The sequence below is a fragment of the Aegilops tauschii genome, chromosome 2 (genome assembly GCF_002575655.3).
Source record: "Aegilops tauschii subsp. strangulata cultivar AL8/78 chromosome 2, Aet v6.0, whole genome shotgun sequence".
NCBI lineage: Eukaryota > Viridiplantae > Streptophyta > Magnoliopsida > Poales > Poaceae > Aegilops > Aegilops tauschii.
This window is the reverse complement of record NC_053036.3, coordinates 569,824,720-569,968,898: the sequence shown is the minus strand read 5'-3', so window position 1 is coordinate 569,968,898 and position 144,179 is coordinate 569,824,720. Positions and strand designations below refer to the sequence as shown.

At 43.6% G+C, this 144,179-nt stretch overlaps 1 protein-coding gene and 1 pseudogene across 1 annotated transcript; one reads left to right on the top strand and one right to left on the bottom strand.

Moving 5' to 3' along the window:
- Positions 1-38,805: 38,805 nt before the first annotated feature.
- Positions 38,806-109,781, top strand: LOC109734291 (very-long-chain aldehyde decarbonylase GL1-6-like; annotated as a pseudogene).
- Positions 109,782-110,183: 402 nt separating this feature from the next.
- On the bottom strand, positions 110,184-111,509 carry LOC109734079 (uncharacterized). The gene is made up of 2 exons (XM_020293311.4): positions 111,242-111,509; positions 110,184-110,849 (listed from the first exon to the last, which is right to left on the bottom strand). The coding sequence occupies exon 2, from the start codon at positions 110,827-110,829 to the stop codon at positions 110,431-110,433; it is 399 nt and encodes a 132-aa protein (XP_020148900.1). The 5' UTR covers positions 110,830-110,849; positions 111,242-111,509; the 3' UTR covers positions 110,184-110,430.
- Between the last annotated feature and the right edge of the window lie 32,670 nt (positions 111,510-144,179).

The window sequence follows — 144,179 nt, the reverse complement described above, 5'->3', positions numbered from 1 at the left end:
TTCTCGGGAGTGCACACAATAAGGAAGAACTATCCATGAAAACAATAATGGCAAACAAGATTGCACACAAAAACAGCTCCTGCAAGAAACGATGAACGAAAAAGAGGGCAAATAAAACAGCAAATTTTTGTGTGAAGTGTGGGAGAGGAAAATGAGAGGCAAATGGCAAATAATGTAAATTGCGAGGGGATGAGATTTGTGATTAGGAACCTGGTTGATGTTGAAGATCCTCCCTGGCAACGGCGCCAGATGGGATGATGCAGCTGAAGGAAATATGCCCTAGAGGCAATAATAAAGTTGTAATTTATATTTCCTTATATCATGATAAATGTTTATTATTCATGCAAGAATTGTATTAACCGGACACTTAGTACATGTGTGAATACATAGACGAAACTGAGTGTCCCTAGTATGCCTCTACTTGACTAGCTCGTTAATCAAAGATGGTTAAGTTTCCTGACCATAGACATGTGTTGTCATTTGATGAACGGGATCACATCCTTAGAGAATGATGTGATGGACAAGACCCATCCGTTAGCTTAGCATTATGATCGTTCAGTTTTATTGATATTGCTTTCTTCAGGACTTATACATATTCCTCTGACTATGAGATTATGCAACTCCCGAATACCGGAGGAACACCTTGTGTGCTATCAAACGTCACAACGTAACTGGGTGATTATAAAGATGCACTACAGGTGTCTCCAAAGGTGTTTATTGGGTTGGCATAGATCGAGATTAGGATTTGTCACTCTGAGTATCGGAGAGGTATCTCTGGGCCCTCTCGGTAATGTCCATTACTATAAGACTTGCAAGCAATGTGACTAATGAGTTAGTTGCGAGATGATGCATTACGCAACGAGTAAAGATACTTGACGGTAGCGGTGGGTGAACAAATTGATGTTGGGCAATTGATAGAACTTCAAATAATCATGACGATATCCACGCTATGATTATTATATAGGCATCACGTCCAAGATTAGTAGACCGACTCCTGCCTGCATCTACTACTATTACTCCACACATCAACCGCTACTAAGCATGCGTCTGGTGTATTAAGTTCATGGAAAAACAGAGTAATGCAATAAGAACAATGACATGATGTAGACAAGATCTATTTATGTAGAAATAGAACCCATCGTTTTATCCTTAGTAGCAACAATACATACGTGTCGGTTCCCCTTCTATCACTGGGATCAAGCACCGTAAGATCGAACCCACTACAAAGCACCTCTTCCCATTGCAAGATAAATAGATCAAGTTGGCCGAACAAAAACCAAATATCAGAGAAGAAATACGAGGCTATAAGCAATCATGCATATAAGATATCAAAGAAGACTCAAATAACTTTCATGGATAAAAAGATAGATCTGATCATAAATTCAAAGTTCATCCGATCCCAACAAACACACCGCAAAAAGAGTTACATCATATGGATCTCCAAGAGACCATTGTATTGAGAATCAAACGAGAGAGAGGAAGCCATGTAGCTGCTAACTACAGACCCGTAGGTCTACAAAGAACTACTCACGCATCATCGGAGAGGCACCAATGGAAGTCGTGAACCCCTCTGTGATGGTGTCTAGATTGGATCTGGTGGTTCTGGACTCTGCGGTGGCTGGAATTGATTTTCGTCGACTCCCCTAGGGTTTATGGAATATTGGGGTATTTATAGAGCAAAGAGGCGGTCCGGGAGGCACCCGAGGTGGGCACAACCCACCAGGGCGCGCCTGGGCCTCCAGGCGCGCCCTGGTGGGTTGTGCTCCCCTCGGAGCACCCCCAGGCGCTTCTCCGGCCCACTGGATGTCTTCTGGTCCAAAAAAAGCCACAAAATGTTTCGCTGCATTTGGACTCCGTTTGGTATTGATTTCCTGTGATGTAAAAATAGCAACTGGCACTTGGCACTATGTCAATAGGTTAGTACCAAAAAATGATATGAAATGACTATAAAATGATTATAAAACATCCAAGAATGATAATATAACAGCTTGGAACAACAAAAAATTATAGATACGTTGGAGACGTATCAGCATCCCCAAGCTTAATTCCTGCTCGTCCTTGAGTAGGTAAATGATAAAAACATAATTTTTGATGTGGAATGCTGCCTAACATGTCATCTCATATTCTTTTCTTTATAGCATGGACATTTGGACTTTTATATGTTTCAAAGCAATAGTCTAGTTTTGACATGATGACTTAAATACTCAAGCACATCAACAAGCAACCATGTCTTTCAAAATATCAACGCTAAAATAAGTTATCCCTAGCCCATCATGCTCAACAATTGATCCATTCATGAAACACACTCGCATATTAACTACACCTAATACTCAAGTACGATCATAGTGCCTCCTAGTTGGTGCTTTTATAAGAGAAGATGGAGACTCAAATTGAAAATAAAAATTGCATAAAGTAAAAGAAAGGCCCTTCGCAGAGGGAAGTAGGGATTTGTAGAGGTGCCACAGCTCAAAGCGAAAAACTTAGAGATAAAAACATTTCGGGAGGTGTGCCTTTCCCGCCAACAAAAATGACTTAAAGTTCCCAAAACTTTCCATGCTAGATATATCATAGGCGGTTCCCAAACAGAAAATAAAGTTTATTCCTTTTTCCACCATACTTTCACTTTCCATGGCTAACCGTATCCACGGGTGCCCTCCATACCAACACTTTCCAAGAAATTTATTATTTGACAACATAAAGTAAACTCATTTTTCATTTCGGGACTGGGCATCCCTAATACCTTTGCCGTACTCTCGTGGAATGACAAGTGAATAAACACTCATCGTGAGAATAACACATCTAGCATGGAAAATATTAGCCACCCCTCACCGCCTCGCGAGCTGTACGAACACACAAAAGAGAAGTTTATTTTGAAAATCAGAGATGGCACATACAAATTTGCTTAGAACGGCAAAATAATACCGCATATAGGTAGATATAGTGGACTGGTGTGGCAAAACTGTTTTAAAGAGTTTTGGATGCACAAGTAGTAATCGTACTTAGTGCAAAATGAAGGCTAGCAGAAGATTGAGAAGCGACCAACCAAGAAACGAATAATCTCATAAGCGAGCATTAACGTAATTAACACCGAATAATGCACCATAAGTAGGATGTAATTTCATTGCATGACTATATATTGACTTCCGTGCTTGCATAGGGAATCACAAACCTTAACACCAATATTCTTACTAAAGCACAATTACTCATCAACATGACTCACATATCACATCATCATATCTCAAAACTATTACAAGGAATCAAGTTAATTTTTTCCAATGATCTTCATGAAAGTTTTTATTATATTATTCTTGGATATCTATCACTTTGGGACTAATTTTCATATGTTGCTTTTGATAAGCTCAAACAAATATAAGTGAAGATCATGAGAATAATATTTCTTTCTCTCAAATTAATTTAAGTGAAGCAAGAGAGAATTTCTTAAAAGTTTTACTAACTCTCAAATAAATCTAAGTGAAGCAAGAAAGCATTTCTTCAAAAATAACTAAGCACACCATGCTCAAAAAGATATAAGTGAAGCACTAGAGCAAATCCATAGCTCATAAAAAGTTTAAGTGAAGCATAGAAAGCAATTCTAACAAGTCATAGCATAATTTTGGCTCTCTCAAATAGGTGTGTCGAGCAAGGATTCAAGACGTAAAAAGCAAAACAAAACAAGCAAAGACTAATATCATACAAGACGCTCCAAGCAAAACTCATAGTATGTAACGAATAAAAATATAGCTTCGAGTAAAATACCGATGGTCGTTAGAAGAAACAGGTGGTGAGCCCAATAAAAATATATCATACAAGACGCTTCAAGCAAAACTCTTTTTATCCGTATTTTCAATATGATCTTCGGTAAGCATTTTCTTTTCAATAGCATCTAATCTTTCCATGACATGCTCAAGAGTCAAAGTTGTTTCATTAATCATTAGAAGTGGTGAGCCCACTAAATTCCCCATAGCATTGAAAGCATCAAGAGAGGGACACATCAACAAATTTCCACCGGTAATCGTATCAAGGACGAATCTATACCAAGTGGTGATGCCAACAGAAAAACAGCGAAGAAGAACAACGATAGATTGCTTTCGGATAAATCTATTATGAGCGTTGCAAATTCTATACCAAGCGTCTTTTAAATTTTCTCCTCCCCTTTGTTTAAAGTTGAGAACCTCATTCTCCGGAGTGCACACAATAGAGGAAGAACTAACCATGACAACAATAATGGCAAACAAGATTGCACACAAAAACAGCTCCGGCAAGAAAACGGCGAACGAAAAATAGGGCGAATAAAATGGCAAATTTTTGTGAAGTGGGGGAGAGGAAAATGAGAGGCAAATGGCAAATAATGTAAATTGCGAGGGGATGAGATTTGTGATTAGGAACCTGGTAGATGTTGAAGGTCCTCCCTGGCAACGGCGTCAGAAATTCCTTTTGATGCGGCTTGAAGCTACGTCAGTATTTCCCCAAAGAGGATGGGATGATGCAGCTGAAGGAAATATGCCCTAGAGGCAATAATAAAGTTGTTATTTATATTTCCTTATATCATGATAAATGTTTATTATTCATGAAAGAATTGTATTAACCGGACACTTAGTACATGTGTGAATACATAGACGAAACTGAGTGTCCCTAGTATGCCTCTACTTGACTAGCTCGTTAATCAAAGATGGTTAAGTTTCCTGACCATAGACATGTGTTGTCATTTGATGAACGGGATCACATCATTAGAGAATGATGTGATGGACAAGACCCATCCATTAGCTTAGCATTATGATCGTTTAGTTTTATTGCTATTGCTTTCTTCATGACTTATACATATTCCTCTGACTATGAGATTATGCAACTCCCGAATACCGGAGGAACACCTTGTGTGCTATCAAACGTCACAACGTAACTGGGTGATTATAAAGATGCTCTACAAGTGTCTCCAAAGGTGTTTGTTGGGTTGGCATAGATCAAGATTAGGATTTGTCACTCCGAGTATCGGAGAGGTATCTCTGGGCCCTCTCGGTAATGCACATTACTATAAGACTTGCAAGCAATGTGACTAATGAGTTAGTTGAGAGATTATGCATTACAGAACGAGTAAATAGACTTGCCGGTAACGAGATTGAACTAGGTATGAAGATACCAATGATCGAATCTCGGTCAAGTAACATACCGATGACAAAGGGAATGATGTATGTTGTTATGCGGTTTGACCGAGAAAGATCTTCATAGAATATGTAGGAACCAATATGAGCATCAAGGTTCCGCTATTGGTTATTGACCGGAGATGTGTCTCGGTCATGTCTACATAGTTCTCGTACCCGTAGGGTCCGCACGCTTAAGGTTCGATGACGATTTGTATTATGAGTTATGTGTTTTGGTGACCGAAGTTTGTTCGAAGTCCCCGATGAGATCACAGACATGATGAGGAGTCTCGAAATGGTCGAGAGGTAAAGATTCATATATTGGAAGGTTGTATTTGGACATCGGAATGGTTCCTAGTGATTCGGGTATTTTACCGGAGTGCCGAGGGGTTACCGGAACCCCCCGGGGAAATATTAGGCCTTAGTGGGCCTTAGTGCAGAGAGAGGAGGGCCGCAAGGGGTGGCCGCGCACCCCCCACCCCCATGGCAGTCCGAATTGGACTAGGGGGAGGGGGGCGGCGCCCCCCTTTCCCTCTCCCTCTCACTCTCCTTCCTTTTCCCTCCGGTGGAGAATAGAAAAGGGGGGTGAATCCTACTAGGACTAGGAGTCCTAGTAGGACTCCCCCCCCCCCATGGCGCGCCCCTCCTGGCCGACGGCCTCCTCCTCCCCTCCTTTATATATGGGGGTAGGGGGCACCCCAAAGGCACATCAATTGTTCTCTTAGCCGTGTGCGGTGGCCCCCTCCACAGTTTACTCCTCCGATCATAGCATCATAGTGCTTAGGTGAAGCCCTGCGCGGATCACATCACCATCACCGTCACCACACCGTCGTGCTAACGGAACTCTCCCTCGACCCTCTACTGGATCAAGAGTTCGAGGGACGTCATCGAGCTGAGCGTGTGCTGAACACGGAGGTGCCGTATGTTCGGTACTTGGATCGGTTGGATCGTGAAGACGTTCGACTACATCAACCGCGTTAATCTAACACTTCCGCTTTTGGTCTACGAGGGTACGTGACACACTCTCCCCTCTCGTTGCTATGCATCTCCTAGATAGATCTTACGTGATCGTAGGAAAATTTTCGAAATTGCATGCAACGTTCCCTTACTGCAGCACAACGGCGGTAGGTATTTCCCTCGGTGATGAAACCAAGGTTATCGAACCAGTAGGAGAACCAAGCAACACTACGTAAATAGCACCTACACACAAATAACAAATACTCGCAACCCGACGTGTAAAAGGGGTTGTCAATCCCTTTCGGGCAATGGTGCCAGAAATTGTCAAACGAACGTGCGAGAGTAGTAAATATTGATAGATCGAACGCCAAATAAAACAAATTGCTGCAAGTTTTTTCTGTATTTTTGTTTTACTAGATCTGAAAATAAAAGCAAAGGAAAAGTAGATCGCAAAGGCAAATATATTAAAGAAGAGACCCGGGGGCCGTAGGTTTCACTAGTGTCTTCTCTCGAGAAAAATAGCAAATGGTGGGTGAACAAATTACTGTTGGGCAATTGATAGAACTTCAAATAATCATGACGATATCCAGTTAATGACCATTATATAGGCATCACGTCCAATATTAGTAGACCGACTCCTGCCTGCATCTACTACTATTACCCCACACATCGACCGCTATCCAGCATGTATCTAGTGTATTAAGTTCATGGAGAAACGGAGTGATGCAATAAGAACAATGACATGATGTAAACAAGATCTATTTATATAGAAATAGACCCCATCGTTTTATCCTTAGTAGCAATAATACATACGTGTCGGTTCCCCTTCTTTCACTGGGATCAAGCACTGTAAGATCGAACCCACTACAAAGCACCTCTTCCCATTGCAAGATAAATAGATCAAGTTGGCCAAACAAAACCCAAATATCGGAGAAGAAATATGAGGATATAAGCAATCTTGCATATAAGATATCAAAGAAGACTCAAATAACTTCCATGGATAAAAAGATAGATATGATCATAAACTCAAAGTTCATCCGATCCCAACAAACACACCGCAAAAAGAGTTACATCATATGGATCTTCAAGAGACCATTGTATTGAGAATCAAACGAGAGAGAGGAAGCCATCTAGCTACTAACTATAAACCCGTAGGTCTATAAATAACTACTCACGCATCATCGGAGTGGCACCAATGGAAGTGGTGAACTGATGTCGCTTGAAGCTACGTCGGTATTTCCCCAAAGAGGAAGGGATGATGCAGCACAGCGGAAGTAGGTATTTCCCTCAGATACGAAACCAAGGTTATCAAACCAGTAGGACAACCAAGGAACACAACGTGAACAGCCCCTGCACATAGATAACAAATCCTCGCAACCCGACGTGCTGAAGGGGTTGTTAATCCCTTCCGGGGTACAGCGCCTCAAGATAGGCAAACGGACGTGAGATAAATTTGTAGTAAATTGATAGATCAAACGCCAATTAAAATAAATAAGAATAAATTGCAGCAAGGTATTTTTTTACTTTTGGTTTAATAGATCTGAAAAAAATAAAAAAAATAAAAAGTAGATCGCAAAGGCGAATATATGAGAAAGAGACCCGGGGGCCGTAGGTTTCACTAGTGGCTTCTCTCGAGAAAAATAACAAACGGTGGGTGAACAAATTACTGTTGGGCAATTGATAGAACTTCAAATACTCATGACGATATCCAGACAATGATCACTATATAGGCATCACGTCCAAGATTAGTAGACCGACTCCTGCCTCATCTACTACTATTACTCCACACATCGACCGCTATCCAGCATGCATCTAGTGTATTAAGTTCAAGGAAAGACGGAGTAATGCAATAAGAACTATGACATGATGTAGACAAGATCTATCTATGTAGAGATAGACCCCATCATTTTATCCTTAGTAGCAACGATACATACGTGTCGGTTCCCTTTCTGTCACTGGGATCAAGCATTGAACCCACTACAAAGCACCTCTTCCCATTGCAAGATAAATAGATCAAGTTGGCCAAACAAAACCCAAATATCGGAGAAGAAATACGAGGCTATAAGAGATCATGCATAAAAGAGATCAAAGAAACTCAAAGACTTCCATGGATATAAAAAGATAGATCTGATCATAAAATCAAAGTTCATCGATCCCAGAAAACACACCGCAAAAGAGTTACATCATATGGATCTCCAAGAGACCATTGTATTGAGAATTCAGAGAGAGAGAGAGATGAAGCCATCTAGCTACTAACTACGGCCTGAAGGTCTACAAAGAACTACTCACGCATCATCGGAGAGGCACCAATGGAGGTGGTGAACCCCATCCGAGATGGTGTCTAGATTGGATCTGGTGGTTCTCGACTCTGTGGCGGCTAGATGAATATTTTGTCCATGCCTTTAGGGTTTCTGGAATATTGGGGTATTTATAGAGCAAAGAGGCGGTCCGGGGGGCACCTGAGGTGGGCATAACCCACCAGGGCGCGCCTGGGCCTCCTGGCGCACCCTGGTGGGTAGTGCCCTCCTCGAGGCACCCCCCCCCCCCCAGGCGCAGCGAGGGCCCATTACGTTCCTTCTGGTCCAAAAAAATATCCGTAAAATTTCATTGCGTTTGGACTCCGTCCGATATTGATTTCCCGAGATGTAAAAAACATGCAGAAAATAGCAACTGGCACTTGGCACTATGTCAATAGTTTAGTACCAAAAAATGATGTAAAATGACTATAAAATGATTATAAAGCATCCAAGATTGATAATATAACAGCATGGAACAAGCAAAAATTATAGATACGTTGGAGACGTATCATGAACCCCTCTGTGATGGTGTCTAGATTGGATCTGGTGGTTCTGGACTCTGCGGTAGCTAGAATTGATTTTCGTCGACTCCCCTAGGGTTTCTGGAATATTGGGGTATTTATAGAGCAAAGAGGTGGTCCGTGGGGCACCCGTGGTGGGCACCCGTGGTGGGCACAACCCACCAGGGCGCGCCTGGGCCTCCAGCCGCGCCCTTGTGGGTTGTGCTCCCCTCGGGGCACCCCCAGGCGCTTCTCCAGCCCACTGGATGTCTTCTGGTCCAAAAAAATCCACAAAAAGTTTCGCTACGTTTGGACTCCATTTGGTATTGATTTCCTGCGATGTAAAAAACATGCAAAAAACAAAAACTGGCACTTGGCACTATGTCAATAGGTTAATACCAAAAAATGATATAAAATGACTACAAAATGATTATAAAACATCCAAGAATGATAATATAACAGCATGGAACAATCAAAAATTATAGATACGTTGGAGACGTATCACATCTGTATTATGCAATTATGCTATAACACATTCATTAAACTGTGCACTACATATGTTGTAACTTTCATGGGTACATGGTTTCTTTAGGGACAACTCGGAATTGAATTGAGGGATGCATTCCCGCGAAGAATTGTGCACTAGCACTTTGCAAAAAAAAAGTGCTCAACACCATAAATATAACTTCATGACCAGATGTTCTAACAAGGTCAGAAAACGTACATAATACGTCGGCTTCCTCTTGAGATTTCAGACTTATGCAATCACTGTCATACTAAGTTTTTGCCTCCTGTCATAGGAATTTTTTGACAAGGGAAAAGCAAACATACATGCTATGGTGGTAAGCGGTAAAGCTGGTAGTTCAAAATATGATACCCCTCATAGTTCTATGGTAAAATTTTAAATAAGTTATTGAAATCTTGTGTATTATTGATTATTACATGATACGCAGTACTGATGTGAGTGTCCTTATTCCATAAAGCCAAAAACAACAAGAAGAGATCATCCAGTTCGGAGTTTTCTGGAAACTCCCACAACATCGAGATTCTAGTATGAGACAGATTGCAGAAGAAGCACCCGTAAATAATTTATAATGTTTTGGCTTCAAAATTATTGTGCGAGCCATCATAGTGTAATGTACTAACAGTGCATGAAAAACGCTTTCAATCCTGATGCCGACGACAAAGAGGGCATGTCTACAAGAAGTTCTACTGCAAGCACCTAAGGTGCATATTATTGAGGAAAAGAGCTCCTTCGCCATTTTACTTTCAAGCTTTGGTGTCTCATCACATAATTCATCCTCTGAACAATGCATCTGTGAGCTAGAAACTAAGATTACAGCACAAGCGACAGATACAAACAGGAAATGCCACATTTGCAGAAAATATATGAATGTCCTACTTAGTGCACAGATGCAGGAAATCGAAGAGCTCAAAAGGAAACATGAACTAGCAATAGAAGTTATCAAGAAGAATCATGAGAGAAAAATCAGAGCCTTTAAAAAAAGCAACACGAAATGGAGGGAATTCTTAGTCATCTCCTAAGGAAGTCATCACAGTCTTCACGGGAGAATATGTCACACCCCATCAAACACTCATGGTGCACTACTGTTCGTCATGATGCCTTCTCCAGTGTCTTATTTCTAGTGCTTGATAATATGTCATTTGGATGCTCATTTTAATATGTGGATCACGGCTGTGAGAAAGTCAAGTCCCATTGTTATTATACTAAAAGTTGTGATGGAAATGTTAAATTTCAAACATTCTCTAATTCAAATTCAAATTGGCCTTCAGAATCAACCGTGCACATTTTGAAGCTATAATAAAACATGTGACGGTACTGGTGATGAAAATTGAAACTGTCACCCCAGTCGTGTCCCCACTTGTAAGCAGCCATATTAGCACCATCTGGACCCACACGTAAGCAGCCACATCAGCATCGTCTGCTCCAACATCTAAGCAGCCACGTTAGCATCGTCTTCCCAACATGTAAGCAGCCACGCCAGCATCTTCTAGGCCCATATGTCAATAGCGTTGACCGGTCAAAACTAATGCCGACTTATTACTGATGGGACCGTCGGCGATAAAACCCTCGGCGGACCATAATGAAAGCAGCTACGTCAGCAACTGCTGGCCCACCTGTCAGAATCTTTGACCGGTCAAACCCGCGGACCGATCAGTGGTGATGAGATTATCGTCGCCAAAAAGATCCAAGGTGATAGATTGGGCTATCATAGGTGGCATTCTGGGCCATCACCAAAAACGGCCATCAGCGACAATTTTTGGTTCGTCAGCTAAGATACGATATTGCATGACGGAGGAAGTGGTACCGTCAAGATTTTATCTTTTATGACGGTGCTTAGGTGACGGCGGGGTTACGGCCGAAAACGTCAGTGAGGTATTTTCCGTGACGAAAAAGGGTTATACGTGACACAAGTGAAACGTTGCAAAATAGAGCAAATTTTCTAGTACCCTCCGCCGCTGCCACTTTTCAGTCGACACCAGCCACTACTAGTAGCCATGCCCCCAAGGAGCTACCCATATCTAACGCTAGAGCGCCTGCTGCAGATCCAGGCAAGGCACACCTTGGGACGCGGTGAATCCGGAGGAGGACTTGGAGGTGGAGGAGGAGGAGGATGTGGGGGACACTGGGGACGCGGATGTGCAGGCGATCCTCGATTCCCTCTGATGGGAATCAGAGGTGGAGGCCAAACACCGTCGTCGGCAGGAGGTGGAGGTAGGGCACACCGGAGAAGTAGACGAGATGCTCGCATATATGGATGATGATGAGGAGGAGCAGTAGCCCTCCTACGCACCCATCTACCTGGCGCCTGGCATCGACGTCATGGAGATCTCCGACGACAAAGCGTAGTTAGCTAGCGTGTGTGTAGTAAGTAGGATTTCTTTTCCATGATTTGTATAGATCTAGGGGATGAAATATGATACTCGAATGCATAGCACTAAATATGAGGCGTGAATGGTCACTGTCTGTGGACACGCCCGGTAACGTCCGCAGATGTTTGAGGGGTCGGATTTGCCAGGTCTGGTTGTAGATGCTCTAAGCTTGTGAGTTAACAATCATATGAGCAATGGAGCAGACACCAGTTTATCTACATTTCTTAGATGAGTGAAAGTATTTCCATATCATGTTTGATTATCTGGAAGCCTGTAAGAGTTAGCATGAAGAGAGATGGCTTTGAAATTAAAATAAAACCTTGGTAGAGTGAATGTTGTTGTGTAGAATTTTTAATAACTACAAGGAATTCAAATATTATTTATTTATTTATTTATAGTGCAAATTTTTTGTGATAAAACTTATGATCTATTCATTTTATATCATTGTAGTAAAACAAACACTAGAATAATAAAATTGCATCAAGATCCATAGACCACCTAGCGACGACTATAAGCACTGAAGCGAGCCGGAGGCGCGCCACCATCATCGCCACTCCCTCGCCGGAGTCAAGCAAAACTTGTTGTAGTAGACAGTCGGGAAGTCGTCGTGCTAAGGCCCCATTGGACCAGCACAACAGTGTTGGAGAACGTAGCATGCAATTTCAAAAAAATTCCTACGATCACGCAAGATCTATCTAGGAGATGCATAGCAATGAGAGGGGAGAGTGTGTCCACGTACCCTCGTAGACCGAAAGCGGAAGCATTAGATTAATGCGGTTGATGTAGTCGAACGTCTTCACGATCCAACTGATCCAAGTACCGAACGTACGGCACCTCCATGTTCAGCACACGTTCAGCTCGATGACGTCCCTCGAACTCTTGACCCAGTAGAGGGTCGAGGGAGAGTTTCGTCAGCACGACGGCGTGGTGACGGTGATGGTGATGTGACCCGCGTAGGGCTTCGCCTAAGCACTACGACGCTATGACTAGAGGAGTAAACTGTGGAGGGGGGCAGCGGACACGGCTAAGAAAACAATTGATCTGCCTTTGGGGTGCCCCCCACCCCCGTATATAAAGGAGGGGAGGAAGCCAGCGGCCAGGAGGGGCGCGCCATGGGGGGAGTCCTAGTAGGTAGGATTCGCCCCCCCCCCCCTTTCCTTTCTCCACTAGGGGAAAAGGAAGGAGAGGGAGAGGGAAAGGGGGGCGCCGCCCCCTCCCCCTAGTCCAATTCGGACTGCCATGGGGGGCACCCTTGCGGCCCTCCTCTCTCTCCACTAAGGCCCAATATTTCCCCCGGGGGGTTCCGGTAACCCCTTGGTACTCCGGTAAAATACCCGAATCACTCGGAACCATTCCGATGTCCGAATACAACCTTCCAATATATGAATCTTTACCTCTCGACCATTTCGAGACTCCTCGTCATGTCTGTGATCTCATCCGGGACTCCGAACAAACTTCGGTCACCAAAACACACAACTCATAATACAAATCGTCATCGAACGTTAAGCGTGCGGACCCTACGGGTTCGAGAACTATGTAGACATGACTGAGACACATCTCCGGTCAATAACCAATAGCGGAACCTGGATTCCCATATTGGTTCCTGCATATTCTACGAAGATCTTTATCGGTCAAACCGCATAACAACATACGTCATTCCCTTTGTCATTGGTATGTTACTTGCCCGAGATTCGATCGCCGGTATCATCATAACTAGTTCAATCTTGTTACCGGCAAGTCTCTTTACTCGTTTCGTAATGCATCATCCTACAACTAACTCATTAGTCACATTGCTTGCAAGGCTTATAGTGATGTGCATTACCAAGAGGGCCCAGAGATACCTCTCCGATACTCGGAGTGACAAATCCTAATCTCGATCTATGCCAACCCAAGAAACACCTTTGGAGACACCTGTAGAGCATCTTTATAATCACCCAGTTATGTTTGTGACGTTTGATAGCACACAAGGTGTTCCTCCAGTATTCGGGAGTCGCATAATAGTGAGAGTAATATGTATATGTCATGAAGAAAGCAATAGCAATAAAACTAAACAATCATAATGCTAAGCTAACGGATGGATCTTGTCCATCACATCATTCTCTAATGATGTGATCACGTTCATCAAATGACAACATATGTCTATGGCCAGGAAACTTAACCGTCTTTGACTAACGAGCTAGTCAAGTAGAGGCATACTAGGGACACTCAGTTTTGTCTATTTATTCACACATGTACTAAGGTTCCGGTTAATACAATTCTAGCATGAATAATAAACATTTATCATGATATAAGAAAATATAAATAACAAATTTATTATTGCCTCTAGGCCATATTTCCTTCAAACGGAACATCAACCAGATCGGAAGGATCCAACCTGAAGACACACCAACGTAGACAAACTATGACTAGATCCGAGCAAATCCACCAAGAACAGATATGTCAGAGACACATCTCCACACGCCCACTGACGATACTAGACACACCACCGGGACACGGACTTGGCGAGGAGAACATATTCCATCTTCAGGGAGTCGCCGCCGTCTCGTCTTCCTGAACAGGACACAAACCCTAACAAAACTCGAAAAAACATCTAAAAATAGAGCCCTCCCGCCGGCAAGGCCTGGGATCCACCGCGCCCCATGTCCTTTTGGCCACCGGAGACGGGGCAAACTGGCAGCAGCGCCAACAGGAGGCAAAGGAGCTTTTCTTAAGTTGCAAGGTAGGACTAACGGTCACGAGACCCTTATAGTGCAATTGTTGGCACATGTGCAGAACATACTATATGCATCAGGATAGCTTTGATATATTATTTATCAATAATCCTACACCTACATACCCATCTAGGTAAACATACTTAAACTTCCTAATCTACTTCTCGCCCCCCTCCCCCCTAATTTTCATGAGATGGGACCCGGGCTATTTTTTCGTCGAAGCGAATCACCCCAAACCAGTTTTTATGTAGCTTTACCTAGAATAATTATGTAGGTGTAGCAAAGCCCATTATTTATAGTGCAATTGTTGGCACTATGCTGAACATACTATGTGCGTCAGGATAGCTTTGGTTTAATCTTTTGTCGGATGACAAATATCAATGCTTAATCATTACTGATTTTCTCCAAGTTATTTTTTTCGCGAATACGCAAAGTTGCATATCTTTTTATTTATAGAAGGAGTAGAATGAGTACATGGGGTACAACACATGACACAAACGCAAGCAGGCGTGAACATGGTGCCCGGAGCAGAGAGACAGGGATGCTCGGCCCGAACAAAGGATATATCACAGCTAAACCTACCAAACCCGAACCAAAAGCGGTGATGCCAAACCAACGAGAGCTCCAACATCGCTGAGCCAAAATCGGGGACACCACGAGCGAGAAGATAGTGCCTTCAGGAAGGAAGACGACGTCGAGACGCCGTCACTATCTGGTCCGAGGGACCCGGACCTCGGGTTTCCCCTAAGCTCGAAGAGGGCGCAGCTAAAGGCATTGGCAGTGCCTCTGTCGGTGTCAAAACCGGCGGATCTCGGGTAGGGGGTCCCGAACTGTGCGTCTAAGGTGGATGGTAACAGGAGGCGGGGGACACAATATTTACCCAGGTTCGGGCCCTCTCGATGGAGGTAATACCCTACTTCCTGCTTGATTGATCTTGATGATATGAGTATTACAAGAGTTGATCTACCACGAGATCGTAGAGGCTAAACCCTAGAAGCTAGCCTATGGTATGATTGTTGTTGTCCTACGGACTAAACCCTCCGGTTTATATAGACACCGGAGGGGGCTAGGGTTACACAGAGTCGGTTATAAGGGAGGAGATCTACATATCCGTATTGCCAAGCTTGCCTTCCACGCCTAGGAGAGTCCCATCCGGACACGGGACGAAGTCTTCAATCTTGTATCTTCATAGTCCAACAGTCCGGCCAAAGGATATAGTCCGGCTGTCCGAGGACCGCCCTAATCCAGGACTCCCTCATTAGCCCCTGAACCAGGCTTCAATGACGATGAGTCCGGCGCGCAGATTGTCTTTGGCATTGCAAGGCGGGTTCCTCCTCCGAATACTCCATAGAAGATTTTGAACACAAGGATAGTGTCCGGCTCTGCAAATCAAATTCCACGTACCACCGTAGAGAGAATAATATTTCCACAAATCAAATCTGCCGACAGCTTTTCATAATGTGACATACTGTCGTGGTCTGGTCATGACGAACCGTTTTTCCGAGCCTGCCATTGCACGTGTTGCGAGGCGGTTTTTATTGGCACGTCCTGTCGAAGCAGAGATCGTGTCCCTTTTTTCACGGGATTCTCATCAATACGGGTATGGGTAACCCAATTGTGCCTGTTGGTATGACTCCTCGATTTTAGGCAAGTCCCAAACGGCCACGCGGAGGACGCTTGATATTCGTCCTCTTTATAAAGGGGCCTAGGCATGTCCCCTTCTTCTCGCGCTCAATCGAATCCTTCCCCCACCTCGAGTTCCAACACCCAAGGCTCAGGCTAGGTGCTTCGGACCTACAATCATGTCCGGATCCAACCTTCAAGGTCAGTGGATGCCCTCCTCTGTCACAGAGGAGGACATCAAGAAGCTAAGAGAAGCTAGGTATTTGACCGGCGAAATCTCGCACAGGCTGCCTGCTCGAGGGCAGGTCATTCCCGCTCCCGAACCTGGCGAGAGTGTCGTATTCGTCTCCCACTTCCTCCGAAGGCTAGGTTTCAGTCTAGATCCCTTTGTCAGAGGGCTCATGTTCTACTGCGGGCTCGATTTCCATGATCTGGCTCCGGATTCCATCCTTCACATCTCGTCGTTCATCATCGTGTGTGAAGCCTTCCTCCGCATTACCCCACACTTCGGCTTATGGCTCAAGACCTTCGATGTGAAGCCGAAGATGATTGAGGGGCGACACGCAGAGTGTGGAGGTGCCGTAATAAGCAAAGGCGCTAATGTTCCATGGCCAAAGGGTTCCTTCCCAAAAGTGTCCAATTTATGGCAACAGGAGTGGTTTTATATCATAGCTCCCCGGGGTACTAAGTGGGTAGCCGCCCCTGCCTTCCGCTCGGGCCCCCCGCCACAACTGGCGTCATGGGTCAACAAGGGGCTGGACTGGGGGGCCAGTAAATGATGTGCCGACATTGCAGAGTCGCATCCGAGATCTCCTCGAGAGAGATGTCAGCCTTGTTAAGGTAATGCAAGTCATGCTAGTTCATCGATGCCTGCCTTGCAAACGTCGACCTCTTCGTATGTGGGAGTTCAACCCGGAAGGACCGCGAACTATTGAGCACTTCTTCGGCGTGACGCTCGAAGAGATGTACAGACCGTTCTTCGGATCACAAATAGAGTGTCCGGACACCTCCGAGGATGCGGGTCTGAACTGCAATCGTCCAGACACTCAAGTAAGTAATTCCGCGGCCGAACACGTTGTCTTTTAATTAATCACAACATCATTCTGAAAAGTCGCCTTTTGACCAGGACTGGATAAAAAAGGCGAAGATGATCAGGTGTCCGGCCCCCCTTCCCGAGGGCTCACCGGATCCTGTACTAGCCAGGATGCTTGAGCTTGCGCCTTATCAAGCGCCATCAGGGGAAGATAAAGGGAGGAACAAAGAAGCCGAGAGCGAGCCTCACTCACTATTCATCCAAACCGGGGGAATTAGTGCCTCCGCGAAGGAGGATAACTGGGGGGAAGAATCTAAAATTCCCTCTCCCCAGGGAAGGAAGAGGACCGCCTCTGAAGACTTGGAAGTAATGGTCTCCAAGCGAGGGAAGAATCCTTTGTCGGAGGGTCCTACCCCGAAGGGCATCCTTACCGCACAGTACCCGCAAGGGGACCAGCCCTCTATCGAGTTGTAAGTAAACGAAAGTACTTTATAGTAAATATATCCTGCTTCATTTCCGAGAACGATAACCGAGGCGTGTGTCAAGTAGTTCGGATCGTAGCCCTTCTCGACAGAGTTCGTCTTCGGGGGATCTTCTTCCGGAGATGATGGAGAGCGAAACACCTCCCCATGCCTCCCCGCCTCGTGAATCGGGCAACCCTGAGGTGTTGTCACGGAGGATTTCTCCTGATCCGCCAAGGCCAGAAGGTAAACCTTCGGCCAACCGAAGTCCGGGGTATTCGGCTCCTAAGGAGAGCAACAGAAAGAGTCTGGAACCGTCCGGTGTGCGATTAGACGCACTGATGAATCTTCTGGAGCAAGCGGCTATCTCAGAAACGCATCGTGCGCTAATGGGCACGGTGGTTGAGAGGATTTCATCCGCCGAAAGCGGGTTGCATGAAGCTTTTATGAGCCGGCTGAAAGGCTTTGAGGTACGCAAAGTAATATATATATTTTGGACGATACCGCACACGCTAGGTGTGGCCTATGCAGATAGTAGCCCCTGAGACTCTGGTTGCTGTCGAAAAAGACGGCAAATAGAGGATCATAGTCCCAGGTAATAACCGTGCTGCTTTCATGTGCAGGTGGCTGCGGGTCTGGTGGCTAGCCGGACTGGTGAGTTTGCCGAACTAAAGCGGCAACTTGATGCAGCAGATGCCGACATCGTGCTTGTAAACAAGCGGCTTGACGAGGCACAGGGTATGTATTCTCCTAGGATCAATACATATTAAGAGGAGCATGATGCTAGTATCTGTAATATGCTGTGACTGCAGATGGAGCTGTCGCCGTGGAGACCCTTCGGGCAGAACTTGCTCGAGCCAAGGAACAAGCCAGGAAGTGTGATGCGGCCGCCCTAAAGGCGGTCGAAGAGCTAAGAGCCGAACAGGCTGCCCATTGCCAGAGCAAAGAGAAAATAGCCAAGATGGCTGTTGAGCTAAAAGATGCCGCCGGCCGGTATGAGCTTCTTGAAAAGGAAAGCCAAGCGAAGGCGGCGGAACTGAAGGAGGCCATGGAAGCGGCCAAGGAAACCCGCTCGCAAATCAGAGCGGTCAAGGAGGAACTCCGTCAAGCCGGAGATATTGCGGCTGGTAAGCCCTTTTTGTTGCAGACGAGGTTTGGAGACCCGAAGTATGCCCCTCTGGATAAATTATGGAGTTCTGCAGATGTGTACTTGGATTTAGCAGCGAGTGCCGCTGATGCGACCAAGCTTTTCAAAGATCAGAAGGATCATGTAGTGGAAAGGTTGTTCTGGTCACAGTTCCGCACTCCAACGCGTCCGCTGCTGTTAAATGAACAAATGGCCGAGTGGGCCGAGCTCCATAGGTTGTCCGAACTTGCTATGAGGTCCGTCGTGGATCACCTTTGGCCGGAGGGACCGAGGCCGAATAGTTATTTTGGTCTAGTGCAATAATTCCTTGGTGCTGTGCCGCATATCGATGCAGTGAAGAGGTCGGCGTGCATAGAGGGTGCGCGGATGGCTCTTGCCCGTGTCAAGACATACTGGGCAGAGATGGAGGCCACCACTATTGCATCCCAGAGTTCGGCGGTAGGCCGGGTATCGGCCGAGCACTATTTTGAAGAAGTCTTAGAAGGCGCTCGTGTAATAGAGGCTCAGTGCTCGAAGCGTATCATGTTCTAGTGACATGTATCTCAATTGTAAGAACAATGCTTATTAAATTATAATGGCTATGTTTATACTTTTGCCTGAAAGTATTATGATGCCTCCTGTGCGGCCGTTTATGTATATATGTATATAACCTGAAAGTTTGCAGTCGTCGGCTTCAGCCCCCACGCATATAATGCGGGGGTGTTCGCAAAAACGCGTATTCACACTTGATCCAATGTCTTGGTCCATTAAGGAGGCGATAGCACAGCGAACGAGGCAATCGGACTATATTGCTTTAACACTTTCACTTAGCCATAGGAGTTTGACGGTGGGACTACTATATAGCCCCTTGTACCTCCGCGCTCATCCGAATACGGGGCGCGTACATACATGACCGGGAAACGGCCCTTCATTAATGCGGAGGAATCCTGAAGATTCCGCTAAGTCATCGAGTGGTTGACCAGTCTCGCGCTTTGTCATGACAGTCAGTTTTCGGCTTTCTCTACTGAGGTGCTCGTCCGAATGAACCAGGGCACAATCGCAGTAGTTCTCCCAGTGACACCTTAGCCGATAGAGCGGAATGTAAGGTAGCAAAACGCGGGAGCCGGGAAAACCCAACATTTGACCAAAGACATGATTCCGAGCTGATGCATATAAGGCCAAACTCGCGACGCCGAACACTCCCTAAGGTATTCGGTCTTTACAACATATACCGAGCTGAATAACGCCCTTGATAATGATCTCTGAGTGTCTAGGTACATGCATCGTTCTGACATGGCGAAATGCCAATAACGTCAGCATCGCTCTTGGTTATGCCGAGTATCCGGAGGATGTGAAGCAACAAGAGACAGTAAAAAAGGTTTACGCAGGGTCTTAATCTAAAAAGAAACCTTTGAGCGGGGCCCTGCTGCACGTCTGCGCCTGTGTCTCCGTTGTGCCGTATCCTCGAAGGGTGTAGCACGATTACCATCTGTAAAAGAGAAGAACTTAGGTGAAAGTTGTCGTACGAAGAAATTGGTTATTCTCAATAAACCATTAGAAATCAAGATAAGTAAGGTCGAGCCGAACTGTAGTCCTTTTACGTGCGGGAAGCCCCCGGTACCGCCTATGAGGGTAAATCCATCGAACCAATCTTAGGTATATCTAAGCTGTTACAGCTAGTGATGCACCGGACTCGTCTAGTTGTGTCCGCGGTCTTGACGACCGATCATTTATTCTGCTTGGAGAGGCCGTTTTAGTGTTCAGCTGCTAAAGCCGCCGCACGTTCTTCCGCGCATAAGGAACGCTCGATATTTCCGCTAATTGTGATGATGCCACATGGACCGGGCATCTTAAGCTTGAGAGAAGCGTAATGCGGTACTGCATTAAAACGAGCAAAAGCTGCTCTTCCGAGTAGTGCTTGATAGCCACTTCGGAATGGAGCGATGTCGAAGGTTAACTTTTCGCTTCGGAAGTTGTCGGGAGAACCGAATACAACCTCTAGTACTAGAGAGCCCGTGCAGCGGGCCTCTGGGCCTGGTATTACTCCCTTAAAGGTAGTATTACTGGCTGATTCTTGTCGGGTCTATCCCCATTTTGCGGACTGTGTCCTGATATATCAGATTAAGACTACTGCCGCCGTCCATAAGGACTCGTGTGAGATGGTATCCATTGATTATTGGGTCTAACATCAAGGCAGCCAATCCTCCGTGCCGGATACTTGTCAGGTGATCCCTGCGATCAAAAGTGATCGGGCAGGCCGACCAGGGGTTGAACTTAGGGGTGATGGGCTCTACGGCGCGTGTGTCTCGGAGTGCATGTTTGCTCCTCCTCTTCGGCACGTGAATCATGTTCACTGTTTTGACCTCTGGTGGGAATTTTTCTGTCCCCCAGTGCTTTGCTGGCGAGGCTCGTCCTCGTCTTCACTTGGTGTCTCCTTCCCCTTGTGTTCGACGTTTAGCTTACCGGCCTGCTTGAAGACCCAGCATTCTCTGTGGGTGTGATTTGCAAGTTTATCGGGGGTGCCATGAATCTGACATAATTTGTCTAGAATCTTGTTTAGGCTGGACGGTCCATCTCTGCTGCCTTTGAAAGGCTTTTTCCGCTGACCCGGTCGAGAGCCCCTGAATCCGGCATTTACCGTCGTGTTGTCTGGGCTGTCTTCGTTATTTCGACGTTTGCTTTTACTGCGCTGTGGTTTTCCAATGCCATCCCTGACTTCGGATGTGCCTGGGTCGCTGGTGCTACGACGGGCTAGCCAGCTATCTTCGCCCGCGCAAAAGCGGGTCATGAGGCTTGTCAGGGCTGCCATTGTTCTCGGTTTTTCTTGGCTGAGGTGTCTGGCGAGCCATTCGTCTCGGACGCTGTGTTTGAAAGCTGCTAAGGCTTCGGCGTCCGGGCAGTCGACGATTTGGTTCTTCTTAGTGAGAAATCTGTTCCAAAGCTTTCGGGCTGGCTCTCCGGGCTGTTGAATTATATGACTTAAATCGTCTGCATCCAGAGGTCGGACATAGGTCCCTTGAAAATTACCCCTAAAAGCATCCTCAAGCTCCTCCCAAATTCCAAGTTTTCTGGGAGGCTCTTCAGCCAGTGCCGAGCTAGTCCTTTCAGCTTGAGGGGCAAGTACTTGATGGCGTGGAAATCGTCTCCGCAAGCCATATGGATATGGAGGATAAAGTCCTCAATCCAGACCCCAGGTCTGTCATTCCGTCGTACGCCTCTATGTTCACGGGTTTGAATCCTTCTGGAAATTCATGGTCCAGCACCTCATCGGTGAAACATAGGGGGTGTGCAGCACCCCTGTATTTGGATGTGTCATGGCGTTCTGACGGTTGTAGTGTTCGGTTTTGGTTGTGCGCTGGAGCGCGTTTCCTAGATCCGTAGATGGATCTGGTCACGCCGGCCTTCTGACGCAAGTCCTCACGTGAATCATGTGCTGACTTATGTGCGGCCTTGTTAGCCGCTCTATCGCGGCCACGAGGTGGTCGATCCGACCGGTCAGCCGTTCTTTTCGGCTGTGTGGGCTCTAAGGCCTCATCATCAAATTTAGGCAACAGCTTGCGCTTTGGATAGCTCTTTGTGTGGTAACTACCACCATACTTTTCTTTAGTGTCGAGCACTTTGTTATTGTTGAGCGTATTCTGCGCGGCCTTAAGCCTTTGCTTCTGCTTCTTCAGACTCCTCGCGGTGGCAATAAGCCTTCTGCGGAGGTTCTCTTGTTCCAAGTGCCTTTTCGGGATGATGTGTGCATCCTCGTCCGGACTGTTTTCCTCTCCGGAGGGAGGTTGATGAGCTTTATCCTCGGTGTCGCCGTGTTCGGACAGCGGATCCGTACTATGTTCGTCGTTTGCTGGTTCATCCTGCTCTATCGCTGGGTCAATGTGGTCGTCGTTTCCTCTGGAGTCGACTGGGGTGTTATTTTCTCTTGCGCTGTTATCGCTGTTTTTGCCGAGGCGGGATTTGGAGCGGCGCCTACGCCATCGCTTTGGTTGCTTCTCGAGGGAGCTATCCTTCGCTGCATCCTTCCGTTCCTCGTCATTGTTTTCTTTGGGTGTATTCACCATGTATATGTCATGTGATGAAGTGGCTGTCCAGCGCCCTGTGGGCGATGGTTCCCGTTCCTCTCCTGCATCGTCGTCCATGCCGTCGATGTCTTTTAAATCGAGCATGTCATTTAAATCGTCGATAGTGGCTACTACGTGGGTGGTGGGTGGGGAGCGAATTTCTTCGTCGTCCGCATCCCATTCTAGCCGGATATAGTTCGGCCAAGGTTCTCCTGACAAGGAGAGAGACCTTAATGAATCTAGCACATCGCCAAAAGGCGAGTGCTGAAAGATATCCGCGGAGGTAAACTCCATGATCGGCGCCCAATCAGATTCGATTGGCGCGGACGCGGGCGGCTCGGAACCCATGGCCGGGACGAATCCAATGGTACGGCAGAACGGGTCTCATAGGAGGTGAAGTCGGTATTCGGCTCTATCGCCACCGAGAGTGCGGCCTCCGTGGCGGGGTCCATCCGCCTGTCCTCTGACGACGCAGTTTGTTTCGGATGGAGGGCCGGAGTAGTTGCAGGTGTGGTCTCCCGAACACTGTCCAATGGCAGAGCTAAGTCATGCCCGTCGTGATTGTGCGGCGCACCTGACATGGGCTTGAATCCGTCGAAGATCAAGTCTCCGCGGGTGACGGCAGTATAGCTCAAGTTTCCGAACCTGACCTGATGGCCAAGGGTGTAGCTTTCGATCTGCTCCAGATGGCCAAGCGAGTTGGCCCGCAGTACGAAGCCGCCGAATACGAAGATCTGTCCGGGGAGGAAAACCTCACCCTGGATCGCATCGTTGCCGATGATCGAAGGAGCCATCAAGCCTTATGGTGACGGCACAGTGGAACTCTCAATGAAAGCACCAATGTCGGTGTCAAAACCGGCGGATCTCGGGTAGGGGGTCCCGAACTGTGCGTCTAAGGCGGATGGTAACAGGAGGCGGGGGACACAATGTTTACCCAGGTTCGGGCCCTCTCGATGGAGGTAATACCCTACTTCCTGCTTGATTGATCTTGATGATATGAGTATTACAAGAGTTGATCTACCACGAGAGCGTAGAGGCTAAACCCTAGAAGCTAGCCTATGGTATGATTGTAGTTGTCCTACGGACTAAACCCTCCGGTTTATATAGACACTGGAGGGGGCTAGGGTTACACAGAGTCGGTTATAAGGGAGGAGATCTATATATCCGTATTGTCTTCAATCTTGTATCTTCATAGTCCAACAGTCCGGCCAAAGGATATAGTCCGGCTGTCCGAGGACCCCCCTAATCCAGGACTCCCTCAGCCTCCAAGAAGGAAACGACACCCACAGGCGCCGTCACTGCCAGCACTGGCAAGCCGAGCAGGGATCCCTCCCTGGCCAGAAGCTGAGCGATCCCACAGCCGCCGAATCTGGAATCGTAGATGAAAAGGCAACGTTTGTCGAAACCACCAAGACTGAACGGGGTTGGCGAGGCTGCACCTGCCGATAAAGGATGGCACCGCCTCCGAACTCACAAGCATTGGATCTGGCAAAGGGAGATGCTTTGAGGCGTCTAGGGTAGGGCGGGCGACGAGGCGAACTAAGCGGGGGGTTTGGGGACGACGGCGTCCAGCAAAGCCGGCAGGCTAGGACTGGAGGGGCGCAGATCCAAGCTGTCGTGGCCTTAGCTGCCGGGACGTCTGCGAGCCAGGTAAGCTAGAGGGGACACAGCTACCTGGTCGTAGAGGCCGAAGCTGCCCGGAAGACGCCAGCAGCAAGGGACACCAGAGAGACGCGGACCCAAGGCTGCCGGGACCGGAACAGCGTCGGCAAGGACCCGCCGCGAGAAGCCGTGTGCTCGCCACTACCACAGATGCATCACCGCCTCACGCGAGAGCCGTCACCATGGCTCAGGGGTGGGGACGCAGGGCCGCCGAAGACGAGGGGGGCTGCCTGCACGAGAGGCAGGCCGCAGACGCCCCCGCAACCGGCCACAGTCCCCAAGGCGCAATCCAGGCCGGCCGAAGCACCAGCAAACTGGAACACCGGATTTGGAAGCTGCAAGGTGGTCGGCGCCCGTGGCAACGACCAAGAGCGCCGGATCCGCCGCCGTCCGGCGGGTTGGGGCAGCAGCTGGTGGGGGGGGACCCGAGAATCGCCGGGGTCGTGGGAAGAGGGCGTGGAGGCGCGCGAGGAGGGGGGAGTCCACGGCGGCCGAGGATGGCGGGGGAGGCGCGGCCAGGCCGCCGGAGGGGCCGGATCCGTCGCCGCTGGACCAGGGGGTGGTCGCCACCGCGGGAGGGTGAGGGGTGGGCTGAGGGCGCAGGTGACGCGGATCCGCCCCGCCGCCGCCTTCCTGGGGTCTGGCGCGGCTTCGGCGGCCGTCCCTCCGGCGGTGGTGATGCGGGGGAGGGCGGCGGCGGAGGTAGTTGCCGGTGGCGGCTAGGGTTCCCCGTGTCGCCAGAGGAGAGCGACCGATTTTCTCCAAGTTATACATGTTCTGTTTGGTGTAAAATGATTTTTGGTATGTAACTGCAAAATAATGTCATTTCTTAGATAACAAAGTTACCAGTGGATTGTATTTTTCTTGTTTTTGGCTTGTTGATTTTGTTAGAGCAAAATATGATTAGTATAAAAAAGAGAGAGAAAACTTTAAACCTAAAATCTAAAAAGTGCACGTGCACTGTTTAGAGCAAAATATGATCTCGCTCCTATCGTCCCGCGTGTGGGTCACGTGCTACCTTGTCGGGACGGTTTTCCGGAGCCTTATCCTGTCCATCGCGGGCCCTGCCCCTGCTCTCCCGTCCTTCCCATGGCGCCGCTCCTAGCCCCCTCTCTCCTTCCCATGACAGGCAACAAGATCGACGGTCGAGCCTCTGTCGCCTTTCTGCCCCATTCATATCCAGCTTCAGGTGCTCGATGGCGGTGGAGGTCAGCGGGAGCACCGACTAGCTGGAGTTCACCATGCTCCTCTCAGGACCAATCCGCCCCTTCGGCCATGAACCAGGGTATCGCACGGGAAAGGGGGCAAGATTCTCATCCCAGCTACGCTGGTAGGGAAGGTGTCACGGGAATCAGCGCGTCATTGGCGAATACCGCCGGCCGCCGCTGACGCAAATCTCGAGTCTTGATGTGTTTTGGTTGGGTGAGGAAGAACCAGAGGACGAGAAGACCTGTATGCTCCGTCTGAGCAGAAGCCGATGAGAATCCTTGACGAGGTAGATGGATTGCTGGGGTTGGATGGACTGTAGCTGTAGGGAAGAGATCTGAGCTTCGTCCCCTTCCCCTGTTCTTGCGTGCTTTCCTTTCTTCAAGAAGAAAAATATGCCAATCACTAGTACCACTACTAGTTAATCTCTACTCCTAATGTCTGAGTTGGTGAATAGTCTACATGATTTATTTTTGCTGTTTTTTTTCGTCCCCTTCCCCACCTCACTGGTTTATTTCCGCGCCACCCTCTCACACAACGAAAAAAACTGAGCGGATCAGAACTTTTCACGCTGGAGTAAATTAATTAGTAATGTCTTGATGTGAAAGAATTAATCACGATCAATCTTTAAAGATTAAATTTAAATTAATTAACCTTACCTTAAATCACTCAATCATATTAATTAGGAAATAAATAATCAATTTTAAGAAAAATTGTTCAATCACATTAATTAGGAAACAAATAATCGATTTAAAAAAATCTCTACTCCTAATATACGACTTGGCAGTCTCCATTTTATCCGATATTTTTCGTCTCAACCTTGCATCTTCGTCTGTTTTTTTTCGTCGCTCCTCCCACCATCCCACCATTGTACGATTTTTCTCGTCTCTGCACCTCCTCTCTCGATCTACCCCTCCCGACCGCTCTCCCCCCCTCTTCACACGATGCACTCCCGGCCCTCTCCTCCCCTCCTCTGTCCCCCGCTCAGCCACCTCCACCACCCCCACTCTAATCTCCATCGCCGAATCCGCTGCAGATCATCAAGGTTCCACGACGCGCGCGTGCTCATCAAGGAAGCATCTCGTGGATCTGCGCTTGTGCGGCCACGACGGAAGGGGCTCGAGGTGGCCGCCTGCCGCCGCCGAAGACCAAGCCCCCACCGTGTCCAGAATCGCATCCTACACCATGTTCCAGTGAGGAAGGTGGGGCGGCACAGATAGGGTCCTCACCCAGCCGTGCGGTCGACCACTACAACGCGGCCGTGCGGTGGGCAGATGCAATGTTGCGGCAGCGAGGTGGGGGCGGCGGCGTTCACTCGTGCGTATCATAGCTGGGGTGGCCCCGATCTGGACTTGGCAGGCCTCTTTGACTGCAGCCGGAGCTCGATGGGGCATGGCGCCGGTCTTGGCCGAGATCCACCGCTGCCCGTCGTCTTCACCGTCCGTCAGTTCTTTGCTCCCCCAATCCCGCTACCCTCCATGGCGTCGTCTCCTACGAAGGTCACCGTTCATCCTCGAAGATCGCCGGCCTCCCTTGCGCGGGATCGCCGCGATTGTCCACCAGGAAGGACATCATCGCTGCTTCCGTGCTAGGTAGCCAACCACCTTGTCTTTTATTTATTTTTTGTAATTGTGCGGTGTACTGCATGGCATATTGATAATTGTTTCTCCTCCATCCACGCTCGCCTCAACACCGCTACCATAATATTTGGTAATAGTCAATTTGCTCAAGGAGGCTAGCTGGGCGAATTATTGTACATATTATGTGTGGAGAAGGTTGCAGGGACAGTGTCCACCACCTCTACATGCTGGGATTCCTCTCATAATATATTTCAAGTGATTCGCATAAGGCCATCGGCCCATACCTCGCCAAGGTAATCAGTAAACACGGCCCCCTCGACGCTGGAGGTGACAGATCCTAATCCTTCCCAAGCATCAGTAAAGATTGATGTGGTCTGTTTATTAAGTTGTATGTGTTTCCTTTACCTGCATTTTTGTCTCCTATTAGTTTACGGTATTGATGTGTGAATCAAGTTCAGGATCTTAGACGATGTTGTGAGTGGTGTAGCCCAAGCTTGGTTTATTCATTTGTCTTTCTTAATTCTGTTATTGATATTCTTTGCGTCATGGACGACCTTCCGCATAGTTATATATACCTCACCAAACACAAATGGATGAGAATATCAACTAAGGAATACAAAAGTTGAAGGTCCATGATAGACAACAATGATGTATCTTTTAGGTTATTGAGCAGGTCATGTTTTTTTTCTTCTCCAAATATTTTCAGATATCTTGAGGCTTTTGCATCTTTCTACGTGCGACCTATGGCGCTCAAGGCCATGCTGACCATTGTCATCATTATGTGATTCAGTTTATATATAATTCAGTCAGAGGCTTTATCCATGATGAAGATAAAGTGCTGATGAGTGTTGTGTGTTTCGCAGGTCTGATCCTATTGCCTTGGTAGTTGGAGCGGCATCGTGGCATTGCTTGTGGTGGTGGTGGTTGGCGAGCACCTGGAGCCGTTGTGCTTGCTAGAACCATTTAACGGGAGCAGCAACACGCAATGGGAACACAACCTCTATGTCGGGGTGGTTCTGTGCATGTGCTCTAATAAGTCGACATGCTCTGCGAACTTGCCCACTGTCTCCAGGACAGCTACGGCATGCGCCCCCGACTGAGAGCCGCCCCTCCTTATCCCTCTACTCTCACCGCCGCCGTGCCCAGGCGCACCCACTATGTTCTACAATATTGCGGTGAGTGTTTAATCATCCCTGCCCAATTTATCTTCATTTTTTCAGAGATGCAACAAATTTCATCCAAATTATTACGAATGGGGAGTAGAGATTAATTTTTTTGGAGATTCAAAATGGTGTCCTATAGTGATGACCACTATCAATGCTTTGATCACATTTTGCACATAGTATTTCTCTTCTGCTCGAAATAGAGTGAAACCATTTTGCTATTAAGTGATGTGATCAAAGTAATTTTGTACTCCCCTAAAAAGGTTTGTACCTGAATTAATGTACTTATGAAAAATATCTACTCTTTGAAGTATTTAAAGCAATACAAAATTAAATACTGAGCTTAAAAAAAGAAATTAAGTTATGTTTATGGATTTGATGACCAAATACTAATGAAAGTGAACATAGATTACAGACCTGGAACATTCCAACATTCCTTTGAGCTAGGGGATTTCATAATCGAACCAACGGAAAGCAAGGTAGGGATGAAAGCTATAGGGAAGTAGGGAGTAAATCAAATCAAGTGTTCCCTTTTTCTGTACTACAATTGTGGTTATATTATTGGTGTATAAATCTGCACAGAAACTGCATTTGCTATACCCTATATCTGAGCTAACATCATTTGCTTTCCAATTGCAGCTTTAGATCATGCGTTTATGTCAAGTTTCATTTTTTTCTTAATCCCAGTTTTGTGCTAATTATCCGGCAGAGTTGAGGGAGGGCGGCCAGCTGCCTGGCGGGTGCACCGGCGAGCACAACGTGGAAGAGCCTGATAGTTCGTCCGCTACCAGCTTACTCGCCAATTCTTTGATCGCCGTGCTGCTCCGTGCAACGGCTAGCTGGTGAAGGCAGTGTGCATAAGTAGTATTTCTCATGTTTATTGTATCGATCAACAGATTGACTGTCAGGTCCTTCCCTACAGAATCTTTAGAAAGAAAAAAACTACAAGGGAAGTACATATGAAGATACTGCAGTCTGCAGTCAACATCTCTTTTGCCAGTTTGGTATAACTTTTGTGGCTGTTTTATTATCCATTGAGACCCATGTTTGATCACCATAGCTACATAGAAGAGCAGACCATTGATATGTACAATATCATTACTATTTTAGCAGACATGAGTTACATTGTCATCTTTTCATGAAGAAATGATTAGTGTGAAGAAAACCCAATTTTAAAAATAGTGACAGTTCAACATCATAAGGATGCCAAATTGACATAAGTTTATGATTGTTTGTCAAAAAGAAATTTATACATGTGGTTTTTATATCGGTGTGAGTGTATCTCTCCTGATTTATTTGTAGTAAAACTGACTTTGGTGTCATGTTTTTTCTCATATTTTAGTGCTAAGTACAACCGTGAAGACCTTGGAAGGAGGTTTATTTGTTTATTAATATGTGTAGGTGACCACGAGCAGGATGACCACTCAGCGTTTGATATTGTCAAATCCTTCTACCACAGAAAGGTATGAGGCACGCTTAGCAAGGATGAGTACTCGGCGTTTGCTATTGTCAAATCCTTCTAACACAGCAAGGTCTGCCAACGTTATATATTTTCTTAACATGGAGTTAGGAAGATATTGAGCATGGTAAAAGACATTGTTTTGGATAAATATTATGAGAATAAATTATTTGGTTTTTCCCTTAGGTTTAAATAATAGTACTTCAAATTTTTAGTTCTATACTTAAAGAAAACTTAATTTATGCACTTGTGTTGTTCACTTTCCATCTACTTGGTTGAATAGAATCATGTGCATCTACTCAGTGAATGGCTTGCTTGTTCACGTGAATGCTTTCCATATACTCGGAAAACTGCCAGGAGCCATCACTGAAGCTCTATCTGAAGATTACTGAAGATTTGGACACTTGTACGTTCATCCACAGCTCCATACCTCTTCGCTGCGGCCATTGACTGTGTAACCGACTGTGTAACCATCCATTTCTGATCCTAGGGTCCTCATATCTTCTTGCTTTGTTGTTCTGTTTCTGGGATATATGAGCTGTGTAAACCAAAGGGCAGGAATATGTTATCTCTTGTATTTGCGTTGAAGCCTAGACGCTCCATGTTCTGGCTAGCAGTGACCATGGCAATTTTTGGCGTTGACTGCAGTCATGGTCTAGCGTTTCGTTTGGATTGAAGCCCAAGTTTTGGAGCCTCGCCAATAGTTTGGTCGTAGCTACCAATTCCTTCGGGCTGCTGTACCCAGGCGCTGGCAAAACATGGGCGGGCAAATCCTATGCCAAAATTTTGGTGTGCCCTTGATTTGGCGGGGCTGACCTGGGCGTAAACCAAACATCCCCAAACTTCCTTATAATCTTGTAAGTTCTAGCGAGTAGCATTCATCTAAGAGTAGTAAATCTGTGTGACAAGCTGAGCCTCCCTTGTTTCTAAGTGTTTCATCTCGGAATCTCCCTATGTTTCCTGAATTCTCTAGCCAAAGCTTGTCAATCGGTATCTAGATGGATGAATTCTCTATGTTCCCTGTATTTGGGGAGCCCGGACTATCCAGATGGATGAATTTTGTGGAGCCCGTTGGGCGTCCATTTGATGTCTGAACACGCCCGAACATACGTGGGATAAATAAGCTTCGACCTTCGGGACGACCTTAATCATTTATTTGATTTATTTATATGTCTTGTAGCCCGTAGCAACGCACGGGCATTCTACTAGTTTACGTTAATTACTACCCGTAGTTAAGTTGGGTGCATATAGTTACACACACAATCATGGAGTTGCACACTAGCGAACGTACTACACATCATCAAAATAATTAAACCCATTAGGCGCTAGAATGGTGGCCAACCAGCTACGCCATGTGACGCATGCTGGTAGGTCACGGTGAAAAAGTATTTTTTAGAGTTTTTTTATGGCAGGGAGACTTTTTTTAGAGAAGTTTTTCCTAGGGTTTTTCTTTTTCCTTTTAAGATGGTTGTGATGTCCACGTGACGTGAGAATATTTTTTAAAATTTTCCACATGATGGTGAGGTGCGCATAGTTTTCTCTCGAGCGGCCCGCAATGACGGCCCCAACCCCTACTAGTTCACAAAGGAGTGCAAGAGTTGCATACATCGTGGCGTCTTAGTCGCACACACAGACCACAAAGCTGCACATTTTCATCAGTATAGTAGCTCATGCACGGCTAGAAAGTCGCACACTCTCGTTGTCATAGTCGCAAACACGTGCCACATAGTTGCACACTCTTGTCCTTATAGTCGCACATGCACTACAACGGAGTTGCACTCTTTTGTTGGCATAGTATCACACGCACAACTACATGAGTTGCACTCATGCAGCGACATAGTTGAACACACGGGACCATGGAGCTGCATAATCTTGTCAGTATAGTAGCTCATGCACGGCCGTAAAGTTGCACACTCTCGTTTTCATAGTCGCACACGCACGGTCACAGAGTTGCACACTTTCCTCGGCTTGGTCACACACGCACAACCGCAGAGGTGAACACTCTCGTCGGTGTAGTAGCTCACGTACTACAGCGGAAGTTGCACATGCGTGATGGTATAGTCGCACACGCGCGAACACTGAGTTGCACACTCTCACTGGTGTAATAGCTCAAGCTAAACAAAGAATAGGCTGCACACAAAAAGTTTATCAAAGCATGCCCATGCGGAATCTAACTTTGAAGAGCACGTCGCGAGGATTCCTACGGTGGAAGTGTATCTTAATTTCGACATTTGGTTCAGAAGTTATGATTTTCAGAAAAACAAAAACCCGAATTAAATGTGATCACACATGTTGGCATCAATGAAATCTGCACTTTCAGAAATAGGGAGAAAGTTGCACATCCAGTGTCATGTAGTCGCACATTGGCTCTTAGACAGTTGCACAAAATGGGGATTAAGTTGCACAAAAAAATAGCCCATAGCTTGTTAAATGATTGCTAGCTTCTGGTCAGATACGAGTAGAATAACGTAACAGCACACAAGTTCTAGGCAGTTGATATCAAGCAACAATCTATGGTTCAAGGGTGAACTGTTGGGACAAACCCCGGACCAGCTTACCGCTCATCTTCTCTCACTCGCTCGGACGAAGGTGGAAGAAGGAGCACACTGGATTTTTTCGGCGCGCAAACGTCCCGCCGCATGAAGGACGCCTCGGCCGGACGAACGACCTTACTTTACTGGGCACATACCCCCGGCTCAGCTCATACTGTCACCGTGGCTCGGCAATACACCAGCGCCGGCAACACGAGCAGTACAGGAGAGGGTTTTATACGCGGTGCGCGCACACACACCCCAACGGCCACACACACACGCATAGCCCAGCCACACCGCAAGTCACGCACGCACTAGCTAACCCACTACATGCATGCATCCTTGACTCGGCCACTAACAACTTATCCATGCATGCGTGTGACTCAATCCTCTCCTGCTAACTAGGCATGCAACTAACAAACTTACATCAACATTATGGCGAACAATTTTCCTCCTAATCTTCACACGCCTTATCGTCGATCGTCGTCTTGAACCCTTCGCTCCATGTCATCACGCGCCTCCGCGCCCGCTGCGACGTGCCATGTGCTCGTCGTGCCCACGCCATGGTTGCCGCGTCGCTCGACGTCGAAGTCGTGTGCCACCACCGCATCCGGACTCGCTGTGCGTCGTCGCCGCCATGCTCTCGCTGCGCACCGCAACCACGCCGCCGCAACCTCCATGCCCGTCATGCTCGTCGCGGACTCACCACGCGCCGCCTCCGCGTCCACCATGACAGCCGCAGCGCCGCGCACCTCCATAGGCCGACACACGGCCCGGAGCTTCGCGCATCCGCCGACGAACGCCCCCATCGCCGCCACGCCTCTGACATGGCGAACCACGCCCAAGACCACCAAGCTCATGATACCAAATGTTGGGACAAACCCCGGACCAGCTCACTGCTCATCTTCTCTCACTCGCTCGGACGAAGGTGGAAGAAGGAGCACACTGGATTTTTTCAGCGCACAAACGCCCCGCCGCATGAACGACGCCTTGGCCACACAAACGGCCTTACTTTACTGGGCACATACCCCCGGCTCGGCTCATACCGTCACCGTGGCTCGGCAACACACCAGCGCCGGCAACACGAGTAGTACAGAAGAGGGTTTTATACGCGGTACGCGCACACACACCCCAACAGCCACACACGCACGCATAGCCCAGCCACACCGCAAGTCACGCACGCACTAGCTAACCCACTACATGCATGCATCCTTGACTCGGCCACTAACAACTTATCCATGCATGCGTGTGACTCAATCCTCTCCTGCTAACTAGGCATGCAACTAACAAACTTACATCAAGATTATGGCTAACACGAACAAGCAATAGTGCACAACCATATCTACGCACACGGTCGAGGCAACAGTCAAAGTTGCACAATGACTAGTAGGCAGTTGGCCTGGGCAGCTGTCGTAGTTGCACACACGCGTCGGCATAGTCGTACAAGCACAACCACAGGATTGCACACTTCGGTCGGCATAGTTGCCCACGCAGGAGGCTACAACCGTTGCACACGCGTGGCAGCGTAGCTGCTCACGAGGACTGTGGAGTTGCACACTTCTAGTTGGTATACTTGGTTATGCATGGACTGCGGGGTTGCACACTCTCGTTGGATAGTAGCTCACGCACGACTACAGAACTTGCACCCGCGCGAGGTCATAGTTACTATGTGCATGGCGGCAGGAATTGCATACCCTCGTTGGCATAGTTGCACGCATGGCCACGGAGTTGTAGGCTCTCATCGACCTAGTTGCTCTAGAACAAGGGTGCCTGAGTTGCACACGCCTGATTGCGGAGTTGCACACTCTCGTCCACATAGTCGCACACGCACGAGCGTAAAGTTGCACACTCTTGTCGGCATAGTTTCCCACACACGGCTGTGGAGGAGTACACGCACGACCACGAAGTTGCACGCTCTCGTCAGCAGAGTTGCACATGCACGACCGTGGAGTTGCACACTCTCGTCGGCATAGTTGATCACACACGGGCTATGAGAGTTGCACATCGTTTGTTAGTCGGTTGGCACGGACAATAGATGAAGTTGCACATCGTTGGTTAGTCATTTGGCACGGACAACAGATGAAGTTGCACATCTCACTGGCAAGAATAATTAGGAGTGATGAAAAATGCACATCCACGCGGTAAGGTGGTAGTTGCACATTGACTACATGGCATTTGGGGGGCAAAAGACGGAGTTGCACATCAGCTACTAGGTTGGTGGAGGAGCAGTTGAAGTTGCACATCGTTTGTTAATCAGTTGGCGCGAACAACAGATGAAGTTGCACATCTCACTGACATGGATAATTTGGGAGGTGAAAAATGGACATCCACAAGGTAGGGGAAAAGTTGCACATCAACTACTAGGCAGTTGGTCGAGTAGCACACGAAGTTGCACATCGTCGGCTGGGCAGGTGGATGGGACAACAGATGAAGCTGCTCATCTGGTGAAGTTGGTTCATGTAGCACTAAAACTGCACCCATGCAATATTATAGTTCGTTGTGGTAGCACCAAAGTTGTTTTTAAAAAAGTTGCATCCCATGATATAAAAATTGCACCATGCAGTACAACCAGTTGGCAGTGAAAAGAGTTTATCAAAACATATATAAATGGGGTCTAGTTTTAAAGATCTCATCGCGAGGGTTCCAACGGTGAAAACGGATCTTATTGTGATTCAAAAGTTATATCATTTTGAGTTTTTTGGAATGCATTTAATTGCCTTTTGGCTTTACTAATGCAGAGCACATGGGAAAAAAGTGAGGCCAGTGTGAAGGAGACAAAAAAGATGCGTGCGCTGGATGATGCTTTTGGTTGTTTTTTGTCTCATGTGGGGACCAGGTGAAGAGACACAGAATGCAGACTTTCTTAGGCTAGTCATAGCGGGAGTAACATAAATAGTAACATATATGCCACATAAGCAAAAAAGATGATGTGTCATGTAATTAAGAAGGAGAGACAAATAGAGTAACATAATATAGTACCATCACATAACGGTCCCCAATACAAAATGAATCTATAAAGCAATAAATGAAGATATGTATGTTACTATACCTATGACACTTCCCACTATGAAAGTAGTAACATGGACTAGTAACATATGTATGTTACTAGTCTAAGTTACTGTCCACTATACCTTAATCAGGACATGAGACACTAATTTTTCTAATACGGCCGGCTGCCGAAGAGCGCAAGCGAGCGCAGGGCTGCTCGCTAGGCGCGTCCTTTAAATCACACCACAAATGACAAAACGGCGCGTTAAGGCGCGCGTTTATTCTGGTGTAGAGGAGCGGAGGGCGTGTCGTTTTTGCACCGGTAACCATTGATTATGAACGCAACGCGTAATGAATGGCCCGTACAGGAAATGGCTGGAACGGGTGGCACACAACTTTGTACTACCTGATAGGCACGTACTACAACATGTTTGTCGGGGACTGGAGACAGGGAAATGCGCAAGACCCACACCGATGGAAGAAAAATTCGTGGACGCCGGCTGCAAAGCTCATCCTGTGCGTACCCCTGCCCAGATTCGTCCACGTGTCCCCAACTTACATCCGACCGCCGCCGTTCGTTCCGATCCGTTCGCTCCTTCCGTCGGCTTGGGAGCGCTCGCTCGGCTCCAAACACGTGCGATCCCGGCTCCCTCACGAGGCAAGGCCGGCTGAGGCGGAGGCCCACATAGTCGGCCCTTTTGTCTCGCAGTCGCCCCGTTCCAAGCCTCCGCGTCTTTCGTCCGCCGCCGCCGCCGCCGACGGTGGCGGCGAATCCCCCGTCGTACGGCGCTGGTCTCCTCGTCTACTTCGCAACTGCTTCCTTGGCCGAATCCCCCAAACCTGCCGCAATCGCCTCCACCTCCCCCTAGTCCGCCATGATGGAGGGCACGGTGTGCCCAATCTAAGGTGATCCCGTCTCCGGCGCCGGCCTCTCACTCCCCCACGCGCACCTCCATCTCGCCCAGTTCAGAACTGGTGACCCCCTCCCTTGCAAGTCTGAAAGTTTGTGTTTACTTTAGGCTGTTAGCATGCAATTAGCTCCTTCAGGTAAGAGGTTTGATTTGCTAATCGTACACGACCACATGTTAATCACATATTTTGATTAAACTGGGACGAACGAAGTGCAACCTAGCAAGCTCGTACTTGATCGGATCGTTTGATTCGCTCAGTCGAGCTACAAAATCAATTGCATCACTAGTTTCAGAGTAAAGAAAGTGTAGTTTCAGACTGAAGGGTGTTTATCTTACAGGAGGACGAACTGTACATTATTTTGCTATACGTCTGCCAACTATCTGACCAAACTCACATGCTAATAATTCAATGCGATTTGTGCATGTCTTTGCAGTCGTGTTTTCAAATTGGCAAGGATTCCCCCGTCCAACTAGCTACTCCCTCCGTAAACTAATATAAAAGCGTTTAGAATACTAAAATAGTGATCTAAACGCTTTTATATTAGTTTACAGAGGGAGTAAGATGGTAGAAAAGGGAACAAAGAGCAAACAGGAGGTCACCTACTCATGCAGCAGTCATGCTTCGCCATCATTCTACTGGACGAAGACCCTGAAGTACACCGCTGGAACAAGACAACTGACGCCATGGAAACAACACCAATAATTCCTGATGAGTAGACTTAAAAGTAGGATTTTGAGATGTTAGAATAAATCCGAGACATACCGTCGATCATCCGAGGACCAAGCAATCACACGAGGCACGACACCGAGATTTTTTAACGAGGTTCACCGATATGGCTACGTCCCCGGGGCCTGACTACGGGCGCTCCTCCGGCCACCCGGGCGCCGGCACACGCCGCCGGCTCCCCCTTGCGCGCCTGTGCTATTATGTTGGCATAGGTTACATCGTGTGTCTACCCCCGCTATATATGAGAGGCCTAGGATATAAGTGTCCTACCAGGACACGACTCCACATCCTATGTAAACACAATACAACTCATAGTCCAACTGTAACCTACCTTGTATACAATATTCGACACAACTCCAACATGAGATATTACAAATCTGGAGTAGACTTCGTGTAAATCGTGTACTAGTATATAGCTGATTGCTCTCCCTGACAATTTCCAACTATAATGTACAGTTGTACACTGTATCTTTTTTCATCTAAGATATATATGAATGAGGTGCTCGGCCTCCAAGATTTAAATCAGAGGTCGGAAAATCTGAAACTTTCGCAGGTGCTCGGCCTCGAACATTTAACACTTAACACATTCTGTCGCATAATCAATGCAATCTCGCAGAAATTCAGAAATGATGAAAAACCGTACTCAGTGTAGTACAAAATTATACCAAAACATTCTAAATGAAGACAAAATTCAGTCTACTACAGTGCATCAATTATAATTCATAGATACACCAAATGGCATAAAAAAAAATTGCACTCCTTATAGGGTGCCCGTAATACTAATCATCAAAAGGTAACTTTCTAGCAGCAAGGACAATGTGGCATCCTGCTCAACCCCAAGTAAAAGACTTGTAAATCCGCCTTGGATAGAAGGAGCAGACATGGTTGAAGGTTGCCCATACACATCATTTGCAAAGGTTAGCATTGTGGCATTAGCGTATCCGCCTTGGATCAACGGTGCAGCCATGATCGAAGATCGCCCATAGACATCATTTGAAAATTTTGGCATGGTATTAGTAATGTCAATACTACCAGCATTCACATCCTGTATCATACAATATGAAATTGTTCATAAAACATGCAAGTCAAATATGAAAAGGGGATACTGACTCTGAGTCAAATGGCCTACCATCATTTCCTTCGGATCAATGCCGCCATCCCTATTTTGTACTACATTTTTCCGATCTTCTCCTAGAGTCAGACATATGAATTGAAAGAAAACTAAAGGGATTAACTATAGAAGTATAGAATGGAAAAAGGCTTGCTAGAATGGGTAGGATCGGTACCTTTCTTTTTAGCACTTTTATTTTTCTTTCCTTTCTTTTTTTCGAGGGAGATGGTTGCCCGTTTACGCTTTGCGCCTTTCACCACCTGAGGAACTCTGGATGATATTGTACCATTTATTGTGTTTGTAGCACACTCAGCCGAAACTAGCGGAACCTCGCTGGATTTTTCCTCCTTCTTGCTAACAGTGTTATCTGCTTCCAAGTCTAACTTATCTATAGCTTTCTCGAAATCATCAAGAAGTTGTTTTGACCGAGTACACTTCAGTGCAACTGATGTAGCCTTCCTTGAGATACATGCAGCTTGTGTTTTCAAACTTTCCTCCTCGGATCCTTCTTTTTCAACATAAAATCCTCTTTTCGCATATTTTGTCCATCTTCCTAGTGGCTCGTGGACTCGTGGTACTCCACTAGTATAAATCCAAAGATGTGCCATTGCAACTTTGTAACTGGCTGCATGTGCGAAGTCTAGCTAACAGGGTATCGAACGAACGAGATGGCCTCCAAGCCAGGCCCTCTCACCCGGTGGCCATGGCACGGCCTCGGAAACTACAAGGTATGCATGCATATATATGCACTAACCTGACTATCATCAGCCATGCAATTATGTACCGTATGCAAGAACTTAATCAGCTCTGTTTTTGCCTTTTTGGTGGCTACACATGCATGCGTCAAGTATGGGCTGGTTGCTCCGTGGGCGGCGTACAGTGCGTACAGGTTCGTGGCGGCCAAGGCGAGAGGCGAGGAAGGGGACCTGCTCAGCCTCTTCGTGCTGTGCCGACGATGCTCCTCCGGCTGCTCCACACCCAGCTCTGGATCTCCGTCTCCCGCCACCAGACCGCCAGCAGCAAGCATAGGATCGTCGGCAAGAGCATCGACTTCGATCAGGTCGACAGGGAGAGGAACTGGTCAGTCATCTTTTCATCTTTTATTGATTTATATTATAGGAACAAACTTGCTGCAGTCAATTTCCTCACGTAGACGTAGGGACGTATGGCTCTTGCATGCATGCATGCAGGGACGACCAGATCATCCTGACGGCGCTGCTGTTCTACGTGCTCAACTCGGTGCTGCCGATGAGGCAGGGCCTCCCGTGGTGGAACTCCGGAGGCCTCGTCCTCACCGTGCTCCTCCACCTCGGCCCCGTGGAGTTCCTCTACTACTGGTTCCACTTCCACCGCGCGCTGCACCACCACTATCTCTACTCCCGGTACCACTCCCACCACCACGCCTCCGTCGTCAGCGAGCCCGTCACCTCCGTCACCCACCCCTTCGCCGAGGAGGCCGTCTACTTCGTCCTCTTCGCCATCCCCCTCCTCTCCATGATGGCCACCGGCACCGGCTCCGTCGCCATGGAGAACGCCTACCTCCTCTACATCGACTTCATGAACTGCCTGGGACACTGCAACTTCGAGCTCGTGCCCGAGCGCCTCTTCCACCTATTTCCCCCTCTCAAGTTCCTCGTGTACACCCCATCGTAAGTTTTTTTTAGAAAAGGAGGAGGACCCCCGGCCTCTGCATCTGGGCGATGCATGCGGCCACTTTATTAATTATTCTCACAAGACCTTACAAAATGATATAACAATAAGACTAAAGCCACCGTCTAAGCAACAACTATCGCTATTCCTATCCAGTTGATGAAGGGGCGCTAATAGCCTGGGCCTAATACCAAACAGACATTGCAGCCAAACCTAAACATTTAAGACCTGAGGTCCCAACCACGACGCCTGCCGGGTATGGGGCACCTACCAGTCCGGCGCACTCCTCAACCAGGACGCCTGCCGGGTATGAGGCTGCGGCAGCCACCTGCCACCAATCTATCTACAGAGTTGTACTGTTGCATCGTAAGTCACACCCCATCATAAGTGAACGGATCCCGATGCATGTTGCGGTTTTCGTTGGAGGATTCGGCCAATGGATTTTTGAGTGCGTGGTCATGCCAGGTTCCACTCGCTGCACCACACGCAGTTCAGGACAAACTACTCGTTGTTCGTGCCCTTCTACGACTGGGAGTGGCTACAGATCAATCGACTGACAGAAGAAAGAGGTCAGTCGATTGGTACAACTCTGAGCAATGCTGCAACGCAGAAGAAAATTGACTGGCCCAACTTTCTGGTCAGTCGATTTTAGTTTCTGTTGCTGTTTGAGTTTAGCCCAACCGAAAACAACATGCTGAGGCCTTTCTGTTTCTGTCTTCTGTGTTTAGCCCAGAAAAAGAAAACGGGCCTGAACCCGGTAAGCTAAAGATCCATTCTGTTTCTGTCCTCTGTTCTTAGCCCAGAAAAAGAAAACGGGCCTGAACCCGGTAAGCTAAATAAGTGACGCCTCGCTAGGTCTTCCTCCTTGCGACTCACCTTTCTTCGACTCCCACACAACCACCATGGGAGGGGAACCATACCTCAGATCTTGTGCTGTCTTCTTTGACTTTTGTTGAAGTTGTCCAGACAATTCTTCCTCTAAACATACTTCTCCCCCAATCCCCAGGGTTTCTTTGTCAGATCTGAAACAAAAATGGATGATCCTCAAATTGAAACGCAGATCTCAGATCTGTCAGCAGGAAGAACAAAACGAAGAAGAAAGAAACCTGGTGATAAAAGTGCTTCTGGTCAGGCAAAGGTATGTGACCACCTCCATTTCGTATGCAATAATTGATTTATTGTGTTGAATTTTTCTGCATTGACCTACAAACAAATACAGTGATCATAAGAAGTCAGAGATGATCACCTGTAACAAAAACAAAAATCAGATGCATCATGAAGCTAAAAAAGGGGAGATGATTTACAGCAGTACTGAAAGTAAATTTGCAATTTCAGGTACCTAAAATTGCACATTATTCTCAGCAGCAAGAATACATGGAGATTGCAAATAGAAGTCATGACAACAAGGTAAAAGGCACAAAAAATTTATAACACTGCTATTAATGAACTTTTGTCAAACAATTTGCATACAAAAATTGCAGGAGAACAAAAATTTCATATATGATTTATATTTGCATAGTGACAAAACTGAATTTGCAGTTGCATTTCAAAAAGCATCATCACACTTCAAAGTTACTCATGCTTTGAAATTACAAAATGCAGATAATTTCGTCAGTTCTCAAACATTGAGTTAACTTGCATTTTCAGGAATCACATTGAGTTAACTTGCATTTTCAGGAATCTAAAATTGCACATCATTCTGAACAGCAAGAATACATGGAGATTGCAGATAGAAGTCATGACAACAAGGTAAAAGGCACAAAAAATTTATAACACTGCTATTAATGAATGTTTGTCAAACAATTTGCATACAAAAATTGCAGGTGAACAAAAATTTCATACATGATTTATATTTGCATAGTGACAGAACTGAATTTGCAGTTGCATTTCAAAAAGCATCATCACACTTCAAAGTTACTCATGCTTTGAAATTACAAAATGCAGATAATTTCGTCAGTTCTCAAACATTGAGTTAACTTGCATTTTCAGGAATCCAAAATTGCACATCATTCTGAACAGCAAGAGTATTTATAACACTTTTATTCAAGAATGATGTTAAACAAATTGGATACCAAAAATGCAGGTGCTCAAAAATTTGAATTAGGGCAACACACAAATGCAGGAAAATATACAATCATTCAATGAGATTTCTGAGGTTAGTTTGTGATGATATAATTCTCTGTTTTATAAGAGAACGAACTAACATGTGGTTAGTTTCTGACAGGATACAGTTTTGGGTCGAAGCTTTGCTCAACAACATGAACTACACCACATTCCCAGAAAGAAAGATTCATTTCAACAGGTGCGCTTTGACAGTACCACGAAGCATATAAATCCAAAAACATTTCATTCAAAAGTTTACAGATAACATTTAGATTATTTTGAAAAAACTACAAGAAAAGCAACTTTCATACAAAAACCATTAGTACCATTTGACAAGATTCTTTTGTTTCTTGCAGGAATCAGATTTGTTCATTCTAGAAAAACAAAAAATGCATACAAGCAATATCATGCTAGAACCACCAGGAGCAGGACAGTCTTACACGGAGCTAATGCAACAAATGACAGTATTGAGTCATCTACAAAGTGACAACATGGCAATACCTATAACAAGTTTCACATCATTCTTGACTGCTGGCATAAGTTCTGAGGTATGTTGTATTACTGCAATCAAAAATTTAAAATTCTTAAAATTAACTTACATACAGTAGTCAAGCATCTGACACAAAAAAAACTTAAGTTTCAGCATCAAGCAGCAGGACCAAGTGCAAGCAACAATGGGCAACAACTTAATGATTGGTTACCTTTAGACAAAGAGCATGAAGATGACGATGAAGGTAACAATAATGAAGAAGCAAATGTCAGTGAAACTGAATCTGATGGTGAGCATGAAGATGATGATGAAGGTTACAATCAAGGTGAAGCAAATCGCAGTGAGTCTGAATCTGATGGTGAGCATGAATTTGACTGCAACAGCGATGAGAATGGAAGTTATGCAAATGAAGATTACGCAGAGTGCAATAGTGATCAAAATGAAACTGATGCAGAGGAACAATACCTGGATCAAAATACGTTATCGCCTGATCAATTGCTTGATGAACAGCAGCATTCAGAACTGCAGCAGTTGGAACAAAGTTGGAATCATGACTATTCGGTGCTTGAGGGACAAATGATGACAACTGATCAACAAGTAAGAGCAGCGAGCTCTGAACCACCTTTGCAAGGCCCTGATTATGCAGAAACCACTGATACAGATGGCTCTAGTGGAAGCGATGATTCAGAGTTTGAAAAAGAACAGCAAGAAAATGATGAACACGCAATAGAAAATTATGATCTGGATGGCAGTGGTGGTTATGCACAGTCAAATGAACATGGTCAGAATGGAAGTACTAGTGCATCAGGCATGGAAAAGATGGCAGGAAGTAATAAGGAGCAGAACATAGTTGAAGACAAATTATCTCAGGAAAACATAGAATATTTCTTTGAGAATGACAGCATAGAACAGGCAATAAAATTGAGCCAAGAAGATGAAAAAAGGCACATGCCAGCCCTTGGAATGACATTTGAAAGTGATGCTCATGCACACCGATTCTATAATGAATATTCACCTATTGCTGGGTTTTCAATTCAGAAAGCTGCAAACTATCGCTGCCAGAAGAAAGATGCACACAACAACAAAATGACGAGGTTCACTATGAAGTGTAACAGATCTGGTAAACCTAGGATAAGGACAAAACCAACAGCTGCAGGAGCAAAAAGGAGAAAGTATAAGAGTGATAAAAATGCACCAACGGAGCTAGAGAATACAACAGACAGAAGAAGAAACTACACAATCAAAACAGGTTGTGAAGCTCAGATGGTTGTTACCTGGAAATTCGATACAGCACAGTGGGTGGTCACAAGGCTTATCATTGAACACAATCATGACCTGCATCCACCAGGGGAAGTTAGGTTCCTCAGGTCACATAAATATATCACTGATCAAGAGAAGGACTTGATCAGAACATGCAAACGAGTGAACATACCAAGTAGAAAGATTATGGCGATAATGACGTTCTTTCGTGGAAGAGGTCTTTCTTCACTGCCATATACAGCAAAGCAGATTAGCAACATGGGCACGAAAATGAGAAGAGATAACGGAATGAATGACATGATGCAAGTGGTCTCATTTTTTGAACAGAAAAAGTCAGAAGATCCTCTGTTCTTCTACTCATTCAAAACAGATCCAGCTAAGAACGTCATGCATATATTTTGGGCAGACGGCACTGGTATAAGGAACTATCAACAATATGGTGATCTCCTAAGTTTTGACACAACTGACAAAACAAATAAGTATAACCTGAAGTTTGCTCCATTTGTGGGTGTAAATGGACACGGAGACAACTGCCTCTTTGCATGTGGTTTTATACAAGATGAGAAGAAAGAAACTTTTGAGTGGTTGTACAAAACTTTTCTGAAGTGCATGGGAGGAAAAGCTCCAAAATCTGTGATAACAGATCAAGATGCAGCTATGAAAAAGGCAGTTCATAAGTGTTTTCCTAGTTGCACGCACAGGAACTGTTTGTTTCACATTCTAACAAAAGCGCAAAACAAAGCTAGGAGAACATTTGCAAGGAATGAGCATTTCAATGCTCAGTTTCACGACATAATCCTAAACTCACAAACAGTTGAGGAGTTCGAGCACCTCTGGCCCCAGATGATACATCAACACAATGTTCAACATATCAAGTACTTTGGGATTATGTGAAAAAACAGAAAGAGATTTGTACCTGCGTACTTCAAGAATGACTTTTTCCCATTCAACAGCAAGAAGTGAAGGTACAAATGCTGTATTCAAAGCAAATGTAGGGTCAAGTCATAGTGTGATTGCTTTCATGACAGAGTTTGACAGGATATCACAGAGCATTGAAAAAAAAGAAAAGAAAATGATTCAATAACAAGGAGAACTTCTCCAACAATGTGGAGTGACTGGGCATTGGAAAAGCAAACAGCGAAACTATACAACAGGGGCATATTCTACAAATTTCAGCAAGAGTTGATGAATTCAACAAAGTTTCATATGATGGAAATAGAAAAGAACCAAAAGTATGAGGTGTACAAGTCACCGACTCAAGAACTGTTTGACTATAACCCAAGAACATTCATAGAGGTTGTTGACACACATTCTGAAACTATTTCATGTGTATGTGGGAAATTTGAGAAGGACGGTATTCTGTGTTGTCATGCACTCAAAGTCATACAAGCTTTGAACATTGATGAGTTACAAGAAAAGTACTTCATTGATAGATGGAGACCTAAGGAAAAAAGAGCATTTCAAGCTAATGAAGAAGATGCAAACCTTGAAGATTTGGATGAGCAAATGGCATTCTTCTCATTTTCAAGAAGACTAGTTCAGCTAGCTTCTGAGGCATCAAAAAATCCTGCAAGGAGGAAAGTGTTAAATGAGCAGATAGGGGATTTGGAGAAGTTAATTTTAGACATACCTTGCATGCCATATTTGGAGCAATCAAAATGTTCACCTTCAGATTTGAGTGGTGTCACAGGGGGGGTCTTGAGTTCAGACAACAGGTGTGAGAACACTCTAAATGATCCAATATACACCAAACCAAAAGGGAGAATGAAGAAAACAGCGAGGCAGAAAACTATAGTAGAAGAAATCATATCAAGGTCTAAAGTGACTTGTTCGGGGTGCAACAAAAAAGGACACAACATTAGAGGGTGCAAGGAAATAGCACAAGAATCGCCAGAAAAACCTAAAAAAACCAGGTAAAAAAATGAACATTGATTCAATTAGTTATTGCAATTTATATGACCAATTTAGTGTTCATTTTAATTCTGAAATTCTGAATCTTCAGCCAGCAGAAAGAATGCAAAGCAAAGTAGAGAGAAGACAGCAAAACAAAAATAGATGAAAAAGGTTAGAAGAAAATGAAACAAACATCATTTCATAAACTTCTTCCGAAAAAAGAAATGTCTTTTCATTATTACTGATTGTATACTCTTTTTTGTTCATTGAATAAATGCAAGGGCAACTACATATTCATGCGATGAGGAAAAGAAAAGAAGGAAAGGGAAGCTCATAGCATGAAGAAGCATGATTGCAAAGCAAACAGTGAAAGAATAGGGAAAAGAACACAAACAACAGAAGCAACTGTTATTGTGCCCAAAAATTTGCATCATTCTTGTAAGAAATGATGGTTCTGTAATTTAAGTACTGCCAAGTGATTTATAATATTTTTATTTGTTTACTTAATTATAGCTTACTAAATTCTGGAATGCAAAAGGAATAATTGTAAATGGATATGAGATGACATATGAAAACAGAATGTAGAAAACAAAAAAGATGATATGAATTCAGAAGTGCAAAAAAGAAAAGAGCATAAAAACCTACAAACATAGATTTATGAATTCAGAAATGCACAAAACAAAAAGTTGATACCGATGAACAACAATAACATAAACTAGTATTTAATAATATTGAAAATATAGTACGGACATCACAAAGCAAACTCCAAAAAACGATGATAGCACCTTTCCAGACCTAGATGCTAAAGTTGACTGAATGAAAACAAGTCACATATATGGAAGACAAAAGCAACCTAAAAACTAGGGTCAACTAAATTTGGAGAAGCATGCATGCAAACTTCCACTAGAACTAACACTAATGCATGCCTCCACTAAAACTAAATGTGCATTCAAGCAGCAGTGACACTTGCACCAGCACCACCTCCAGCAGCACCATGCCCTCCTGATCCACCAGAAAAACCAGCACCAGAGCAACCATAATCAGGCTTGGAAAGATCAACTTCATCTTCTTCTTCATTAACATCTTCATCTTGACCTGCTTCAGGTGCAATGATGATGTTCCTCTGAAAGTAGCCATCCCAATCAGGAACGCGCTGCTCAATCCTAGATACTCGACGAACACTCATCAGAGCTTCAGGACCACACCGAATGTCATTACCAGCTGCAAGCAGCACATCAAAAGGATCCTTGAAAGCAACTAGCACTGTGTCTTTGACGTAGTGGTCAGCAACAGTGAAATTCCTATGACCCACCATATGAAAAAGAGCATGACCAACGCAGAAACCAGCAGAGTGAGTGTTGTTGGTTACTACGCAGTACACTACTTTGTCACTGTCTCCAAACGGAATATTGAGCTGAGCCCTTGTGACAGCAGAAATCTTCATTGTCTTGCGAGTGAAATCCTTTAAATTTGAAATTGCATTCAAAATATAAGGGACGTGAAATAATCATTGCATTGCAATGGAAAAATGAACAACTACTGAATTAAATCACTGATTGATATGAAACACAAAAGTCAGGCAACAAAAAAGACAGCACTTTACTGTAGAAAAATATAGTACTGAAATTTAAAAATGAAGTAGGACCAGCAAGTTTCATGATTACAGGCTGCTATGAGAAAAGCATCGTACAAACAGAGTGGACATTAAAAGTTGGATTATCATCAGGACGAATAAGTGTACTTGTAGAAAAATACCTTTGAGACAACCATCTTTTTCGAAGCAGAAGAATCCTTAGCTTCGAATTTGCGCTTGGAAACACGTGATCCACCTGGCACCGGGACCTAAAAAGAAAGCAGTTAAACTACAAGTAAATGCAAAACACCACCCCTAGAACAGAGACAAATTAAATTTTTCGCATAGGATCTAAAATATGCATACTCATAAAACTTAGCTTGCACATGCAGTTCAGTAGCAACACAAAAACAACCATACTACATTTTGCATTTTCTGGAAACTAAATTTGCAAACAAATTTTCAGATAGATGTTTGGCTTTTGCAGATGTAGTTTGTACAGCAAACATAAAAAGACCTATCCTACAAAGCATGAAAACACAGATGCAGTTTTGGAAAGCCTAAGAAGTTGCCAAAACGTAAAACTTGTACCCATATTCAGAAAACTAGAAAGTATATAAAAGTCATAGAGAGGCTAAAATTTCATTGACAGAACACTAAAAAATTGCAGTAGTTGTATAGGAGCGACACATAGTACAAATTTTGGTAGGTACAATATAACTCAGAACTCACCCAGAAGAAATTCATTTAATTTGCGAAAACCCGCTTGCGATCTAAATTTGCACATTCAAGTATCTAAAAAATGCATTTGTTGTTCAAATAGCAACGTTATTACTGAATTTATGGGTAGATAGAAAATGTAGTTGCACTACTTATTGAGGAGCAAAAATCAATAAAAGAAGCAAAACATTGGACATAAACAATATCAACCTCACTAAAAAAATTGAAAATGAGTTAAAACATTTTTTGGAGCAAGAAAAATATTATGATTCTGTACCTCTTTCTTGGATCCACCAGCAACATTCTTAGAGGCACTGACACCCTTCTTGGAAATATCTTCATGAGCCACCTAATGAATGGAACCAAAATATGTAAGAGGACAAATCAACAACTCATAAAAAAAGCAAAATTTTAATGACAACTAAAAATGCATACACTACAACAAAGATTTTCATTGTTAATTTTATCTTCAGAAAAAAAGAAAGTTGCAATGCACCTTATTACTAGGTTATCTTGACTTTTTCAGTAGTGCAAAAAACTTATTATACTACAAGATAGAATAGAAAACCCGCTTGAATGCAGAAAATTAAAACAGGCATACGTTAACTATATTTGCATCTTCACAAAACTGAAATTGTAGGCTGATGATGAGCAAAAGTATAATACAAGAGATTCTTTCCTTGTAAACCTAACACCAAGTGAGAAAATATAACTTGCAACTTTAATTTGAACTAAAGTTTCAAAAACATGGAGCATCTTAACTTGTTTGTAGTGCAAAAAATGTTATTAGAGTACAAGATAGAAGAGAAAACCACCCTGATTGCATAGAATTAAAACAGATATACAAGCAAAGGAAATTTGCATCTTGACAAAACTAAAAATGAAGTTGCTGTTGAGGAGCAAGATATAATATGACATTTTCCTTACTGGCATCAGCAACATTCCTACCCTTCTTGGAAGCATCCTCTCGACCCATCTAAAATGAATGAAAAATTATATGAGGAGAATTTAACAACTCGGATAAACAGAAATTCAATAAAAAGTTTAACTGGACGCACTACAAGTCAAACTTGCACACTAATTCCCACTAAAAAAATCTCAAGTTGCACTATTTCTTACAAGTATGTTATCTTGTTTGAAGATAAATGAAACCCTAAAATTGCACTATCAGATAAATTGTGAAAAAAAAATCAAAGAGATGCATAATTGTGGTGCTATCTTTGAACAATGAAATTGAAAAATGAACCGAAAGAGGTAGAAGGTAACAATTGATAAAAAATTAATTGCAACCTAACACCAAAAGAGACAAGTATTGAAGCTTTCAACATCAAAGAAAACATGCATTCCTATCAAACTAAAAACTTCTGTAAAAACATGTATGTGCAAAGAGTACTGCAAGCATACCTTTTTCTCCTGCAACTTCAACCGACTTCAAGGCCTTGCAGCAATGTTTCTGAAGAAAATGAAAAAGATAGATGAGAATAAAGCAAAACAGAAAGATGAAGTACAAGAACTGACGGAACACAGCATATACAAAAAGCCCTACCTTCAAAATAACAGATCCTGAGAGGAAGGGAAAGCAATTTCGCAGAGACACAAAGCACAAGAGCATATAAGATGGCATTTATATAGGGGATGGCAATATGAGAGTACAGACTGAGGACAAGAAGGCCGCAGAGGAATAGTGGTAATGGGGGAGTGGGGTAGTGGGTGCAGTTGCTAGTCGGTTCCTTGGTGAACGTGGGAGAAGTGGGTTAAGTGGGTTGCTAGATGAGTAGGTTGCATGCAACACACATGGCATTTCAGAAAAAAAAGAACACAAAAATGATTTGTGTGACAAGGAAAGAAAATCTAGAACAAACTAGCATGGTGTTGCGCTGTTAAGTTGCATCCTAGTACACACAGTGCACTTTCACACTGGAGTTAAACACACATGGCAATCAAAAAGAGGCAAACAAACATAACAATTCCTTGACGCAAAGAAAGATAGAACTCATACCAAAATAAAAAAACGCTTGTTTGTACTTACAAATTTTCTAAAAAAGAATAAGTAGTGATAAAAGCAAAGAATTTATATAAAAAAAGAAAACTGTATGTAGGATCCCAAGACAGTTACTGTTGTTTGTTCAATATGATAATCAAACAACGTAACATGATCCATTGAAAGACGAAAAAAGAATAGGGTTGAACAACAAGAATTTATTACGCTAAGAAAAAAGAAAAACAATAAAGAAATCTTCAGAAATGAATTTTACATCCAAGCATCTTAGAAAAAAATAACATCTGAGCAAATGACATGCACACATATGAAACAACATCCTGTGCTTTAGAAAGCACACCACAAAAATCAACTTGTACATTACAGATTACATTTCGAATAAGTCCTAAGAAAAATCATATTCAAATTCATCATATTTATTACATGATTGCAACTACAAAGTAGCAAAATGCCTATGGATCTTGCAACACCATTTTGCTTGCTGTAGGAACGCCTGACTCTAAGCAAACTCCACCACACCTGCAACCTTCATTAAAGCTTCTTCTGCATTACCAACCTGAATGATTGAGAAAAAATTCCAATGAACAATCAAAAAATCAATAGAAATGCAGAATAACTAAACTAGGATTGAACAACATAATCATTATAAAAAAAAGATAAGAAAAAACTTACACACAAAGGTTCTAGAACTCAAGAACCAACTTCTTATGGTCATTCAGGATATTGTGGTCAGTGAACATCATTTCATTCGCCATTCTGATTCGGATGTTCGCAATATCTTCGTCCTTCATAATATCATGCATCAGCACCCTAGGTTTCCAATGCTTCAGAAAGAGTGCCGTATATATTCCACAGTCAAGCCTACAAAAAATAAAAACCAATTGGAACAAAAGAAAATTAGACAACGAATGCATAAATTTGGTATGAGCAGCATGTGAAAAAAGTTAAGCACCATGATTAGAATTCATATGCAAAAGAACAAAAGAAAAAACAACTTACTCATTGCTTTGTTTAGGAACATCAATAAAGTGTGTGGTCCAATTTCTCCAGTTGAGATTTCTTGAGCTCCCATACATGTCCCAAACTCTTTTGAAATTTGGTATCTGGAGGAAGTACACAGAGAGCAGAGACAAGTCATACAACTAACACAAAAATTGAGTGTGGGTAAAAAAATGACAACAACATCAAGTTAAAGGAACAAAAAAAGGGAATACAGCTAAATTTACCAGAATATTCAACACATGCTGGTGAAAATCACTGTCTCCATCAAATGCTGAGTGTAGAATTACAAACATTTCATGTTTGAACAAGACAACAAAGTCGAACCAATGCTTGCTATGCAATGTTGGAAAGTGAACCTACAAAAAAAAGCCAAAAATACATAACACTCATCAAAGATGGATCAAAAAATGCACTATAGAAGAATGTGCAAACCAACTAACCTAACATGCTGAAAATAGTAGAAAATTCAGCATTCAGTTAGTCATTTAGGAGATGGTCACCACTCTAGGAAAAAATACAAAATTAAAGATGAATGACTGTAACAAAAAGGGACTACTTGCACAATTTTGGTAAAAAATAAAATACACAGAAGATAAAACACTTTCATTCTCATGTGACTAAAAAAGTTGCACAATTTATGAACAGCAAAAGAATCATCAAAACTATTTAAAAAATGTTTGGTTCACTAAAAAACTATCCCAAAAATAAAAAAGAGTTAGAATTAAAAATGCACACATTTTACTGTATTTACCTCATCACATGAATGGATTAGTCTAGCACCGTTTGCTAGCTGGAAGCATCTCTGAACCATACTGGACTTCTGATCATACAATTCCTGAGTTTCATATGAGTCCATCAAAAGTAGATGTTCCTGTTGTAGACAAAAGACTTAGAAAATTTTCGCAAGCTAAAAACAATAATAGAAAATGAATGTTAAAATAAAGAGATGGAAAAAATGTAGTTGAACTCACAGAAATAAGGTGAAAAAAATGGTGAACTTTCGAGTCCTTTGGCTTGGTATCTAGTGACAACTTGCGGCACCAAGCATTAATAGTATACGTGTCAACAAGTCCCTTTATTGCAAAAGAAGTCCCAAAAGAAAAGTATGTCACTGTAACTTTGCCATAGTGAATGCACGTTTTGCTGCAAAACAAAAAAGACAAGAACAGAGTGAAACTACACGAAAAACATTAACTTGAAAGTATACTAAAGACACAATGAAAAAGAACATGCATTAATGAAGGAGCACTTACTATTTGTAATTTTCATCAAGCGAGAGAGTAACAATAGCATCATGTAATTGAATCATTCTCGTGGTAACAGGGTATCTCAATGATTTTTGATTGACATAAGGAGAAGCATTGTATTTGCTAGGGTTAAGAATCCTCTTTGGTCCATATCTACTGACCTCTCTTCCAGATTTACTAGCAGACTGACTATTGATTTTCTCATTATAAATCATATCAGAAGAAGGTATGAAGTTGTTCAATCTGTCATCTTTCATAACTTCATATAAGATCTCAACCTTAGGAGACTTCGCAGGGCTAGACTGTCCCCCAGAATCTAAGTCAATCTGACATAAAAGAAAAAAAGAGGAAACAATAACAAGAAATCACTACAGATAGTATGTACATAAAATTGAACAAACATGCAAAGGGTTGCTAAAAATAAAAAAGAAGTGAGATTAAAAATAACAAACCTTAGTGACAGGAACAGCAGGCTGAGAAGTTTCACCTAAAAACTCAGTGCAAATTGTAGAATTCTGACGTGCCCACTGCCTTGGTGTGCCATCAGACTTCTACAAAAAAAGATATTAATTAAAAACAAATAAATCAAAATAACTAAAGAAAATAAACAAAGTGATGTGCAAAAAATTTAATTTCTAAAAGGTGAGTACACGAATCGCAGAAATACCTGAGTGAATGAACTATTTGTCACAGGACTGGACGCGGGAGTAAAAGGGATTGTTTGTATGTGAATAGGAGTTTGATATTGGGAACCCTGTTTCAACACATGAAAAAGAAAAAAGATTACATTAAATACAACAAATATTAAATAATATATCAAATTGGAAACATTACACAGAGGAGATATGAAAAAAAAGACTTGCATCATGAAAGTCTGTGAGCAGGAGCGATGTGTGCGGCAGTGCATAGATGAACGAAAAAGCAAGAAAAACAGAATGTAAAAGACAAAGATACCTCATGACCCAGTTCAAAGTGTCCTTGATTAGATGCCATGATTTGATCGTTAAATGTTTTTTGAGATGAGTTGTGAAAGCATTCACCTGCCAAAAAAAATTCATCACATTACAAATCATTGCAGAAATATATTTTCATAAAAATTCAAAAAACAGAAACACAGCCCCAAAAGCAAATACCATTCATTGGAGATTTCAACCTCAGCTTGTCAGGGAAAAAAGATTTCTTCTTCACAGTCATGACCTTGTTCAGAGTGGTCTATGTAGAAGTTGCTTTTGAATTAGTTTGAATAGGAGGATATGTATTCACAAGATGCTTGAAGCTCATGCTTTTTCCCTTGTCAAAAGATTCGCTGACCGGGGTGGACTTTGGTGGAATAAGCTTTTTCATCAGTTCAGAAACAGACTCGAGTTGCTTCTCAACTTGACTAAAATAAAGCTTCCTTCCTTCCTCCTAGATGCAGTAAAATAACTTGTCAAAATCAGCTTGCATAAAATCAACCTATTAAAGTTCGATAAAGAGAATTTAAAATTGAACCTGAATGCTGAAAATACTAAAATTGCACATACATCAAACTAAAACTTGCACACATTTTGTCACATCAAAACTCATATAAACTTGCTATTTTTCTTAATTTAGTTTTTACTTTAAGTGTGACACTAGGGAAGATGCATGCATGAAGCAAAATGTGTCAAAAATTAACACACAATGTTTACTTGAACAACAACAAACAAGCATGAAAGCTCAAAGATACCAAATCAACCTAGTAAAGTTTGATAAAGAGAATTTAAAACTAAACCTGAATGCTGAAAATACTAAAATTGCACAACCATCAAACTAAACTTGCACACATTTTATTACATCAAAAATTCATAAAAACTTGGTGTTTTTCGTAATTTAAAGGCAAAAAGCTAAAGTACAACCACTAGAAGCAAAACTTGCACGACAAAGTTAAAATGTATAAATATATACCTGCACTAGTTGTACTGCTAGTTGTTAAACTACAAGAAAGTGCAAAACACCTCCCTAACTTCAGAATTTGAGTATTCCACATAATATCTACATTGGCCTACTCAGATAACTAAGCTTGTAGTCCTCAAATTCAATTTATATCTCTAACTAAAATTCAATACATAACTCACAATTAGAATTTTATCTACACGATCAGGCCTTTGCATCTTATGAGGTCATGGATTGACACAGAAAGTATCTTGTCCATTGAGTGGAGAAACAGCTTTCCTTTTGCTACGTGAACCTGAACCTAATTACAAATGAAAAAAAGAGAAGGAAAAACCAGTAAGTAAATATTTCTGATTCAAGCAAAAATTGGTCGAAATGAAGATGGTGAAATTCTACAGAAAACAAAACCACACCTGCAGTATCATGGATATCCACATTTGCATTGAAAACATTTGGAGAACGTTGAACAAGAGGAGATACATTAGAATTGGAAGAACGATCATTGCATCCTGAATACAAAAAAACAGAAGTATCAAATCAGGAAAAAAAGAGAGTAAAAACATACAATTTCATTAAATGAATCTGAAAAGCTTAAAAATTCAAGTACTCGCTACGTAGAACATTACCGTGGCTCCTGAGCACAGATTTATCACTGCCTGCCATGCTACTGCTTATATTTCTTCTTGAATTCGTGTCAAACTGATTTGGCTCATCATCTGAAGCACTAGCTAATACAATGCAATTCAATGAATCTAGCAGCATATTTTGAGCTCCTTCAATGGACTTTTCATCAGCCGTTTGACGAAAACGCCTAGCTAGCAAAGATAACTGGTCTTTCACCTGATCATAAAATGAACAAAACACTATGAAAACATTGAATTCCCTTTCATAAAACAAGAGAAAAGCAAAAAAGAAATGATAAAAAACTTGAAAATTTGTGAGAAGAGCAAGGATATGTACCGAGGAAGGTAGTAAACCACCAACAGTTTTGTCAAGTGCAGATCTAAACTTCACAGATTCATGTGTAGAATCTTGATGTAAATGACAACAACCAATGCATCCCATGGAATAGACTGTTTGAGATATCAACTTCACCTATTAATAAAAACAGAATTTAAAAAATCAGTGCTCCTCAGAAAAAACATTAGAAACAAACTTAATAACAGATAAAAAATTAAATAAAAAGAAATGGAAAACTTACAGGACGTAAGCCATATTCCATTGGTCCTTTGCAATCCAGGTTTGCAAACTCTTTCACTAGCGATTTTTTCCATGCCTTTACTCTTGGAATTCCAGGAGGCACTCGGCGTAACCCAAAATCCAGAAAATCTAAGTAGTAGCACTACATAGAAAGAAGCAGGACATTAAAAAATAAAACTTCAAACTCTCAAAACATGAAAAACACCTCCTAATAAAAAGGAACAACAACATAAAAAATAACTTACACAAAGCCCATAAATGCAGCCACCAAGAGTTGTTAAACCATCCTCTTTTGCAGATTTCTTTAGCTCTTTTTTATATTTCCTTATGTATGACATAAGCCAATCAAAAACAAACTTTGATAAATCATAGTTTGTAACTTGAGTTGGATCAATAAGAATCCCTAGATATTTTGTGCTGGGGTAGATATTTGAGTTGGAGCACAAAACAGTTGCAAAGGCAACTAGGAGAACACATCTCAGAAAATCAATATCAGAAATGTCAGGCTTGAGCATTCTCAACCCAAACCACTTGATAGAAGGCAATGTAGGTTCACCAATAATATTGAGGAAAGCAGCTTTAGTCTCCTCACTGTCAAATAAAACTGAGGTGCCACCTAATGGAAGAACAAGGAGTAGATGAAATGATTCAGGGCTCATTGGAATCACTTTGTTGTCAAGAACTATGTCACCAGTAGGTGGATTTACTTTCCCTGCTATCCATTGGGCAAAACCTCTTGGTACAGAATTGCACTCAAAATCAAGAATAAAAGAGCAACCATAAGTTTTAATGACATCTAATCTTGATGGTGGAATTTTCTTGAGCAGATCACTGAAATATCCATGATTACACCTGCTCGTTGCCTTCTTTGGAGGAAGCGGGGCACGCTGACCAATAAAAAAGAAAAAAAAACTCAAAAACAACAACTAAAAACATAGCATGAATATGAAACTAAAAATCATACATTAAAACGGCATAATTGGGACACTGATGAACTTAATTCGACTCTAATGAAAAAAATTCACAAACATTTGCAACACTTTCAAAATACATTTAGTGTCAGGTCTCTTGATCAAGCTTGTAGATATCTAAACAGTTAATTACTAAAATTCAAATACTGAAATTATCAAAATTTCGCATTCATGTAACTAAAACTTGCACCCATTATGCAAACATCAAACATTAACATTTATAAGGAATATAGATCAATAAATTCAGATTATTTGCAGAAAGGCAAACACCACCTACACTATACAAATTCGATCTCCATGAACCTAAATTTACATCACACAAATAAAACAATTGCACATGAGAAACAAATAACAAGAAAAAAAAGTTGTGAATACACAAAATCACATGACAAAAATAAGTTAAACTATAACTAATGAACTGCAAACTATCTAACTCAATTCACACACAGAAAACTATAAAAAAAGGTTTATACTAATAATACTAAAGTTGCACACAATTCATAAAGGGGAAAACATTCATATCAAACTTACATATATTGAACAAAAGTGTAACCCTAAAAAGTTTAAAAAGCTAATTCCTAAAATTCAAATACTGAAAAATGTAAAAATTGCGCATTCATGATACTAAAGTTGCACTTAATATGCAATGGCAAAAAGAGATACTAAAACTGGCAGTTCACAAACTTAAACTGTGAGAATGAAAAATTCAACTGCAAACATGCTCATGTCAATCTTCAGTTCACAAACCTAAAGTTTAGAATCCGGATTGAAATACTCATACATAAAGTACTAAAAATGGCATAATGAAGAGGTAAAGAATGACAGTAAATATGAATAAATCAGAATATATATTCATAAAAAATGGAGGAATCAATTGCTATGGGAAATACTTATGCAGGGATCTTTACAAGAATTGGCATTGCCATTTGATGAGTAAAACTGTTACAAATCACAAAAGCAAAAAGTACTAGTAAGTTATGGAAACACAAAAGAAAAATCAAAAAGTACTAAAAAAATACCGAGTTTATCTCAGAAATATGAAATTTCTGCATATTCAAAGTTGCCAAAATCTATATACACATAAAAAAACAAACTCAAATTGATAAGAAGGAAATTACCAAATTCCGCAAGTTGTTCAGAAAATTTTTGACATCAAACTGTGGGTCTCCACCACCTACCTGGAAACCAGTAGAATAGTTATTTGGTTATGCCACTTTGAAAACATAAACTAAATGATCTAGTCAAAAACATAAACATTTAGAAAAATGAGATCATACATCAAGAAACTGAGTTTGTCCTTCTTCAAACTGGCTTTGCGAAGCAAAGGTTTCATCTAGATCATCGTCGCGGTACATCCCTTCACTGTCTTCCAAATCATTAGTGTCACAAAAAATAAACCATTGGCTTATAAAATATTGTAACAACTAAATGATCTCAAACAACAAGCATACAAGGAAAAAACAGGTACTTATATTATGAATACAGTAATTTAGAGGACTAAAATGATCAGCAGACAAAAAATGAAACTCATGATGACAAACACACAGAGGTGGCATCTGGAAAAAAAACACCCACATGAACTTCGCTTTACCTATGATATTTGAGGTCACATTAATGAGTAATTGCAGCTACAAAATAGCAGGCATTAGACCTAAACAGAAGCACAATTACCATTCATATCAATGCATCTCACATCACATATGCATGACTATGATGTTAGCACCCCTGTGCAAACCAAAAATCGGAGGAGCTAAACAATCTGACATGACACATGAAAAAAATGATACTACAGCGACAAAAACATTGTTCCTGCCTAATAGAAACAGCATCACCTCTGATTTCATCAAAAGCACAGGGGCAATCCACACCAACAAAAATTTCGAAAACTACCGGAGGAAACTATGGATTTCCACGCATGAGATTTCACAGCGGGCTGCAGTCAGGCCACGAATCCAAACAAAATTGAAATTCACACATAATTGCGCATGAAAACAGTACCGCGATTCAATAGCACCTGCGAGAACCACCCAGAACATCTGAATCTAGCAGATCACGAAGTCAATCATGGGGTCCTAGGGTTTGGCGACGGGATGCGCAAATTGCACGAGAGGGGAAAAGGCAGACGGGGAGAACGAACCTGAGGTAGATGCAGAAGGAGGCGCGCTCTTAGATGGTGCGAGCAGAGCACCAATTTGCCGGAGCAGTGGCGCAGCAGCGGTAGTCGCGTCGCCCGAGAGGAAGCAGAGGAGAGGAGAACGCGCCCGTGGAGAGGAGCACCCCCGCAGGAGGGGAACGGGCTTCTGATTTTGAAATAACGATGACGTCACTAGTCAAGCAAGTCATCCCGTCGCGCAACTCATCAGTGACAGAAGGCCCAGCTCATCACTCACGCTCGGAAAAAGAACAACAAAACTTAAAAGAAAAAATGCACGAATCTCAAAGCACTGAAATGAACGGCCTAGTTTCAAAACTGATGCAACAGGACTGTTTGGCTAATGATTTTCACATAAAAAATGCACAAATGTCACACACTGATGATTTTCGAAAAATATAGAAAAACCATAGATGCTTCACAAAAACATTTACATAATAAAATAAAGTTAAAAAGATGAAAAATAAGAAATTATGGAGCAATAAGTTTCATTATGCAAAACCATTTCAAAACAGATTAAAAAAACGTCTGAGAGGATATAATGTTCAACACAAATTATGCAAGTCCATTGAAAAACACTTTTAAAAATTATTTTGAGAGGAAAAAATAGTCAACACATATTTAAAAATTAAAAATAATAATAAATAAGGCAACAAAAAATGTACAAAAAAGAAATTAGTGGTACTGATGAATATAAATCAATATGACACCAAGAGAAACATAAAAACTACGTTATCTGTAACAAAAAATATCAACCATATTTAAAGGAGTTGCACCGGGGAAAAAATTCATTTCAAATATAAAAAAGAAAAAAATCAAACAAAAATATCGGGTGACTTAGAACCAACATTTGATATGATCTATATAATAAAAAGATCAATCAAAAAATTTGTTGATCACCTAGGGGGAAAAGTGAAAAATCAAACTAACAAATCAACTACATAATATCTGAAACAGGAAAAGATTACAGCAAAAAACACACACAAGCATTAAAAAGCATACAACACATTCAGAGAAGTCTGATAAACGTTGAGTAACCATATCAACTTCAGTCCACCATTAACAACCCAAGTTTAGACATCATAAGCAACAACCATACTCAACTTCAGTCCACCATTAACAACCCAAGTTTTTCTTCAGTCTTCAACTAAACTACTGATAGCTCAAAAGTCTTGAGTTCATACATCTAAAAAGAGGGGTAGAGACAATCCAGCACATAAACTGCCGCAAAAGTTATAGGATTCAAACTAAAGAACCCACTACAGCAACTTCTTCCCAAATTAAACTTATGTGATTGCTTTCATCTACAGGAGCCGCTGGAAGACAATTGAAACTGAACGATCATAAGTTGATTCATTGAAGGTGATGAGCACAACATTGTCTTTCTCGTACGAAGTGGCTGAGATGAACTCGCTGAAACTGGTCTTCTCGATCACCATACTCCCGTCTTGTTTGCAGAGTTTGAAAGATGATGGCATAATAACATGTGTATCACCCATGTAAGCTTCCAAAGAGATTCTAGCAGTAACTGGCATATCCACAAACCTCCTCAAGCTACAGACAACAGCCTTTGGGATTTTCTGTTGCAATGAAAATGAAAAGGTATGGATCAAAAATTGATAACCCATAAGAACCTTCATCAAGACTAAACTGGCATGAACAAATCATTAAGGACAAACATAAAAAATAAAGCAGTAATGTACAAAAACCTTCTTCGGGACTTACCATGAGGAACTTCACAGTATTAGTGGCAGTCATGACATGAACGAACGGGACGCAGCGCACAAAGCTTGAAGTGCGGAAAAGTGACCGTACAAACAAGCGATTGGTGTGATAGTCGAACTCCAAGTCACGGGGCATCAGAGCCGAGCAAACAAGCTCGTACCTTGAATTACTCAGGTTTTCAAAAGCTACAAAAACAAACACATATAATACAAAATGAGTAGACAACTATTAGAATAGTGGTGTTAAAAAAGATAAAAAAGAAATAATAATAAAAATAACACATACAAAAAGTCAGAAACCCAACAGAAGGTAAGGGAAGAATCCTTTCACCATCACGGAAAGTCTCTACTTTAAGGTCGAAGGATGAGTTGTCTAGAATAAAAACAACACGGTCGCCAGCACGAAGGGCATAATCATTGCTGAACTCAAACCAAGCATCCCCACAGAACTTCGAGTAGTTGCTTCGATGCTTAAAATCTGAAGCATAAGACCTACTCTCGTAAGTGAGAATAGCAGGCTCAGTCCTCTTGTGCTTGAAAGTTGTTGCGACATTCCTGTGCTCCTCGATATAATTTGCCAAGAAACCCCTCACATTGCATGGAATGTACTGAAAAAAAGAAAAGCATGAAACATCAAACTGCATCAATTACTGCAACTAGCTACATAGAGAAAAATCAAACTGTATTGACAAACTATAAGTAGAGCAAAGCACAAAGAGATAAAAAAACCCACATTCATTGCACTTAAATAATGCGCACATTTGACAACGTCAACTACTGATCTCAACATTGCTGTTTTCTAAATTTAAATTACAGTGATCAAGATATGATGGTTTAACTATAACACATTTAAACTACATACAATAAGAAACTAAAAACACAACTTTAACTACACAAAAGAAGAACTCATTCCATGAAAAACAAAAATTAGGATTCGAACTAGTATTGCACACACTTTGCGTGAACATCAAAATCAACGTGCACGAATTGCATGAAGTACGCACTAATTTCAGTTCTGTACTAAAAAAATTAGAGAATTTGCAAGATCATACAAAGCTTATCAACAAGAATAAAAAAATGTTAAAGATACGATGAATACAACTCACCATCCTCCTAAAGCAATACTCATCAAGGATGACATCGAAAACTTCTGGTACTTCATCGACTGGCACATATGGAAAGCATGGGGCACCAGGACAACGACAAACTGGGCAAACCATACTATAAAAAAAGAGAAAGGGTTATTCTACATTAATAACTTTAAAAAAGATAATATTCTCAATTTAGATGAAAAAATAATTACAAGTCATAAAAGAATAGTCTACATTTCCCAACAGCAAAAGATTCAAATCAATCTCAGAGCTATCAAGCGTAACCCTAGAATCTAAAAAGCTAATTCATAGAATTGAAATACTGAAATTAAAAAAAGTTGCACATTCATCATACTAAAACTTGCATGCATTATAGAACAGCAAAAAAAATACATGTATTGATCATATACATTAAGATTTCAACTTTTATGAACTACAAAATACGTAACACATTTCACACATATAAATTATAAAAAAGTTTTATACTCATAATACTAAAGTTCCACACATTTCATAAAAACCAAAAAAGATTCATATCAAATCTTAGTGATATCAAGAGTATAACCCTAGCATCTAAAAGGCTAATTCCTAAAATTCAAATACTAAAATTTAAAAAGTTGCGTATGCATGATATTAAAACTTGCACTCATTATGCAACAGCAAAAAATCATATAAAATCAGTAATTGAGAAGATTCTAAATGAGCTACAACACACAACACCCACCTAAACTAGACACACTGACATGAACAAAAAACTTAAACTAGAAGTAAGGCAGAACATCACCTTTCCAAAGAAATTAAGAAAATCATGATTACAACTAAATTTGCATCTTCACAGAGCTACATTTACATAACACAATTTAAACTAGAAGTAAAAGCAGAACATCCACTGTAAATCAGAACAATCTACCATATAAACTAGAAGTGAAGCAGAACACCCACTAAATGTCAAAATTACCTACCAGATAACCACATCACCTACCTAGAAACTTAAACTTGCAGTTATCGCTCTACAGCAACTAGAAAATACAATAGTATGAGCATGTAGATATACATTTCTACATTTCACAACAGCAAAACATTCAAATCAATCTCAGAGTTATCAAGCATTAATCTAGAATATAAAAAGCTAATTCCTAGAATTGAAATACTAAATTAAAAAAAGTTGCACATTCGTCATACTAAAAACTTGCATGCATTATAGAACAGCAAAAAATTATAATATAAAAAGATTTATACTCATAGTACTAAAGTTGCACACATTTCACAAAAAGGAAAAAAGATTCATATAAAAATTAGTGATATCAAAGAGTATAACCCTAGCATCTAAAAAGCTAATTCCTAAATTTCAAATACTGAAATTTATAAAAACTTGCGCATTCATGATACTAAAACTTGCACTCATTATGCAACAACAAGATTCATATAAAATCAGTAATTGAGAAGAATGTAAATGTGCTACAACACACAACACCCCGCCTAAACTAGAAGTAAGGCAGAACATCACCTTTTCAAACAAATTAAAGAAAAACCATGATTTATAACTAAATTTGCATCTTCACAGAGCTACATTTACATCACACAATTTAAACTAGAAGTAAAGCAGAACACCCACTGCAAGTCAGAACAATCTACCATATAAACTAGAAGTAAAGCAGAACACCCACTGAATGTCAGAATTATCTACCAGATAACCACATCACCTACCTAGAAAGTTAAACTTGCAGTTATCATTCTAGAGCAACTAGAAAATATGATCAGGAAACAATCAGGAAACTTGCACAAATTGCATGTTCAGAGATCTAGATATGCTTTCAAATCACAAACAATCAATAAAAAAATAAAAAATTGAACAAAAACTGACAATCATATCTACTCACATAAAGTGGGGAGATCTTGATTAGTTCATAAAAGCTCGACTATCAGGAAAAAAATTCAACTACAAGCAATTAGTCATGCATAAGTTCAGTTGATTCTAAGGAACTAGCACATCAAAAACCTACACCAACTACATACTTGACACAGACAACTATACAACATCACTCCCTCCCGTACAAATCTAGTCAGCATGCATACTCATATTGAGATGTTACTAGGCCTGTAAAGATCTACAGAAAAGTGGACATGCTTTCAAATCAGAATCCCTCAAAAAAAAACTTATAGAAACTACATTAGCATCTTAAGACATCTAACCGTGCACATCAGATACATTAGAGATGCTAAAACTTGCATAATTGCATGGTTCAAAGATCTAGATATGCTTTGACACAAGAAACAATTAGAACACTATAAAAACTGATCAAACTGACAATCAGAAAAGTACTACTCACATAAAGTAGGGAATACTTGATAAGTTCATAAAAGCTCAACTTTTAAGAAAAAAACAACTAAAAGCACTTAGTTCATGCATAACTACAAGGGATTCTAAAGGAACTTGCACATCAAAAACCTACAAAAACTACAGATAGGACACAAAGAATCTCCAATAGATTCTAAGTAAGTTGCACAACAGCAAACTATACAACATCACTCAACCCGTACTATATCTAGTCGACATGCATGCTCATATTGAGCTGTTACTAGGCCTGTAAACTTGTACAGAAAAGTGGACATGCTTTCAAATCACAAGCCCTCAAAAAACAAAACTTATAGATTAAATCTCTATGTATTTGACCTATAATCTACATCATGTTAACAAATATACAAACAAAAAAGATTGCATCTTTCGAGACATACAAGACACACAAGATGTCATAATATAGATCTACTCACATCATGTACATCAAAAACCTTAAAACCTACTCAGATTCCATGCTCTGCTCCTCCCATTCATAACTTAAAACACTAATATCGAAATAAAAAGATGAAAACCCTAAACCAAACCCGAGATTGGAACAAAACCTAATAAACGCATCTAATTAAACAGAGAACAAATCTATGTACTACTACTAAAACAACCAAAAGAAACCTAAAAACCCAAGATCTGACCACTAAAAGACAGATAAACACACAGGATTTGAATCAGAAGTATGAGCAAAAGAAACCCTAAGTAAGACGGGAAAACAACACAAAATAAGAACCAAGAAGCACAAATACCTCGAAAAGACTAGATGCAGCACCACAATCCCGTAAGCAACGAAGCCCTCACCTGCAAAACACAAATACAGAACAACAAAAAACCACCCACGCAATCAGATACAGATGAGGGAAGGAGTAAATGAAGCAAGAAAACGTAAATCAGATAAAGAACAATCCACATATGGAGCAGATCGAGCAAGAACACCACGAACCCTAGCTCTAGTGAGGAAGGGGGAAAGACAGAGCAGAGACCGAAGTGGAGCGCTCGGGGGGGAGACTGACTGACACAAACAGAGAGGCGAGGGGATAAGAACAGAAGCCGTCGACGCTCGGGATTCCTCAAGCGGGCTGCGCGCTGGGCTCCAAGGCCTGGGCTCCAATGCCTCTTAACGGGCGCGCACCACGCATAACGGGTGCCCGCAACGCAAAAACGAGCCCAGTCAGGCAAATCGACTGACCCAGAAACAACTTCAGTCGATTTTCAACAGCACCAAACGCAGCAACAGGAAAGTACTGAATTACGAATCTCAAAGCACAAAACAACGGCCAGAAATTCGACTGACCCAAAATGAAAAAATCAGCTGACTGAAAAGTAGCTAATTCGTCTACGACTACGTGTACGGGACAATGGACAAGTCGAGCGACGAGCTGTACCAGCGCACGGTGCACGGCAGGGAGGAGACCCCCGACGTCGTCCACCTCACCCACCTCACCACGCCGGATTCCCTCCTCCACCTTCGCCTCGGCTTCACCTCTGTTGCCTCCGCGCCGCTCTCCCTCAAGTCGTCGGCGTCGGCGCTGGTGGCGCGGCCGCTCGCGGCGCTGGCTTCGCTGCTCGGGAGGGGAGCATTCAGGTCCGAGTCCAACAGGATGGGCGAGCTCAACATCGAAGACATGGGTCATACCCAGTGGCGGAGACAGAGAGACCAGCAGGGGCCCTGGCCCCCCCTATGACCCCTGATTTGCTGCTAGTTTGTACATGAATAGTGTAAAATTTAGACAAAAATACATGCATTAGTATTGTTTGGCCCCTCTTATCAAAAGATTGAGTCATTTGACCCCTCTGATCTTTAATTCCTGACTCCGCCACTGGTCATACCAGGATACACCTCCCAGGTAGTATACTTTCATTCACACACAAAAATATACTGACAATGGCCATTCGTGTTCTCTAATCATATAGCTGAATGAATTTGATGTCCGAGAATTTATTTATGCAGTACACGTCGAAGAAGGATGGCTACGCGGTCAGGCGGCTGATCGACAGGCAAGTGGCGCCGCAGTGCTGACGCTCGGCCTCCTCAACCAGGCAAGCACATGAACCTTCTTCAATGCACTGCATACCACCATACCAGTACTTGCAAATGATGATATACACTCAAAATATTGTAAACATCATCAACTAAAGATCGAGGGAGTGGCTACAAGACAGTCGACTGAAAAATTTACTCAAATGATAAGTGTCACACATGTGGCACGAAGCAAACCCGCCCTGGTGTTTTTGACAACTAAAGTTTCCATACGAAAAAGAAACCCAAAAAAACTGAAGCTTGCAATCCAAAAGATAGTTGTCATGCTTGACAATTAATGTTGTCATCCGCGCGTCACTAAACTTATCTTAAAAAATATTCAGAGTTGCCATGTGCTCGTGCCACACGTGTGGCATTTATTAAGGTCCAAAATTTAAAGGGCCAGTCGATTTTCAACTTTCTATTTCAACCGTTGGATCAAGATCCAACGTCCAACGTCCACAACTTCATCTTCAACCTTTGAGCATGCACTGTTTCTCTTCAACCTCAAATCTGACCCCGAGCCACCAGCTACCACCGGCCTAACCGCTGGCCCATGGCCGGCGGCGCTCCCGCGACCACCTGGCCGTCCCGCCCTCCCCTGAACCGCCCCCATTGCCGATCTTGCTGGCGCCCTCACTCTGAACTCTAAGATAGATAATGGGGTGATGACGGCGAGCCCCTTCCTTCTCTCTGGCGAGGCCCTTCGGTCTCCTTCCTTCATTCAAAATCTAGTACGTGTGAATCATAGTATCAAACTGCAGGTTCGTGTGGTGGACGAAGGCCTGCACGAGGCTATGAAGCAGCTGCTGCTGCGCCCGGAGACGCGGAGTCACCTAGCTCTGTCCTGCAGCTACAGTAGCAAGGTACACTACTGCACACTCCAGATTTGGTTTGACAGCCGCATAGCCGCAGGAACTCACACGTTCAGACGTGCTCATGTACGTGTTGCAGGTGTGGCTCGTCGGCGACGCGCTAACGGGCCAGGAGCAGGAGAGGGCCGAGCCGGGCGCCCACTTCGTGCCATACTCCCAGTTCCCTCCCAGCGGCGACGCCCGCGCCGACTGCGTCTACCACAGCACGCCGGCGCTCATGGTGCCGGAATCATACGAGAACCTCCACGCCTGCGGGGTCACTATAAGAGCATCTCCAGCCGCGCCCTCAACAGTCCCCCTCGGGTGTTTTTTCCGCACCCGGCGTCTAGAAATCGGCCCAGTAGCGCCCCAGAAGCCCTTTTTTGTCGGTTTGGGCTGAAATTGACGCCGGTGGACACAGGCCGAACCCGGCGCTGGGGGGCGCCCGGGGACGCCGGGGCGAGTGATTTTGGCGCGAGCGAACTGCATACCCGCCGAGTCAGCGACACTCGCCTCGTCGTCTTCACAACGCCTCGGTTTCCCGCGGGAAATCAATGCCAAGGCTGCCGCCGGTCAGCCTTCCACTGATTCCTCCTGGGCGGCGCGGCGACGCCCCCCTCCCGCCACGCGTACACACGGCGCCCGGCTATAAAAGCGACGCCTCCCACTCGCCTCTGGCCACATCCGCCCACAGCCGCCGCCGAGCTCTGCCTCTCTCCCCGTGCGCAGCGGCTGCCGACGTTCCTCCCCTCTCTCCCCAAGCCTGCTCCCTCTTCCCCGCCGTGACGATGGGCGAGCGATTCCCCGGCGATGGGGCGGCGGCCAACGGCTTCGGCCGCCGCTCGCTGCACGACTGGGAAGCATACCTGCTCTTCGAGGCCAACATCACGGCGCCTCACGACATGCGCGTAGGGCCGGGGGAGGGGGTGAGGCTCAGCGCCGGTGGCGTCCCCATTTCCCCGGTGCCCGACGTCGACGTGCGCCCCGACTACTTCGCCGCCAAGGTCGACCGCGCGCTGGCGTCGCTGACGGACGAGCAGCGGGCCCTCCCGCAGTACGCCGCTGACAGCCACGAGGCATGGGCGGCGTACTTCAAGCACCGGCAGGCGCGGCGGCTCGCCTCCACCAACGCGGCACCGGTGGTGCGGGGCTCCAAGAACAGTGAGGGGCGCCGCCTGTGGTGGGGCGCCCCCGGCCGCTCGCTTCACGCCGTTCTCGAGTACCTCGAGGGCGGCAACGACCCGCCCTTGATGTAACCTGCCGCCCCGGCCCGGAGCGGCGGCCAGTGGATGCCGAGGAGGACGGCGTCCTCTTCTTCCTCCTCCTCCCGCTCCTCCTCCTCCGGGTCGCCGGCGCTGCTCAGCGTAAAGGCCGAGCCCGCCGAGACGCCACTCGGCCGGCGCACACGCAGCGCCGGCATCGTCATCAACGATGGCGGGCGCGCCTCCTCCTCGGCTCCTTCCCGCTTCGTCAGGCCGAAGACGGAGCCGGGGCTCGCCGCCGTGAAGACAGAGCCCGGGCTCGCCGCCGTCAAGACGGAGCCAGGACTGGCCGTGGTGAAGACGGAGCCGGGGCTCTCCGACGAGGCGGCCTTGTAGTGGGCGCGCGAAGACTGGGAGCGGACGGAGCTATAGCGCGAGTGCCGCGCCCTAGAGCAGTCCGCCGCTCGTCGCCGTGGCCGCGACGAGGGAGGCGTCGTCGTTCTCGACGACGACGCACCGCCACCGGTCCGTCAGGGCGACCCCGGGCAGGGGTCCAGCACGGGCAGCCGCGTCAAGGAGGAGAAGGACGACGATGAGGACAAAGGCGATGGTGGCGACTTCACCGTGCTCAGCGCCTTCTTCCTGTAGACTAGGCCTTTATTTTTTAAGTTTGCTATGTAAAAAACTCTTTAAGTCACCAAAGTTTATGCCCGTTTACCGAAATTTAGCCGAATGTTTTTAAAAAAAAAATTAAAAAAACCTTTTGGGACGACCCTGGGCCGGCGGCTGGGAACCAAATCGGCTCCAAGCTGAATTTTTCGCCGGGTTGCCATCAAACGGCGATTTTTCAAGCCTTTGGGGGGCCAACGGCTGGAGATGCTCTGATAACTAACGCAACGGCAATCCAGGAACTCTGCTGTAGCAGCTGTACGCGTCGACGGTCAAAACGATCCATGTTTTGCCGTGCAGAACTGGCTGCCGAGGAGGGTGATGAACGCGTGGCGGGCGGCGGGGATCGTGCACACGCTGGAGAAGCGGGGCGGCCACGAGCGCGGCGACGCGGTCACCGACGTCGACAACGCGTGGCGCGCCGCCCTGGCGCACCGCTTCCGGCCCTACGACGTCCACTACGCAGGACGCAAGCTGCTGCCGCCGACGCGAAGCTGCAGGCAATTCGTGGATGCCAAGTAAATCAAGTGCACAGATCCATCGGTGCCTCTCTGAATCTGATATGGTAGTAGTACTACATACAGTTCCACGCATTAGGCAAAACGTCGGCAACCAACACTTTGAATTGATTAATATTGAGCCAATATCGATTCCTGCCTTTTTCACGTCCATATATGTTGTATATATAGTCGTTACATGATGCTGTATACGTGGTGTATAGTGCGTATAGTCATTTTTTTCTGAGTGTAGAACTTTTATGTAATATATGAATTCCCATATCTCTATCTCTTATATATATAGTACCATTAAAAAACAGCGTTCGTTCTTTTTTCTTTTTTGAAACAACGAGCCTCCTAGTTGATTTGCATTAGAGAAACCATCACCAAGTTTTACAAAAAGTTTAAGGCTCAACAACATAAAAAGAAAAGGAGCATGCAGAAAAGCTAACCTATTGACGAAAGTGCCCTTTTCAGCTCGAGCTCAAAGAAAACATGAAAACAAAATAAAATGATTCTGAACTTCATTTTATAGCAAACATTGACAATGTTTTGCTAGCTTGCAAAATTTCATCAAAATGACATTCCTGGAAGAATGAAGATGTGGTGAAAACAAAATTGATGCTCAAAAAATGATATTCAATGAATGTTTGCTGCAGAAGAAATCATTTTTTTCTATTTTACTTTTTACTCTAGCTCACATGAGCTCGAGCTCAAATTAACCGCATCCACCTATTGAGCTTACACAGGCTCAATAACTACTCAGCAGCAAAATTATGCCCCAAAGAGCAGGAGGGCACAATTGTTTCCAGAACGGACTGGCTCAAAACACAAGAGCCAAAGCACAAAATACAAACCAAGCAGCAGCAAGCTGCAAACTTTTCATTTCTACTAAGATAAACATACACCAATTCTTCTTCTCAGTGTTTCATCCAGTTCTAGCATATAATTCTTTAACTGCTTGTTTGAGTGCCACTCCTTGGTCAATTCTTCCTCTGTTTTTGTTTTTCTGCAAGATACTCCAGGTATCCTATATTCTTAAATAGTTCATCAACATTTTTTTAACATGCAAAGTGTCCACCTCAACGTCCCCATTAAGCCATGAATTTAAATCTTCTCTCCCACTAAGCCATGCATTTAAGCTGCCACATAAGCAAGCCATGCATTTAACTAATAAGTTACAACTATTTTTGGCATTAGTCAATACATGTAACACTACCACATCATTTTTTTGCGGGGTACCACATAATACGTACATGTTAGTCATCCACTCATCCTTCACATGTTTGTTCGAAATGACATTTTAGCTATAGTTAAAAAAACTATTTCTAGACCATTTTTATTGATTTTCAAGCTTGTATATTTTTCATTGGATTTAGTTATTTTTTACCAACTATTTATGCAATTTTTTAGACAAAGTCACCACAACAACGTGCGGGGGCATCATCTAGTTAAGATAATAGCATAGCCGATAAACCAATGAGGCAGGATCATTAGGAAATATTTTATCAAAACAAGCTCTATTCCTAGCTCTCCAATGTCCAACAAATAGTGACTCATGTGAAGGAAATATGCCCTAGAGGCAATAAAAAAGTTGTTATTTTATATTTCCTTATTCATGATAAATGTTTATTATTCATGCTAGAATTGTATTGATTGGAAACCTAAATACATGTGTGAATACATAGACAGACACTATGTCCCTAGTGAGCCTCTACTTGACTAGCTCGTTGATCATAGATGGTTAAGGTTTCCTAACCATGGACATGAGTTGTCATTTGATAACAGGATCACATCATTAGGAGAATGATGTGATGGACAAGGCCCATCCGTTAGCTTAGCACTATGATCGTTCAGTTTTATTGCTATTGCTTTCTTCATGTCAAATACATATTCTTTCGACTATGAGATTATGCAACTCCCGGATACCGGAGGAATGCTTTGTGTGCTATCAAACGTCACAACGTAACTGGGTGATTATAAAGATGCCCTACAGGTATCTCCGAAGGTGTTTGTTGAGTTGGCATAGACCGAGATTAGGATTAGTCACTCCGAGTATCGGAGAGGTATCTCTGGGCCCTCTCGGTAATACACATCATAAGCTTGCAAGCAAACGACTAAGGAGTTGGTCACGAGGTGATGTATTACGGAACTAGTAAAGAGACTTTCCGGTAACGAGATTGAACTAGGTATGAAGATACCGACGATCGAATCTCGGGCAAGTAACATACCGATGGACAAAGGGAATAACGTATGTTGTCATAACGGTTCGACCGATAAAGATCTTCATAGAATATGTAGGAGCCAACATGAGCATCCAGGTTACGCTATTGGTTATTGACCGGAGAGGTGTCTCGGTCATGTCTACATAGTTCTCGAACCCGTAGGGTCCGCACGCTTAACGTTCGATGACGATATTGTATTATATGAGTTATGTGATTTGGTGACCGAATGTTGTTCGGAGTCCCGGATGAGATCACAGACATGATGAGGAGTCTCGAAATGGTCGAGAGGTAAAGATTGATATATAGGACGATAGTATTCGGACACCGGAAGTGTTCTGGAGGGTACCGGGTACATATCAGGTCACCGGAAGGGGTTCCGGGCGCCCCCGACAAAAGATATGGGCCTTATGGGCAAAGAGGGGAAACGCACCAGCCACCAGGGGCTGGTGCGCCCCCCATATGGGCCGAACCGAGGGGAGAAGGAAAGAGGGGAAGAGAAAGGAAAGGGGGGATCCGGCCTCCCCCTTCCCTTTCTCCCCCCTCCTCTTTCCTTCCCCCTCCGGTAAATAAGGAAGGGGGCGCTGATACGTCCATTTTGCATCATGTTTTCCTACTGTTATTTATGATGTGTTTATCCATAATAATTCTTTTTGGAGTAATTCTAATGCCTTTTCTCTCATAATATGCAAGGTATACACAAAGAGGGAGAATTCCGGCAGCTGGAAATCTGGACCTGGAAAAGCTACGTCAGGCCACCTATTCTGCACAACTCCAAACCAGCTGAAACTTCATAGAGATTTTTTATCAAATATATGATGAATATTGGAGCAAATAACTACCAGAGAGGGCCCACCAGGTGGGCACAACCCACCAGGGAGCCCAGGCGCGCCCTGGTGGGTTGTGCTCACCCAGGCCCAGCTCCGGTGCCCATCTTCTGGTATATAGGTCATTTTGACCTAGAAAAAAAAAGGAGAGGACTTTCGGGACGGAGCGCCGCCGTCTCGAGGCGGAACTTGGGCAGGAGCACTTTTGCCCTCCGGCAGAGCGATTCCGAAGGGGGAACTTCCCTCCCAGAGGGGGAAATCATCGTCATCATCATCACCAACTCTCCCATCTTGGGGAGGGCTATCTTCATCAACATCTTCAACAGCACCATCTCATCTCAAACCCTAGTTCATCTCTTGTGTGCAATCTTGTTACCGGAACTATAGATTGGTGCTTGTGGGTGACTAGTAGTGTTGATTACTATATGGTTTATTTAGCGGAAGATTATATGTTCAGATCCATTATGCTATTTAATACCCCTCTGATCTTGAGCATGATTATCATTTGTGAGTAGTTACTTTTGTTCTTGAGGTCACGGGAGAAATCATGTTGCAAGTAATCATGTGTACTTGATATGTGTTCGATATTTTGATAGTATGTATGTTGTGATTCCCTTAGTGGTGTCATGTGAACGTCGACTACATGACACTTCACTATATTTGGGCCTAAGGGAATGCATTGTGGAGTAGCAATTAGATGATGGGTTGCGAGAGTGACAGAAGCTTAAACCCCAGTTTATGCGCTATTCTGTAAGGGACCGATTGGATCCAAAAGTTTAATGCTATGGTTAGAATTTATTCTTAATACTTTTCTCGTAGTTGCGGATGCTTGCAGGAGGGTTAATCATAAGTAGGATGTTTGTTCAAGTAAGAACAACACCTAAGCACCGGTCCACCCGCATATCAAATTATCAAAGTAGCGAACACAAATCGAACCAACATGGTGAAAGTAACTAGTTGAAATTCCCGTGTACCCTCAAGAACGCTTTCCTTATCATAAGAGACCGTTTTGGCCTGTCCTTTGCCTCAAAAGGATTGGGCTACCTTGCTGCACTTTTGTTACTACTATCGTTACTTGCTCGATACAAATTATCTTGCTATCAAACTACTCTTCTACTTACAATTTCAGCACTTGCAGACATTACCTTGCTGAAAACCACTTGTCATTTCCTTCCGCTCCTCGTTGGGTTCGACACTCTTACTTATCGAAAAGAGCTACAATTGATCCCCTATACTTGAGGGTCATCAGACGCCGACCTAGGAGGAACCCAAGTAGGATTCGGTCCTACTTGGGGCGCCTCCTGGCCTCTCCTCTCTCCCTCCCACCTATATATATATGTGGGGGCATCTAGCGCACACCAGACAATTGCCTAGCCATGTGTGGCGCCCCCTCCACAGTTTACACCCCGTGTCATATCTTTGTGGTGCTTAGGCGAAGCCCTGCGAGGATCACTTCACAATCACTGTCACAACGCCATCATGCTGACGGAACTCATCTACTACCTCGACGTCTTGCTGGATCAAGAAGGCGAGGGACATCACCGATGGAGATCAAGGTGTCGAGCCGGTGACGATGGAGATCATGACGATGCTTTGGAGATGGAGATCAAAAGCACAAGATGGTGATGGTCATATCATGTCACATATTTTAATTGCATGTGATGTTTATCTTTTATGCATCTTATTTTGCTTAGTACGGCGGTAGCATTATAAGATGATCCCTTAACTAAATTTCAAGGCAAAAGTGTTCTACCTAAGTATGCACCGTTGCTACAGTTCGTCGTGTTGAGACACCACGTGATGATCGGGTGTGATAGACTCTACGTTCAGATACAACGGGTGCAAGATAGTTTTGCACATGCGGAATACTTGAGTTAAACTTGACGAGCCTAGCATGTAAAGACATGGCCCCGGAACACTGGAGACTAAAAGGTCGAACGTGAATCATATAGTAGATATGATCAACATAGAGATGTTCACCATTGATGACTACTCCATCTCACGTGATGATCGGACATGGATGAGTTGATTTGGATCACGTATCATTTAGATGACTTGAGGGATGTCTATCTAAGTGGGAGTTATTGAGTAATTTTATTAATTGAACTTAATTTATCATGAACTTAGTCCTGATAGTATTTGCATATCTATGTTGTACATCAATGGCCCATGCTACCGTTCCCCTGAATTTTAATGCGTTCCTAGAGAAAGCTAAGTTGAAAGATGATAGTAGCAACTACACGGACTGGGTCCGTAACTTGAGGATTATCCTCATTGCTGCACAGAAGAATTATGTCCTTAATGCACCGCTAGGTGTGCCACCCCCTCCAGCAACGGCAGAATTTGTGAGCGCCTGGCAGTCGCATATTGATGACTACTCGATAGTTTAGTGTGCCATGCTTTACGGCTTAGAATCAGGACTTCATAGACGTTTTGAACGTCATGGAGCATATGAGATGTTCCAGGAATTGAATTTAATATTTCAAGCAAATGCCCGAGTTGAGAGATATGAAGTCTCCAACAAGTTCTATAGTTGCAAGATGGAGGAGAACAGTTCTGTCAGTGAACACATACTCAAAATGTCTGTGTATAATAATCACTTGACTCAGCTGGGAGTTAATCTTCCAGATGATAGTGTTATTGACAGAGTTCTTCTGTCACTGCCACCAAGCTACAAAGGCTTCGTGATGAACTATAATATGCAAGGGATGGAGAAGACAATACCCGAGCTTTTCGCAATGCTCAAAGCTGCGGAGGTAGAAATCTAGAAGGAGCATCAAGTGTTGATGGTTAAAAAAACCACTAGTTTCAAGAAAAATGTCAAGGGAAAGAAGGGGAACTTCAAGAAGAATGGCAAGCAAGTTGCCACTCCCGGGAAGAAGCCCAAAGCTGGACCCAAGCCTGAAACTGAGTGCTTCTACTGCAAATGGACTGGTCACTGGAAGCGGAACTGCCCTAAGTATTTGGTGGATAAGAAGGATGGCAAAGTGAACAAACGTATATTTGATATACATGTTATTGATGTGTACCTTACTAATGCTCGTAGTAGCGCCTGGGTATTTGATACTGGTTCTGATGAGGACATCAATACCATTGTTACACCCACAGCCCCTGCTGCTATACTTACTGGACCAATTACTAGAGCTTGCGCACGCCAATTAAATTATCAGGTACTTTCGTTTCTTGGCAATGATTCTAATGTTCATGAGAATATGATGCTGCCTAAATTGAATACATTTGTTTTGCTTACAAATGAAGGGCCTAGCTTGGATAAGAGGGATGAACATTGGAGCAAGATTAAGCATGGAGATGATGGCATGCGCAAGGGGAACAAGAACGGAGTTACAAGTTATGATTTCAGGACTTTGAAGCCACCATAGTGAGTGCATGAAGCCTTGGACGAAATATACAAGTTGCCACTTCATAAATTTCGTCTAGAGGCTATTATAGGTGCTGTGTCACCTTATTTTTGGGCCAGGCCCATGTAATTTTGAAATAGTCAAGTGTAGGCTGTTTTCAGAGTCCGTATGTGTGGGGAAACAAGAGTTAGGGTTGGTTTCGGACCCCTCCTCCAAGGGCCACGAAATTCCCCCCTCTTCCTCCATATATACAGCCCATAGGGCATCGTTTAGCCTTTGGGTTTTGTTTAGATTAAAAGTTCGCCATAGCTGCAGCTTCGCGTACTTCGTTTGTGTTCAACGAACAGACCAAGACGTCACAGAACCCCACCTTGATCAATAAAGCTTTCCTCTTATATTTGCAATATCCTGATTGCAATCTTAGTTTCTTGCTTGTTCTTCGTTTGCTTGCAGGAAATAGACCCTCGTGGTCGGGTTGACCGTGCTCCGGCGTAGTCAATAACCCTCGGAAGTTGGTTTAGCGATTGCTAAGGCGCGACGTCGCGCACGTTCATAGTCGGATCGTCAAGGTCGACTCCCACAGAAAACGAGAGCCACCATCTCATCGAAACATCGGGACACCTTCGCCTCTATCAAGTGGTATCAGATATCCAGGTTGCTCAGTGAGATTTTACAGTTTTTTCGTAGTTTAGATCGAGTGTGTTCTTTATACCTATAGTCCACGAAAAAGCCAAAAAAAATTAGGGTTAGTTCATCCTATCCGAACCAGTCTGAGCCTTTGCATAGTCTTTTCAGTATTTTGCTTTGTTGAATTTGTGGTTGCATCGTCGTGTCAAGTTGTTGGTCTTAGCGTCTAGTCTTTTAGAGTTTCGAGTTCTGGTCATAAGTTGTCACGCCGCCACTGCACCATCATCATCGCCCCTGCCATCTACCACCACCACTTATCCGCCACCGCTCTGAATCTGTATCCATATACCACCATATACCACCACCGCTACCACCACCGCTGCCATATACCACCACCGCTGCCATATCCTACCACCATATATCCACCACCAATCCGAGTTCCTTTCATATTAGGTTTGTTTTCGAGATCCATCTAATTTCCGATTCGTGTTTCCTTGCCTGAGCAGGTTTCAAAAAAAAAAGTCTGGAGACCCCCGGCCAGTTTTTAGGCCAAAACTTCGGCGACAGAAAATATTTTTCCCTATCCTAGTTTTAGGCTTTTTTGAGTCTTTTGAGCCACGTGCCATCATAGTGATTTTTTGTCGCACTTTTTCATCGTCGCTGCCCTGATTTCCGAAAAAAAATAGTGAAAAAAACTTCATGCCCATCCTATCATTTTGACCTGGGAAGAGTTTTGAGACACTCGCCATTATAGTGATTTTTCACAAAAAAAAATAGGAGCGCAAAAAAGAAGAGCGCCAAAAAAAAAGAGCAAAAAAAATTCCAGAGTGTGTTTTCCCCTTGTTTACGTGTAGCGCCGTGATTTTGATAGTGTTCTAGGCTCGTGTCTCTAGCACGGTCTAGCCTAGGACTAGCACAGTACCGTCATTGAGCATTTATTTAACTTTGCATCTCTGAATTGATTGTTGCTGACCCTTTTTGCTACCATATATTAAGCCTTCCCAGCTCCACATACATCTACGCCGTGCGTTTGACTCTCCCTGGTAATCGCTCTATCCAAGCTTTGGGAGTTTTGACTACAACGGTTGCCGATCACCACTTGCTGCTTGGTAAGAACTGGTAAGAATTTGAGATTCGCTTGACGGTTTGTGACTGTCCACCACACAACCACCACCACCACTTCCTAGTATTCTGTAGGATCATATTCTTGTGTGTTTCTATTACTGCTAACCATGGCAGGATCACAAGCCGATGAGACTGACTGGGAGAACATGACGAACAAAGAGTTACATGATAAGTTTCAGCAAATGATGAGTGGACAGGTGGACGATGTGCTAAACAGATTTGAAGAGGCCATGGAGAAGATAGATGGCATTGAGAAGGCGTTCGAAACAAAGCTCGATAACAAGTTTAATAAATTGCTCGCTCGTCTTCCACAACCACCGACTGCTGCACCTGCCGCACCTCTACAGCCACAACAACAACAACATAGCCTTCCAAATCAAGTGGGACGAGCACATCACGTTCCCCTTGAGCCTGGTCAAATTTCTGGTGTCGGTGTACCTACTGTTGATGCTTCTGTAGCTCCTGCTGCTACTGCAGAGGTGGAGGACCATTACGAGGATGAGGTTGATCAAAATCAGAACTACGTGCAACCACCAGCACCACCACCACCAGGTCGTCCTCATGCATATCATCGCAACAGTAAGGCTGCACCACCACCTGAGGTACGAGATCATGACCATCTTCCTAAACTAAAATTGAATATTCCACTATTTGAGGGTAGATATGTTCCTGATATATATCTTACTTGGGAGTTAGAAACTGAACAACGATTTACGTGTTTACAATATCCTGAGGAGAGACGTGTTCCTGCTGATGTTTGTGCTTTCACTAGCTTTGCATATGTTTGGTGGTCTGAACATTGTAGATTATATCCTATTCCAGCTACTTGGGCTGCTTTGCAAACTGCTATGCATACTCGTTGGGTTCCACCATATTATCAACGTGAATTACTTCAAAAATTGCAGCGTTTAAGACAAGGAAAAATTTATGTAGAAGAATATTATCAGGAATTACAAACTGGCATGATTAGATGTGGTATTGTTGAGGAGAATGAAGCTATGCTTGCACGTTTTATGGGTGGATTAAATAGAGAGATTCAGACCATTCTAGAGTATAAGGAGTATAACAATATCACTCGTTTATTCCATCTTGCTTGTAAAGCTGAACGTGAAGTGCAGGATCGACAGGCATTGGTGCGAACTAACTTTTCTGCAGGTCGACCTTCATCATGTACACCACGTGAATCCTCTACTTCCACTGCACCAGCACTTCCATCAGGTGCCACCTCCGGCCGTGATACAAGAAAGCAGGCACAACCACCACTACCTGCCAAGAGCACACCTGCTGGGCCTACACAGAGCTCTTCTTCTTCCATGGCATCAACGGCACACACGTGATATTATTTGTCGTCGTTGTAAGGGAAGAGGTCATTATGCGAGAGAATGCAAATCTCAGCGTGTGATGATTGCTACTGAGGATGGTGGGTATGAGTCCGCTAGTGACTATGATGAGGAGATTTTGGCTCTTATTACACGTGAAGAACACGGTGGAGATGATTCTGATCATGAGACGCAATACATGGCTCCTGAAGACATTGACAGGTATGAATGTTTAGTTGCTCAACATGTTTTGAGTGTGCAGGTCACACAAGCTGAGCAAAATCAGAGGCATAATTTGTTCCATACAAAGGGAGTTTTGAAGGAATGTTCTGTTCGCGTCATCATGGATGGAGGGAGCTGCAACAACTTGGCTAGCATGGAGATGGTGGATAAGCTATCTCTCACCACAAAACCACATCCACATCCTTACTATATCCAATGGTTCAATAACAGTGGCAAGGTTAAGGTAACACGTACTGTTCGTGTGCATTTTGTATCTCTACATATGCTGATTATGTTGATTGTGATGTGGTACCCATGCAAGCATGTTCCTTATTACTTGGTAGGCCATGGCAATTTGATAAAAATTCTGTACACCATGGTAGAAACAATCAGTATACTCTTGTTCATAAGGATAAACATATTACTTTGCTTCCTATGTCTCCTGATTCCATTTTGAAAGATGATATTAATAGCGCTAATAAAGCAAAACAGGAGAAAAATAAGAGTGAAAATCAGATTGTGGCAAAAGAATCTGAGTAACAAATGAAGCCTGATAATAAACCATCTAATGTTGCTTCTGAAATTAAATTGAAAAGTGCATGTTTACTTGCCACCAAATCTGATATTGATGAGCTAGACTTTAGCAAATCTATTTGCTATGGTTTTGTGTGCAAAGAGGCATTATTTTCATTCGAGGACGTGCCTTCCTCTTTGCCTCCTGCTGTTACTAACATTTTGCAGGAGTTCGCTGACGTCTTTCCACAAGACGTGCCACCGGGATTACCACCTATTCGAGGGATTGAGCATCAGATTGACTTAATTCCTGGTGCATCGCTACCCAACCGTGCACCATACCGTACCGATCCAGAGGAGACGAAGGAGATTATGCGTCAAGTACAGGAGCTGCTCGACAAAGGTTATATACGCGAATCTCTTAGTCCTTGTGCTGTTCCTATTATACTAGTGCCTAAAAAGGATGGTACGTCGCGTATGTGTGTTGATTGTAGAGGCATTAATAATATTACTATTCGTTATCGTCATCCTATTCCTAGGCTAGATGATATGCTTGATGAATTGAGTGGCTCTACAATATTCTCCAAAGTTGATTTGTGTAGTGGATACCATCAAATTCGTATGAAATTGGGAGATGAATGGAAAACAGCTTTTAAAACTAAGTTTGGTTTATATGAGTGGTTAGTCATGCCTTTTGGGTTAACTAATGCACCTAGTACTTTCATGAGACTAATGAACGAAGTTTTACGTGCTTTCATTGGGCGATTTGTGGTAGTCTATTTTGATGATATACTGATTTATAGCAAATCTTCGGAAGAACATTTGGAACATTTACATGCTGTTTTTATTGCTCTACGTGATGCACGTTTGTTTGGTAACCTTGGGAAGTGCACCTTTTGCACCGATCGAGTATCTTTTCTTGGCTATGTTGTTACTCCACAGGGAATTGAAGTTGATAAAGCCAAGATTGAAGCTATTGAGAGTTGGCCGCAGCCCAAAACGGTCACACAAGTGAGGAGTTTTCTTGGACTCGTTGGTTTCTATATGCGTTTTGTGAGAGATTTTAGCACCATTGCTGCACCTCTCAATGAGCTTACGAAGAAGGATCTGCCTTTTTTTGGGGTACCGCACAGGAAGAAACCTTCACGGTATTAAAAGATAAGTTGACACATGCTCCTTTACTCCAACTTCCTAATTTTAATAAGACTTTTGAGCTTGAATGTGATGCTAGTGGAATTGGATTAGGAGGTGTGTTATTACAAGATGGCAAACATGTTTCATACTTTTCTGAAAAATTGAGTGGGCCTAGTTTGAACTATTCTACTTATGATAAAGAATTATATGCTCTTGTTCGGACCTTAGAAACATGGCAACATTATTTATGGCCCAAAGAATTTGTTATACATTCTGATCATGAATCTTTGAAACACATTAAAAGTCAAGCAAAACTTAACCGTAGACATGCTAAATGGGTTGAATTCATCGAGACTTTCCCTTATGTCATTAAACACAAGAAGGGTAAAGAAAATGTTATTGATGATGCATTGTCTCGTCGTTATACTATGCTTTCACAACTTGACTTTAAAATATTTGGTTTGGAGACCATCAAGATCAATATGTGCATGATGCTGAATTTAAAGATGTATTGCAGAATTGTAAAGAAGGTAGAACATGGAACAAGTTCGTCGTTAACGATGGATTTGTGTTTCGTGCTAACAAGCTATGCATTCCAGCTAGCTTTGTTCATCTTTTGTTGTTGCAGGAGGCGCATGGAGGAGGACTAATGGGACACTTTGGCGTGAAGAAGACAGGGGATATACTTGCTACACATTTCTTTTGGCCAAAGATGAGACGGGATGTTGAGTGTTTTGTTGCTCGCTGCCCTACATGTCAAAAAGCTAAGTCACTACTCAATCCTCATGGTTTATATATGCCTTTGCCTGTACCTAGTGTTCCTTGGGAGGATATATCTATGGACTTTGTTTTAGGTTTACCTCGAACAAAGAAGGGGAGGGATAGCATATTTGTTGTCGTGGATAGGTTCTCGAAAATGGCACACTTTATACCATGTCATAAAAGCGATAATGCTATTAATGTTGCTGATTTGTTCTTTCGTGAAATTATTCGCTTGCATGGTGTGCCAAATACCATTGTTTCAGATTGTGATACTAAATTTCTTAGCCACTTTTGGAGATGTTTATGGGCTAAGTTGGGGACTAAACTGCTTTTTAGTACTACTTGTCACCCCCAAACTGATGGACAAACTGAAGTAGTAAATAGAACATTGTCTACTATGCTTAGGGCTGTTTTCCAGAATAAAAAGAAAATGTGGGAATAATGATTGCCTCATATTGAATTTGCTTATAATCGTTCCTTGCATTCTCCTACTAAGATGTGCCCTTTTGAAATTGTGTATGGTTTCCTACCTCGTGCACCTATTGATTTGTTGCCTCTTCCATCTATGGAGAAGGTTAATTTTGATGCTAAACAATGTGCTGAATTGATTTTAAAAATGCATGAGTTAACTAAGGAAAACATTGAGCGTATGAATGCTAAATATAAACTTGCTGGAGATAAGGGTAGAAAACATGTTGTGTTTGCACCTGGAGATCTTGTTTGGTTACATTTGCGTAAGGATAGATTTCCTGATTTGCGCAAATCAAAGCTAATGCCACGTGCTGATGGTCCTTCTAAGGTGTTAGAAAAATAAATGATAATGCATATAAACTTGAGCTGCCTGCAGATTTTGGGGTTAGTCCCACTTTTAACATTGCAGATTTGAAGCCTTATTTGGGTAAGGAAGATGAGCTTCCGTCGAGGACGACTTCATTTCAAGAAGGGGAGGATGATGAGGACATCAATACCATTATTACACCCACAGCCCCTGCTGCTATACATACTGGACCAATTACTAGAGCTCGCGCATGCCAATTAAATTATCAGGTACTTTCATTTCTTGGTAATGATTCTAATGTTCATGAGAATATGATGCTGCCTAAATTGGATACATTTGTCTTGCTTACAAATGAAGGGCCTAGCTTGGACAAGAGGGATGAATATCGGAGCAAGATTAAGCATGGAGCTGATGGCATGCGCAAGGGGAACAAGAACGGAGTTACAAGTGATGATTTCAGGACTTTGAAGCCACCATAATGAGTGCATGAAGCCTTGGACGAAATATACAAGTTGCCACTTCATAAATTTCGTCCAGAGGCTATTATAGGTGCTGCGTCACCTTATTTTTGGGCCAGGCCCATGTAATTTCGAAATAGTCAAGTATAGGCTGTTTTTAGACTCCGTATGTGTGTGGAAACAAGAGTTAGGGTAGGTTTCGGACCCCTCCTCCAAGGGCCACGAAATCCCCCTCTTCCCCATATATACAGCCCTTAGGGCATCATTTAGACTTTGGGTTTTGTTTAGATTAAAAGTTTGCCATAGCTGCAACTTCGCGTACTTCGTTTGTGTTCAACGACCAGACCAAGAAGTCACAGAACCCCACCTTGATCAATAAAGCTTTCCTCTTATATTCGCAATATCCTGATTGCAATCTTAGTTTCTTGCTTGTTCTTCGTTTGCTTGCAGGAAATAGACCCTCGTGGTCAGGTTGATCGTGCTCCGGCGTAGTCAATAACCCTCGGAAGTTGGTTTAGTGGTTACTAAGGCGCGAAGTCTCGCATGTTCGTACTCGGATCATCAAGGTCGACTCCCACAGAAAACGAGAGCCACCATCTCATCGAAACATCGGGACACCTTCGCCTCTATCAGGTTCGGTTGCTCATATTTGTAACTTGAAACAGGAGCTACGGATTAAACGAAGATTGGCTAAGGACGAGGTGACGATGCGCATCGGAAATGGTTCCAAGGTCGATGTGATCGCCGTTGGCACGCTACCTCTACATCTACCTCCGAGATTAGTTTTAGATCTGAATAATTGTTATTTGGTGTCAGCATTGAGCATGAACATTATATCTGGATCTTGTTTAGTGTGAGACGGTTATTCATTTAAATCAGAGAATAATGGTTGTTCTTTTATATGAGTAATATCTTTTATGGTCATGCACCCTTGAAGAGTGGTCTATTTCTATTGAATCTAGATTGTGGTGATACACATCTTCTATATCTAAATAGCTAGCCCCCACTAACTATTTCTCTCAGCATGCAAGCATGCCACATCATCCCACAACATGGATGAGAAAAGGCCCACCCCCACTATCGTATGTCTCTCAACATGCAAGCACGCCACTTCATCATTAAACGTGCATGAAGAAAAGACTCATCTCAACATGCAAACGTAGTACATAAGAATTTTCATTCTTCTATGTTTTTTGTATTTAATAAACATTTTATAACAATATAATAATTGAACATAATAAATTATATGTATTTTCAGTTTTAGCCTTTTATATTATTACTTCAAATATTCATGTTTCATACGACAAAACACATTGAAATATGTTGCAAAATATCCCCGCAACAACGTGCGTCGTATCATCTAGTATTCATAATACTGATGCCAAAAGATGCAAAGTTGATAATGATAGTGCAACATATTTGTGGCACTGCCGTTTAGGTCATATTGGTGTAAAGCGCATGAAGAAACTCCATGCAGATGGAATTTTGGAATCACTTGATTATGAATCATTTGATACTTACTAACCATGCCTCATGGGCAAGATGACTAAAACTCTGTTCTCCGGAACAATGGAGCGAGCCAATGACATATTGGAAATAATATATATCGATGTATGCGGTTCGATGAGTGTTGAGACACGCGGCAGGTATCGTTATTTTCTGACCTTCACAGATGATTTGAGCAGATATGGGTATATCTACTTAATGAAACACAAGTCTGAAACATTTGAAAAGTTCAAAGAATTTCAGAGTGAAGTGGAGAATCATCGTAACCAGAAAATAAAGTTTCAACGATCTGATCGTGGAGGCGAATATCTGAGTTACGAGTTTGGCCTTAATTTAAAACAATGTGGAACAGTTTCACAACTCACGCCACCTGGAACACCACAGCGTAATGGTGTGTCCGAACATCGTAACAGTACTTTATTAGATATGGTGCGATCTATGATGTCTCTTACTGATTTACCACTATTGTTTTGGGGTTATGCATTAGAGACAGCTGCATTCACATTAAATAGGGCACCGTCTAAACCCGTTGAGACAACACCGTATGAACTGTGGTTTGGCAAGAAACCTAAGCTGTCGTTTCTTAAAATTTGGGGTTGCGACACTTATGTCAAAAGCTTCAGCCTGATAAGCTCGAACCCAAATCGGAGAAGTGTGTCTTCATAGGATACCCTAAGAAAACAATTGGGTACACCTTCTACCACAGATCCGAAGGCAAGATCTTTGTTGCCAAGAATGGAACCTTTCTAGAGAAGGAGTTTCTATCGAAAGAAGTGAGTGGGAGGAAAGTAGAACTTGATGAGATAATTGTACCTTCTGTCGAATTGGAAAGTAGCTCATCACCGAAAACCGTTCCTATGATGCCTACACCAATTAATAGAGAGGAAGCCAATGATGATGATCATGAAACTTCAGATCAAGTTACTACTGAACCTCATAGGTCAACCAGAGCACGATCCGCACCAGAGTGGTACAGTAATCCTGTTCTGGAAGTCATGTTACTAGACCATGGCGAACCTACAAACTATGAAGAAGCTATGATGAGCCCAGATTCCGATAAATGGCTTGAGGCCATGAAATCTGAGATAGGATCCATGTATGAGAACAAAGTCTGGACTTTGGTGGACTTACCCGATGATCGGCGAGCCATAGATAATAAATGGATCTTCAAGAAGAAGACTGACACTGATGGTAATGTTACTGTCTACAAAGCTCGACTTGTCGTGTAAGGTTTTCGACAAGTTCAATTAGTTGACTACGATGAGACTTTCTCAGCCGTAGCGATGCTTAAGACTAATTAGGAATTCTTTTCTTGGTCACTGAGATTCATGGATAATTTAAGTACTATTTAGGGATAGATCGTACCTCTTTTTTTATCCCCTCAAAAATCATGTTAGCAATTGTCGCATTTTATGATTATGAAATCTGGCAAATGGACATCAAAACTGCATTCCTTAATGGATTTCTTAAAGAAGAGTTGTATATGATGCAACCAGAAAGTTTTGTCGATCCTAAAGGTGCTGACAAAGTATGCAAGCTCCAGCGATCCATCTATGGACTGGTGCAAGCATCTCGGAGTCGGAATATACGCTTTGATGAGGTGATCAAAGCATATGGTTTTATACAGACTTTCGGAGAAGCCTGTATTTACAAGAAAGTGAGTGGGAGCTTTGTAGCATTTCTAATATTATATGTGGATGACATATTGTTGATTGAAATGATGTAGAATTTCTGGATAGCATAAAAGGATACTTGAATAAGAGTTTTCAATGAAAGACCTCGGTGAAGCTGCTTATATATTGGGCATCAAGATCTATAGAGATAGATCAAGACGCTTAATAGGACTTTCACAAAGCACATACCTTGACAAAGTTTTGAAGAAGTTCAAAATGGATCAGTCAAAGTAAGGGTTCTTGCCTGTGTTACAAGGTGTGAAGTTGAGTCAGACTCAATGACTGGCCACTGCAGAAGATAGAGAGAAAATGGAAGTCATTCCCTATGCCTCAGTGATGACCCACAATTATAGGGGATCTATCGTAGTCCTTTCGATAAGTAAGAGTGTCGAACCCAACGAGGAGCGGAAGGAAATGATAAGCGGTTTTCAGCAAGGTATTCTCTGCAAGCACTGAAATTACCGGTAACAGATAGTTTTGTGATAAGGTAATTGGTAACGAGTAACAAGTAACAAGTGTAAATAAAGTGCAGCAAGATGGCCCAATCCTTTTTGTAGCAAAGGACAAGCCTGGACAAACTCTTATATGAAGGAAAACGCTCCCGAGGACACATGGGAATTATCGTCAAGCTAGTTTTCATCACGTTCATATGATTCGCGTTCGGTACTTTGATAATTTGATATGTGGGTGGACCGGTGCTTGGGTGCTGTCCTTACTTGGACAAACATCCCACTTATGATTAACTCCTATTGCAAGCATCCGCAACTACAAAAGAAGTATTAAGGTAAACCTAACCATAGCATGAAACATATGGATCCAAATCAGTCCCTTACGAAGCAACGCATAAACTAGGGTTTAAGCTTCTGTCACTCTAGCAACCCATCATCTACTTATTACTTCCCAATGCCTTCCTCTAGGCCCAAACAACGGTGGAGTGTCATGTAGTCGACGTTCACATAACACCACTAGAGGAGAGACAACATACATCTCATCAAAATATCGAACGAATACCAAATTCACATGACTACTAATAGCAAGACTTCTCCCATGTCCTTAGGAACAAACGTAACTACTCACAAAGCATATTCATGTTCATAATCAGAGGAGTATTAATATGCATATAGGATCTGAACATATGATCTTCCACCAAATAAACCAACTAGCATCAACTACAAGGAGTAATCAACACTACTAGCAACCTACAGGTACCAATCCCAGACTTGGAGACAAAGATTGGATACAAGAGATGAACTAGGGTTTTAGAGGAGATGGTGCTGGTGAAGATGTTGATGGAGATTGGCCCCCTCCCGATGAGAGGAGCGTTGGTGATGACGATGGCGATGATTTCCCCCTCCCAGAGGGAAGAGTCCTCGGCAGAACAGCTCCGCCAAAGCCCTAGATTGGTTCCGCCAAGGTTCCGCCTCGTGGCGGCGGAGTCTCGTCCCGAAAGCTTGCTTATGATTTTTCCTCGGACGAAAGACTTCATATAGCAGAAGATGGGCACCGGAGGGCCACCAGGGGGCCCACGAGGCAGGGGGCGTGCCTCCCACCCTCGTGGCCAGGGTGTGGGCCCCCTCTGGTATTTTCTTGGCTCTGTATTTTTTATTATTTCCAAAAATAACGAGTTTCAGAACTTTTGGAGTTGTGTAGAATAGGTCTCTAATATTTGCTCCTTTTCCAGCCCAGAATTCCAGCTGCCGGCATTCTCCCTCTTTATGTAAACCTTGTAAAATAAGAGAGAATAGGCATAAGTATTGTGACATAATGTGTAATAACAGCTCATAATGCAATAAATATCGATATAAAAGCATGATGCAAAATGGACGTATCAACTCCCCCAAGCTTAGACCTCGCTTGTCCTCAAGCGGAAGCCAACAACGATAAATATGTCCACATGTTTAGAGATGGAGGTGTCGATAAAATAAAATACGGACATGAGGGCCTCATGATCATTCTTGTAACAGCAATATATATGGATGTTGTCATATGATTTCTTATGCTCAAGTAATAATCTGTTCACAATGTCAAGTATGAATCATAATCTTCATTGAGAACTAACAAACTATAATCTCAGTCATTGAAGCAATTGTAATTTATCATAACATCGGAAAGAGTCAATATAAGAGCTTTTCAGCAAGTCCACATACTCAACTATCATTTATTCTTTCACAATTGCTAACATTCACGCAATACTTGTGGTTATGGAGTTTTAATCGGACACAGAGAAAGATAGGGGCTTATAGTTTCGCCTCCCAACCTTTTACCTCAAGGGTAATGTCAACAATAATAGCTCATGCTAACTTACATCCAATTAGATATATATATATCAGGATCTTTCCAACACACTGTGCTTGCCAAAGGATAAAATGTAAAAAGGAAAGGTGAAGATCACCATGACTCTTGCATAAGGGTAAGAGGTAAAAATAAAAGGTAGGCCCTTCGCAGAGGGAAGCATAGGTTGTCATGCGCTTTCATGGTTGGATGCACGAAATCTTAATGCAAAAGAACGTCACTTTATATTGCCACTTGTGATATGGACCTTTATTATGCAGTCCGTCGCTTTTATTTCTTCCACATCACAAGATCGTATAAAGCTTATTTTCTCCACACTAATAAGTCATACATATTTAGAGAGCAATTTGTATTGCTTGCACCGATGACAACTTACTTGAAGGATCTTACTCAATCCATGGCTAGATATGGTGGACTCTTATGGCAAAACTGGGTTTAAGGGAATTTGGAAGCACAAGTAGTATTTCTACTTGGTGCAAAGAATTGGCTAGCATGAGGGAGAAAGGCAAGCTCAACATGTTGGATGATCCATGACAATATACTTTATTTCAGATATAAGAAAACATAACCCATTACGTTGTCTTCCTTGTCCAACATCAACTCTTTAGCATGTCATATTTTAATGAGTCTTCACAACCATAAAAGATGTCCAAGATAGTATATTTATATGTGAAACCTCTCTTTCTTTATTACTTCCTATTAATTGCAACGATGACCAAAGCTATGTTTGTCTACTCTCAACAACTTTTAATCATCATACCCTTTCTATGTGAATTCGTTACTCTCCACAAGATCAATATGATCTCTTTTATTTCTTTTTATTCTTTCTTTTTCTTTTATTCCCTCAAGATCATAGCAAGATAATCAAGCCCTTGACTCAACACTAATCTTTATTATATAGCTCACGGACTCGATTACATAGAAGGATCATAAAGCAAAACTCAAAACTAGATCATACCAAAAACTTTATTCTACTAGATCAAGATATTACTAAAAGGATCGAACTAAGAAAAACGGTAATGATAGGAGTGTGATGGTGATACGATACCGGGGCACCTCCCCCAAGCTTGGCAGTTGCCAAGGGGAGTGCCCATACCCATGTGATTATATCTCCTTTGCTGGTGAAGAAGATGGTGGAGTTGTTGATGATGTGGGCTTGTCGTCCATCTTCCAAGGCATAGGCTCACCATCATAGAAGGATGATAGAGTCTCCGGGATCCTCAAATCTGCAGCCAAACTCATCCTCTTGAATCTATATTCATACTCACGGTTTTGGTTTTGCAAGTCATAGATTTGGGCTTGGAGGTGCTCGATCTTCTCGTGAAGCTTGAAGATGGTCTCCCCAATGTTCTTGGCATCCAGCTTGTGATTGTTGGTGAACTCCGCGATCATCATGTGGTAGGCGTTGAGTCCGCGTTCCACCATCCCCTGGCACTTGAAAACTTGTTGCTCCATTGCTTCGAGCCTCGTCTCCATGCTTCCTGTCCTCCTTGGTCCCTCAACATCGCGGATGTGCAGCAACCCATCACGCATCTCAATGGTTTGAGGGTGTTGCAGCACCTCTGCGAGGTAGGGGTTGATGACCTTCTCGAAGAACTTGTCCTTGGGGGCACTTGGAGATGTCATGGTGATCTAGATCTGTCAGAAAAACAGCTCGAAACGAAAACAGAGGATATTTGCGTGATACAGGAGTCAAAACCTTCGGGAGATTATATAATGATTTTTTACCGACCGAAAGAAGTATCGTGCAAGAAAATGGAGTCCGGAGAGTACACGAGGTGCCCACGAGGCAGGGGGCGCGCCCAGGGGGGTAGGGCGCCCCCTCCACCCTCGTGGAGGCCTCGTGTCCTTCCCGGACTGCTTCTTATTTTCCTATTTTTCTAAATATTCCAAAACGGAGAAAATTTCCATTAGAACTGTTTTGGAGTCAGTTTACTTACCGTACCACGTACCTATTCCTTTTCGGAGTTTGAAACGTTCTGGAAAGTGTCCCTTATGTATTCCTCCGGGGTTACGGTTTCAATCACATTAGTTTCAACATTTATAGGATTACCTGAGATATAATGTTTGATTCTTTGACCGTTCACCACCTTTGGACTTATGCCTTCGAAGTTGTTGATTTTTATGGCACCGGAACGATAGACCTCCTCGATAACGTCAGGACCTTCCCATTTAGAGAGAAGTTTTCCTGCAAAAAATCTTAAACGAGAGTTGTATAACAATACATAATCACCTACATTAAACTCACGCTTTTGTATCCTTTTGTCATGCCATCTTTTAACTTTTTCTTTAAACAGTTGGCATTCTCATATGCTTGGGTTCTCCATTCATCAAGTGAGCTAATATCAAATAACCTCTTCTCACCGGCAAGTTTCAAGTCATAATTGAGCTCTTTAATGGCCCAATATGCCTTATGTTCTAATTCAAGAGGTAAGTGACATGCTTTTCCATAAACCATTTTATACGGAGACATACCCATAGGATTTTTATATGCAGTTCTATAGGCCCATAATGCATCATCAAGTTTCTTGGACCAATTCTTTCTAGATCTATTAACAGTCTTTTGCAAAATTAATTTGAGCTCTCTATTACTCAATTCTACTTGACCACTAGACTGTGGGTGATAAGGAGATGCAATTCTATGATTAACATCATACTTAGCTAACATTTTACGAAAAGCACCATGAATAAAATGTGAACCACCATCAGTCATTAAATATCTAGGGACTCCAAACCTCGGAAAAATAACTTCTTTAAGCATCTTAATAGAAGTGTTATGATCAGCACTACTAGTTGGAATAGCTTCTACCCACTTAGTAACGTAATCAACAACAACTAAAATATGAGTATATCCATTAGAGGCAGGAAACGGTCCCATATAATCAAATCCCTAAACATCAAATGGTTCAATAACAAGTGAATAATTCATAGGCATTTCTTGAAGTCTACTAATATTACCAATTCTTTGACATTCATCACAAGATAAGACAAACTTACGAGCATCCTTGAAGAGAGTAGGCCAATAAAAACCGGATTGCAATACCTTATGTGCAGTTCTATCTCCAGCGTGGTGTCCTCCATAAGCTTCAGCGTGACACTTGCGTAGGATCTGTTCCTGTTCATGCTCAGGTACACAACGCCTAATAACACCATCTACTCCTTCTTTATAAAGATGTGGGTCATCCCAGAAGTAATGTCTTAAATCATAGAAAAACTTTTTCTTTTGCTGGTATGTGAAACTAGGTGGTATAAGTTTAGCAACAATGTAATCAGCATAATCAGCATACCATGGAGCAGTACGAGAAGCATTTATGGCATTTAATTGTTCATCAGGAAAGCTATCATCAATAGGTCGTGGGTCATCAAGAACATTTTCTAACCTAGACAAGTTGTCTGCAACGGGGTTCTCAGCTCCCTTTCTATCAATAATATTCAAATCAAATTCTTGTAGCAAGAGAACCCATCTAATAAGTCTAGGTTTAGCATCTTTCTTTTCCATAAGATATTTAATAGCAGCATGATCAGTGTCAATAGTTACTTTAGAATCAACAATATAAGGTCTGAACTTATCACAAGCAAATACAACTACTAAGAATTCCTTTTCAGTAGTGGCATAATTTCTCTAGGCATTGTCTAGAGTTTTACTAGCATATTGAATAACATTTAATTTCTTATCAACTCTTTGCCCTAGAACAGCACCTACAGCATAATAGCTAGCATCACACATAATGTCAAAAGGTAAATTCCAATCAGGTGGCTGAACAATAGGTGTAGAGATTAATGCTTTCTTAATTATTTCAAATGCTTCTACACAATCATCATAAAAAACAAATGGTATATCTTTTTGTAAGAGATTAGTCAGAGGCCGAGAAATTTTTGAGAAGTCCTTAATGAAACTCCTATAAAAACCGGCATGACCAAGGAAACTTCTTATACCTTTGATGTCCTTGGGACATGGCATATTTTCAATAGCATCAACTTTAGCTTTATCAACTTCAATACCTCTTTCAGAAATTTTATGCCCCAAAACAATGCCTTCATTAACCATAAAGTGGCACTTCTCCCAATTCAAGACAAGATTAGTTTCTTCACATCTCTGCAAAACTCGATCAAGGTTGCTCAAGCAATCATCAAAAGAGGATCCATAAATGGAGAAATCGTCCATGAAAACCTCACAAATATTTTCACAAAAGTCAGAGAATATAGCCATCATGCATCTTTGAAAGGTAGTAGGTGCATTACATAAACCAAAAGGCATACGTCTATAAGCAAAAGTACTGAAAGGGCAAGTAAAAGTGGTCTTCGCTTGATCATCAGCTGACACAGGTATTTGAGAGAAACCAGAGTAACCATCTAGAAAGCAAAAATGTGTATGTTTGGATAATCTTTCTAGCATTTGATCAATAAAAGGTAAGTGATAATGATCTTTTTTAGTAGCCTTATTTAATTTGCGGAAATCAATTACCATCCTATAACCTGTAATAATTCTTTGCGGAATCAATTCATCTTTATCATTAGGAACGACAGTAATACCTCCCTTCTTAGGGACACAATGGACAAGACTTACCCACTGACTATCAGCAACGGGATAAATTATACCTGCCTCAAGGAGCTTTAGTATTTCCTTTCTTACCACTTCTTTCATCTTAGGATTCAGCCGCCGTTGATGATCAATAACTAGTTTGGCATCTTTCTCCAAATTTATTTAGTGTTGACATAGAGTGGGACTAATGCCCTTAATATCATCAAGAGTATATCCAATAGCAGCACGGTGCTTCTTTAGAGTTTTCAATAATTTTTCTTCCTCCTTCTCTGAAAGGTTAGCACTAATAATAACAAGATATATCTTCTTTTCATCAAGATAAGCATATTTAAGAGTATCAGGCAACGGTTTAAGCTCAAACACGGGATCACCCTTGGGTGGAGGAGGATCCCCTAGGATTTCAACAGGCAAATTGTGTTTCAGAATAGGTCCATGTTTAAAGAATACTTCATCTATTTCCCTTCTTTCATTCATAAACATATCATTTTCATGGTCTAGCAAATATTGTTCTAAAGGATCACTAGGAGGTACGGCAATAGAAGCAAGACCAATAATTTCATCTTTACTAGGCAATTCCTCATCACGAGGTTGTCTACGAAATTTAAAAAAATTAAACTCATGAGACATATCATCCAAACCAATAGTAACAACATCCTTCTTGCAGTCTATCATAGCATTAACAGTATTCAAGAAGGGTCTACCAAATATAATGGGACAAAAGCTATCTTGAGGGGAACCAAGAACAAGGAAATCTGCAGGATATTTAGCTTTCCCACACAAGACCTCAACATCTCTAACAATCCCAATTGGTGAAATTGTATCTCTATTGGCAAGCTTAATGGTGACATCAATTTCTTCTAACTCAGCAGGTGCAATATCATGCATAATTTCTTGATATAAAGAAATAGGTATTGTACTAGCACTAGCACCCATATCACACAAGCCATGATAACAATGATCTCCTAATTTAACAGAAATAACAGGCATGCCTACAACAGGTCTATGTTTATCTTTGGCACCAGGCTTAGCAATTCTAGCAGTCTCATCACAAAAGTAAATAACATGCCCATCAATATTATCAGCCAAGAGATCTTTAACCATAGCAACATTAGGTTCACCTTTAACTTGCTCAGGAGGTTTGTGTGTCCTAATATTACTTTTGTTGACTACAGTTGAAGCTTTAGCATGATCCTTTATCCTAATAGGAAAAGGTGGTTTCTCAACATAAGCAGTAGGAACAATAGGATCATTATAAGTGATAGTCTTTTCTTCAACTTTAATAGGTGCAACTACTTTTACTTCGATGGGAGGATTATATTTAAACCACTTCTCCTTAGGGAGATCAATATGAGCAGCAAAAGATTCACAAAAAGAAGCTACTATCTCAGAGTCAAGTCAATATTTAGTGCTAAATTTACGGAAAACATCGGTATCCATAAAAGATTTAGCACAATCAAACTTAGATGTTATACCTGACTCCTTACCTTCGTCGAGATCCCAATCTTCAGAGTTGCATTTAATTCTTTCCAATAAATCCCACTTGAATTCAATAGTCTTCATCATAAAAGAACCAGTACAAGAAGTATCGGGCATGGAGTGATTGTTGTCAGAAAGCCAAGCATAAATTTTTTGAATAATCATTTCTCTTGAGAGTTCATGATTGGGGCATGAATATAACATTGACTTAAGCCTCCCCCAAGCTTGAGAGATGCTTTCTCCTTCGCAAGGCCAAAAACTATATATATAATTACGATCACGATGAACAAGATGCATAGGATAAAACTTCTGATGGAATTCCAATTTCAACCGTTTGTAGTCCCATGATCCCATATCATCACATAGCCTATACCATGTCAATGCATCTCCCTTCAAAGATAAAGGGAAGACCTTCTTCTTGATAACATCATCGGGCATACCTGCAAGCTTAAATAATCCACAAACTTCATCCACATAAATTAGGTGTAAATCGGAATGCAGTGTTCCATCTCCTGCAAAAGGATTAGCTAGCAGTTTCTCTATCATACCCGAAGGAATTTCAAAGTAGACATTTTCATTTTCAGTAGGTTCAGTAGTTTGAGGAGCAACTCTTTGCTCTACTGGTCGAGGTGAAGATACCCCTAACAAGCCCCTCAAAGGATTACTTTCCATAGTAACAAGTGACAGTAAATTTCAGCACACTATATAAATTTTTCCTTACCAAATTCCACCTACCAAAGGTGCTTCACTCCCCGGCAACGGCGCCAGAAAAGAGTCTTGATGACCCACAAGTATAGGGGATCTATCATAGTCCTTTCGATAAGTAAGAGTGTCGAACCCAACGAGGAGCAGAAGGAAATGATAAGCGGTTTTCAGCAAGGTATTCTCTGCAAGCACTGAAATTATCGGTAACAGATAGTTTTATGATAAGGTAATTGGTAATGAGTAACAAGTAAAAAGTGTAAATAAAGTGCAGAAAGATGGCCCAATCCTTTTTGTAGCAAAGGACAAGCCTGGACAAACTCTTATATGAAGGAAAACGCTCCCGAGGACACATGGGAATTATCGTCAAGCTAATTTTCATCACGTTCATATGATTCGCGTTCGGTACTTTGATAATTTGATATGTGGGTGGACCGGTGCTTGGGTGCTGTCCTTACTTGGACAAACATCCCACTTATGATTAACTCCTATTGCAAGCATCCGCAACTACAAAAGAAGTATTAAGGTAAACCTAACCATAGCATGAAACATATGGATCCAAATCAGTCCCTTACGAAGCAACGCATAAACTAGGGTTTAAGCTTCTGTCACTCTAGCAACCCATCATCTACTTATTACTTCCCAATGCCTTCCTCTAGGCCCAAACAACGGTGGAGTGTCATGTAGTCGACGTTCACATAACACCACTAGAGGAGAGACAACATACATCTCATCAAAATATCGAACGAATACCAAATTCACATGACTACTAATAGCAAGACTTCTCCCATGTCCTCAGGAACAAACGTAACTACTCACAAAGCATATTCATGTTCATAATCAGAGGAGTATTAATATGCATATAGGATCTGAACATATGATCTTCCACCAAATAAACCAACTAGCATCAACTACAAGGAGTAATCAACACTACTAGCAACCTACAGGTACCAATCCCAGACTTGGAGACAAAGATTGGATACAAGAGATGAACTAGGGTTTTAGAGGAGATGGTGCTGGTGAAGATGTTGATGGAGATTGGCCCCCTCCCGATGAGAGGAGCGTTGGTGATGACGATGGCGATGATTTCCCCCTCCCGGAGGGAAGTGTCCTCGGCAGAACAGCTCCGCCAAAGCCCTAGATTGGTTCCGCCAAGGTTCCGCCTCGTGGCGGCGGAGTCTCGTCCCGAAAGCTTGCTTATGATTTTTCCTCGGACGAAAGACTTCATATAGCAGAAGATGGGCACCGGAGGGCCACCAGGGGGCCCACGAGGCAGGGGGCGCGCCTCCCACCCTCGTGGCCAGGGTGTGGGCCCCCTCTGGTATTTTCTTCGCTCAGTATTTTTTATTATTTACAAAAATAACTTCCGTGGAGTTTTAGAACTTTTGGAGTTGTGTAGAATAGGTCTCTAATATTTGCTCCTTTTCCAGCCCAGAATTCCAGCTGCCGGCATTCTCCCTCTTTATGTAAACCTTGTAAAATAAGAGAGAATAGGCATAAGTATTGTGACATAATGTGTAATAACAGCCCATAATGCAATAAATATCGATATAAAAGCATGATGCAAAATGGACGTATCACTCAGCCATAGGTTCTATCATGTATGCTATGTTGTGTACCAGACCTAATGTGTGCCTTGCTATAAGTTTGGCAGGAGGTACCAAAGTAATCCAGGAGTGGGTCACTGGACAGCAGTCAATAACATCCTGAAGTACCTGAAAAGGACTAAGGATATGTTTCTCGTTTATGGAGGTGACAAAGAGCTCGTCGTAAATGGTTACGTCGATGCTAGTTTTGACACTGATCCGGATGACTCTAAGTAACAAACCGGATACGTATTTATATTGAATGGTGGTGCTGTCAGTTGGTGCAGTTCCAAGCAGAGCGTCGTGGCGGGATCTACGTGTGAAGTGGAGTACATAGCTGCTTCGGAGGCAGCAAATGAAGGAGTCTAGATGAAGGAGTTCATATCCGATCTAGGTGTAATACCTAGTGTATCGGGTCCAATGAAAATCTTTTGTGACAATACTGGAGCAATTGCCTTAGCAAAGGAACACATCAAGAGACGCTTCAACTCCATCCGTGATCAAGTCAAGGAGGGAGACATTGAGATTTGCAAAATACATACGGATCTGAATGTAGCAGGCCCATTGACTAAGCCTCTTCCACTAGCAAAACATGATCAGCACCAAGACTCCATGGGTGTTAGAATCATTACAATGTAATCTAGATTATTGACTCTAGCGCAAGTGGGAGACTGAAGGAAATATGCCCTAGAAGCAATAATAAAGTTATGCTTTTATATTTCCTTATTCATGACAAATGTTTATTATTCATGCTTGAATTGTATTCATCGGAAACCTAAATACATGTGTGAATACATAGACAAACACTATGTCCCTAGTGAGCCTCTACTTGACTAGCTCGTTGATCAAAGATGGTTAAGGTTTCCTGACCATGGATATGAGCTGTCATTTGATAACGGGATCAGATCATTAGGAGAATGATGTGATGGACAAGGCCCATCCATTAGCTTAGCATTATGATCGTTCAGTTTTATTGCTATTGCTTTCTTCATGTCAAATACATATTCCTTCGACTATGGGATTATGCAACTCCAAGATACTAGAGGAATGCCTTATGTGCTATCAAACGTCACAACGTAACTGCGTGATTATAAAGATGCTCTAAAGGTATCTCCGGAGGTGTTTGTTGATTTGGCATAGATCGAGATTAGGATTTGTCACTCCAAGTATTGGAGAGGTATCTCTGGGCCCTCTCGGTAATACACATCATAAGCTTGCAAGCAAACGACTAAGGAGTTGGCCACGAGGTGATGTATTATGGAACTAGTAAAGAGACTTGCCGGTAACGAGATTGGACTAGGTATGAAGATACCGACGATCGGATCTCGGGCAAGTAACATACCGATGGACAAAGGGAATAACGTATGTTGTCATAACGGTTCGACCGATAAAGATCTTCGTAGAATATGTAGGAGCCAACATGAGCATCCAGGTTACGCTATTGGTTATTGACCGGAGAGGTATCTCGGTCATGTCTACATAGTTCTCGAACCCGTAGGGTCCGCACGCTTAACGTTCGATGACGATATTGTATTATGTGAGTTATGTGATTTGGTGACCGAATGTTGTTCGGAGTCTCGGATGAGATCACGGACATGACGAGGAGTCTCGAAATGGTCGAGAGGTAAAGATTGATATATAGGACGATAGTATCCAGACACCGGAAGTGTTCCGGAGGGTACAGGGTACATATCAGGTCACCGGAAGGGGTTCCGGGCACCCCCGACAAAAGATTACACACTCGGTCACCAAGAGGGGAAACGCACCAGCCACCAGGGGCTGGTGCGCCCCCCATATGGGCCGAACCAAGGGGAGAAGGAAATAGGGGAAGAGAAAGGAAAGGGGGGATTCGGCCTCCCCCTTCCCTTTCTCCCCCCTCATCTTTCCTTCCCCTGCGGTAAATAAGGAAGGGGGCGCCGGCCTAGGAGGAACCCAAGTAGGATTTGGTCCTACTTGGGGTGCCTCCTGGCCTCTCCCCTCTCCCTCCCACTTATATATGTGTGGGGGTACCTCTAGCACACACCAGACAATTGCCTAGCCATGTGCGGCGCCCCCCTCCATAGTTTACACACTCGGTCATATCTTTGTGGTGCTTAGGCGAAGCCCTGGGAGGATCACTTCACCATCACCACGCCGTCGTGCTGACGGAACTCATCTACTACCTCGACGTCTTGCTGGATCAAGAAGGCGAGGGACGTCACTGAGCTGAACGTGTGCAGAACTCGGAGGTGCCGTGCGTTCGGTACTTGATCGGTCGGAGCTAGAAGAAGTTCGACTACATCAACCGCGTTGTCAAACGCTTCCGCTTACGTTCTACGAGGGTACGTAGACACACTCTCCCCCTCGTTGCTATGCATCTCCATGGATAGATCAATGCGTGTGCGTAGAATTTTTTTTGTTTTCCATGCAACGTTTCCCAACATCATGCACACAAGATAATCTTTTTATAACCTCTTGGGAAGGATTTAATCCAATTTACCATTAGGTCACTAAGACTAACAGGAACTGTTGGCATGCCAAAAGCACATGTCACTACTTGCCAGATCAATTTGGACAAAGCGCAATCAAAGAACAAATGGTCAATGCTTTCTTTAGCACCACAAAAGTGGCATTCCACATTCTCTGTCTATCCTCTTGTTAACATGTGATCTTTGGTTGGAATGCTATTTTTAAGCATCAGTCATAGAAAACCTTAATTTTGTTGGGGGTTTTGAGTTTCCTAATAGCTCTATATCCAACCAACCACTCAACTGCCAACCAAAGATATGAATCTCTCACACCAAACTTATTCTTGTCATTCAAAGGATGGTCCACTCTATCCTGACACTCACTCAATTCTTTCCAGAAACCAATCTTCTCATATCCTCCCATTGAATAACAGTCTCCCCAGGGAGAGTTCTTCTAAAATCAAGCACATCCGATCCATTCCTCATCACATATTGAACAATAACCAACTTGTTGAAAGATATACTATATAATCTAGGGAAGCTTTCAGCCAGAAATTTATGTCCTAGCCATTTATCTTTCCAAAGATTGTCTTGGCACCATTTCCAACAACCTTCTTAGCCAAAGCTTGAAATACATGATTCACATCTATCAAAGTTTGCTAGAAATGTGAAGCACCATCTCTAGTTTTCAAACAAGTAAGGGTTGTCTGAACAAATACTTTTTACTGAGCATTGTTGGGGAACGTAGTAATTTCAAAAAAAATCCTACGCACACGCAAGATCATGGTGATGCATAGCAACGAGAGGGGAGAGTGTTGTCCACGTACCCTCGTAGACCGAAAGCGGAAGCGTTAACACAACGCGGTTGATGTAGTCGTACGTCTTCACGATCCGACCGATCAAGTACCGAACGCACGGCACCTCCGAGTTCAGAACACGTTCAGCTCGATGACGTCCCTTGAACTCCGATCCAGCCGAGTGTTGAGGGAGAGTTTCGTCAACGCGACGGCGTGGTGACGATGATGATGTTCTACCGATGCAGGGCTTCGCCTAAGCACCGCTACGATATTATCGAGGTGTAATATGGTGGAGGGGGGCACCGCACACGGCTAAGAGATCAATAGATCAATTGTTGTGTCACTGGGGTGCCCCCCTGCCCTCGTATATAAAGGAGCAAGGGGGAGGCCGCCGGCCAAGGAGGAGGGCGCGCCAAGGGGGGAGTCCTACTCTCACCGGGAGTAGGACTCCTCCTTTCCTTGTTGGAATAGGAGAAGGGAAGGGAGAACGAGAAAGAAAGAAGGGGGCGCCCCCCCTCCCTAGTCCAATTCGGACTAGTCCATGGGGAGGGGTGCGGCCACCCTTTGGGGCCTTTCTCTCCTTTCCCGTATGGCCCATTAAGGCCCAATACGAATTCCCGTAACTCTCCGGTACTCCGAAAAATACCCGAATCACTCGGAACCTTTCCGAAGTCCGAATATAGTCGTCCAATATATCGATCTTTACGTCTCGGCCATTTCGAGACTCCTCGTCATGTCCCCGATCTCATCCGGGACTCCGAACTCCTTCGGTACATCAAAACACATAAACTCATAATATAACTGTCATCGTAACGTTAAGCGTGCGGCCCCTACGGGTTCGAGAACTATGTAGACATGACCGAGACACCTCTCCGGTCAATAACCAATAGTGGAACCTGGATGCTCATATTGGTTCCCACATATTCTACGAAGATCTTTATCGGTCAGACCGCATAACAACATAAGTTGTTCCCTTTGTCATCGGTATGTTACTTGCCCGAGATTCGATCGTCGGTATCTCGATACCTAGTTCAATCTCGTTACCGGCAAGTCTCTTTACTCGTTCCGTAATACATCATCCCGCAACTAGCTCATTAGTTATAATGCTTGCAAGGCTTATAGTGATGTGTATTACTGAGTGGGCCCAGAGATACCTCTCCGACAATCGGAGTGACAAATCCTAATCTTGAAATACGCCAACCCAACAAGTACCTTTGGAGACACCTGTAGAGCACCTTTATAATCACCCAGTTACGTTGTGACGTTTGGTAGCACACAAAGTGTTCCTCCGGTAAACGGGAGTTGCATAATCTCATAGTCATAGGAACATGTATAAGTCATGAAGAAAGCAATAGCAACATACTAAACGATCGAGTGCTAAGCTAACGGAATGGGTCAAGTAAATCACATCATTCTCCTAATGATGTGATCCCGTTAATCAAATGACAACTCATGTATATGGCTAGGAAACATAACCATCTTTGATCAACGAGCTAGTCAAGTAGAGGCATACTAGTGACACTCTGTTTGTCTATGTATTCACACATGTATCAAGTTTCCGGTTAATACAATTCTAGCATGAATAATAAACATTTATCATGATATAAGGAAATAAATAATAACTTTATTATTGCCTCTAGGGCATATTTCCTTCAGTCTCTCACTTGCACTAGAGTCAATAATCTAGTTCACATCGCCATGTGATTTAACATCAATAGTTCACATCACCATGTGATTAACACCCATAGTTCACATCGTCATGTGACCAATACCCAAAGGGTTTACTAGAGTCAATAATCTAATTCACATCGCTATGTGATTAACACCCAAAGAGTACTAAGGTGTGATCATGTTTTGCTTGTGAGATAATTTTAGTCACCGGGTCTATCACATTCAGATCCGTATGTATTTTGCAAATTTCTATGTCTACAATGCTCTGCACGGAGCTACTCTAGCTAATTGCTCCCACTTTCAATATGTATCTAGACCGAGACTTAGAGTCATCTAGATTAGTGTCAAAACTTGCATCAACGTAACCCTTTACGACGAACCTTTTGTCACTTCCATAATCGAGAAACATATCCTTATTCCACTAAGGATAATTTTGACCGCTGTCCAGTGATCTACTCCTAGATCACTATTGTACTCCCTTGCCAAAATTAGTGTAGGGTATACAATAGATCTGGTACACAGCATGGCATACTTTATAGAACCTATGGCCAAGGCATAGGGAATGACTTTCGTTCTTTTTCTATCTTCTGCCGTGGTCGGGCTTTGAGTCTTACTAAAATTTCACACCTTGTAACACAGGCAAGAAACTCTTTCTTTGACTGTTCCATTTTGAACCACTTCAAAATCTTGTTAAGGTATGTACTCATTGAAAAAACTTATCAAGCGTCTTGATCTATCTCTATAGATCTTGATGCTCGATATGTAAGCAGCTTCACCGAGGTCTTTCTTTGAAAAACTCCTTTCAAACACTCCTTTATGCTTTGCAGAATAATTCTACATTATTTCCGATCAACAATATGTCATTCACATATACTTATCAGAAATGTTGTAGTGCTCCCACTCACTTTCTTGTAAATACAGGCTTCACCGCAAGTCTGTATAAAACTATATCCTTTGATCAACTTATCAAAGCGTATATTCCAACTCCGAGATGCTTGCACCAGTCCATAGATGGATCGCTGGAGCTTGCATATTTTGTTATCACTTTTAGGATTGACAAAACCTCCTGGTTGCATCATATACAACTCTTCTTTAATAAATCCATTAAGGAATACAGTTTTGTTTATCCATTTGCCAGATTTCATAAAATGCGGCAATTGCTAACATGATTCGGACAGACTTAAGCATCGCTGCGAGTGAGAAAATCTCATCGTATTCAACACTTTGAACTTTGTCAAAAACCTTTTTCCGACAAGTCTAGCTTTGTAGATAGTAACACTACTATCAACGTCCGTCTTCCTCTTGAAGATCCATTTATTTTTTATGGCTCGCCGATCATTGGGCAAGTCAATCAAAGTCCATACTTTGTTCTCATACATGGATCCCATCTCAGATTTCATGGCCTCAAGCCATTTTGCGGAATCTGGGCTCACCATCGCTTCTTCATAGTTCGTAGGTTCATCATGGTCTAGTAACATAACCTCCAGAACAGGGTTACCGTACCACTCTGGTGCGGATCTTACTCTGGTTGACCTACGAGGTTCAGTAACAACTTGATCTGAAGTTTCATGATCATCATCATTAACTTCCTCACTAATTGGTGTAGGTGTCACAGGAACCGGTTTCTGTGATGAACTACTTTCCAATAAGCGATGAGGTACAGTTACCTCATCAAGTTCTACTTTCCTCCCACTCACTTCTTTCGAGAGAAACTCCTTCTCTAGAAAGGATCCATTCTTAGCAACGAATGTCTTTCCTTCGGATCTGTGATAGAAGGTGTACCCAACTGTCTCCTTTGGGTATCCTATGAAGACACGTTTCTCCGATTTGGGTTTGAGCTTATCAGGATGAAACTTTTTCACATAAGCATCGCAACCCCAAACTTTAAGAAACGACAACTTTGCTTTCTTGCCAAACCACAGTTCATAAGATGTCGTCTCAACGGATTTAGATGGTACCTTATTTAACGTGAATGTAGCTGTCTCTAATGCATAACCCTAAAACGATAGTGGTAGATCGGTAAGAGACATCATATATTGCACCATATCTAATAAAGTACGGTTACGATGTTCGGACACACCATTACACTGTGGTGTTCCAGGTGGCGTGAGTAGTGAAACTATTTCACATTGTTTTTACTGAAGGCCAAACTCATAACTCAAATACTCTTCTCCATGATCAGATCGTAGAAACTTTATTTTCTTGTTACGATGATTTCCCGCTTCACTCTGGAATTATATGAACTTTTCAAATGTTTCAGACTTCTGTTTCATTAAGAAGATATACCCATATCTGCTCAAATCATCTGTGAAGGTCAGAAAATAATGATACCTGCTACGAGCCTCAATATTCATCGGACCACATACATCTGTATGTATGATTTCCAACAAATGTGTTGCTCTCTCCATAGTTCCGGAGAACGGTGTTTTAGTCATCTTGCCCATGAGGCACGGTTCGCAAGCATCAAGTGATTCATAATCAAGTGATTCCAAAATCCCATCAATATGGAGTTTCTTCATGCGCTTTACACCAATATGACCTAAACGGCAGTGCCACAAATAAGTTGCACTATCATTATTAACTTTGCATCTTTTGACTTCATTATTATGAATATGTGTATCACTACGATCGAGATCCAACAAACCATTTTATTGGGTGTATGACCATAGAAGGTTTTATTCATGTAAACAGAACAACAATTATTCTCTAATTTAAATGAATAACCGTATTGCAACAAACATGATCAAATCATATACATGCTCAACGCAAACACCAAATAATACTTATTTAGTTTCAACAGTAATCCCGAAAGTATAGGGAGTGTGCGATGATGATCATATCAATCTTGGAACTACTTCCAACACACATCGTCACTTCATCCTTAACTAGTTTCTGTTCATTATGCAACTCCCGTTTCGAGTTACTACTCTTTAGCAACTGAGCCAGTATCAAATACCGAGGGGTTGCTATAAACACTAGTAAAGTACACATCAATAACATGTATATCCAATATACCTTTGTTCACTTTGCCATCCTTCTTATCCACCAAATACTTGGGGTAGTTCCGCTTCCAGTGACCAGTCCCTTTGCAGTAGAAGCACTTAGTCTCAGGCTTAGGACCAGACTTAGGCTTCTTCACTTGAGCAGCAACTTGCTTGCCGTTCTTCTTGAAGTTCCCCTTCTTCCCTTTGCCCTTTTCTTGAAACTAGTGGTCTCGTCAACCATCAACACTTGATGTTTTTCTTGATTTCTACCTTCGTCGATTTCAGCATCACGAAGAGCTCGGGAATTACTTTCGTCATCCCTTGCATACTATAGTTCATCATGAAGTTCTACTAACTTGGTGATGGTGACTAGAGAATTCTGTCAATCACTATTTTATCTGGAAGATTAACTCCCACTTGATTCAAGCGATTGTAGTACCCAGACAATCTGAGCACATGCTCATTGCTTGAGCTATTCTCCTCCATCTTTTAGCTATAGAACTTGTTGGAGACTTCATATCTCTCAACTCGGGTATTTGCTTGAAATATAAACTTCAACTCCTGGAACATCTCATATGGTCCATGACGTTCAAAACGTCTTTGAAGTCCCGATTCTAAGCCGTTAAGCATGGTGCACTAAACTATCAAGTAGTCATCATATTGAGCTAGCCAAACGTTCATAACGTCTGCATCTGCTCCTGCAATAGGTCTGTCACCTAGCGGTGCATCAAGGACATAATTTTTCTGTGAAGCAATGAGGATAATCCTCAGATCACGGATCCAATCCGCATCTTTGCTACTAACATCTTTCAACATAATTTTTCTCTAGGAACATATCAAAAATAAACATAGGGAAGCAACAACGCGAGCTATTGATCTACAACATAATTTGCAAAATACTATCAGGACTAAGTTCATGATAAATTTAAGTTCTATTAATCATATTACTTAAGAACTCCCACTTAGATAGACATCTCTCTAATCATCTAAGTGATTACGTGATCCAAATCAACTAAACCATAACCGATCATCACGTGAAATGGAGTAGTTTTCAATGGTGAACATCACTATGTTGATCATATCTACTATATGATTCACGCTCGACCTTTCGGTCTCAGTGTTCCGAGGCCATATCTGCATATGCTAGGCTCGTCAAGTTTAACCTGAGTATTCCGCGTGTGCAACTATTTTGCACCCGTTGTATTTGAACGTAGAGCCTATCACACCCGATCATCACGTGGTGTCTCAGCACAAAGAACTTTCGCAACGGTGCATACTCAGGGAGAACACTTTTATCTTGAAGTTTTAGTGAGAGATCATCTTATAATGCTACCGTCAAACAAAGCAAGATAAGATGCATAAAAGATAAACATCACATGCAATCAATATAAGTGATATGATATGGCCATCATCATCTTGTGCTTGTGATCTCCATCTCCGAAGCACCGTCATGATCACCATCGTCACCGGCACGACACCTTGATCTCCATCGTAGCATCGTTGTCGTCTCGCCAACTATTTCTTTTACGACTATCGCTACCGCTTAGTGATAAAGTAAAACAATTACATGAGCGACAACCATATGGCTCCTGCCAGTTGCCGATAACTTGGTTACAAAACATGATCATCTCATACAATAAAATATAGCATCATGTCTTGACCATATCACATCATAACATGCCCTGCAAAAACAAGTTAGACGTCCTTTACTTTGTTGTTGCAAGTTTTACGTGGCTGCTACGGGCTTAGCAAGAACCGTTCTTACCTACGCATCAAAACCACAACGATAGTTTGTCAAGTTGGTGTTGTTTTAACCTTCGCAAGGACCGGGCGTAGCCACACTCGGTTCAACTAAAGTGAGAGAGACAGACACCCGCCAGTCACCTTTAAGCAACGAGTGCTCGCAACGGTGAAACCGGTCTCGCGTAAGCGTACGCGTAATGTTGGTCCGGGCCGCTTCATCTCACAATACCGCTGAACCAAAGTATGGCATGCTGGTAAGTAGTATGACTTATATCGCCCACAACTCACTTGTGTTCTACTCGTGCATAACATCAACGCATAAAAACAGGCTCGGATGCCATTGTTGGGGAACGTAGTAATTTCAAAAAAATTCCTACGCACACGCAAGATCATGGTGATGCATAGCAACGAGAGGGGAGAGTGTTGTCCACGTACCCTCGTAGACCGAAAGCGGAAGCGTTAACACAACGCGGTTGATGTAGTCGTACGTCTTCACGATCCGACCGATCAAGTACCGAACGCACGGCACCTCCGAGTTCAGCACACGTTTAGCTCGATGACGTCCCTCGAACTCCGATCCAGCCGAGTGTTGAGGGAGAGTTTCGTCAGCACGACGGCGTGGTGACGATGATGATGTTCTACCGACGCAGGGCTTCGCCTAAGCACCGCTACGATATTATCGAGGTGTAATATGGTGGAGGGGGGCACCGCACACGGCTAAGAGATCAATAGATCAATTGTTGTGTCACTGGGGTGCCCCCCTGCCCCCGTATATAAAGGAGCAAGGGGGAGGCCGCCGGCCAAGGAGGAGGGCGCGCCAAGGGGGGAGTCCTACTCCCACCGGGAGTAGGACTCCTCCTTTCCTTGTTGGAATAGGAGAAGGGAAGGGAGAAGGAGAAAGAAGGAAGGGGGCGCCCCCCCCCCTCCCTAGTCCAATTCGGACTAGTCCATGGGGAGGGGTGCGGCCACCCTTTGGGGCCTTTCTCTCCTTTCCCGTATGGCCCATTAAGGCCCAATACGAATTCCCGTAACTCTCCGGTACTCCGAAAAATACCCGAATCACTCGGAACCTTTCCGAAGTCCGAATATAGTCGTCCAATATATCGATCTTTACGTCTCGGCCATTTCGAGACTCCTCGTCATGTCCCCGATCTCATCCGGGACTCCGAACTCCTTCGGTACATCAAAACACATAAACTCATAATATAACTGTCATCGTAACGTTAAGCGTGCGGACCCTACGAGTTCGAGAACTATGTAGACATGACCGAGACACCTCTCCGGTCAATAACCAATAGCGGAACCTGGATGCTCATATTGGTTCCCACATATTCTACGAAGATCTTTATCGGTCAGACCGCATAACAACATACGTTGTTCCCTTTGTCATCGGTATGTTACTTGCCCGAGATTCGATCGTCGGTATCTCGATACCTAGTTCAATCTCGTTACCGGCAAGTCTCTTTACTCGTTCCGTAATACATCATCCCGCAACTAACTCATTAGTTACAATGCTTGCAAGGCTTATAGTGATGTGTATTACTGAGTGGGCCCAGAGATACCTCTCCGACAATCGGAGTGACAAATCCTAATCTTGAAATACGCCAACCCAACAAGTACCTTTGGAGACACCTTTATAATCACCCAGTTACGTTGTGACGTTTGGTAGCACACAAAGTGTTCCTCCGGTAAACGGGATTTGCATAATCTCATAGTCATAGGAACATGTATAAGTCATGAAGAAAGCAATAGCAACATACTAAACGATCGAGTGCTAAGCTAACGGAATGGGTCAAGTAAATCACATCATTCTCCTAATGATGTGATCCCGTTAATCAAATGACAACTCATGTCTATGGCTAGGAAACATAACCATCTTTGATCAACGAGCTAGTCAAGTAGAGGCATACTAGTGACACTCTGTTTGTCTATGTATTCACACATGTATATAGTTTCCGGTTAATACAATTCTAGCATGAATAATAAACATTTATCATGATATAAGGAAATAAATAATAACTTTATTATTGCCTCTAGGGCATATTTCCTTCAAGCATATCTTGCCACAATGCATTAGTGTTTTGCAATTTCCAAAGCATTTCATTAGCAGAGATTGATTTATGATCTCCAGATCAGGAACCCCTAAGCCACCGTAGCTCTTAGGTATGCAAACTGTAGGCCAATTCATCATATGGTACTTTCTAATATCACTAGACTCCTGGCACACCATTCTAGCTCTACTGGAATCCATGCTTTTTAGTACACCTTTAGGAGTTTCCAAGAAGGAAAGCATGAACAAAAGTATGCTGCTTAAGCAGGAACTAACCAGGGTCACTCTGTCACCAATTGATAGAAGATTTCCTTTCTTGCCAGACATTTTTTGCAGATTTTCTCATCCACTGGCTCCGATTCAGCATTGCTGAGTCTTTTTTGCATCAACAGGAATCCCAAGATATTTCACACGAAGTTATTCAACCTTACAAGTAAAAGATCTCACAGTATCAACTTCCCTTCAGACAACATCTCCAAACAGAAATCTTCACTGTTATGAAAGTTGATCCATCAACTTGTTCAAAGATACACAGGACAAATTTAAGTTTCCTAGCATTTTCCAAATTATCCTAAAAAGGAAGATAGTATACTTTGCGTATTGTAGTAGAACTAGTCCTCCATCAACAAGATTATGTACTAATTCAATGATCAGACCATTCTATTGAGCCTTCTTCTTCTTCAAGGTTAACCCATCAACTATGACATTAAAAAGAAGTGGGGATAAAGGGTCTCCTAGCCTTACTCCTTTAAAAGAGGGGAAGTAGGGGCCCACATAATCATTCACCATGATGCCAAGTTAGCAACCCTTCCCCTCCTCACCAGTTTCATGATCCAATCACACCAAACATAACCAAAACCTTTAGCTTGCATCATCTGATATTTAAAAGGCCATTTCACTTTGTCATATGCCTTCTCAAATTATATCTTTAGCAAAACACGAGACTTTTTCTTGGATTGCACTTCATGAACAGTCTAATGACGCAACACCACTCCCTCCATGATATATCATTCCTTTACAAAGCAGTCTGAGTTGTTGAAATCCATCAATAACTAAACTTAGCCACTCGAGCATGCGCACGGGCGGCGAAAGTACGACCAGCGGCGCTTGTCGTATCGTCCACAAACTAGGTGTCCGAGTGGGGGAGGGGGGTCCTCCGCGTTAGCCTAGGTCGTAGCGGAGGTCGTTGAACAACTAAGCACGATGGCATCAGATCTCCTCCAACCGCGTATGACCGGAGCCGGAATGGCCGTCACTGGAACCCTTTCCGGGTTCAAATGACAGTCGTTCGGTATGTGCATGTCAGGCCAGGGCACGGGGATGGCATGCTGCCAGTAGTACGCGCACCGGTCGACGGGCACGTAAACACGGTTGCGTGCCGGCGGCGTCATTGTGAAGGTGGGCCGTGTGGGGCTGCTCCGAGGAGAAGCAGGCCTCGTGGTAGTGCTTCTTGGACTTCATGGGGGCCCACTTCCATGACATTTTTGCGCCAGTAGTGAGCGGTGGCGTCGACTAAGTTTGGTTGTCGGCCGTCAAGGGGCAGAGGAAGGAAGAAGAGTGGATAGGGAAGGGATGCCCCGAGCATGCTTGTGTTTAAAAGGGATGGCTCGTGGTGGTTGGATCACTGACATGTGGGGCCAGGGCGGACACCGACCAGAAGTGTGGCGTGTCCGTCTACTGTGCGTGTGGACGCAAAACCAACCTATATTTATGATGGATTTGTGTCCACACAGACATCAAATGAATAGTTTTGCGAGATGCGTCTATACGTTGGACCATGGTTTTTACCCATGAGGACCCAAACAAACACATCCGAACGAAATGGGTAGTGGTGTTGGAGTTGCCCTATCTTCCTCCAGCAAGTCAGCAACCTTATTCTCACGTGTTCAAAATTTGCCCACATAGCCTAAAAATCTCTCACCCCACAAATATTCACCACATCACGGAAACCTTCCACTTGGGTCTGGTTCTGGAAGGCAACGCCAGCATGCTCCGACGGTTGCGATTCCAGCCGAGGCCGTGAGCTGTGCGACGGCCGACGGGCACGGCGTCGACTGGACCATGGAGCCGCCGGTCCAGCCCTTCCCCCGCATGCTTCCTCCTAGATCTCGTTTGGCAACGCTGCTCTACACGCCCGTGGCGTGCGTCCGTCCACGCCGCAGCCCGGGCCCGGAGCCGGAGGGCAGCGAGAATTCACAAGCAGTACCACATGCACTTTGGTCGGTCGGGTCTGGTTCAGGCTTTCAGTGAGTGCCTGCTCGCTCGTTCCCACTGCGTTTACTTCTCGAGGACCGCGCCTCAGGTGACCACAGAGACTGCACGGCACAGCCCAGGTGACAGACAGGTCTGCGACTGCGAGCTCCATCTCCGTTTTCGTCGTCTTCACACTCCCACGGGCGGCGAAACAGTACTGCTAATGGCGGCTCTGCGCTGCCTGCCATGTTCCAGGGCCGGAAAACGCCGTCCCACATTTGTCACGTTCCCACTGCCGACACCACAAGCTTGCAAATGTTTCTCACTGCAACATAATCGCTTGGAACGTAGCATCCGTCAGTTGGCTTACGTTTCTCCAACAATTAGCCATTAATCATTAGCGGAGTAGGTACTCATAAACCAAACCACAAGTCATAAGAACAACAAAGTGGTGATGAATTCCTAGTGAAATACTCCATTCAAGGTCTAAACATCACAGTAACATGCATGCCAATGAAGCGTTATTTATGTTACAGCGTGCCGCTCCGTACGCAGCTCTCCAAATCCCCATCACACACACACACGAACAGCGGAAGAACGGAAGAAATCATTCATCAAACTAAGCAGACGATTAACTAAACGCAAACCACGACGCTAATGAATTGACGAACACGTCCTACTCAAATCAAGCCGGCTTGGGGCTGGCCTAGCCGAGATGGACCTCGGCCTCGCGCCTCTCGCCGCGCCTGGCGCGCACCACGAAGGCGACGGCGACCGCCACGCCGACCACCGCCAGGGCCGCGACGCCGCAGGCCACACCGGCCGCGACGGCCACGGATCTGCGCGGCGGGGACGAGCGTGGGTTGGTGCTGGTGGTGGTGGTGGGCATCGCCGAGGCAGCCTCCGGCTTGGCGGCCTTGTTGTTGTCCAGCGCCTCCGGGAGCACGGCGGCCTCGGGCTTGGCGCCGAAGAAGGAGGCCATCTCGGGCGTCGCCTCCGTCTTCCCCTCGCTGCCGAAGTCCTCCAGCCCGTGGGACTCCGACCCGACGGCCAGGAGCGCCGCCACGCAGAGCGCCACGAGCAGATCTCGCCGGATGGACGCCATTGCTTCGGTCGCCGATCGAGCTGCCGTTGCGAGAATCAACAGTTAGTGGCTACTAGAAACAGCCTAAATAGCAAACTGTTGCTACGATCTTGAACTGCTCTCTAGACTGATTGAACTGCACGGTGCTGGTACATATATATTTGGAGAAATGCAGAACGATCATGTGGATGTGGCTCGGTGATTCACCAAATGGCCGGACAAAAAGAGCTAAAAGCAACCAAAGAAGAAGAAGAAAAAGTCGCATGCACCGACAGATCTCAGTGTCAATCAACTACAAGCAGGAGCAGCTAGACGACCATGTTCTTTCTGCAGCAGCAGCAGACCATGCTAAACAAACAAAGTGCAGAATTCCACAAAGGAAAAGCTCAACGCGAGGAGATTTCCTCGCTAGCTTTGCACAGCACGAACGTACCTCCGGAGCTTCACGAAAGGATAGTGTGTGTGCGACGGAGAAAGCAGAGAAAAATAGCACTTGTGGCTTGTGAGAGCTCTTGAAGATTCCCGGTATATATAAGAGCTCCTTGGTTTGGTTAGCACGAGTATGGGAGCCTGTGGAGAGCGAGAGGCTCGTGACGTGAGTGAGTGAGTGAGAACCCTATCTAATCAACCGATCACTCACTCACTCACTACCATGCATCGCATGATGCACGTAGATGTGATGTAGGGCTCGTCGTTATTTGGGTGGTGGAGTGAGTGTGAAGCCATTATGATTTTTGACCACTGCCCCGTGCCCGCGGGAAAACAAAGAGGTGGCCGGCCTCCCCCACCATTAGGTAGGCATGTGAGGAAGCCTTTACTTGGTTCACTAACCTCTCTGTCGGCTTGCTTCCACCCACTATTAGGAGAGCAGAGCGCCAGTCTCGTACAGTACCACCGCTAATCCATCCATCCCGTGCCCAGATTCTTTGCTACGGTTACTGTACTCCGTTGTACTTTTCCTCGGTCGCGTAGGGGGCTGTCTATTCTATCCCCCGGTTCACGAGCCGCGCTTCACGGGCAAGCGATCGGCCCTCGTGCAGCGAGCGCAGTGCCCGGTGACCATAATTAGCTCATGCGTCGTCCGCTTCATCATACTACTCCTCGAGGTCAAGTCACGCAACTCATCAGCCGTTCGCCTGCTGGTTGTTGGGCGAGTACGAGCAGGGCCGTCCTCGAGTCCTGAGAGATGTACTGCGACGTGCTAGCGCACATGGACGGTTGATCGCCATTGGCCGGTGACTCTCGATCGATCAGGCGAGTGGTAATTAGCGTTGGATCGGCACGGCGAGGCGGGGAATCTGATGAATGAATACTAGCGTAGTAAGTAGGTCTGGTCCAGTCCAGCGTCCAGTGGAGTGGTAGCTAGCTAGAGGTAGCACGTACAGTATTCGTAGTCGATCGATCCAGCGAGCGACCTGGCAGGACATATGGCGCCGAGTTCATTGGCCGGGCACGCCCTGCATGGGCATGCTGGGGCAGAGCGGTTAGTTGGCAACCCTTGTACACTACTCCCACCTAACCCAATAAAACCATAAAGGTCATCATCACCAGCAAAAGGGGCCTCATCATATGATGCCTGATGCGTGATGCGTGAACCCGCACGATTGGGCACACCTACAGCGGCCGTGGTAAGTGAAACAGTGCACTAGTGTCCATCTCATTATTTGAGTGAACGGATCAGGTCGTTCATGTACACATGAGTACATGACAGTGTCGATGATCTCAGGAAACAGCTCCACTGTCTGTAAAAAAACATGGAGGAAATTTGCAGTGCAGGCTTCTGAAACGCTCTTGGACTGAAGATCGACACTCAGAAACTAGCATTGGGTGGTAGATAGATGCAGGGGGAGCAACCTTGGCGCTTGTGTTCTTATTCTGTCTCATCACAAGTGAGGAGGACCAACGGACCACCAAGTTTCGTTGTGGATCAACCCGCAATCTAATCTACCCCTGACACCAGTCCCGAGCAAGTGCGCTGTGTAAACCTTCGGCTTTGGCCGCGCATGGGCGCTCTTTCTGCGGTGAGGCAACACCTGTCTGTACGGGAATCTGGACGCGATCGGGTTGGTGGTGTGCAAGCGCAAGAAACGGGTTGCAGGTCCCCGGCCTCGGCCTGGTCCGTCCGTGACGGGCGTTCAGTGTTCATGCTACCTCTTGCGCGTGGAGGTAGTGTCAGATCTTTCAGCCAGTGCGATGCGGTGCTCAACAGTGAGGGGAAAACTCACCCTGTAGAGCACCATGTTCAGATCGCCCCTTGGAGTAGGACAATGTCGGACAGGTCTAGCAAGAAAACGCGGCCAAATTCACTGCGAATCGACCGAGCTGACACTCTTCACAGTGGATTCAGAAGAAGCGACCTCGATCCATCGGCGTCTCGTGATGTAAACGCGCCGTTGAAATTGTCGGCCGTTCCGTCAGAGTATCCGCGCGGTCTATTCTATTCCGTCCACAAGTGAACCAACCAACCATGAAGTTTTCTTCTTCTCCACTCACGGCCGCCCGGCTATCTACCCGTGACGGGACTGCCGACCAGTTTCTATGTGCTCTTTTGGCGATGAGACAACACCTGTCTGTACGGGGATCCGGACGTACTACGTGACCTTCTTTTGCTTTTCTTTCTTTTTGATTGAGTAGAGAAAAGGCATGTACTACGTGAGCGAGGCAAAGGCGCAAGCGCGACGCTGAGTGGGTTGGTCCCGGCCCGGCCCGGCCGTCCGTGAGAGTGTTGTGCATGGAGTTGTATGTCAGTGTGCGCGATGTGCGCTGCCGAGAATGTACACACGCTGTAGATCGACCAGCCTGTACCGTTTGTGCTTCATGTCCTGCCTTTTACGTATCTTGGTTAGGTCTCAGTCGACTGAGACTTAACCAAGTCCCAGTCAAGTGATATGGTACTAGTATGTAAGAAGAAGAAAAAAACTGAAAATAATTTTTTTTACGAATCTCCATGCAAAATTAAATGAAGATAGTATCGATTGAGACATAGCAAAGTCTCAGTTGACTGAGACTTAGCAAAACTGATCTACGTTACTTGGTAGCAGTACTGCTGCTCTCTGTTCCTTTTCCAGTTGTCACTTCTCCACTCACTATGCATGGGGTCTACTGCAGCAGCTCGGAGGCTCGGCTCGACCATGTACCGCAGGAGCAAAGTAGCTCTTCAACCAATTGGATCAGGTAAAGGCAACTCTAGCACTGGCAGCCTTCATGTAACGTATATAAAGCATGTATTTCATATGGATACAGAGGCTGCCAACCAAAGTACCAAAGTGCAAATAATAATTGTCATACAAGCTTGCTTCATAAAAAAAATTCTCATGTGAGACCCGTTTATGAATGGCTCAAAGACAGAATCGTCATAAAATTGTGCTCAATAAATGTTTTTCTCATGTGAGACCCGTTGGCTCAAAGACATTTTCCTCCCCCACATTAACAATGAAAGTTTTTGAACAAGGATTTCAATATGTACACAATTGATTTCCAGATTACAACTAGGATTTGTACAACATTAAAACTACGATTCTCTATCAATAGAACTATCGACTCTACCTCCTCTTCAAAGTGACCCCGTGGGCGGGGAAGGCTACGGGCGTCGCGACTTCCACGCGGTCGGCGAACACATGTGTGTCTAGGATGCGGGATACAACCACATTTCTAAGGCCGGCGTGAGCGCGACTTTGAATCCTATGCATGCTGCCATCGAGATACGATCGAAGTAGGTAAGGGTGGAGGGGGGTAGGCAGGGCCAACCACTGCGCGCGTCTTTGCCTATTAGGCAAGAGGATAGCAAGTTCTAAATTCTGTCTCGGTAGGACATGTCCTTGACCCACTCGGAGTAGTGTCATGCCCTCTCCCAGAACTTTTTGTCGGCACAATCTCATAGGTCTCATCAGGAAAGGTCCACGGAGAGGGGGCGACCGCATTGTCATGGTTGATGGGGGTTGATTGTGGTGGCGATGGGGAAGGGGAAGAGAGAGGGAGGGTGGCGGACGGTTTAGTGCGCCATGGGGACGATGGGGGTTTATATACCTGTGAATGGGCCCGCTACAACGAGAAATGCGGGCAGATTTGCCTCGTGCGGGTGGGAAACGAGTGCGAAACGCGACGGCGAACATTAATTGACGTTGTTCCCGGTGGAAAATCGATTGTGGCATTGGCAGGGGCAGGAGCGACACCGTACAAACGACGCCACCATTGACCGGGCTGCGTGTTGGAGGCAGAGGTCGGGCTGAAACTTTCCTTATGTGCGAGCGGTTGCGGATGGAGCACGCTCCATATCAATGCCCCCAGCCTCCAAATACGGTGGGCTCGTGGGCTCGATTTAGAGGGCACTCCATATATTATGCAGGGCTAGGTGTGTATGGCGACTCTCCTAGAGTGGTCTTTGCGGCCAAAATCATCATATCGGTGGTTATTATGCCGATCGGCCTAATATGGCGACTCTGCTAGAGTTGCTCTAATTAAAAGATGTGAAAGCTTTCTCTCGCCTCATCCCTTGCTGCCACCTTTGAGAATTAATGGAAAGCTTATGGGCCTTCTTGAACCCGGATCATCGCTGCCCTAAGATGAGATGGAGGAGGTGCTCGAAGATCCCTTGCATATAGTAGTTGTAGGCTTTGGTTTAGGTTAGTTGTTGTCCTTGTGGCATTTGGATTTATGCCTTATCTTAGCCCCATGCCGACCCTAGTGAGTAGCAACCAGTGGCCGCCTTCCACCTCCTAGGCTTATTGTCCATGGAGGATAGCAGCCGACGATGGTGGATCCGATGACAACTCTCCAAATAAGTTCAAGGGGCGCTAGATCTAAGGAAGATGGTGTATTTGAGTTTATTCCCAACTATGGCTGCTTTGATCCGAACTCATCCTCAATATCATTGGATTCACCATGAAAGACATTATCATACAATGGTGTTGATATAGATAATTTTCTCTATAAACATGGTTATATGTAGTTGATGACGCATCACTATTGCAAAAACCAATTGACACTATATTATTGGACAAACGAAGTACATGCTTTATCATCGGGCCAATGTTTAAAATATCGTCGATTCGACAATTTATCGTCTGATTTATCGCTTATTGGTGGGTGGCTTCTAAGATTATACCTTATCTTTGATATCCATCCTTTGGGCCTCCCCTTCAATAGCCTCGAGCACATCACACTCCATCCCCGTTTTAATAGGGCATGCGTTGTAGTGTTTGAAAGGAAATATGCCCTAGAGGCAATAACAAAGTTATTATTTATTTTCTTATTTCATGATTAATATTTATTATTCATGCTAGAATTGTATTAACCGGAAACTTAGTACATGTGTGAATACATAGACAAATCAAAGTGTCCCTAGTATGCCTCTACTTGACTAGCTCGTTTATCAAAGATGGTTATGTTTCCTAACCATAGACATGTGTTGTCATTTGATGAACGGGATCACATCATTAGGAGAATGATGTGATGGACAAGACCCATTCGTTAGCTTAGCATTATGATCGTTACAGTTTCATTGCTACTGCTTTCTTCATGACTTATACATGCTCCTCAGACTATGAGATTATGCAACTCCTGAATACCGGAGGAACACCTTGTGTGCTATAAAATGTCACAATGTAACTGGGTGATTATAAAGATGCTCTACAGATGTCTCCGATGGTGTTTGTTGAGTTGGCATAGATCGAGATTAGGCTTTGTCACTCCGTGTATCGGAGAGGTATCTCGGGGCCCTCTCGGTAATGCACATCACTATAAGCCTTGCAAGCATTGTGACTAATGAGTTAGTTGCGGGACGATGCATTACGGAACGAGTAAAGGGACTTGCCGGTAATGAGATTGAACTAGCTCGGTAGTGCTTAGGCGAAGCCCTGCGCCGGTAACTTCATCATCACCGTCGCCACGCCGTCGTGCTGACGGAACTCTCCCTCGGCCTCAACTGGATCCAGAGTACGAGGGACGTCATCGAGCTGAACGTGTGCTGAACACGGAGGTGCCGTACGTTCGATGCTAGGATTGGTCAGATCATGTAGACGTACGAATACATCAACTGCGTTGATAAAACGCTTCCGCTTTCGGTCTACGAGGGTACGTGGACACACTCTCCCGCTCGTTGCTATACATCACCTAGATGGATCTTGCATGTGCGTAGGATTTTTTTTTGAAATTACCGCGTTCCCCAACAGTGGCATCAGAGCCAGGTTTATGCGTAGATGTTATATGCACGAGTAGAACACAAAGAGTTGTGGGCGATAATAGTCATACTGCTTACCAGCATGTCATAATTTGATTCGACGATATTGTTGGATGAAGCGGCTCAGACCGACATTACATGACCGCGTTCATGAGACTGGATCTACCGCCGTGCATCCCACACAGGTGGCTAGTGGGTATTTGTTTCTCCAACTTAGTTGAATCGAGTGTGACTACGCCCAGTCCTTGTTGAAGGTTAAAACAGCACACTTGATGAAAAATCGTTGTGGTTTTGATGCGTAGGTAAGAACGGTTCTTGCTAAGCCCGTAGCAGCCACGTAAAACTTGCAACAACAAAGTAGAGGACGTCTAACTTGTTTTTGCAGGGCATGTTGTGATATGATATGGTCAAGACGTGATGAGATATAAATTGTTGTATGAGATGATCATGTTTTTGAAATTATCGGCAACTAGTAGGAGCCTTATGGTTGTCTCTTTATTGCATAAGATGCAAGTGCCATGTAATTGCTTTACTTTATCCCTATGCGATAGCAATAGTTGCAAAAGCAATAGTTGGCGAGACGACCATATGACGACATGTTGATAGAGATCAAGATGATAGAGATCATGGTGTCATGCCGGTGACGATAGAAATCATGACGGTACTTTGGAGATGGAGATTGATACATCTCCGTCGTATCTACTTTTCCAAACACTTTTGCCCTTGTTTTGGACTCTAACTTGCATGATTTGAATGGAACTAACCCGGACTAACGATGTTTTCAGCAGAATTGCCATGGTGTTATTTATGTGCAGAAACAAAAGTTCTCGGAATGACCTGAAACTCCACGGAACTTATTTTTGGAAAATATTAAAAATACTAGAAGAAGAATCCACGTCAGGGGGGCCTCCAGCTGTCCACAAGGGTGGGGGCGCGCCTGCCCCTGGGCGCGCCCCCCGCCTCGTGGGCCCCCTGTTGCTCCACCGACCTCAACTCCATATATTCGTGTTCGGGGAGAAAAAAATCAAGGAGAAGGATTCATCGCGTTTTACGATACGGAGCCGCCGCCAAGCCCTAAAACCTCTCGGGAGGGCTGATCTTGAGTCCGTTCGGGGCTCCGGAGAGGGGAATCCGTCGCCGTCGTCATCATCAACCATCCTCCATCACCAATTTCATGATGCTCACCGCCGTGCGTGAGTAATTCCATCGTAGGCTTGCTGGACGGTGATGGGTTGGATGAGATTTATCATGTAATCGAGTTAGTTTTGTTAGGGTTTGATCCCTAGTATCCACTATGTTCTGAGATTGATGTTGCTATGACTTTGCTATGCTTAATGCTTGTCACTAGGGCCCGAGTGCCATGATTTCAGATCTGAACCTATTATGTTTTCATGAATATATATGAGTTCTTGATCCTATCTTGCAAGTCTATAGTCACCTACTATGTGTTATGATCCGGCAACCCCGAAGTGACAATAATCGGGACCACTCCCGGTGATGACCGTAGTTTGAGGAGTTCATGTATTCACTAAGTGTTAATGCTTTGGTCCGGTACTCTATTAAAAGGAGGCCTTAATATCCCTTAGTTTCTGCTAGGACCCCGCTGCCACGGGAGGGTAGGACAAAAGATGTCATGCAAGTTCTTTTCCATAAGTACGTATGACTATATTCAGAATACATGCCTACATTACATTGATGAATTGGACCTAGTTCTGTGTCACCCTATGTTATGATTGTTATATGATGAACCGCATCCGGCATAATTCTCCATCACCGATCCAATGCCTACGAGCTTTTCACATATTGTTCTTCGCTTATTTACTTTTCCGTTGCTACTGTTACAATCACTACAAAACCCAAAAATATTACTTTTGCTACCGTTACCGTTACTTCCATATTACTTTGCTACTAAATACTTTGCTGCAGATATTAAAGTTATCCAGGTGTGGTTGAATTGACAACTCAACTGCTAATACTTGAGAATATTCTTTGGCTCCCCTTGTGTCGAATCAATAAATTTGGGTTGAACACTCTACCCTCGAAAACTGTTGCGATCCCCTATACTTGTGGGTTATCAAGACCATTTTCTGGCGCCGTTGCCGGGGAGCATAGCTCTATTCTTTGAGTCAGATGGGATTTATATCTGCTGGTCATTATGAAGAACTTGAAAGACGAGAAAACTAAAATTTATCCCTCAACTACGAGGGGAGGTAAGGAACTGCCATCTAGCTCTGCACTTGATTCTCCTTCTGTTTGAGTAAGCTTGCGACACCTAAACCTGCTACTGCTATTAATTCTGATATGTCGCATGTTATTGATGATGTCTCTTCTGCTATGCATAATACTTATGATGAAACTACTTCTATGCTTGATACTATTGTGCCACTTGGTGAATTTCTTGATGAACAACTTGCTAGGGCTAGAGAGAATGAAATTATTGAAACTGATAATATTGATGAAAGTGATGATGAAGGCTCTCCCCCTAATAAATATGAATTACCTGTTGTTCCTGAGGGTTATGTTATGGATGAAGAAGCTGCTAGAGCTATTTTAGCTTGCAATGATAGATATGATCTTAAGAAGTTATTAGCTAAATGGAAGCAGCAATCTCTTAATGCTAGAATGAAACCTGACCCTGCTTTTGCTACTTCACCTATCTGTGTTACTGATAAGGATTATGAATTCTTTGTTGATCCTGATATAATTACTTTGGTTGAATCTGATCCTTTTTATGGCTATGAATTTGAAACTGTTGTGGCACATCTTACTAAATTAAATGATATAGCCACCCTGTTCACTAATGATGAGAGAACCCGCTACTTATATATCCTTAAAATATTTTCGTTCTCATTAAAGGGTGATGCTAAGATATGGTTTAATTCTCTTGATCCTGGTTGTGTGCATAGTCCCCAGGATATGATTTATTACCTCTCTGCTAAATATTTCCCTGCTCATAAGAAACAAGCTGCTTTAAGGGATATATACAACTTTGTTCAAACTGAAGAAGAGAGTCTCCCACAAGCTTGGGGGAGGCTTCTCCAATTACTTAATGCTTTGCCTGATCATCCTCTTAAGAAAAAAGAAATACTTGATATCTTTTATAATGGACTAACCGATGCTTCCAGAGATTACCTGGATAGTTGTGCTGGTTCTGTTTTCAGGGAAAGAACACTGGATGAAGCTGAAATTCTATTGAATAATATGTTGACAAATGAAAATAACTGGACACTTCCTGAGCCAATTCCTGAGCCTGTTCCTAAACCAACTCCGAAGAAGAGGGGTGTTCTATTTCTCAGTCCTGAAGATATGCAAGAGGCAAAGAAATCTGTGAAAGAAAAAGGTAGTAAAGGTAAATTCTCTCTATAGATATGATAAAGCTGAAATCCCTCCTACTAAGTTTGCTAGCCAATGTTTGGATGAGTTTGATAACTTTATGGTTAGGCAAGAAGATTTTAATGCTTATTTTGGTAGACAATTAAAACAAAATGCTTATATGATTGAACACTAGGGTGATTATATGTCTAGAGTTAAAGGTGAACTTAAACTCATTAGTAAACATGCTTCTATGGTTACCACTTAAGTAGAACAAGTACTTAAGGCTCAAAATGATTTGCTCAGTGAATTAAATAGTAAGAATAATGATTTTGCTGTTAGAGTGGCTACTAGAACTGGTAGAATGACTCAGGAACCTTTGTATCCTGAAGGCCACCCTAAGAGAATTGAGCAAGATTCTCAGAGAAATAATATTGATGCACCTAGTCCTTCTAAGAAGAAGAAAAAGAAAAATGATAGGACTTTGCATGCTTCTAGTGAACCTATTGTAGACACACCTGAGAATCCAAACGATATTTCTATCTCTGATGCTGAAACACAATCTAGTAATGAACATGAACCTAGTGATAATGTTAATGATGATGTTCATGTTGATGCTCAACCTAGTAATGACAATGATGTAGAAATTGAACCTGCTATTGATCTTGATAACCCACAATCAAAGAATCAACGTTATGATAAGAGAGACTTTGTTGCTAGGAAGCACGGTAAAGAAAGGGAGCCATGGGTTCAGAAACCCATGCCTTTTCCTCCCAAACCATCCAAGAAAAAGGATGATGAGGATTTTGAGCGCTTTGCTGAAATGATTAGACCTATCTTTTTGCGTATGCGATTAACTAATATGCTCAAAATGAATCCTTATGCTAAGTACATGAAAGAAATTGTTTCTAATAAAAGAAAGATACCAGAAGCTGAAATTTCCACCATGCTTGCTAATTATACTTTTAGGGTGGAATACCAAAGAAACTAGGAGATCCAGGAGTACCAACTATACCATGCTCCATTAAAAGAAATTATGTTAAAACTGCTTTATGTGATATTGGAGCCGGTGTTAGTGTTATTCCTCTCTCTTTATATCGTAGACTTGATTTGAATAAGTTGACACCTACTGAAATATCTTTGCAAATGGCTGATAAATCAACTGCTATACCTGTCGGTATTTGTGAAGATGTGCCTGTTGTGGTTGCAAACGTTACTATTTTAACGGACTTTGTTATTCTTGATATTCCCGAGGATGATAGTATGTCTATTATTCTTGGAAGACCCTTTTTGAATACTGCAGGGGCTGTTAATGATTGCAACAAAGGCAATGTCACTTTTCACGTTAATGGTAATGAGCATACGGTACACTTTCCGAGGAAACAACCTCAAGTTCACAGTATCAACTATATTGGAAAAATTCCATCAATCATTTTTGGAGGTTTTGAATTTCCTCTTCCTACTGCCAAGAAGAAATATGATATTCCTATTATAGGCAAGGTTGGAAAAAGTGGTAGGCGTAAGCGAGGCGGCTGGCCTTTGCCTAGTGCCTAGGCGGTGCTTAAGCGTCCTAGACGCGGCCTAGGCGGTAATATAGCTTCTACTATCAGGGTTATTGGGCTTATTATATGTGAATTGATGTTAATTTAGGGTACATAAATAAGTTAACTACCAGCTACTACCATTTGAATGTGTCATGTTTGGCATTTTAGTGCAATATGGCATGATTTCTCGCTTGGGTAAACAATTTGTTGCTTACCCTGCCTAGACTTCCATTTATGCCCTAGGCGAGGCGTTTGGCCATCGCCTAGCGCCTAGGCGTGCCTAAGCGCCTCCTAGGCACTGCCTTTTCCAACAGAGATTATAGGGGATGTGCATATCCCCGTTGAGGTAACATAGTGTTATTCAAAATTTCTCCGGTTCCATGTTATTGGAATGAGTTTATTAACGACCTGATCAACCTTGTTAGTGGATTCCTTTTGATGAGCATGAGATGGATGAAACTAGAAAGCACAACCTTCTGTACCCTCTCTCTACTTTTTGTTATTTAGTTGAAATAAAGTAAAAATAGTATTTTTCTGTCCGTTTTCTGAATTGTTCGTGCAATATAAAAATACCCTGAAAATAAAAGTTCTCCAAATGCCCTGAAATTAAAATATGTTTTTTCCTCGAATATTTGAGAATATCTGGCACTGAGAACACAGCAGGGGGAGCAAGCACCTGGCCACGAGGGTCCAGGGCGTGCCCACCCCTACAGGGCGCGCCCCCCTGCCTCGTGGGCCCACGGTGGCTCCCATCCACTTGTTCTTGCACCCACACACTTCTTCTTCCTCCCAAAAAAATCACCATCCAGCTCAAGCACGAGTTCTAGCTCATTTTGCTGCGATTTTTGATCTCCTTGCTCAAAGCACCTCTCATAAAACTGCTTTGGGAGATTGTTCCTTGGTATGTGACTCCTCCATTGGTCCAACTAGTTTTTGTTCTAGTGCTTTATTCATTGCAAATTTGTGCTGCTTAGGTGACCATGTTCTTGAGCTTGCATGTCAAATTTATATGGTTCCAAGTAGTTCTCATGCATGATATAGTCTCTAGGCACTTGTAGGAGTAGTTGCTATCAATTTTGTTGAGCTTGATTCACTTTTATTTGAAGTTACTAAAAATTTCAGAAATTTTCAGAAAATAATGAAGAGATTTTTTAGGGGCTCATCAAGACGAAGCTCGAAGGAAAAGCAAAGTGAAGAAGCAGAGAGGCCCAAATATAATCTGCCTCGCACCATGGAGGTTCGGCCGTGTGAATGGCCTTCCGATGATTTCTTGAGAGCAGCCGGGATTTATGATGATTTTTATGAATTGGCTGAGAATGCAGGCCTCACCGACTTCCTCCGCGACCAACGCGAACAGTATCTCTTACTCACCAATACTTTTGTGCAAAACTTCTACTATTATCCTAAGGAATCACCTCCTTCAGAAGAGTTTCATTTATATGATGTGGTTAAGAAGATGTCACTAGATGAATTTTGCAGGGTTTGCAAAATACCTTTCGAGGGTAGTTTAGAGGAACCACATCATAAAGATGTGGACGGGTTTATTGATACTACTACTGTGGGGGAAACTAGGAAGGTTTCCGATGCAAGAATCACTAGCATACATTTTCCTGTTTTATGCTACTTTGCCATATTTACTAGTCGTTGCTTAATTGGTCGCGGAAACTGTGGAAATCTTAGTGTTCTGATATTATGATTTTGTTCCATGGTTTATTCTATGATAATACTGTTAGTATGGGCGGTATTATTGCCAAACGGTAAAGTCTGAACCATACAAAGGGCCCCATCTTTGGAGGTATTTACGCTTCACGCCTTGCTACACACTATAACATACCTATTAGGCACTATGAAAAAGAAGAAAAATTGCTGCCCACTGTTTATTTAGATTATAAGAGTATGGTAGCACATGACTTTATTGTTAAGAATAGGGAAGGGGCGCTTAAATACAAATTGTTCTTTGATAAACATCACCCTGAGACTATTACCTTGCCTGCTCCTTCCTTGTTTGATTTATCTGCAGGTCCGTATCTCGTTTTGCTGGTGGCCATTCACGCCTACCGGAACCCTACATCAACCACGGAGCCAGAGTCGGAACCACAATTTGATCCTCCACGACAGTCTAATTACCAGTGGGATCCGGAAATGATTGCCAACCAGTGGCAGTCAGGGGCTTCTTCATCTCAGTACAACCCCGGTTAGAACTATGGATATCCGCCAGGCCATCCGTGGCAATAAACCAACTTAGGCCAAAAGCCTAAGCTTGGGGGAGTACGTATTTCTCACCGACATTACATTCATGTTCACACACTCATTGCTAGATGTTGGTGCTCATACTTTTTCACTGTAATATCCATGCTAGTTTATTTTCCTCTTTATGCTTTCTTCTTGTGTGTTTAATAAACCTTAAGAAAAATATATAAAAATTAGTAATAGCTTTTAGTTAGTTCACTTTCTTGCTGTAGTAATAATAATTAAAAAGAAAACCCAAAAATATTTCCCGTTCTTCTTTTGCTTGTTGGGAGCTTTCCCGTGTAAATAGTTTTATTTCTTTTCTTTTCTTTGGGGGTCGATAGGAGAAGACCATGATTAAAATGTTGAAGTGGCTCTTATATGGTTTATTGTTGAATTAACCAAGAGCCCATATTGCCTTGTCTTCTCCTGTTTATTGAATGCTCGAAGATTCCAGCTTAGTCCAATGCACGTGCACTATTATTATTATTCACATCGTTCGGTCGTGCAAGTGAAAGGCAATTATGACGATATATGATGGACTGATTGAGATGAGAGAAGCTGGTATGAACTCGACCTCTCTTGTTTTTGTAAATATGATTAGTTCATCGTTCCTGATTCAGCCTATTATGAATAAACATGTTTGCAATGACAACTAGAGATTATAGTTGCTTATGCCATGCTTGATTAGCTATGAGTTATAATGGTTTACCTTGTGTGCCAACATGCTATTAAAATGGTTGTGATGTGGTATGATGGGGTGGTATCCTCCTTTGAATGATTCAAGTGACTTGACTTGGCACATGTTCACACATGTAGTTGAAACAAATCAACATAGCCTTCACGATATTTATGTTCATGGTGGATTATATCCTACTCATGCTTGTACTCAGTGTTTATTAATTTTGATGCATGTTCATGACTGTTGTCGCTCTCTAGTTGGTCGCTTCCCAGTCTTTTGCTAGCCTTCACTTGTACTAAGCGGGAATACTGCTTGTGCATCCAATCCCTTAAACCCCAAAGTTATTCCATATGAGTCCACCATACCTTCCTATATGCGGTATCTACATGTCGTTCCAAGTAAATTTTTATGTGCCAAACTCTAAACCTTCAAATGAAATTCTGTTTTGTATGCTCGAATAGCTCATGTCTCAATTAGGGCTGTATGTATCTTCCATGTTAGGCGGGTTATTCTCAAGAGGAGTGGACTCCGCTCCTCACTCACGAGAAAATGGCTAGTCACCGGGATGCCCAGTCCCATGCTTTATGCAAATCAAATCAAAATAACTGCAAACAAAACTCCCCCTGGGACTGTTGCTAGTTGGAGGCACTCGTTGTTTCGAGCAAGCCATGGATTGATGCTTGTTGGTGGAGGGGGAGTATAAACTTTCCATTCTGTTTGGGAACCACCTATAATGTGTGTAGCATGGAAGATATCGCCATCTCTTGGTTGTTATGTTGACAATGAAAGTATGCCGCTCAAAATATTATTTATCTCTGCTTCAAAATCGAGCTCTGGCACCTCTACAAATCCCTGCTTCCCTCTGCGAAGGGCCTATCTATTTACTTTTATGTTGAGTCATCACCCTCCTATTAAAAAGCACCAGTTGGAGAGCACTGCTGTCATTTGCATCCATTACTATTAATTTATATTGGGTATGACTATGACTGGATCTCTTTTACCATGAATTACAATGTCTAGTCAGTCCTTGATCTTTAAAGGTGCTTTGCATTTATGTTTTGCGGTCTCAGAAAGCGCTAGCGAGATACCATCTTGTTATATCATATCATGATTGTTTTGAGAAAGTGTTGTCATCCGAGATTTATTATTATTGCTCGCTAGTTGATTATGCCATTGATATGAGTAAACATGAGACCTAAGAGTTATTGTGAATGTGGTTAGTCATAATCTCTGCTAAAAACTTGAATGCTGGCTTTACATATTTACAACAACAAGAGCAAACAGAGTTTGTAAAAGTTTTTCTTTATCACTTTCAGTTTATCAACTGAATTACTTGAGGACAAGCAAAGGTTTAAGCTTGGGGGAGTTGATACGTCTCCGTCGTATCTACTTTTCCAAACACTTTTGCCCTTGTTTTGGACTCTAACTTGCATGATTTGAATGGAACTAACCTGGACTGACGCTGTTTTCAGCAGAATTGCCATGGTGTTATTTATGTGCAGAAACAAAAGTTCTCGGAATGACCTGAAACTCCACGGAACTTATTTTTGGAAAATATTAAAAATACTGGAAGAAGAATCCACGTCAGGGGGGCCTCCACTTGTCCACGAGGGTGGGGGCGCGCCCCCTGCCTCGTGGGCCCCCTGTTGCTCCACCGACCTCAACTCCAACTCCATATATTCGTGTTCGGGGAGAAAAAATCAAGGAGAAGGCTTCATCGCGTTTTACGATACGGAGCCGCCGCCAAGCCCTGAAACCTCTCGGGAGGGCTGATGTTGAGTCCGTTCGGGGCTCCGGAGAGGGGAATCCGTCGCCGTCGTCATCATCAACCATCCTCCATCACCAATTTCATGATGCTCACCGCCGTGCGTGAGTAATTCCATCGTAGGCTTGCTGGACGGTGATGGGTTGGATGAGATTTATCATGTAATCGAGTTAGTTTTGTTAGGGTTTGATCCCTAGTATCCACTATGTTCTGAGATTGATGTTGCTATGACTTTGCTATGCTTAATGCTTGTCACTAGGGCCCGAGTGCCATGATTTCAGATCTGAACCTATTATGTTTTCATGAATATATATGAGTTCTTGATCCTATCTTGCAAGTCTATAGTCACCTACTATGTGTTATGATCCGGCAACCCCGAAGTGACAATAATCGGGACCACTCCCGGTGATGACCGTAGTTTGAGGAGTTCATGTATTCACTAAGTGTTAATGCTTTGGTCCGGTACTCTATTAAAAGGAGGCCTTAATATCCCTTAGTTTCTGCTAGGACCCCGCTGCCACGGGAGGGTAGGACAAAAGATGTCATGCAAGTTCTTTTCCATAAGCACGTATGACTATATTCGGAATACATGCCTACATTACATTGATGAATTGGAGCTAGTTCTGTGTCACCCTATGTTATGATTGTTATATGATGAACCGCATCCGGCATAATTCTCCATCACCGATCCAATGCCTACGAGCTTTTCACATATTGTTCTTCGCTTATTTACTTTTCCGTTGCTACTGTTACAATCACTACAAAACCCAAAAATATTACTTTTGCTACCGTTACCGTTACTTCCATATTACTTTGCTACTAAATACTTTGCTGTAGATATTAAAGTTATCCAGGTGTGGTTGAATTGACAACTCAACTGCTAATACTTGAGAATATTCTTTGGCTCCCCTTGTGTCAAATCAATAAATTTGGGTTGAATACTCTACCCTCAAAAACTGTTGCGATCCCCTATACTTGTGGGTTATCAGAGATCGAAGGCACAAGATGATGATGGCCATATCATGTCACATATTTTGATTGCATGTGATGTTTATCTTTTATACATCTTATTTTGCTTGGTTCGGCGGTAGCTTTATAAGATGATCCCTTACTAAAATTTCAAGGTATAAGTGTTCTCCCTGAGTATGCACCGTTGCGACAGTTCTTCGTGCTGAGACACGACGTGATGATCGGGTGTGATAAGCTCTACGTTCACATACAATGGGTGCAAGCCAGTTTTGCACATGCAGAATACTTGGGTTAAACTTGACGAGCCTAGCATATGCACCGAAAGGTCGAACGTGAATCATATAGTAGATATGATCAACATAGTGATGTTCACCATTAAAAACTACTCCATCTCACGTGATGATCGGACATGGTTTAGTGGATATGGATCACGTGATCTTTTAGATGACTCGAGGGATGTCTATCTAAGTGGGATTTCTTAAGTAATATGATTAATTGAACTTAAATTTATCATGAACTTAGTCCTGATAGTATTTGCATATCTATGTTGTAGATCAATAGCTCGCAAATAGCTTCCCCATTTTATTTATGATATGTTCCTAGAGAAAACTAAGTTGAAAGATGATAGTAGAAATGATGCGGTTGGTCTGTGATCTGAGGATTATCCTCATTGCTGCACAGAAGAATTATGTCCTTGATGCACCGCTAGATGACAGACCTATTGCAGGAGCAGATACAGACGTTATGAACGTTTGACAAAGCTCGGTATGATGACTACTTGATAGTTTAGTGCACCATGCTTTACGGCTTAGAACCGGGACTTAAAAAATGTTTTGAACGCCATGGAGCATATAAGATGTTCCAAGAGTTGAAATTGGTATTTCATACTCATGCCCGTGTCGAGAGGTATGAGACCTATGACAGTACTTTGCCTACAAAATGGAAGAGAATGGCTCAACTAGTGAGCATGGGCTCAGATTGTCTGGGTACTACAATTGCTTGAATCAAGTGGGAGTTAGTCTTCCAGATAAGATAGTAATTGACAAAGTTCTTTAGTCACTATCACCAAGTTACTAGAACTTCGTGATGAACTATAATATGCAAGGGATGACGAAAGTAATTCCCGAGCTCTTGGCAACGTTGAAATTGGCAAAGGTAGAAATCAAGAAAGAGCATCAAGTGTTGATGGTTTACAAGACCACTAGTTTCAAGAAAAAGGGCAAAGGAATAGAAAGGGAACTTCAAGAAGAATGACAAACAAGTTGTCACTCCCGTGAAGAAACCCAAAGCTAGACTCAAGCCTGAAACTGAGTGTTTCTACTGCAAAGGAAATGGTCACTGGAAGTGGAACTGCCCCTAGATACTTGGCGGATAAGAAGGATGGCAAAATGAACAAAGGTATATTTGATATACATGTTATTGATGTGTACTTTACTAGTGTTTATAGCAACCCCTCGGTATTTGATACTAGTTCAGTTGCTAAGAGTAGTAACTCGAAACGGGAGTTGCAAAATAAACAGAGACTAGTTAAGGGCGAGGTGACGATGTGTGTTGGAAATGACTCCAAGGTTGATAAGATCACCATCGCACACTCCTTTTACCTTCGAGATTAGTGTTGAACCTAAAATAAATGTTATTTGGTGTTTGCGTTGAGCATGAATATGATTGGATCATGTTTATTGCAATACGGTTATTCATTTAAGTCAAAGAATAATTGTTGTTCTGTTTACATGAATAAAACCTTCTATGGTCATACACTTAATATAAATGGTTTATTGAATCTCGATCGTAATGATACACATATTCATAATATTGATGCCAAAAGATGCAAAGTTGATAATGATAGTGCAACATATTTGTGGCACTGCGTTTAGGTCATATTGGTGTAAAGCGCATGAAGAAACTCCATGCTGATGGGTTTTTGGAATCACTTGATTATGAATCACTTGATGCTTGTGAACCATGCCTCATGGGCAACATGACTAAAACTCCGTTCTCTGGAACAATGGAGCGAGCAACTGACTTATTGGAAATAATACATACCGATGTATGCGATCCAATGAGTGTTGAGGCTCGCGGCGGGTATCGTTATTTTCCGACCTTCACAGATGGTTTGAGCAGATATGTGTATATCTACTTGATGAAACACAAGTCTGAAACACTTGAAAAGTTCAAAGATTTTTAGAGTGAAGTAGAGAATCATCGTAACAAGAAAATAAAGTTCCTACGATCTGATCGTAGAGGCAAATATTTGAGTTACGAGTTTGGCCTTCAATTAAAACAATGTGGAATAGTTTCACAAACTCATGCCACCTCGAACACCACAACATAATGGTGTGTCCGAACGTCATAACCGTACTTTATTGGATATAGTGCAATCTATGATGTCTCTTACCGATTTAGCACTATCGTTTTAGGGTTATCCATTAGAGACAGCCGCATTCACGTTAAATAGGACACCATCTAAATCCGTTGAGATGGCACCTTATGAACTGTGGTTTGGCAAGAAACCCAAGTTATCGTTTCTTAAAGTTTGTGGCTGCGATGCTTATGTGAAAAAGCTTCAACCTGATAAGCTCGAACCCAAATCGGAGAAATGTGTCTTCATAGGATACCCAAAAGAGACTATTGGCTACACCTTCTATCACAGATCCGAAGGCAAGATCTTTGTTGCTAAGAATGGATCCTTTCTGGAGAAGGAGTTTCTCTCGAAAGAAGTGAGTGGGAGGAAGGTAGAACTTGATGAGGTTATTGTACCTTCTCCTGAATTGGAAAGTATTTCTTCACTGAAATCAGTTCAAGTGATGCTTACACCAATTAGCGAGGAAGTTAATGATGATGATCATGAAGCTTCGGATCAAATTACTACCGAACCTCGTAGGTCAACCAGAGTACGTTTTGCACCAGAGTGGTACGGTAATCCTATTCTGGAGTTCATGTTACTTAACCATGACGAACCTACGAACTATGAGGAAGCGATGATGTGCCCAGATTCCGTGAAATGGCTTGAGGCCATGAAATCTGAGATGGGATCCATGTATGAGAACAAAGTGTGGACTTTGGTTGACTTGCCCGATGATCGGCAAGCCATAGAAAATAAATGGATCTTCAAGAGGAAGACAGACGCTGATAGTAGTGCTACTATCTACAAAGCTAGACTTGTCGAAAAAGGTTTTTGACAAAGTTCAAGGTGTTGACTACGATGAGATTTTCTCACTCGTATCGATGCTTAAAGTCGGTCCAAATCATGTTAGCAAATTGCCACATTTTATGAAATTTGGCAAATGGATGTCAAAACTACATTCCTTAATGGATTCTTAAAGAAGAGTTGTATATGATGCAACCAGAAGGTTTTGTCGATCCTAAAGGTGCTAACAAAATGTGCAAGCTCCAGTGATCCATCCATGGAGTGGTGCAAAGCATCTCAGAGTTGGAATATACGCTTTGATGAGTTGATCAAAGCATATAGTTTTATACAGACTTGCGATGAAGCCTGTATTTACAAGAAAGTGAGTGGGAGCACTACAACCTTTCTGATAAGTATATGTGAATGACATATTGTTGATCGGAAATGATGTAGAATTTTCTGGAAAGCATAAAGGAGTGTTTGAAAGGAGTTTTTCAAAGAAAGACCTCGATGGAGCTGCTTACATATTGAGCATCAAGATCTATAGAGATAGATCAAAACGCTTGATAAGTTTTTTCAATGAGTACATACCTTGACAAAATTTTGAAGTAGTTCAAAATGGAACAGTCAAAGAAAGAGTTCTTGCCTGTATTGCAAGGTGTGAAATTGAGTAAGACTCGATGCCCGACCACGGCAGAAGATAGAAAGAGAATGAAAGTCATTCCCTATGCCTCAGCCATAGGTTCTATAAAGTATGCCATGCTGTGTACCAGATCTATTGTATACCCTACACTGAGTTTGGCAAGGGAGTACAATAGTGATCTAGGAGTATATCACTGGACAGCGGTCAAAATTATCCTTAGTGAAATAAGGATATGCTTCTTGATTATGGAGGTGACAAAAGGTTCGTCGTAAAGGGTTACATCGATGCAAGTTTTGACACTGATCCAGATGACTCTAAGTCTCAATATGGATACATATTGAAAGTGGGAGCAATTAGCTAGAGTAGCTCCGTGCAGAGCATTGTTGACATAGAAATTTGCAAAATACATACGGATCTGAATATGGCAGACCCGTTGACTAAACTTCTCTCACAAGCAAAACATGATCACACCTTAGTACTCTTTGGGTGTTAATCACATGGCGATGTGAACTAAGATTACTGGCTCTAGTAAACCCTTTGAGTGTTGGTCACATGGCGATGTGAACTATGGTTGTTAATCACATGGTGATGTGAACTATTGGTGTTAAATCACATGGCGATGTGAGCTAGATTATTGACTCTAGTGCAAGTGGGAGAATGAAAGGAAATATGCCCTAGAGGCAATAATAAAGTTATTATTTATTTCCTTATTTCATGATAAATGTTTATTATTCATGCTAGAATTGTATTAACCTGAAACTTAGTACATGTGTGAATACATAGACAAAACAAAGTGTCCCTAGTATGCCTCTACTTGACTAGCTCGTTTATCAAAGATGGCTATGTTTCCTAACCATAGACATGTGTTGTCATTTGATGAACGGGATCACATCATTAGGAGAATGATGTGATGGATAAGACCCATTCGTTAGCTTAGCATTATGATTGTTACGGTTTCATTGCTACTGCTTTCTTCATGACTTATACATGTTCCTCGGACTATGAGATTATGCAACTCCCGTATACCGGAGGAACACTTTGTGTGCTATCAAACGTCACAATGTAACTGGGTGATTATAAAGATGCTCTACAGGTGTCTCGTTTGTTGAGTTGGCATAGATCGAGATTAGGATTTGTCACTCCGTGTATCGGAGAGGTATCTCTGGGCCCTCTCGGTAATGCACATCACTATAAGCCTTGCAAGCATTGTGACTAATGAGTTAGTTGCGGGATGATGCATTATGGAACGAGTAAAGAGACTTGCCGGTAACGAGATTGAACTAGGTATGAGGATACCGACGATCGAATCTCGGGCAAGTAACATACCGATGACAAAGGGAACAACGTATGTTGTTATGCGGTTTGACAGATAAAGATCTTCGTAGAATATGTAGGAGCCAATATGAGCATCCAGGTTCCGCTGTTGGTTATTGACCGGAGATGTGTCTCGGTCATGTCTACATAGTTCTCGAACCCGTAGGGTCCGCATGCTTAACGTTCGATGACAGTTTGTATTATGAGTTATGTGATTTGATGACCGAAGTTTGTTCGGAGACCCGGATGAGATCGAGGAGTCTCGAAATGGTCGAGAGGTAAAGATCGATATATTGAAAGGCTATATTCGGACATCGGAAAGGTTCCGAGTGATTCGGGTATTATTCGCAGTACCGGAGAGTTACGGGAATTCGTCGAGAGAAGTATTGGGCCTTATTGGGCCATACGGGAATAGAGGAGGCAGGCCAAAGGGAAGGAGGCACGCGCCTCCCCATGGGTCCGAATTGGACTAGGGGAAAGGGGGCGGCGCCCCCCTTGCCGTTTCATACTCCCTCTCTCTTTCCCTCTTTCTTCTCTCCTACTCCGGAAAGGAAAAAGGGGAATCCTACTAGGACTTGGGAATCCTAGTAGGACTCCCCACACTTGGCGCGCCCCCTCTAGGGCCGGCCTCCTCCTCCCTCCCTCCTTTATATACGTGGGCAGGGGACACCCCAAAGGACAACAGACAATCTCTTAGCCGTGTGCGGTGCCCCCCTCCACAGTTACACACCTCAGTCATATCGTCGTAGTGCTTAGGCGAAGCCCTGCGCCGGTAACTTCATCATCACCGTCGCCACGTCGTCGTGCTGACGGAACTCTCCCTCGGCCTCAACTGGATCAAGAGTACGAGGGACGTCATCGAGCTGAACGTGTGCTGAACACGGAGGTGCCGTACGTTCGGTGCTAGGATTGGTCGGATCATGTAGACGTACGACTACATCAACTGCGTTGATAAAATGCTTCCGCTTTCGGTCTACGAGGGTACGTGGACACACTCTCCCGCTCGTTGCTATACATCACCTAGATGGATCTTGCGTGTACGTAGGAATTTTTTTGAAATTACTGCGTTCCCCAACAGTGTTGTCCTAGTTTATTTGTCATCGACTCATTATTTAAAGGCTTAGAACACATTGATGGTTGTTTCCATTTTTTAAATATTAGTGTCTCAAACCTGGTAAATGCAAGCCAAACCTGACCGATTAATAGTGGACTAATAAAATCAATCGACCGATTCCCAATTAATCTCTAATCCCCAGCCAATCAAAACGCTACCGATAAGCGATATCCTAAACATTATTCATCATGCTCACTTCGACATTATGCTATACAATAACTGCGAATTTAAGTCATAAGTCTTGACGTTCATAAGAAGATTAATGAGTCTAACAAGCCAACCATGCCTTCTAAAGAGCCGGGAATGGTAAAAAATGTTTTGTGTGAGACAAGTCGAGTTGACCACAGAAAGCTTCATCGCTCTCACTCATGCGGATATAGAGAAAAACCATAGCCACCTCCAGAGCCCCTTCCCTCCCTTGCCCCATCATCGCATAAGGATGCAAGGGCAAAGTCTGCTTGGCGGGCGATGGTGGCGAGGACCCCTTTCAGTCGGTGGTGGCCTGATTGGGGAGGCGATAAGTGTGCGGCGACGTTAGGTGTTGTGTGGAGGTATTCTAGCATGTGGAGGCAACATCAGTGTGAGCTGGTGAGTGGAGGTTGTGGCCGGCGATATGGCAAGTACAACTCAAACATTGGCTAGGTGGATCTGGGTGCTCCTCCTGCTATGGTGGTAAAGTTTCCTACTCCAGCCGGGTGCCGTCAATGCGGCGTTAGTTGGTTGATGTGCAACTCGATCCGCTCGACAACCTTCAATGGGCATGTCGCTGTCAGTGAGCATTTGACGTGATTCACATTTTGTCTAGCTTGGGGCTCTGATTTGGTGGATATGGCGCAGATTGATCCTATGATGGCCAGGCCCTGTTGCCTTACCATCTTGGTACCTCGCCAATGTGACTTAGGAGGATGGATGTGTGTTTTGGTCGTTTGGCTTTGCACGCCAGTGTCCTTCAGAGGGTCATCCGTCGGCATGTGTAGATGCGGTGGAGCGACCGATGGACTTTGTAATGGTGGCTTCTCTATGGTGGTACGCACGACTTGGTCATTCAATTTCTATGGCGAGGCACCCCATGCGTCCTGCCTTGCAACAGATCATCTCGAGTTACTATCCCTCGTGTTCTTGGGATGGTTGGGGTGTACCCGATATCAGCGAATGTGTTAGCATGTTGTACGTTGTATGTGATGGCAGATCTAGCGTCTCAACAATTGCCCAATGTGTGGTGTTTTTCCCGATCCTCGATTGTGGTGTGGACCGGGGCATTACAACAAAACTTCTTCTCTGGGAAGTTGGTGATGGGACACAAATGACTTTGTTGGTGGTGTTCTTTAAGTACCAAGTCTCGAGTTCTGGGGTGAAAACCCTAGGTCTTACCTTTACCGTTTATACGTGGTAGTGATGGTTTACACTCCCTTGTTGAAGACATTGTTTGAAGGTTGCTCAAACTTCATTTTGTTGATGAAGAGCCATGATTTGGTCCATGTGGTTGGATCCGGCAACGATGACGTTCATGGATCATTGCTTTGCTAAAAGTGCCACTGTTGGGGAACCTTATTGTTAGAATAATTTGAGGTGCATAGTCGGTCATCTGAGGACCAAGCAATCACATGAGACACAATACCGAGATTTTGTTAACGGGGTTCATCGGAGTCGGCTACGTCCGGTGTGCCCTGACTATGGGCTCTCCTCCCGATGACACCGTCACAATACCGCACCCCGGACACCCGGACGCTGACATGCCGCCGGCTCCCATGCGTGTCTGTGCTAATATGTTGGCATATGGTACATTCTGTGTCTACCCCCCTATTATATAAGAGGCCTAGGATGCAAGTGTCCTATTATGACAAAACTCCTTCTTTATTTAGACAGTACAATTTAAAGTCCAACTGTAACCTACCTTATATTATATATTCAACAAAATCTCAACACTTCTAGTAGTCCAGTTGTTCAATGATGGTGGTAGTTGTTGATGTTTTGTTCCAGTTGCTAGGGTCACTACCCCAAAACTCTCGAGCAATCCATTTCCCTCTTCCCAATTGCCCCCCTCTCGAGCTCCCTCATGCCAAAATGGGTCTCGAGCCATGGGTGTCCTCAATCCATCATCTTGTGCTCCGCGTCGTGACAACCACTTCATCCATCGCCATACTGTGGCCCAACTGCCACCGTCGGCGTCCACCGTTTCTCGTTCACCAACTTTCACGTTACGAAGCCCCCGTCAGTGACCTCCGTGCTTGTTGTCTCCATCGCGGGACACCACACTGCATGGGTAAACGGAAACAACTACCAAGCACACATCAGTTCTATACACCTTTTCGTCTTCTTAGAATAACAGTTTTTATACACTAAGCTTGTCTAGAATCAGCCTACCACGGGTAAGAGTAGCCATGGCAGGACAGAGTCTCGCAAACAAACACACCCTCAACCAGCTAGTGGCTTGCTCGTTCGACCTAGTCTTCCCTAGGCATTGTGTGTGTGTGCACGCGCGCATGCGTGTGGGTGTTGTAATCTGTGTTTCCAAACAAACAAAAAACGAAACTATCGTGTATGCACCATTATTGACATAGTTTTTTGAGAACCATGCATCATTATAGGGAGGTCCTATATGACGCATTTTTCATCAAATAGACCCCCAAATGCATCGCACACGAGCGAATGGGCCGACCAATTAAGTGACATTCACTTGCTTTGGTTCTCCGTTTTGCTTTTTTTAAGCGGCTCAGCTACATTGTAGCAACTCCAAGTATGGCACTTCAACACGTGGTTTTTGGGGGCATTTTTCTGAAAAATATTTTATGAAAAATAAGAACATTTTTTGAAATTATGAACATTGTTCATAATTATAAACATTTTTCAAAAATATTTTTTATAAAAGGCGAATACTTTGATTTCTGATTATTTTAAACATGAACATGTTTTAAAATTTTAGAACATAATTTGAAAACACGTATTTATTTTGAAAATTTTGAGAACATTATTCGAAATTCTCCAACTTTTTTAACAACATTATTGTTTTTGAAATTCAAATACCTTTTTAATCCGAACTAATTTAGAATACCTAAATAGTTTATCCCCACTAAACTATTTCTCTTGACATGCAGCATATCCACATCAACAATACTACCCCCATCAGCGTTTTGGTAGAGACTTACGAGCGGGACCAACCACTATACAAAACAAACACGTTGGCTTCAGTTACTACTGGTAGGACCAACCAGAGAAATTGCAGACGGACGTAATCCAGCCCAGCCCATCGCCCCCGCTTTCCACCCTCCCAACGTATTCCAATCAAGCCCATCCCCCCCCCCCCCCCCGCTTTCCTTTGTTCTTTTTGCGACGAATACGCCACCGCTTTCCTCCCTCCCCGCTTTCCCCTCTGTCCACTCCGGCGTGCCGCCCACCAGGATCCCGTCAAACAGGCAAGACCGGCGGGAGACTCCCCCCTACGCACGCCACACCCTGCGTCGCCACCCCGCCTAGGATGCGTAGGTCGCTCCCCTCACCGCTCCCTCCCTGTCCGCCGCGCCTAGCTCACTCCCACGCCGGCATCCACCCTTCCTCCCGCAACACACTACTCAAGCCGCGGCGACCACCTCCTTCCCTCCTCTCCCCTTCACCCTCCTTCTCCATACTCGCGCTGCCTGCCACGACTACTTCCCAAGGGAGCAGCGCCCGGTGGTGTCGGGCTCGGAGGAGTTCGGCCACCTCGATCCGGAGGCCATGTCATCAGTGGCGCATCAGATGGATAAGTTGCAATGTCGGCAGCGGCCTGAATACAGCTGAATCTGTCCAAGAAGGCCATATGGAAGCTTGCTTTCCATTTGCTCCTGACTACGACGACGCTATCTATTGACTAAGGTACTGTACTCTGTTCTTAACAAGAGTATTTCCTTCTTTTACAATCCTATGTAGTATATTCTTATGAAAAAAGCCATAACAACCTTATACAGCCTACTGCTGCATCCTCTTAGCTTTGGGTTCAATCTTGCGTGATTTCACCCAGTGACAAAGTAGGGATAGCGAGACACGTATTGAATTGTTGCCATCGACGATAAAAAAGATTGGGTTTACATCATATTGCATGAGTTTATTCCTTTACATCATGTCTTCTTACTTAAGGCGTTACTTCGTTCTTTATGAAGTTAATGCTCTAGATGCATGTTGGATAGCGGTCGATGTGTGGAGTAATAGTAGTAGATGCAGGCAGGAGTCGGTCTACTTGACACGGATGTGATGCCTATATTTCATAATCATATGGTTTTTTTACAAAAATTCACAAACATTAAAAAAGGATGGCAAATTTTAGCATGCTCCGTCTTACCTCCCCTTTTCACATGGAAGGTAAGAGTACATAATAGATCTCAGCCAATGATTTAATTAAGGAAAACGCTTGACTTGCACAGGCTGATATCAGGAAAGAAATCAAACCCATATTCAGGTCATCGACTTGTAGAGCCAGTTTGAGAATAGGGTTTAGGGTTTCCCGTGGGGCAAAGCCTCACCACGTCTTTCTATATATAACAATCAGCATATACAAATACATACGTACAGGGTACGTGTACACGACACGCTAGACCTATTTTAACACTCCCCCTCAATCTGAACTTCTACTATGTACAAGGTTTAGATTGGTACTAAAACGGTCTAGCATCTGTCTGGTGGCTGGTTTAGTAAACACATCAGCCAGCTGATCGTTAGAAGAAATGAACCTGACTTCAAGAGCTCTAGAAGCAACACGCTCGCGCACAAAGTAGAAATCAATCTCGATGTGCTTGGTACGCGCATGAAAAACTGGGTTGGCAGTCAGATATGTGGCCCCTAAGTTATCACACCACAAAACCGGAACACGCTGCTGAGACACTCCAAGCTCTTTGAGTAGTGACTCTACCCAGATGGCTTCAGCAGCTCCATTCGCCAAGGCTTCGTACTCGGCCTCTGTGCTCGATCGCGACACTGTTGGTTGTTTCTTCGAACTCCAGGAAATGAGGTTCGGTCCAACGAATATGGCAAAACCGCCAGTTGATCGTCGATCATCCGGACATCCTGCCCAGTCTGCATTAGTTAAGATACTAATGCTAGTAGAGACAGCCTTGCGAAACTTCAGCCCTGTGTGCAATGTTCCTTTCACATAGCGTAAAATCCGCTTAACAGCTTCCCAATGAGCATCGGTGGGTTGGGAGAGAAACTGGCACACCTTGTTCACCGCAAACGAAATATCCGGGCAAGTGAGTGTTAAGTACTGCAACCCACCAACAACACTACGATACCGGAAGGAATCATCGGTACTGAGAGGCTGTCCAGAAACTCGTGCAAGCTGATCGGAAGTAGACAGCGGCGTGGAAGTAGACTTACAATTCTCCATGCTCACACGATGCAAAAGAGCCAAGGCATACTTCCGTTGAGTCAATGTCACCCCCCCTGAATTGTACGACGCTTCCAGACCAAGAAAATACTCCAACGGCCCAAGATCCTTGATAGGAAAGCTGGCTGCGAGGGCATGAACAAGACCATCAACCGCACGTGGAGAAGATCCGGCAATGACAATGTCATCCACATAGACAAGCATATAGATCTGGACATCACGATAGCGGAAGAAAAACAGAGAGGTGTCTGCTTTGGAGGAGACGAAACCCAACTCGAGAAGACGGGCACTGAGCCGAGCATACCATGCACGAGGAGACTGCTTGAGTCCATAGAGAGCGTGCGGAAGCTTGCACACATGCGAGGGAAAACGAGCATCCTCGAAACCAGGTGGCTGCTGCATATAGACGTCCTCGGAGATATATCCATGAAGTAAAGCGTTGCTGACATCAATCTGCCGAAGAGTCCAACCGCGAGACACAGCCAAGGCCAGAACCAGGCGAACGGTGGCCGGCTTGACAACCGGACTGAACGTATCACCATAATCAATACCAAGCTGCTGGGTGAAACCACGAGCGACCAGTCGAGCTTTGTACTTATCAACAAAGCCATCTGGACGGTGTTTGGTCTTGAAGATCCACTTGCTCCCAACAACATTGACGCCGCGCGGCCGAGGCACAAGAACCCAAGTCTTGTTGTGATGAAGGGCAGCGAGCTCATCAATCATCCCGGTACGCCAGGCAGTCTCACGAAGAGCATCACGGTGAGAGACAGGCACCGCATGTAACGCGCGGCGACAGGGATCATAGCGGATGGTCCCATCAGTAGGAACAAGAGCACGGCGAGTATGATCGCGTGTGCGGGTAACCATGGTGTGTGCAAGAGCAGCTGGAGGCGTCGCGGTCGAGGGAGCAGGGCTGCACTCAACAGAAGGCGACGCGAGCTGCGGCGGCGACGAGGGAGCAGCATCCTCGATCACCGGATCAAGCGACGAGGGCGCGTCAGCGCGCGCAGCCGGGGCCGAAGACGGGCCGTCCAGGCCAAGTGACGTGGGAGCAGACGGGCCAGGCGACGCGGCAGCCGATGGGCCAGCCAGGCCGGACGACGCGGTGGCCGGGCCGGGCGACGTGGGAGCCGAGGGGCGGGGGGACGTGCATGCCCCATGCACATCGATCGCCCGGGAGTGCAGCGCGGCGGCCACGTGGGGGCGGCAGGCAGGGGGCGTGCATGCGCCATGCACGGCGATCGCCGGTGATGGAGCAGCCGAAGGATCCTGCACAGAAGCAACAGGGCCTGAAACAGGCGTGTCAGTAGACAAATAGGACAAGTTGTATTTGCGCATATGGTCACCCGTAGCCGGTTCAGTGGGAGGAAAAGAGAGAACATCAGCCAAAGAAGAGACATCGACGTTGACCCCAGGAGTGGCATAGGGAAAAACAGACTCGTCAAAAACTATGTCACGAGAGATGTAGATACGTCCCGTGGAACGATCAAGACACTTGTACCCCTTATGCATCGGACTATAGCCCAAGAAAACACACATGGTGGAACGGAAAGCAAGCTTGTGTGCATTATATTTGCGCAAACTAGGCCATCAGGCGCACCCAAAAGTGCGAAGAAACTTGTAATCGGGGTGCACCTTAAGGAGACGATATATGGGTGTATCTTGTTGAAGAACAGGTGTAGGCATGCGATTAAAAGGTAGCATGCCGTAAGAAAAGCTTCATCCCAAAAACGCAATGGGAGAGAAGAATGAGCCAGCAAGGCAAGACCTGTTTCGACAAGATGACGGTGTTTGCGCTCAGCAATGCCATTTTGCTGAGAGGTGTGCGGGCAAGACACACAATGAGAGATTCCAGTGCATTGGAAATAACGGTGCAGTCGGTGATACTCACCACCCTAGTCTGACTGAACAGCTATGATTTTAGTGTGGAGAAGACGCTCAACATGAGCCTGAAAAGCATAAAATACTTGCTCAACGTCAGACTTGTGCTTAAGGAGATAAATCCAACACTAGTAGAAAAAGGGCCCATTGTCCCGGTTGGTAATGGCCTTTTGTCCCGGTTTTTGAACCGGGACTAAAGGGTCGTTACTAATGCCCTAACCCTTTAGTCCCGGTTCTTACACGAACCGGGACAGATGGGCCTCCACATGGCCGGTGCGGCGAGCCCAGGCAGGAGGGCCTTTGGTCCCGGTTGGTGGCACTAACCGGGACCAATAGGCATCCACGCGTCAGCATTTCAGGAGCTGGGGTTTTTGTTTTATTTGAAAGGGGGGTTGGGGGTTTTGGGGGTTAATTTAGGTGTTTCATATATTGTGTTAGCTAGCTAATTAATAGAGAGAAGTGTCCTCTCTTATCTCCGTGCTTGGTCTACGCTACGTACTATATACGTATGGAGAGGACTAGACACACTAGCTAGTAATCAAATGAAGGAAACAGAAGATCGTCATGAACATATGCATACAGAGAGAAGTGATATCGACCACCTCTCCTTCTCCGAGAGATTGGTCCAACAACAAGTTCTCGTATATCTATCCGACACTACCGGCTACATATATACAATAATTATCTCTTACAATATAATCTCCTAATTAAATTGTAAGAACACAGGGTCCACATAGCATTCTCCGTTTTCAGCGATCACGTGGTCAAGGAAGAACGCCGCCAATTCCTAGGAGAATATAGTGGAAGCTGCGCACGCATGCATAAGTCATCAATTACATTACTATAATCTGGACTAATAAGGGAAACCGAATATGCACAAGACAGTAACACTCACTTGAAGTTGTAAGGAAAGAGTATTATATCTTTGTTTTCATTTATTACCAATGATCGTAGCAAGTTGGCCTCGGTATTTTCGGCATGATATTTAACCTCAGTTGCATCTATGAGATTTGTGTTAATGAACCCAATATTACCGATTTGTCTTTTCTTCAATTCGGCGATCTTCAATCTGCATAATATAGTGAGGATAATTATAAATACATGCAATGAAAGAGCTGACCTATATAGAGAGACTTAATGACAGAAGTAGTACTACTTACAGACAGTAGCAAGTGATCGTTGATTTATCGAGGGCCTTTTGATTGAAAAACTGGAAGAACTCCTCAAATGGAACATTCAACAGTTCAATTCCAACGAGGTCATGCTCCGGTTTAACTCTCAGCGTCAAAGTATTCCCCCCCCCCCAGACTTTCTGCAGGTTTTCATGTACCAATCATGTAATCTTCGCATCATCGTTGTTAGAGATCTTTCATCTTTGACGAGAGGCTTCCCGTAATGGTATTTGTGTTCGTCCACCTCCAAGATATCATAATGTACATCGTCGGGCAGGTAATCTCCAAGATTGCTATAACCGGGCACCATCCTCGGATCATTAGCGACGATGTCGCTAGACACCTTGAGCGGGGGGCACGATTGGTTCGCTTGTTCGCCGAGCTTGGCAATTTTTTTCCCAGCTCGTCGTTCTTTTAACGATTGATCACTGACAGTACTTCCCGACCGCTCCGCTTCGGCAAATGTCTTTGCAATAATGCGCTCATAGTTGCCTTTCGACGGAGACTTTGGTGGTTTTGTCAGGGCAGTCAGAGTGCACTTCGCTTTCATCGGATCTACCTTCTCCTCCGGAGGTGGATGTTTATTTGCTTTCACCCCTTCAAAGAAGTTCGTCACTTCGGCTCGCACGATTTTCGTGGTTTCCTCCTCGGTCCTCTCGTATGGTAACTTCTCTGGAGTCTTTAGAGAAGGACCGAATCTGTATTGCCTCCCGCCTCTGGCTGTACTGCTAGACATCGGCAGAGCAGACGGAGCGGCTGCAGCTGTCTTCTTTCCTTGCTTACGAGGCGGAGGAGAAGGACTACGACGTGCCGGAGCAGCCGGAGCGGCGGCGGGTCTCTTCCGCCCTTGCTGACGAGGCGGAGAAGGAGGAGGCTGGCTGCTCTGGCGCGCCGGCGCAGGCGGAGTACCGCCACACGCCGGAGAAGGAGGCTGAGTGCCATGATCACTCGCCGGAGGAGGAGGCGGAGGAGGAGGCGGAGTGCCGCCACGCGCCGGAGAAGGAGGCTGAGTGCCCTGATCACTCGTCGGAGGAGGAGGCGGAGTGCCCTTACTCGCCGGAGGCGTCCAGTTCGGAAGGTTGATGAACTCCTTCCGCCATAGGCATGGAGTCTTCAGAGCAGAACCCAGCCGAGTCTCCCCTTCACCGGTAGGGTGGTCAAGCTGGAGGTCCTCAAATCCCTCCGTTATTTCATCCACCATCACCCTAGCATATCCTTCTGGAATCGGCCGGCAGTGGTAGGTTGCGCCGGGTTCAGGAGGTAAAACAGATCCAACAGCCGCCTTGACTTTGAAGTTCTGCCATTGCGTCATAAGGTGGCAATGTTGAGACTCCGTGATAGCATCCACGGGGTAGCTAGCAGCAGCCGTCAAGACATGCTCCGGCTGAAGCAGCTCGGTGGAAGCCACGCTGCTTCTCTGCTGAGATGGCGGGGTAGCTTCGGGGGTAGTTTCGGCATGTCGATTGCCGTCTCGTTCCTCTAGCGCTTGAACCCTTTCGTGCAGCTTCTGAATTTGGGCCTGCTCCACTTTTTCCTCCTCTCCTAGCTTTTGTAACCGCCTGCGTCCGGAAAACCAGCCTTCCACGGAACGGAGCCTGGCGTGCCTCGTGTCCGTCCAGGGTGCTCAGGATTCCCGAGGGCCATTGTGAGCTCGTCGGTCTCTCTGTCTGGAACAAACGTCCCTTGCTGCGCTGCATCGATATAGTGCTGAAGCCTCTTGACTGGTATTCTCAAAAGCTCGTCCGTCCAAACGCACCTCCCTGATACAGGGTCCAATTTTCCGCCAGCCCCGAAGAACCAAGTCCGGCAACGGTCTGTCCAGTTCATTGTCTCTGGTTCGATCCCTTTATCAAGCAGATCATTCTCAGCCTTGGCCCACTTAGGCCGGGCTTTGAGGTAGCCACCTGACCCCGTGCGATGGTGAAGCTTCTTCTTCGCAGCATTCTTCTTGTTTGTCGCTGACATCTTCTTACTCTTTTCCGATGTCTTGTGGGCCACAAATGCGGGCCAGTGATCTCTGATCTTCTCATACCGGCCGATGAATTCTGGTGTCTCTTCTTTGTCGACAAACGTTTTCAGCTC

Bases quoted from the DNA above. Each gene is read 5' to 3' on its own strand.
- LOC109734079 (XM_020293311.4), bottom strand. From the start codon at position 110,829: ATGGCGTCCATCCGGCGAGATCTGCTCGTGGCGCTCTGCGTGGCGGCG.